This window comes from Mus musculus, chromosome 7 (genome assembly GCF_000001635.26).
Source record: "Mus musculus strain C57BL/6J chromosome 7, GRCm38.p6 C57BL/6J".
Taxonomy (NCBI): Eukaryota; Metazoa; Chordata; class Mammalia; order Rodentia; family Muridae; genus Mus; species Mus musculus.
The window spans coordinates 98,562,261-98,673,852 of NC_000073.6; the positions used below are offsets into that span (position 1 = coordinate 98,562,261).

Genomic DNA, 111,592 nt, shown 5'->3' on the forward strand with positions numbered 1-111,592 from the left:
AAAGAAGTCAAAGAATAAGGTGTCTCATGGAAGGAGGAAAGGGCAGGATGTCAGAAGAAAGCAAGGTTACCAGCCAAGGAAGAGTAGTCCCTGTCAGTAGAGAAAATCTCTTGTATACTGTACGGATGTCACATCTGTCGATTAAAGCTGATTGGCCTGTAGCTGAGGCAGGAAATAGAAGGTGGGACGTCTGATAGGCAGAGAGAGTTCTGGGATAGAGTGGTGTGCAGGAAGATTGGGCTCACGGGAACAGGAAGGAGGACTCGTGTGGAACCTGCCACGTGGTAGAACTTAGATTAGAATTAGTGGGATATTTAGTTATGATCTTATTGGGGGGATCAGACAAAGCAATGGCCTAGGTATTTGTAAATAAATTTGAGTCTCAGAGTCATTATTTCTGGGAACAGGGGCATGGGAAGAAAATTACTTCCCAATCTGTCACCTATCAGCAACGTGTTCTTAGGCAAGGGACGGAACTTCTCTATCTCCACATCTGGGAAATGGGAATTGTAGGCCCAACTCCAGGGGTCATCCGTGTGCCTGTGCATCTTTATGTATATGGTGGTGTGGTGAGTGACTGACCTGTAAGACGCAACATCAGAGCTGGCCAGCGTGGCGCCATCCTTCATTTTCCTTCATTTTCCATCCATCCATCATGAGGTGAGGTCAGTGTTCCATGTCTCCTTCATCCCTACTAGGGCTGCATACAACACACTCTGCCCTAGACTAGACCACCTATAGCTTTGCCTTCTGTCTTCTAGACAGAGGAGCTGGAGGGAGGGGCCTGGGGCCCAGACGCCAGGGTTTGTACAGTCTACAGCTGTAGGCCCCTTCTGAGAAGCACTGTGGGGCAAAGATAAGCATCTCAGGGGTTCTCAAGAAGTCCCTCGCACAGCCGAGCAGCTAAAGCATGCTTTGTTCCAACAGGTGCTAGGAAGTGCTCACATCTGTGTCCGGTTCTGATCTCCCACAGACAGAGCAACCCTGGCAGGGAGGCACCAAGTCCCGTGCACAGCTCTCACTCACTGTGAGATGGCTGTGATCCCCACCACCATACCCAGCCCCATACAAAGCCTGGCACAGACAATGCTTTGATGAGTGTGTGAAGGCAAGTCAGAACCCCAGCCCTCAAGACAGAGAAGCTGGTAGGTAAGTCCACAATAGCGTCCATGAGGCAGTAGTCCCAGAAGCATCAGGATCCCGTATCCATACCCAGTCTTTCTGCCTGGGTGAGTTCGGGAGGCCAGTCGATGATAGGGACCGCCAGGAGACACTGGAAGGAAGTCTCCTTCAATACTTTCTATACACCAGAAAGAAGAGGGGCAGGAGTGGTCAGGAAGGGACTAGCCAAGGCCACACAGCCACTTAGTAGCATAGCAGCATAGTGCTCAAGTCTTTTGCTTTCTGATCACCAGGGTCCTGTCCTCAAGGCCAGCTTATTCTGGCTATTGGGGGAAGAAAAGTGTTCTGAAAACCATAACCAGGGAAAGTGGTTGGGAAGCTGGGATGCAGATCAACATCTGGAGAAAACACAGAGGCTCTATGTATGTCTTTCTTCTTTTACTCATTCATTCATTTATTCATTCACAATTCATTTATTCCTTCCATTCATTCATTCATTCATTCATTCATTTACAATTTCATTCATTCATTCACAATTCATTTATTCCTTCCCTCCCTCCACCCACCTATCCATTCATTCATTCACAATTCATTTATTCCTTCCTCTCATTCATTCAAAATTCACTTATTTGACAGACAAACTCTCTGCAGTCTTCCCAGGTCGCAGCTGGGGCAGGGCTCCAGGAGCGCAGTGCTGAATCTGACCTGCCTGCACCTGCCTCAGAGAAGCTCCCAGAACTAGAGGGCAGGAGTGCTGCCAGGCCATACTACTGTCTGTGAGTGGAACCCGAGGTGGGGCTGGGTGGGCAGAGCAGAGTCTGGAAACAGTTGCACAGACATGTCTTCCTTGGTTATGGCAGAGCTGCTGGGCGCCTCGAGCCAACACGGAGGACTGTGGTCTCCAGGAGTACAGTGAGGAACACAGGCAAGGAGACACTAGGATTCATCTGCAGGCCTGAGAGTATAGCTCAGTTGTAGAATGCCTGCTTGGCATGAATGAAGCTTGGGTTCCATCCTCAGCACCCCTTAAACTGGGCACAGCACCACACAGCTGTGGTTCTGACCCTCAGGAGGCAGGGGCTGTTCAAAGTCATCTTTGGTTACATAGCTAGTTTGAGGTGGGCCTAAGCTTCTTAAGACCCTCCTTAAGCCAATCAATCCATATGATATTTAAGGAAAAGAAAGTCCATCTAGGACCTGCGGGGCCTGAAGTGCTGGTCAGACATCCAGGAGACTCCAGGCCAGGGACAGAGCCTGAGAGGTGTCAGAGTGGACTGTGGTGATGTCCCAGGGTCACTGTGACTGCTGGGCCGTGGAGGGCACAACAGATAGGATAGTACAGCCTGACTCTCTTGATGGAGAGGAAGTTCCTCCCCAGGGGAGCCCAGGCCACTTCCGCCCTCCACTTGGAGCTGGGTGGTGGATAACAGCTGGCCTCAGGCCTTGAAGCCATGGGGCCTTCCTGCTCAGTCACACAGCACACGAAGGAAATAACTTTATTAGTTAGTGGGTGAAAAACAGGAAATGTACGCTGTGACTCGGGCACCGGCCTGGCCTCACTCACATCTAGTTTCTAGGAAACAGATATGTGACCTCAGAGAAGGTTGGTTTTTCTCAGCCATATCTTTCTGGAAACACCGGCCTTTTCTTGGGAAAAAAAAAAAAAAAAGTCCTGTTGGTCCTCCAGACAGTGGGGTAACAGTGACACAGGTCCCCACCCCAACAGAGAACTTACTCTCCATCACAGCACACCCAGACAGGCTTCTATAAGGCACAGGGTCACAATGGCTCATCGCCTGAGCCCCTACTGTGTGCTGTGTGGCAGAAACAAATTGGGTCCATTACTCACCACCACCACAAGAGGAAGACTGTCAAAGTAGGCAAAAAAAAAAAAAAAAAAAAAAAAATCAACTTTAAGAACTTAGGACAGCAAAGCTCTCCTGATAGAGACTAATTGGAGGGCTGTTATTAGGTAGACCCGGTGGGACCATTGCTAGAATGTTACAGAAAGTGGCCCCATTAACGATTCAGCCACTCATGACGAAACAGTCAGAGAGTAGTAACAAGGCTTGAGGGACCAAGTAAACAAAGTAGCCTCTGTAAGATGTTAGCGACTGTGGGAAGAGCAAGCCAAATGCATGGATACAGAAACAGCTGTAATGCTTGGGAAATGGAACCACTTTTAAGGATTTTAAAATTAGTATTAAGTGTGTGTGTGTGTGTGTGTGTGTGTGTGTGCTTATGTGCTCAAGAATGCTGGTGCCCACGGAATCCAGAAGAGGATGTCAGACCTCCTGGAAGGCTCCTGATCCTAACTCGAGTGGAAGCTTGAACAGTTCCTGCTTTTAAAACCTGAGCAGCGGCTCCAGCCCACGGAGCCAAACTTAAGTAAAATACACAGAGATCTCCTCCGCACACTGATAAGAAACTGAGCTGCACTGCAAATCTAAGAAACTCCAAAGACCCCCAGGGTCACGTGAATCATGCTCACTGATAGAATCCAAGGGAAAATCTGAAAGATGAATTTTTTTTTTTAAAAATTAGGAATGGGAAAAAACATGACTTATGTCAAACATATATCTTGAAACTTGATTAAAAATTAATATATGTCCATGAGGAGTTATAAAGTTGCAAGTAAGCAAGTTTAGAAACTTAAAATTTGATATCCTCATACACATCCCAGAACCTGTAACAAACGTTTTACTCAATTTTGAGCGTTGTTTGTATTTGTTTATTTGAGTCAGGCTCTCTCCCAATGTAGCCCAGGCAGGCCTTCAACAAGGGAGCCTCCTGTTTTGGCCTGCTATGTAATAAGGTTACAGGTGTGAATCACAATGCCTGGTTAATAGTATTGTTTTTCTAAAACACAAATAAGAGCTGGCAAAATATATGTGGGGCTGGAGGTGCTTGCTCCCCAGGACTCGGGTGGAGGAGAGAGCCATTGTCTGCTGTCTTCCGGCTTCCCCGTGGATGGTGACAGGCACACCCACGTATATACAATTACACACAGATAGATGATAAATAAAGATAATCAACTTTAGGGATGAGAGAAGTAAGTATGGCTGCTCTTGCCACGTCTGCCAGCATCTTATCAGAAGCTTCAGGGAAAAATCAGGGGAGGAAACACTGTGCACACTGAAAGCCAGAGGGAAGCTGGCAGTCACCGTCCAGATTATATGATTTTCTACACAGAAAAGCAAAATAATCTGAAGTCAATTATCAGGCTTACGAGACTTGAACATTTTGCCTGATGTAAAATCGATATACAAAAGTCAGTTGTGTTCTTATACAATACCAGGGTTTTTTTTTTTTTCCTGTTTGTTTTGTTTTACTACAAAAGGTACTTTAAGAAGGATATGCGATTCTCTCTATCAATAAAAAGTACATGCCTTGGAATAAATCCAGTGAAAGTCTCAGATTCTGAGCGAAGCCTCACCGGAGGGACACAGAAGTTATCCTGAAGAAGTGGGGACGTATACCACATTCATGAATAGTTTGCCTCATGCTACCTAAGACAGTGTTTCTCCCCACAGAAACCTGCCAAGTCTAAGCCAGCCACAGGAGACTCCCCATAAATCTCACATTGGGAGAAACACTGAATGTGTGTTTGTTCCTTTGGAATCTGTGTAGAAGAGCAAATGTCCAAAGCAGGCTTCCCAGCCAGGGACCAACAGTCTGCACACCCATAGGAATGGTGGCTAACAGACTGGAGTGAGAACTATTGCATCATAATGCAGACAGGGACACCTTTACCTTCCGCAGCCCTTGGAGAAGGCCAGAAACTCCTTGACAAACTGCTGAGTCAGGACTAAGGCACATTGTTCCCGACTCGCTATTTAAAGTAAACCTGGAGGAAAGGAACTGTAGTTGTGGAAAGGAAGTTGTTGTTTTCTTTAACAAAGGAACTGTAGCTAATAAATAAAGAATAATAGAATCAGAATGTCACCATCTTTACATTTCCTTAGAGATGTCGGGTATGGACAGGGAAGCTAGGAAGCCAGCTTAGAACAGCAAGGTAAGACCATTCTCAGAGAGCAGTAGACTTCCTTAAAGGGATACAGAAGCCGGTTTGGAGCCCCTCCCACCCCCAGCCAAGCTGAGGGTACTCAATGCAGCACAATAAATAACCACAGAGATGTCAAACCCAGAGTAAGGCAGACAGCAGGACGTCCATACCATAAAAACAAATGAAGGCTTTGAAGAGCTGAGCAGAAAGAGCTGTTCTTGCCTAATTTGAGTTTTTGAACTTTTTCTGACGTCTTCCCAATCTTATCAACACGATTTTGAAAAGGTAGCCAAGGAAATTGATATATTGGATTTGTGGTTCTATCACATAACCACTATTTATCTGCCTGGGAGTATGTAAGAGCCTTTGTCTTTTGAAGAGACTTGGTGAAGTACTTATGTGTGAGAGAAATGGTTAATGTCATTTGTTTGAAAATAATTCAGGGCTGGTGCTCCAGCCTTCGCAGAAGAGTCAGCAGTTGCTGAGGTGAAATGACCAGTGCGTCCTGTGCCCTTCATACCACTGGGTCTCCAAAGCACACAGACCCACATAACACGGATAATGAACAAACTCAGTGACACAGTGTCACACAAGCCACCATCTCTGACACAAGGAATCAACAGCAGGAGAATCTGAAAATGAATTGTTCTTACCAGCAGATTAAAGGGTTACCGTAGAAAGAAAGCTAACATAGCAAACTGTGGGGAAACATGCTGTTTCCCACGTCACTGTGCCTGTAACTGAATTGGTTAGCTAATTCACAAAATGCATGATGGTTGGTGTCATGAAATATAATGTAGTGGTGACTGGACTGGGGTAAGGGGGTACCTGGCAGCCCCATGCCAAGATGTGCCCCTGAGAAATCATTCCATATGTCAGACTTGGTATAAGGGAGCTTTATTAGAAAGGGAAGGGCGAGAGGACCTGGAGAAGGGGTAGAGGCAGACAGACATAAGGCAGAGAAGGAAGGAAGAGAGTCCAGCCGGGAACACATGGAAACAGTGAGAGAGAAAAGGGGTGAGAGAGAAAGAGAAGAAAGAGAGAGAGAGAGAGAGAGAGAGAGAGAGAGAGAGAGAGAGAGAGAGAGTGAGTTGAGGTAATGAATAGTCCTCTTTATACTCTGTAGCACTTGGCTTGCACCTAGCAGGGAATGGCAGCAGATGATGATGTAAGCTGTTGCTAGGTCCCTGGGAGAAGCCTAGTGGAATTGTCTGTATGCCAAAAGTTGGTGCCTATGTTAGTGTTGTCAGTGTGATATAATGCCAGTGGTTGGACTAATGAGCACACTCTTTTTGGAGGATGTCTTAGGGTTTCTATTGTTGTGAAGAGATACCATGACCACAGCAACTCTTATAGAGGAAAGCATTTAATTGGGGTTAACAGCCAAGAGGTTTAGTCAATTGTCATCATGGCAGGAAGCACGGTAGCATGCAATCAGACATGGTTCTGAAGAGGTAGCTAGGAAGCCTACATTTGAATCCACAGCAAGAAGAGACAGCAAGCCACTAGGTCTGGCTTGAATTTCTGAAAACTCAAAGACCACTCCCAGTGACACACTTCCCCAAACAAGGACACACCTATTCCACAAGGCCATACCTCCTAATAGTGTCATTTCCCAGAGGTCTATTTTTATTCAACATTGCAGAGTCATTGGGAACAAAATTCATTTTTAAAATGAGCTATTAGAAACACACCAAAGTATCTCATCAGGAATTTCTTTTTCTTTCTCTCTTTCTTTCTTTTCTTTCTCTCTTTCCTTCTTTCTTTCTTTCTTTCTTTCTTTCTTTCTTTCTTTCTTTCTTTCTTTCTTTCTTTCTTTCTTTCGATTTATTTATTTTATGTATATGAGTATACACTGTAGCTGTACAGATGGTTGTGAGCCTTTATCTGGGTGTTGGAAATTGAATGCTCTTTCTGGCCAACCCTGCTCATTCCAGTGAGCCCTGCTTGCTCCTGCCCAAAGATTTATTTATTATTATAAATAAGCGTACTGTAGCTGTCTTCAGACGCACCATGTGGTTGCTGGGATTTGAACTCAGGACCTTCGGAAGAGCAATCAGTGCTCTTACCCGCTGAGCCATCTCACCAGCCTGAGAGTATTTTTCTAAAGTGTGAATCTTTGCAAATATTATTTTTTAAAAAATAAGGCAGTTATTTTTTTCCCACCATGCAAATAGATATTTTTCTGTTTGCCAAGTAGCCCAAGCTGGCCTTGAACTTGCTATGGTCTTGAATTCCAGATCCTCTTGCCTCCACCTCCTGAGTGCTGGGTGCACGAGTATGCATAATTTAAGATGTATCACAAATGGAGAAAACGTTAAAACAGGCCTGGAGAGATGGCTCAGCGGTCAAGAGCACTGACTGCTCTCCCGAAGGTCCTGAGTTCAAATCCCAGCAACCACATGGTGGCTCACAACCATCCGTAAGGAGATCTGACTCCTTCTTCTGGAGTGTCTGAAGACAGCTACAGTGTACTTACATATAATAAATAAATAAATCTTTAAAAAGAAAAGTTAAAACAGTATGTAAAGCAAGATAACATCATAGTTAATTATAAATACATTGTGTATACATTGCTATCTACACTGAATGGAAGCGTTTCACAAAAACACATTCTGACCTATCAATCTCTGTTATAGCTCACACATTTTAAAGTAAATCATTCAGATCAATAGTGATGGCTGTGGGCCGGGCAGGGGTGGTGCGGGCTGGGCAGGGACGGTGCACAGCTTTAACCCAGCACTGGGAGGCAGAGGCAGGTGGATCTGAGTCTGGGGCCAGCCTGGTCTACATTGTGAGTTTCAGGATAGCCAGGGCAACACAGAGAAAACCTGTCTTGAAAAGCACAAAAAAAAGGTGATATTAATATTATTTTGAGAGACTTTTATGTAAGGAAACTTAAGAATTTTTTTAGGGTTGGGAATGTAATTCTCACTGGCAGAGCACTTCCTTAGTGTATGGGAGGCCCTAGGTGTGATCCTCAAAATGAAAAGGGGGAGGGAGAAAATGGCCATATATATGGTCATCCATATATATGTATTTAATATACATATACTACACATATATTTAATATGCACACATATATTAAATATACATATATATGAGTGACATCCCAGAACAGCAAAATGAAGTGGGAGAGCTTTGTTCTTCCAGATATTAAAGTGAAACTTGGTCATTTGTGATCCCAGCTCTTGGGATGAGGCAGGAGGATGGAAAATTCCAGGCCAGCCTGAGACACCTTACCTCAGTAAACAAAGAGACCCAAAGCTACCCAAAAATTCATTCCAGGTGAATAAAAGGCATTTGCAAAAAGTAGTATTTGATTTTTTTTTTTAACAAAAAGATAGGTGCCTTTCTTTCTGGGCTGGGGTTAAAAAAAAAATAGATTTCAAAACAAAACCAGAAGCTCACAGCATGGGTGCACCCCAGGAGTTCGCAGCATGGGTGCATCCCAGGAGTTCACAGCATGGGTGCACCGCAGGAGTTCACAGCATGGGTACACCCCAGGAGTTCACAGCATGGGTGCACCCCAGGAGTTCACAGCATGGGTGCACCCCAGGAGTTCACAGCATGGGTGCACCCCAGGAGTTCACAGCACACACCCCAGGAAGTGCCCTGCGCTCACCCAGAGGCAGAGCAGACAGACTGAGCTGAGCTGAGTCTATGCCGGTGCCTCTTGGGTCCAGCTCTGCCTGCTTCCAGAGAGGTCAGAGACAACTTGTGGCACTCTGCCCTGTGGGTCCCCTAGTTGCAGTAACAAAGTGGCACACACTGGGAAGCTCAAAACAACAAAATGTGTGGTATCTCCTCTTTCCTCTCCGTGGTTTGGAGACCCACTTTCCCTCTAACAGTCCAGGCTGTGCTCAGACACTGCAGCCTGCCGGGTGCTGGAATCCAGCCCTGAGCTGATTGCACCAGGCTTCCCACTCCTTACCAGAGCACAAGTTGCTGGGCCTGGGGAGGGGAGGAGTGGGATCGGATTGGGTGGGATGGGGTGAGGGTGAGGGGCGGGAATGACTCAGTGGCAAAAGTATTTCTCTTGATTGCAAGGATCTGACTTAGTAAAGCTCTTGCCTTAAACCGTAAGGACCTGAATCCCAGAACCTGCATAGAAGTGCCAAGGGCACAGCGGGCTGGGCTCATAATGCCAGAGCAGGGGAAGGCAGAGACAGGCAGAGAAATGCCTAGACGCCATTCGCCTACTAGGCTAGCCTACTTAACAAGCTCCAGGCCAGGAGGAATCCTTGTCTTAAAAAAAACCAAGTTAAACAAAGTGACAGAAAAGGAACAACTGAGCTGGGTGTGAGGCCAGCCTGGTCTACAAAGTGAGTTCCAGGACAGCCAGGGCTACACAGAGAAACCCTGTCTCGAAAAAAACCAAAAAACCAAAAACAAAACAAAACAAAAGGAACAACTGACTCTGGCCTCTACGTGTACATACGTGTGTGTGCACACAAAACAGCACTAGTTATGCTGAGCTAGGGCCAGCCTTGGTTAGCTTAACTTGCTTACCTCTGTAAAGACCTTGTTTCCGGGAAAGATCGCATGCATGGGTACCAGTGCTTGGGGGAGATCCACTTTAACCTGTACCTCTAGCCTATTTTACCTTAGCAACCCTGAGTTGCTGGGCACAAGTAGCCCTGAGTTCAGTGACTCTACCTACCAGTCTCCAAGTGGGCATTCATGGGCCAGCATGTCCATGTATATCAAGGCTTTTGAGCTAAGGATGGGAAATTGGTCATGATGGCAAAACCCTGAGCAGATGAATCCCAGAGACCTCAGGGGCTTAGAAGGAAGGCCAAGGGGATGGTATTTGGGGAGGTGGCTGGTGTGTGGCAGGCTCTCAGTGAAAAGAGACCTCTCACTCCCCAGGGTTTCAGGACCTTCTGGGGGAGAGAGGAAACCCAGCGGGGTCTTCCTGTGGCTGGGAAGCCCCCACCCCCACCATGAGGCAGACCGGTGTTGTCTTTTTCCTAATTCTCTCATGCATGGTCCCTTCAGTCCCCCATGTATTGTCCTGTCAGCGTCATGATGTCTGAGGAGAATGTGACCCTGAGGGAAAGAGCAGCCTGACCCCAAGAACAAACCAGTGGCCTCTGGGAAAGCAGCCTGAGTTTCCAGACTCATGTCAGGAAGCAAAGTCTTGACCCCGCGAAAGGAACTGAAGGATGAAACCTGGGCCTCTCAGTAGGCGGTCTGCCGGGCCCCAGTCTCTCTTCCCCTTCTCCAGAGCCTGGCCCCATTGAGATGCAGGGATGTTTATTTGTGTGTGTGCGTGCATGTGGGAAAACAGAACAAGATAAAATATGTCCTTGCATCTGGAAAGCTATTTTGAGCCAGGCCAGCTGGGCGGTGCTCCTGGAGATGAACCCTAGCTGACCCAGGCTGGGCCCTGGCCTTTCTAGCCACTAGGACCAGAGTTCTAACAGCTACACGGCTTGCAGGACTGGGGTGATCTTGGGGAAGCCTCTGATACTCCCTAGACTGGATCTTCCAACGGGAAGACAGGGCCTTCTGCTTCCCCCTCCTGGGGGTCTTGACAGGGGAAGTCAGGAGTATGAATGTTCTTGTCAACTCTGTGTGAAGACAAACAAGAGATCTTCCATATAGCCCGCGCAGACTAAGACCCGGGGGTGGAAGGACGCTCACTGGGGTCCGTCCCTCTGACTCCCGTTAGTGTGCCTCTTCTCCACTCAATGGACACATTGCACTTCTGGTCACAGCTACCTTGACCTGGTCCTTTATCTGCCTCCCACTGCTCTCAGAAAGAAGTCAAGCTCCGCCCCCCCCTCTCCCTGTGTGTGCCAGCCTGTGCTACCAACTCCACTCGCTACACTAGGGGCTCAAGCCAGTCTGTGGGCTCTTGAGCTGGACCCTTGCCCCGTCCTCAGCTGGACCCCTGCCCTGGCATCCTTCTCTGTGCTCGGCAGCCAGGCTGGTCTCTGTCCACTCCTCACACTGCTGATGAGTCAGGTCACCTTGGAGCATCACATACTCCATCGGCCCCACCCCCACTGCATGGGGGTACTTCGAGGGCACCTCCCAGGGCCCAGGGCTGACCGGAAGTGATGTTTCCCAATGTGCCTGCCACACAATGGACCCTTAATGCTAGTTTCTTCCTTCCTTATGAACACACACCCTCTTTTCTTTACAAATCTCCAATGGTACATAAATCTCACTCCGGCAGCTGCTGATGTGGACAGGCATGGTGGGAGGAGCAGGAAGCAGAGAGAGCTGGGCTCTGAGATGGAGACACCAGAGCGGCACTCTCTCATCAGCCTATCAGTGCGTGAAGCAAGAAGCTGTGTGCTGGGCTCCCAAAAGCTCAGCAGATGGGGCGGCTGCCTCCTACTAAAAGCAGTTGGGGGCGGGGGAGCTGCAGGGGAGAGGGAGGACTGCTCAGTTGGAAAAGTGCAAGTTTGAGGACTTGGGTTCAATCCCCAAGACCCATGTGTAAAGGCCAGGCATGGAGGAGAGTGTTTATAACCCCAGTGTCAGTGGGAAGGGGACAGGTGGATTTTGGGGACATCATAGCCAGCCAGGCAAAAGAAATTCTGACTCATACATATGTACACTCACACGTACACATGCACACACAATTTTAACACCAACAATAAAAATAATCCAAGCAGAAGGGTGGCCCCCTTGAAGCAAGTAGTTTTGGTAGCCTTCCCAATCCTGAGAGTGAGGCAGGAGAGAGAGTGATTGATTCCCAGAGAATGGAGGCCATGTTCCCAGTGAGTTTTGAACCTCAGAACAACGGAGACTGGAATGAGGAAGGAGGGAGGCATCTCAGAGCCGCATAAGCATCACATGTCTGATCTAGAGGCTGGTTCATGAAGCAAGGTAGCAGGGCCGGCAGCATCAGCAAGCTCTGAGCTTGTTAGAAATACAGGCTCAAGCCTTGCCCCAGCCTGCACAGGAGAACCTGCATATTGTCAGGGTCTGTGAGTTCGCCGTGCTTTATGGTTAGAGACGCTCTACTCTCCATGATTGCTCTATCTTGGGACCCAAGGCAGAGAAGAGGGAATCCTCTGTTTGCCACCGTGTTAGCGACAGCCCTGAGCCTGGCAGCCCCATCCAGGGGCCCTTGAACTAGCATCGCCACATCCTGGCGTCCCCCCATGCAGGAAGCCATCCTCCCTCCATGTGGGTGTTCACTCCAGAAAAGGGTGGTGGTGCTCTTACCCCCAGGTGGGGTGAGGTAGGCAATACAATCAGGAAGGACAATGTTGGTTTTCTCACAGATGCCTGGTGAGGCCAGCAGATGGGCTACCCCTGTCCCATGGATAGGGATGGGAAGACCTGTCAGGTAGTGACTAAAACCCCAGGATGTGATCTCTCACTAAGCCCAGCCTTCCTCTTTAATGAGTTGTTAGCTTCTGTTAGCTATCAGGGGCCCCAGCTTGGCTGACTGCTGCCATTTGGATGTCCACATGCCTGGACTGTGTTGGAGTGTACACTGGGGACTGTCAGGAAGCTAAGAGCTCTATCAGTTCATTGATGGAGCCAGGAGATGTGATTAGAGACTAATGTGGCAGAGTTCAGCAGGGTGGAGATCCGGCCAGACCCTGAGACAAGGTCCTCCTGCCTCCTATTGGGGCAGGGTGGAAGAGAGGGGTCAGGGTGAGCTTAGGGTCACTGGCTGACCAGGGGACAGTTGTTACGCAGAAATACTAGGAATTCTTGAGCTAAAGTCAGACTTGGCTGGGGCTTTAATACAAGCTTTGTCATGAACTAGCTATGTGCTATGGGGACAAGTCACTGCCCTGTCTGGCCTCAGTACTCCATAGGAAACTAGTGGTGTAACCCTCCTGAGACCATGATGACACGCATAGACCTCATAATGGCAATGAACTTAGTACTCCCAAATGAAGCCATTAAAACAGTCCATTTAAGCACACGGCCCATGCAACACTCCAAGAACCCACTCCTCCCACCCACTTCTGCTCTTTGCTTGGTTTGGTTTCTTTCTCAACCCCCTGGAAAATTCCATCCCCACACTATCCAACCCCCTGTCATTCTCTCTCCCAGTTGCTCTCTCCCACAGTACTTTATGCTGTGGACAGACTGCCTTTCCTCTAGCAACAAGGAGAGTGGAGAGAAAGTCGCAGGACAGGGGCAGACAGCCCTGCATTAACAGTCATGTCTTATCCCAGTTGCCTCTGTTATTTAAGATTTTAGGTGAACGTGTGCACATGATGCCCAAGGAGGTCAAAAGAGGCTGTTGAAGAAGTCGGTGGTTGTGAGATGTCCAATGTGGTGCTGGGAGCTGAACCTGGGCTCTCTGCAAGAGCAGCAAGTGCTCTTAACCACTGAGCCATCCCTCCACCCTCCTAAGGGACAGAATTTGACCCAACAAGATTATCCAAATAGGAGGTGTCTTGGCCTCGCACAACTCTTTCTTCTTGGTTCCTCATGGCAAGTATTGCAATGCCAGGGTCAGGGCATCTCACTTTGAGAATGGAGAATTGTATGGGATAGAGGGCAGAGAGGAGCCAGAACACAGTGAGGCAGGAGGGGAAGAAGGACCTGGCAAAGAGGGTAGATGGTTTTCTAAGAACACAGGAAGGGGTTAGCTACCGCTCCGGAAGTAGACAGCTGCCCTTCTGAAGAACAAGGAAGAGCCAGGACTGCACAGTGCTACTGTCTGAACCTGAAATATCTCCCCAGAGCTCATGTGGTAAGAGGTTGGCCTCTTGGCTAATGGTGCCACTGGGAGGCAATTGAGACTAAAGGAAATGGAGCCAAGTTAAAGGAAGTAGGCCATTGGATGTTGGGTTCACAACTACCCATAACCCCTGTAACCCCATTTCCAGGGGGTTCTACACCATTTCTGATTTCTGACCTCCATAAGCACTGTAGGCACACGTACATGCAGGCAAAATACTCACACAATGTGTGTGTGTGTGTGTGTGTGTGTGTGTGTGTGTGTATTGAGACAGGATTTCTCTGTGTAGCCCTGGCGGTCCTGGAACTCAGTCTGTAGGCCATGCTGGCCTAGAACTCAGATCCACCTGCCTCTGCTTCCCAAGTGCTGGGATTAAAGGTGTGTGCCACCACTACCACCCAGTCGATATTTTCCAAAAAGACAATTGCCAATAGCTCCCCATATAGGAGTGGAACTTCACACGCCCCTGCCTAATTCCTGCTGGGATCTGGGCTGGCTTGACTTTGTGAAGATCTTGTGCCTGCAGTCACAGCCACTGTGAGGTCAATGTGTGCAACGGCCTTGTCATTTCCAGGAAGCACTGTTTTGCTTCTGTCACTGTGTCCTTCTGTACCCTTCTTCCTTAGTGGGGCTTGAGCCTGGTGAGGAAGGGGTGTGACATAGACGCCCCACTTGGCGCTGAGCACTCTGAAGTCTCTTATGACCAGCGGAGGGTCTCAGGATTAATGACTATCTATAGCAAGGAGAAGGTTCTCTGATGAGCGTCAGGAGATGCAGCGATCTCTATGTATAAAGATCTTACTGTGTCCATTTAGCAGAATAATAGTATCAGGTTCTCTCTTAGCCTGTGACCTAGCCAGCCATGGACCTTGGACCGACAAATGAAAAAAATCAAGAAGGGTAGACTTAAATCCAATCTTATCGATAACTACATTAAATATGGGTAGTTTAAATATATCGTCAAAACAGAGATTGTCATTTTGGATGGAAAAGCAAGATTCAACCATGTGCTGTGTACAAAAAACACACTTTAGACATAACAATATAGATAGGTTAAAAGCAAAAGAACAGAAGGCTGGGGATGGAGCTCAGTTGGTAGAGTGCTTGCCCAGCACGAGCCAAGCCTTGGGTTCCATTCCCAGCTTCCCATAGGCTGCTGTGGTGGTGGTGCATGCATCCTGAATTCCAGCAGCCAGGAGGCAGAGGCAGAAGGATAAGGAATTCAAGGTCATCCTTGGCTATATCAAGTTCAAGGCCAGCCTGAGCAACAGGAGACCCTTTCTCAAACTAACAAAAATTAAAATAGAAACAGTATCTCATAAAACATTAGCCAAGAGAAAACTCAAGTGCTTTTAAGATTTTCTCCTTATTGTTGGCCTTGATCTGACTATGAAGTAACTTGGTATAATTTATCAAATCTTTTATTTATCTAACATACCCAATGGCACACACATCAGATTGCTTGTTATTGTCTCCTGGTTAACAAATGCTTTGTTCATTTAAATGAAAAAGAACATTCTTGCCTCATTTTGGATAGTTCTTGTTATGCTATTAAGTCTACTAGTCTGAAACACTTCATCTGCTGCTATTTGTATACACAAATGTCTCCGTAGCTTGTATGTTAGTCTTCACTGATGTGCAATTTGGATCTTCCTTTTATTCTGACCATGCCTCTCCTTAACTTTGGACATAGCTAATGCAGTTATGCTGACAGTTCCTGTCTTGTTGCCTGCAGCTTTCACATGTCAATCCAGAGTCAGTTTTGGTGTATTTTTTTCATTGTGGGTTGTGTTTTCTTGCTTCCTTGCAAGACTGACATCAAAAATTTCTTTTGTGTATGACTGTTGTGCCTACATGTTCTATCTGTGCAGGCAGTGCCTGCAGATCCATTAAAGGGCACCAGATCTCTTGTACCCGGAGAAATAGACAATTATGACCTGCCTTGTGGGTGCTGGGAATCAAACCAGGGTCTTCTGGAAGAGCAGCCCATGCCCTTAACCACTGAGCCATCTCTCCAGCCCACAGTTGGATTCTTTTAAGCATGTTTTGAGATCTGACTGGCTAGACCAAAGCAGCAGAACTGAGCACTTTAGCTCCATGATTTGTGAAACATGAAGCTATCCCGGTGACTGGCAGCAGGAACAGGCACTGTCCTGGCCAGTAACAATTTTCTCTAACCCTTTGGGACATACTAGCTTTGGGACACCTCCTCATAGGGACAAACAGGCCCTGCTAAGCCTTTAAGGAGTCTACAGATATCAAGAGCTGTGGGTCCTTGAATATTCTTACTCCCTTGGGTCTCTCTGCACTCAGTTCTCTGTTTCATTAATGGAGTCTGTTAGGCTTTGCCTAGCTTCTTTTTCTTGTACAGTGGAGTGAAGCTTTCTCCTATGCTGGTACAATTATGGGTGTTAAGAATTCTGCTCTTTGTTGCTTGATGCCCAGTGTCTTGGAAACCACTGTGCCACTCATTGTTTGTTCAGCAGAAGGTAAAATCTGTACACTATTGCTCTGCATTAATCAGAATTAAAGGACGAAGGTCCAGGAAATTATACTGAGACATGTTTATAAGGGAGGATGGTATTGAACAGAGATGGAGAGGAAAAAGGAGTGGGGTAGGCATTGACAGAGAGAGGGAGGAGGAGAAGGAAGAGGAGAGGGCGATCAATGCTAAGTTGAAAAGGGACCGTTTGGTGGCAGATTAATGGCTCAGTGGTTACAAGCACCTTCAGACCTCGGTTCAGTTTCCAGCATCCAAACAGCAACTCACAACCATCCTTAGCTCCGGTTCCTGGTGACTTGATGTCCTCTTCTGGCTTCTGTGGGCACTGTATCCACATGGCACATGGGCCTATGTGCACGGAAAACACTGATACATGTAACAGCGATATATCTTTTTTTTTAAAGGAACAATTATTGGAGAAAACACCTTAAGCCTTAAGTTGGAGGAATGCGTGGCAGACAGTGCAACCTTTGAAGGATGCTCTTCTTCTGTCAGATGTAGTAAGTTCAGAGAAATGACAGAATGGTGAAAGTGGCTTAAGTTACTTTACAAGCTCCAGACAAGGCCAGAAAAGCTAGTGTGAGTTGCTCATTTAAGAAGAGACCCCCTTGCCCCACCCCCCACCCCCAGGAAACATAGAAGGAAAGTGCAGCAGAGAGAAGGCACATGCAAAGGAAACCTTCCCAGGAGTTACTGATACTACCCGAAGCTGGCCATAGCATGAGCACAAAGGGAACTTCTTACCGTCTCCCAATAGCACTTGGTTGAATGAAGGGCATGCCTGTCTCTCGGCATCCCCACACTAAGGAGATAAAGACTGGTAAATCCCCCAGGGATCACTGACCTGCCAGTCAAGTCTACTTAGCAAGCCCCAGTTACCACTAGGAAACCTTGCCTCAAAAGGCAAGGGAGATAGCTCAGTCAGTAAAGTGTCTGCCTTTCAAGTGTGAGGAGCTGAGTTCAATCCTCAGAACCGGCATAAAAAGACTGGGTATTAGTGGCAGCCCTGGAATTCTACACTGGGGAGAAGGCAGGATCTCTGGGACTCAGTGGCCAGCTTAACCAGCCTAACTGGAGAGTTCCCAAGCCAATGAGAGACCCTGCCTTGTTCAAAGGAAGTGGATGAGGATGGCACTCTGAGTTGTCCTGTGTCCCTTTCCACATGAACATGGGTGTGCAACCCACAGGAATTTACGTAAATTAAAAAAAAAAATCGAGACTGAATTGTGAGGAGCAATGTCTGAGGGTGACCACAGCCTCCATACACTGGAACACAGGTCTGCCCTCATGCAAGCATACACAGATGCAGATAAAAGCAGCAAACAGAACCAGCATTCATCTCTGCTTCTTGACTGCAGACGCAACATGACTAGCCACCTCATACCCGTCCCCACCCCATCCTCACACCCCTGCCACCCTATAGCCCTGCCATTGCACCACCACAACCAGGAAGCACACTGTGTGCTCCACCTTTTTCCTATGAGAAAACTCTTTCCTGAGTCACGTGACTCAGTGGCACAGGAAAAGCTACTCATTGTGGCTCGTGCCTATAAGCATCTGTGAGGCTGAAGCAGAAAGACCTCCAGTTTGAGGCAAGCCTGAGCTAAACAGGGATACCGAGGCTAGCCTGAGCAACTGTATGATACCCTGTCTGAAAAAAAAAACAAAAAACAAAAACAGACGCAACCTCTCCCTCACTCCTCCAATCCCTAGGCAGGTCAGCTCAGCTGCCTCTACTTTTAGGTTTGACTATAGTAGTTTTTTTGGGGGGTGGGGGTAGCTCTGAATCCTGCCTCCCTTTCATCCCTCCTCCTCCTCCCACAAGGCAGTGCTCTCATTGCTGAGTTGGGAAGTTATTAGAACTGTGCTCAGCACAACAGTTCTGAAGAAATACCAGATGATGGACTCACGGTCGAGAGGGCATGAGAATGCTTTTCTGAAGGTTTTATGCCGTGGTTAAAATGAACAATAACAACATCAACAACGTCCTGTTGCTTATTTGTGCTGTAGTCACCGGAAAAGTCGTCAAACCCCAAATGACTCATTCCCTGAGGTTCTGAATATGATCCTAAAATCACCACCCATGTTCTTCCTGTCCTTTGAAGTGACAGAACGAATGACAGCAGAGATGGGCACTGTCCCCCAGTCCAGAGTGAATGCTACATCAACATCATCTCAACAATAACATCTCACAACAATAACATCCTCCCCTAAAAACAACCATGTTATTGCTGTCATTTGCTTGTGCCCATCAGTTAGGAAGAAGGAACAAAATCCAAGATGATTTGTGCAATGATTTGTGGGGTTTTGTACAGTCAATCAATAAACTTGTTGATGCTTCCTTTATGCAGGCCCTGCTCTCAGGACAGGAAAGTGAATTTGATTCTCACAGTGAAAGTTGTGGTCCCAGATGAAAGCAGTCAGAAAAGAGATGTGGATGAGGAGGCTAAGGGGTAAGGGTTGGAAGTGTTTTGGAAGGTGACTTGGAATAAAAGATTAAAGAGGATTCCATCAACAAGTAGGGGCCAAGAGCTGGTGAGATGGTGTCAAGTACTTGCTGTGCCAGCTGAGAGCCTGTTGGATCCCCAGCACCCACGTGAAAAAGCCAAGTGTGGTGGCACGAATTTGTAAGGAAGAAGAAAACTGAGGAAAAGGTCCTCAGAGTCTTCAAGCAATCTGCTTGAACGATGGACAAGCAGCCCTTCCAACCATGTTGCTAACTCCAGATTCTGACAATGCTTTGTGGGCAGTATGAGTGTGACAGTTTCTAGGTGACTGCTCTAAGCCACTGTCCCTAGCACACATCTAAGCCCAGTATCACATTTTACCTTTACATGCCCTGGCTGTAGCATAGCCCACACCTCTCCTTACATAGGAAACAGCATCTTCTGTCTCGGCTCTAGGGGGACCTTCTTCTTCTCGACTCCCCTCCCCCCAGATACCAACCCTTCTCCTCACCACAGATGGGATGCTGCGGTCAGGGACTAACATGCAGGAGTTAGAAGAAAAGGAGTTGATGGAGACAGCGTAAGGAAATACCTTTAGGATATCAGCTGTGAATACCCTGAGGCAATGGGTTTGCTCCCAGAAGACATCCTGTGATGTGTTGATCCGAACTTCAGTCACCAGAAAACTGAATCCAATGTAGAACCCTGTACAGTGACCTCTCCGAGAATCCAGTACCAGCTAGATCCTCTCTGCTCAGCCAAGGCCAGCTCATTAGTTCTCTCTCACAGCAGAAATGCTCCTCCGATGGAGACCACTAGGAACAATTTCTCACATCAAAACAAGGCTGAGCCAAACAATAGAACCAGGTACAGTTCCAGCTGTCTGGGAGACTGAGGCAGGAGAATCAATTGAGCCCAAGAGTTCGAAACCAGGCTGGGCAACAGAGTGAGATCTCATCTCAAGATAAGCAATCACCCCCAAAACAGCTATGTATGTATGACACACACCTCCAAACCTCAAGAGGGTTTATAGGATTATGTGTTTTGGGCTACATAGTGAAACTGTGCATGTTTTCTAAAACCTCTTAACTGCACTTACCCTCACAGCCATGCCCTGTTTTGTTCACAGCACCCGTGGGTCGTCTGTATTCCCCAATACTCTCCATTCTCATATAGAATTGGCCCCCAATCTCATCAGAACTAATTTTCCCAAGGTCACCAAATGACTTCCTCTGGGCCAATTCCAAGGACCATTGTATTTGATGTGTATTTGATTGTATTTTAGAAATTCCTCTAGGGCTGGTGAGATGGCTTAGCCGCTGGTCAAAGGTCACCAAGCTTGATGGTCTGTTTGATCCCCAGAACCCACAGGTAGAGGAAGAAAACCATCTCCTGAAAGTTGTTCTAAATGTAAAAGTAGTTTAAAATGAATTGCTCCTTTATCTATGTCCAGGATGTTGGTGTTCAGTTTCACCTCCCACCCTTCTGGCCATGCCTTCCACCTTCTTCCTGGCTCTGCTCATCCGGAGCCTGTGTGCTGCACTGTCCCAGGGATGACTCTCATTCAACCTCTGCCATTCTGTCCACTGCGTCTCTATTTGATGAGCAGCAAGCACCTTAGGCTTAACGGATGTTAAATTCTGCCCTGCCCTCGTTCTCTGAGATGAGAACCTGCCAGCCTTTCCCATTCCAACGACCATTCTACTCTTCCAAGGTGCTGGTCCAAATACCTTGGTTTTGAGTGACATCATTAAATGTCCTGTGCTCCCATCCCCCAAGAGAAGCATCGGAAACCAAACAGAAAATGTGAGAAGCAGCCTTGTTAAGAGTTCAGAAAAACAGTGAGAATTACAGCCACAGCCAAATACTCAGTAAAGAAAGATGACAACTTCAAGACTTCAGAGTGCTTACCAGGAACTGGTGTGGGGAGGGTTGTGTGTGTGGTGGAATGGGAGGGAAGCCACTATGCAAAGGCTTCTGGGAAGAGAAGATTCTAGTGATGGACGGCGGTGGATGAACGCTGTGAGTGCACTAAAGGCCACTGAGTTATATTCTTAAAACAGTTAAAAGTGGTAAGTTCAGGTTGTACATATTTTGCCATGGGGTGAGGTGGGGGAGGCAGGGATGATGGCACTTTGTGACACTGCCTAGCTCATGTCCTCATTGTGGGACCCTGGTCCTAGCTCTAAAAGCAGCAGAACAGAGTTGCCAGGCACACTTGCCTGTTTTGCCATACCATCAGGAGACTGTCCTACCACACGGTGGACAGCTCGCACATGTCAAGCAGAAGACTGGTTCAGGTATAACACGGATCAATTTGAGTGCAGGAGAAAAAGGCAGGGAAGTTTCCTGGGGAGACGGATATCCAAAAGCACATCCCAGACGACCTGAAACTGTCACTTCAAGCGGGTCCCTAGGATCTGTGGAAGTCTGAGTAAGGCTGAAGGGCCAGAAGACGACGAAATCTACAAAGATACTTAGTCTGTTTAGCTCCTGGAATCCAAGGAAATCTTTCAAATACCAGTTGAACACAAGCTAGAAACAAAGACTTCAGTAACCACAACACAAGGAGAAAATAAACCAGGAGAGGTACAGAAAAAGGCACTAGACAGATGGATTGCTACAGCTTTCAAAAGCTAGCCAGCAAAATAACAAAAGCCTGGGTTGGATGTGCCCATGGCTAGCCTGGTCTACATGGTAAGACCCAGTCTCCACAATGAAGAACCACCACCCAGAGAAACCTCAGGCTTAAAAGACAATGATTTACATGACTTTAAAAATCTATATGAATGTATAAAAATGATTATAAATCTGTTACTAGGTACATAAAAATATTCTTTGTGACAACATAAACAGAGGGAAGGCTATATAGGAACAGGGGTTCTACAGGCTTTTGAAGTTAAGTTGGTATAAATTCAAAATGGACTGCTACATATTTAGAACATTCAATAGATTTCCCATAGTAATAAAAAAAGGAAACATTTAAATGTTTTAGAAAAAATGTCTCAGTGGGTAAAGGTACTTCCCTCCAAGCCATACAACCTGAGTGTCACTATCAGGAAAATTGGAAAATCCACTAACAAGGAAATGAAGCAGTACACTCCTCTTAGCCAACAGGTCAAATGCATCACATAAGACGATAGAAAATACCTACAGACTATGAAATCACAAAATACCAAATTTTATGTGATACAGAAAAAGCCAAGCTTAAAGAATGAAAGTAGACACTACTGTAATCCTGCAAAAGCTGAAAAGATCAAAACAATACTAGGAACAACTGCACATAAATAGACCTCTTACAGATCAAAGGGAAAATTCTAGAATCACACAAATTACCCAAACTGATGGGGGCAGGGAAGCTTAAGGGAGCTATAAAGAGCGAGTCACTAATCAAACCCCTCAAAAAGAAAAAAATTAAGGCCAGATGTCACAATTGGTAGATTCTACAAAATACTTTATAAAAATCCACACTAATCCTTCTCAAACTGTTCCAAAAACTAACTTCTAACTCACTCGATGAAGCGCAATTATACTATCAAAGCCAGATGAGGACATCAGACAAAAAGCTATCGACTGACACAAGACAGAGAATGGAGGAGGAATCCAGATGAGCTTCGCTGGAGGCAGGAGACTTCAACTGCACAGAAGTAGCAAAATGGGATACAAATCTAGATAGAACAGTGGCAGTGGCTCTGGCCAAGAGCCCCAAAGGTCAGATTTAAATGACTATTTTAGGGAAGCACTGAAGGTTTTTTAAATGATGTAAGGAACTGAAAGTGACATCAAGAAATGCCATTTTCTTACACACCAACACAATATTGTGACCAAATTAGTTCACTGCCAGCTCTGGTATCTTAGGAATCTTCTGATTTCCCAATGACACTCTCCCCCCACGACCCCCCCCCCTCTCTCTCTCTCACACACACACACACACACACACACACACACACACACACATACACACACACAGCCTTTGGCATCAACACAACCTCACCTCCACTTTCTCCTCACCACACCATCTTTGGGTTTGGTGTCCCTGGATAGCTCCTCCTCCTCTCTGCTTAACTCCCCACTTTTCCTTTAGATTGCCATGCTCATTTCTGCAGCAGCCCCACTTACAGATACTCAGTATTTCTCCATTATCGTTCTTACCACTCACTGCATTAAGCTAAAGTTCTTTGATTCTCATGTATCCTTTACTAGCTCCCGAAGTCTGCGGTACCCCCACCCTCAACTGATATTTCCAAGCTGGACATCTCCAAGGTGGCAACTTGTGTATATAGCAGTCTTCTTGATTGATTCAGGCGATACAGGGCAAGAACTCCAACCTCTCCACTCTCCATTCTTTTGGAGCTTAAGTTAAAGTGGCACATCAGGGCTCAAGCCCAGGCTCGCCTGCCTTGAAGAAAATCCATGCACTTGTAAGCATAGAAGACAGAGTGAGCTTTCCCACGAGTCCAAATCGGTGCCTGTTTCCTTTCTTTTCAATGTACAGTTCAACACAGAAGCTTGTGAACCAACAAAGCAGAGGCAGCCACCTTCTCACTAGCCCTTCTGGGAAAGGGCCTGCATATACCCCCTCTAACAGATTTGTAAAACATTAAAAACAAACCAAAAACCAAGCAAACCAATAAAAATCACTGAATCAAGGACCTCTGTGGGAAGCTGCCTAAGGCTGCTGAATGTTACATGGCCAAGTTCCTCTGCCCTCTCAAAGGCCAGTCCTCATAGGTGGTAGGAACATGCCCTTCTGGAGAAAGCAGTAAGGCCAGGTCAGGGCAATTCCATTTGCATTCAATGGGAGCCCTCTTACCTTTAACTCCTTGTTGACTAATGGAATGGGATGACTACTCAAAACACATGCAACACCTAATCCCGTGACTGGCATTTTTACATTACTTTGGCCCAGCCTTTAAGAGTCCTGAGGTTAGACTTTCTGTTGTGGAAGTGGAGAGAGAATGTGACTGACTCAACTTCACATATGCAATAACCAGAAGAGCCAAGCGTTTAAACACAGCCCTGTTTCCTTTGCACTTACTCTGTTTCTTGCTGCCCTCCATCCAAGCAGCCTACTGTGGGGACCATAGAAAGCAATGCATTGAAAGAGCAAGCTTTCAACTCTGACACCATGCAGTTTAAATTTCAAGCAATGCTGCACCAGAGAGGAAGAACTCAAACACATTTTAATGGTGAAGAAAAACTTTTCTTCTAATGCTAGTAATACTTCTAACACTTCACACACTCCCAACTGAAGTTATAAAACTACTAGAGGGACTGGAGAGATACTTCTCCAGAGACAAACCAATGGCCAAGATGCTCATAGAAAATGCTCATCACTAGCTATCAGGGAAACGTGTCCTAACCACAGTGAGGTACCACTACACATAGATACTGGGGAGGCTACATTAGAAGAGTCAATAGCAAGTGTTGGCAAGAAGCCCTCATGCAGAGCTAGACTGAATGCAAAACACCTGGTCTCTGTGGCAAACAATCTTGGCAGTTCCTTAAAAGGTCAAAGGTAGGTAGTTACTCAGGAGAACCGAAACCTGAGCAGAACTGGTGCACACGAGTTGGCAGCAACATAGGCTCAAAGGAGCTAAGAAATAAGACAACATGAGTCCATCAGCTGATGATTTTTAAAGTGATGCAGCCATGTGTAGGAACAGCCATAAGGAAGGGAGCACTGATACTTGCTCCAACAGGGATGAGTCCTGAGATATGACACCAAGTGAAGCCATCATGAAAGACCATCTACTGTATTCCATTCAAATGAGGCACCCAGAGCGGTAAGTCCACAGGGACAGAAAGACGGATGGTGCCCTAGGGCTAGAGAAGTGGTTGTGCTGACAATGCTGTCAGAGGTACTTTCTTTCACTGATGGATAAAAATGTTCTAAAATTGATTTTGGTAATGGGTGCCCTGTCTGTGATAAATCCTAGAAACCATTGAGCCACACACATCATGTGTGTAAGCAGATGGCCTGAGTACTCTGTAAAACTGGATATCTGTGAGTTCAAGGCCAGCCTTTCTACACAGTGATTTCCAGGTCAGCCAAAGCTACATAGTAACATGACACGTGTTTCAAAACCAATAAATAAAAAATAAGAGGAGTCTTTAAAATTCACCATAAGGTACACCTGCAATAGTAGGTATTTATTAGTTTACTTTAAACCAAATCTCTTTTGAGATAATACATTTGGGGTCAAATGTATTATGTGGTAGGGAATGACTGTGGCTTCCCATTCTCCTGCTTCCAACCCCCAAGAACTGGAATTATAAGCATCCACCACCCTGCCTAGTTTTTCTGTGGTGCTAAGAATCAAACTCAGAGCTGAGCATTCCAGGCAAGCATCCTACTAACTGAGCTGCATCTCCAACTCAAAACCAAATCTTCAATGATCAACAGAATTCTTTTTGTTGGTTTTTTTTTTTTTTTTTTTTTTTTTTTTCCTTTCTGAGACAGGGTTTCTCTGTGTAGCCCTGGCTGTCCTGGAACTCACTCTGTAGACCAGGCTGGCCTCAAACTCAGAAATCCACCTGCCTCTGCCTCCCAAGTGCTGGGATTAAAGACGTGCACCACCACGCCCGGCATGAAAAGAATTCTAATGGCTTTGCCGAAGTACATCATTATCTCTAAATATTCTTCAGAGATAGCTTGCAATTACTTTTAATTTATGGACTTAAACATAAAACAAAGAAATAGTGCTATCAACTTCAGCAAAAGCATGTCTAAGGATGGATCCAGACATGTTCTGTCATTGTCAATCCACTTAAGAAAGGGCCTGGAGAGATGGCTCAGTAGTTAAGAGTCATCTAGAGCCATGGTAGCTGATCTAACAGGGCCTGGTTTCAATTCCCAGCACTCACATGGTATCTCACATTGTCTGTAACTTCAGTCCCAGGGAATCCATGGGTAGGCACTGAATGTATATGGTGCACCAGAAATGTATAGGCCAAACACTCACACATGTAAAATAAGGGTTGGGGGGAACCTGGAGAATGTCTAAGAAACTCAGTGCTGGCCCTGGGGAGATAGGTCAGTACAGTGCTTGCCACACAAACAGAAACCAGCTCTCACATGAAAAGCCAGGCCATGACTTGTGCCTATAACCCCAGCACTGGGGAAGTGGACCTGCTAGGCAGCAAATCTATGCAGGCAGCAGGTCTATACTAGTCAGCAAGCTCCAGATCCCTGTTGCAAAAAACAAGGTGGGGACCTGCAAGATGCCTCAGTGGGTAAAGCCTCCTGCTGCCAGGCCTGACACCTGAGTCAAATTCCCATGACCCAGGTGGCAAGAGAGCCAACTCCTGTAAGTTGTCCTCCAGCCTGCACATGTATACAGACATAATGAATACATACACACACATATATATACAAAAATAAAATACATAAAAATGTAATTTAAAAAACAGCAACCCAGGAATCAGGAAGATGGCCTCTATGCAACAACCCCAGGGTTGATCTCTGTCCTCCACACACACAGACAAAACCACTACATATGCTGAATATGTGCTGATTAAAAAAAAGAGGAGAACTCTGGAATTGTTGCTCCCCCTTCCTTCACGAGCAGGAAGCCTTGCCTGTAAGCTCCATCTGGGTAGGATTTCCCATGTCCTCACTGTAATAGCCTTGGTGGCTAGAGCCTTACCTGGCACATAAAATAGGAGTGAATATTATTTGTTCATAAAATCATGCTCTATTTGGCATTAGAACCATTCAAAGGAAAAAAAATAAATCTTACTTGATATTCATGTATGTGTGCAAATATATATGCACAAGTGATTCTTTAAAAGCAGACTAAAGTAGACTCATTTGTCATTTAACCTGCTGGAGCACAGAGAGGCTATATTCTCAAAACACGGACATGGTATGCTGATAGTAGAGATGGAACATAACTTATTCAAGTTTGTTCTTATTTCCTGATCCATGTGTATCCAAAAGATATTTTATTTGATAAAAACTTACACCTGTAAGTAATGAGCTGACCATAACAGAAGGCTTAACCTGGAATACATGGATGGTCTTGGGAGTTCTTAAGTCCCTAAAATTGTATGCAAAATCTTAACACGTGTCCTGGCATGTGTATTTTTTTGGTGAGAGAGTTCATAGAATAATCAGCTTCTTAAAGATGTCTATGACCCAAGAGAAGTTAAATTTCCCCTTAGCTAGGAACAGTCACAAAGTGGTTGTTGAAACACATTTGTACAATAAAATGCTATCCAAGAGCTCCATCTATGGGTGAGTAACTTTCACCTAGTAGAAATGGGGACAATCACCACCACAAGGTAGGTGTCTCAGGGATGCTCCTGCCGAGATTATCAGTGTAAGTTACACAAGTGTAAGCACTTGTGTAAGTTGATTAACTACAGCATCACAGCTTCTCCCCAGGTGTAGACACAGAAATTAGGACGCTACTGATAAATTCTACTTACAGTACTTCAGCACCAAAAACTGGGCAGTTAAGTTGATAAATGTATATACAGTTCAACATTTGTCAGTCTTAAAATGCTTATTTATAGTGAAATTCATATAAAACCGTTAAAAACTTTTCTATTTACACTTTTTAAAAATGAAAGGTATAGTTTCCTTTGCCACAGCTTGTCAAAATTCTTACCCTCCCATCCCTTACCCTTCACTCTACTTGTGATAGACAGCAATCACAAGACCACACCTGCACGTAAACAAACTGCACCCTAAAAAATTAAAAACTTAAAAACATTACATTTAGAACTGTAAGTGAACATTTTCATACATTTCAAAGGATTTAAACCAAAGTAAGTCAAAGTTGTTTTCAAAGTCTCAGTCCAACACGGGTGTGCAACGTCGGTGTCGAGAAAGCATCCAATGAGCAGAGCTCATTTTCAGGAACACCACTGAGCATTTCCTTTGGGCTAGAAATGTCTTTTCCTCTGCTTCCGGACCAAATCTTCTCTAATCCGTCTTCTTAAAGGGGGGTGAGGGGGTGGGAAGGTGGGAAGGCCAGGGATCCAGCTTCCCAGGACATGTAGGAAAAGGGATTCGGCCTGCTTCAAAACATTTACATTAAATAAATAGGCAAGTGTGGAACTCCACAATAAATTAGTATACAACCAAGGAGCACATGTACAAGCCACCCCAAACTGCCCAGGCAGCAACCTGACTGATGTCTACCGTCCAGCAAGGACTCCAATGCCAGGACTTCCCTAGGTATTCATAAACTAATCATGAACTGAGCAAATGTAAAATGCTAGCCAAATCAACATCTCCAGGGATTTGCAAAAACAAACACAATTTTTGAAAAACTGTTCAGATACATCATTTCAAAAATACAAACTCTTCATATTCTCCTTTCTTTTCCTTTTCATACTCTCTGGTGGTATTTGCTCAGTGGAAAGCAGTCGAGGACCACTCACAGGAAAGTCTCTTCTCGCTGCTTAGCACCAACAAGGTGCCGGGCTCCATGGGGTGCATCGTTTCCTCTGCTTTTTTTTTTTTCTTTTTCTATTTTTTTTTTTTAAAGTACATTCCTCTGTGAGTTTAATTTTGTTAAAATGCTTCTAGGTCCCCAGCCTAAATATGAGCAAAGTGCTTTTTTCTTTCTTTCTTTTTTTTTTTTTTCTTTTTTACTATAACAAATTTTAAGTTTCCCTGGACATTTGGTAACCACGCAGGCTCTAAAGTGCACTCCGGCGTCTGCACACTAGGACCGTTCTACAGCGCTCTGAGAGGGGCTGGGCTCAGTCCCGTCCTCCGTGCTGCTGTCTATGTCCTGCTCCATGGCTGTCTCGTCGTCATCTAGCTGCTGACTGGTGAAGTTGTTCAACTCTAGAAGCCCACTGGGCTCCACCACCACATTGGAGCTGGAGTGACAAGGAATAGCATACTGGGGAATGGCCTGGAAGAGAAGATTCACAAGAGAATGTTTATAGTGGAAAAGCCAAGAGGAGACTGTGTCCTTCCCCCCCCCCCCCCCCCCCAAGCATAGAAAGCTGGCATGTCCTGGACCACCTCCATGACAAGCACTGGGCTAGATCTCACACGTTATCCTACTGCATCTGTAACAATGTTGGGTGGAAACTGTAGCTTCCATGTAACACGTGAGGAAACAGGAGGTAAGAGATGTCCTCAAGGTCACAGCTGTCAGGGTTAATGCTAGATCCCACCTCAAATCCCACACAACTCTAACTGTGGCTTTCTATTCCCTTAGGAGGCCTCTTCTAACAAAGAAGGCCAAACTCAGAAGACAGGCTTTTTTCCATTTGTTTTTTTCTTTTTCTTTTTGGTTTGTTTTGGTTTTTTGAGACAGCCTTGGCTGTCTGGTACTCCATCTGTAGACCAGGTTGGCCTTGAACACAAGAGACCCACCTGCCACTGCTGGGAATAAAAGCATGCACTTTCACACCCAGCCTCAACTGTACTATATTTTTGTTCTTCATCTTTAAGATAAATGATTGATTGCTGACAAACAATGTATTTTAAACCCCTTTGGTGGCTCAAAGAGAAGATGATTTGTTTAGTCATAGCACAATCACCTTTAGAGCAATAGTGAAGGTTTTCAAATATAAGACCAAAAGTCTGCCATTTCAACAACTAAAAAATATTACTAGGTAAATACTAGGGCCTCTTGCTAAGACTTATGGTCCTACCAGATTCTTTTTTCATCATAACCTTTTTTGGGGAGGGGAGTGGCAGAGACAGGGTCTCATGTATCCTAAGCTGGCCCTTTAACAGACTATGTAGCTGAGATGACCTTAAACTTCAGATTCCCCCTCCTCTCCCTCCCAAGTGTGGGGATCACAGGTATGCACTACCATGTGTGCTACAGACACGTTTTAAGAAGGGATATCAGTTATACCACACCTCTGCTCCTAATCCTTGACATGAATGAACTACATTTCATTCCTGCTAATGTAACACAGAAAGATAATTTTCAACTAAGCCACTCCAAACGTGTATAGCAATCTAACCTCTAGTTGGCACAATCCATTTTAGTAAAATCAGTAGCAGGTCTCATATGTTGAACAAACATTGAAGCAGTCATTTATCTTTATTAATCCTTAATTTTATTAACCATCACATAAGAGTCGATAAATTAGGTACTTTTTATTCTCACCACTGATGAGGAAACTGAGATGAGTGAAATTAGCTGTCTAGCCCAAAGTAATGAATGGCAAATCTAAAATACCCTAGCCTTCAGGTAAAAAACTAGGAATCACAACAAAGCTTTTTGTTAAGAATTATATAATTCATTAAATTCACTTTTATAGATAGAAACAAAATACTTGAATAATTCAATGGCCACTTTAACCTTAATTACCATCTTTGACTTTAGTTATGTCTCAGTTGGTTTAACAGCAGTCAACTTGTATTCTTTCATAGCTTGGAATCACTGCAAATGGAAAGCTTATTCTATGACCTTTGACGCATACAACAGTGGCTCTATGTCAATTCTAAATTATCTACCAGTCTATAAGTAGGAATTTTTAATGAACTAAAATGGGCTGCTCTGATATTTTCCAAACTGTGTACCAGTTTGGGAAAATAAAACGGCTACTATCAGGGAAAAAAAAAAAAACTTAACACCTTGCATCAAGAGGTAGAAATAAAACATAACTTGTAAGGGCTGTCTGGACTCAGGGTTAGTCTTCAATCTCAGTCTGTAACAGAAGGACTGATGACTTTTAGAACAAAGAAGTTAAAGATCAAGAAGGTGGGCTGCCGACAAACTGTTCCCTGTGTGGTGACATCTCCTTAACAAGATGATCAAATACTAACTGACACAAGAAGCAGAGTTTACAGTTAATGACAGCTTAAATGTACAAGTAGTTTAGAAACACACATAAAAATGTGTTTCTGCAGACATTCCAGTCAACAGAAGTCTCACTGTTCCAGGAACCACAGATTCAGATGAGGAACAAGAACTGTTTATAAAGTGTCCCTGAAATCCAGCTAAACAGAAGGGCAAGCAGTTATATTCCAGTTTGTCAGACTGAGGAGTCCAAAGCATAAGCCTAGGAAACCACTGATCTTTTGAGTAAACGCACTAGTCAACACACTGCAAGCATGGTACGGACATCAAACAAAGCTGACACACAGGCATGGCCCTTATGGTCATACACTATGCTGTCTGACTACATCCACCAAGTCTCTATGATTATTTTCAAAACAAAAAGACCACTAACAACAAAAACTAAATATAAACTTGTATATTATAATAGTTTTTAAATCTCTGTCCTTTGTTACTTCCTTGAAGTGACTGACTAGTCCTGTGACATCCCAAAATGGATCAAGCCCACAGCCTCCCATCTACCCGAGATGTCTCATTTCCTTGCAGTTCTTACCTGGATGATAATTTCTGTTGGGCTCTCTTCAGCTTTCTTTTGGCCTACATTCTGAATACGCATGAACTGGCCTGTCGTAGGCACTCCTGCTGCTTCGATTTTTCTGGTCGTTAGGGGAGGGCCAACAGCAGATGGACTTGAACAGGACTCTCTACATTTCGTCATCCCTGCCACCACCACATGGGTGGAGGGTAGAGCTCCTGCCTCACCAGTGAGCACATTGGTGGCTAGAGCCTTCTTTGGGGGATCCACTACCATATGTTCTACATTTGTATCAATCTGAGCTTCCATCAAAGACATTTGCAAAATGTCTGACACTGCTGTCTTCTCAGAGGCCTGAATGGGAGATATGCTTGTAACTGGTGATGTCAGCTTAGGAACAGAACTGCCACCAGTTATCTTTGTAACTGTGGGAGGCTGGCGCCCCTCAAATGTTATCTTTGTAACAGAGGATCCTTGAGTTATAATTGGCTGCTCCACCTGAAAACAAATTGGGGTTGTGTGTATTATAGCTACATCTCTTTGAGGAAAAACTAATCAAACACTCCAGAAAATATGGTAAAAGAAACATTCGTGCGGTATACTAGGAAGACATTTGAAGCTCGATGTTTTAGTAAGAGGGTGGATGGGAAGGTTCTGTTTTCTTTTAAGGAACCTAGGGAAAGAGGAGGGGTTGAAAGAACCTTTGTTCAGCCAGCCAAGCTATGAGGCAGTAAAGGAAAAACAAAAACAAAAACAAAAAACAAAAGCAAAAAAGAATTCCCAGCAGCCTAGTTTTCCTTTGAGACTTAACATCCCACTCAAATGATTTCATATAATCTTTTTAAATTAAAGTAAGTTGGATTTTTTTTCAATCTTTTGCTTCAAGGTACAACTGTACAAACATATTCTATATGAATTGTAATAAACATACACACACACATATATATATAATCAATCCAGAATAGTAAATTTTTGTTAGCAAAATTTCTTATGATTACCCATATATTTCCTCTGTTATCTAGATGATAAGTGTAGAGGGTAAAGTCTTCACCTAAAGATGTATACTAGTAAGGGAGATAGATGGTCAATGATGTTCCTTAAAAGACTGCAGTTTACTTAGCATCACTGCCACAGAAGTAAAAGTTCATGAGCATAGAGGTATGGAACTGTCATGTTCATGCACTGTTAGTCACTGCTGAAAGTGATTCCTTTAGAAACTACCTAGAAGGCGGGCTGAGAGCTGTGCTTTCCTATATCAGCAGTGCCCCTCTCTCCTGATACCAACACCAGTGCAATCAGGCTTCTGGGTTCCTCTTGCCTACAGAAAGCACTACTGGCATGTTATAGCTATGGTGACAACCTCAAAAAACCTCGCCTACCCCCCACCCCCAATCCAAGAACACAGGCGTTAACTTTGCATGCTATCAAAATTCTGTTACCTGGCTTGCAGGCTGTTTCTCTGAAGAGGGGAGTGCCATCTGGCTCTGAGGAGTTTGGGGTTGCACGTAGATTTTTGGTTGGTTCGGAGCTTGCTGCAGTTTAGGAAGCTGCTGTGTGGTTTTCACGGCAAGCACCTGTACTACAGTTTGCGGGGGCTGTGCCATTAAGGTAGGAAGCTGCCTGTCTTTGGCCACCACAGTATGCTGTGTGTGCTGTGCATCTGGCTTGGGCTGTGCTTGTTCCTGCTGGAGAGGATTCAGTTTCTGATGCCTGATAGAGAGCTGGGGCATCTGTGTGAGTTTGTGCTGGAGTTGGTCTGCCTGCAGGTGGATGGTCTGCTTCTGTTTGGTCTGGAAGCACTGCAGAGTTTTCACTTGCAGCTGAGTCTGTTCCAGCTGGGGCTGGCTAAGTTTCTGCTGTTTGGTTGACTGCGATTGTGTCAGGGCAGAGCGGTAAAACAGACCTGTCTGAGGATCCAATGTGTCCATCTCTTCAACCTCACCCTCCTCAGTTCCAAGTTCCTCACTGTGTTTCGTAAAAGCGGTGTGACTGCTTAATGCCTAGGTAAGAGAGACAGAGAGTAAGAATGAAATAACAAAAAAAACACCTATAGTGTCACATCTTCCTTGAACTGGAAAATATGTGAGATTCATATATTTATTTTGAGGAGTCTAAAAAGATCACAGAGCCTCAAGGCTCTAATCAAAAGTTTTAATCAAAACTCGTAATTTTAACTCTCAGACAGTGAATACTTCAAAAACCAGTCCACTCATCATCGTAGGGAGCCCAGAACCTACAGATTAGAGAGGAGTACAGTGACCTTACAGCTCATAAAGAACAGAAAGGCTCTCCAGCTCAGGGACTCTCTCAAGCCTGTGCTTGAGGGACGCTCGCTCACCTGTCTAAAGACAGAAGGCAACAACTGAGAAGTAAGGCACCCAGAGCAGAACCAAGAACTTTGGCCACATGCATACCATCAGTGCCCAAAGCCAGATATACTGTCTGGAGATGTGCCCACCCCAATGCTCACAACAGGCCTCCCTGAGGAGAGGCTGTGTCACCAAGGTGTATGAGTCTCAGGTTCACCAGGCCACAGCTTCCCAAAGACCTGGTTCCTGGAAGGGAGTGAGCCAGGGGATAAGTCAGTCCTCTTCGTGGGAAAGGAGAATGACTGCCTGTGCTCAGCTGAGATAACTAGCACTGGGAGGAGAAATCATTCTGAGTGACACTGAGAAAGAGCCAGCCTGTCTCACTGAGAAATGTCAATGTCAGGACCTACCAGTAAAGGACAGACTAGGATCTGTCACCCAGTGAAATCGTTAGACAGATGGCTTTCCTTTGGGACACAACAAAATGCACCTTGTTCTTAACCCCCGGTATCCTGTCATACACTACACCACTACTCTATCTTGAAAACTGGAACTGCCCATGTTTCCTAATGCCCTGATACACAGTTTTGATTTAACACCTCTTCACTGTCTTCCAGGTAGGTCTTATACAGTCAGATTTGACTGCTGGCAGCAGAGTGAAAGAAATTTAGACTACCAAGGAGAGTCACAGCTGAATCTGACACCTAGGATGCAGCTGTGTGGCAAACTGTCACTATGGGTTTGCATGTCACATGAGTGGCAAGTAAGAGGGATGATGCACCTACTCTTCCGAATCAAATGAATGTACTCACAGCTCAGAGCATGGAGTCTTATACAAATCAACTTAACAACGAGCCTTTCTTCTTCTTCATTAGCCTTAATACCAAGCATTTCTATCTGATATTAGTTTATTTCCTTCTCTTGAGTTTTCTTTTATTGGTCACATATAATTAAAGGAGTAAAATATTTATCTCCCTTCTTGTTCATAGTGCTCTCACAATAATAATAATGATTTATTATAAAGTATAAAGACAAAAACGAACTTAGCAGCAAACAACTAAACAAGCCAAATAAGGTTTCATTTTGAAAATCTTATTTACTCTATTAGTAAATCTGTATTAACAGTAAGAATGTCACAGAGACAGTGACCAATTCTGATGAGATTCACCCAGACAACCCAACTCTTCTGAAATACTGTTTCTAGAATGTTTTAAAAAAAAAGAAAAAGAGAAACATACCGCTTTCTAATCGTTTCCTGGTGTTCAGACCCCCCAATTCAGTCTCTATTCATTCCTCACAGATGGATACACTCTACTATTCAGGTATGCCTTCTTCTTCAAATAGAAGATAAACTGAGCCTTATTTGGCGAATACCGTAGTTACTGACTATAAGAAGAAAAGGAGGTACAACCTGCTGCATGATGTGGGTGATTGCTCCAGGGGAAGACGCTGGGATGGACTTTACTACCACCGAAGTCTGCGTCGCAGTCTGTGACTGAGCCACATGTTGAAGCAGGGTCCGCTGGGGCTGGGAAGGCTGTTGGGGCTGGGAGCGATGGCTGACTGAAAATAGAGGAGGTGGTGATGTTTCTTCAGAAATCACCACAGCAATTGTAACCAGTGACAAATCATTTTAAGCACAATATAAGTATGAGCTTATATCTCCCAGAGTGGTACTACACACTTAGAGGCAGAAGACCAGAACCTGACAATCTAGGAACTGTGGGACTCTAATAGAAAGTCTCTAATGAAACTGCTTCCTCATCTGCAAAATGGGAGCCACAGAGCTATTTTAATGATGAGGGGGAAAAAAGTGGAGAGGTACTGTGAAAACTTTTATCATCCAGAAGGGACACCTTTAAAGTGACACCCTTTAGTGAACTGTTGGCTTTTCTCTCTTGACTTTTAGCTCTCTGAGGTCACAGGAAAACAACCATTTCCATAAACCCCAGAGCCATCATTAAGGACAATGGGAACAACGAGCAGCGCAGCGGTCCTTTACACACAAGGAACTGCTTGCGGAGAAAGCCTCGTGGGTCCAGGGGAAGGACAAAGTGAGGCTGCAGAAGGAGCTCCCTCCTACCCTCCTACCGTGCCCCAGCTACTCCTGTGGCTCTGAAGCTACGTGCTTCCTACCAAAGCTCTAAAACTCAGAGCCTCGCTCTGTTGGCCTGTGTTTAGATGGGATGATAAAACTTGTTTCTTCTTACAAGAGACCAGTGAAGAAATGGTTGAAAATGGTCCTTAAAATTAAAAGGGTCAACAGGAAAAAAGGTCATTCTGTCACCTCAGTTTTAGCTCAAATAGAACAGCAAGAGTGAAGGCCTAGAAATCAACCCCATTTCCTCCTCTCCTGCCAGAGGACTCATTCAAACTACCCATTCACATAGGTGCCAGTCTGGGGCCTCTCTTACCAGCCCCGAGTTCAACTTTTAAGTAGAAACACTTGCCACATCCAAACCTACAAAACACTCAAATGCCATTAGCCACTGGGAAGAAAACCCTTGTGACAAAAATAGGTTAAAAAAACCAAATGTGTAAATGAGCTAGGGGTTTTGAGATTATGAAAACGCCTCCAATGTCCCATAATTGTAAGGTTAACATATTTCAAGTAGCACTGTTCCATGCTTAGAAACAGCAGAATGCCCAAGAGTGAGCTGCACCTACAGGGCCAAGTGCCTGTGTGGTGGTCAGAGGACTAAACTACAGCTCTAGCCGCAATTACAACTCTCTTTTCGTTACACTCGCAGATTCAGAGCTTCTAACTACAAATATAGCTATATGTGCCATGCGATCAAACGGTACCACCTCGACTGGTAGAACCCTTTGATTCTACACTCCACTACTTCACTGCATTTCACAGTATGCCTTTACTATGTGCATTTTAAATTATGAGTTAATAAAATCTTCCATATATTCTCAGCTAAACTGAAAATAAAGAGCCAGGATTTACATTTTAACATATACTGAAATTAAATCATTTACAAAAGGACTAAATAGGAGAAAAATTAATTATGACAATAAACTCAAGCAAGTAAATCAATGAAATTTTTAAATAAAAGTATCATCAAAATAAATGACATCTGAAAGGTAAATAATAAATTTCTGGTGAAATTATCAGATTATATAGACCATTTTGATACCATACTAGTTTTTTATAATTACTACAATAAGTTTTTTAAACATTTTTTAAAAGATTTTTTATTGTATTTATGTGAGTACACTGTCTCTGTCTTCAGACACACCAGAAGAGGGCATCAGATCCCATTACAGATGGTTGTGAGCCACCATGTGGTTGCTGGGAATTGAACTGAGGACCCCTGGAAGAGCATCAGTGCTCCTAACCACTGAGCCATCTCTCCAGCACTTAACATTTACTTTTATGTGTGCAAGTAAGTGTGTGTGTATGTGTGTGTGTGTGTGTGTGTGTGTGTGTGCACAAGTGCCCCACATATATCTGGGTGACTATGGAGGCCAAAGAAAGGTATTTGATAGCCCGGAGTTTAAGTTACAGGTGATTGTGAACCACTCAATATGAGTACCAGGAACCAAACTCAGGACCTCTAGAAAAGCAACACCCACTCTTACCGGCCCCAACAGTAAGACTTTTTAAATTAAATAAAAACAAATTGGACTTAATAAAAGATCAAATAACATTATCTAAAAATAATTCTCCTTCAAGATCCTATACATTTCTTCTTACCAAATGTCCAGAGTGTAGGAGACTAAAGTTCAATGAAAGCTAAGAAAACTACCATCTAGTACAGAACAAAGCAGGGCCCGGAGCAGCTAGCTTTTAGGTCAAAGAGAATGCTCAATATGGCTGAGTGTATAAGAGGTGGCACCTATGGAAGGAGGTCACAGAAAGAATATCCGTGAGATAGATGATGGGACCTTAACTGGCCCACATAAGCCCCGAAACCAGCCATTTATTATAGTAGACAATTCTTTTCTTTTCTAGCAAAGTGTCTGCTTCACTGTTATTTTCAAAATAACCTTTCCTTCCCTTTACTAGTGGGGCTTACCTTCCCTCTACCAGAGCAGAGCAGAGCGCATCCATTTAAGTGGTTCCCCCACAATTAGTCAGCATCAACCTTTCATTACACTACCGATGGATGCACACCACTTACCTAGAAGGGGAAAAGCAACCTCTGTCCCCTCATCAGTGCGTTCTGAAAAGGATAAGTAAGGGAAGAAATCACAGGTCTTTTCATCTATTTACTATTTGCTAGTCTAGGCTACTGGAGAGACTAACATTCCTTTCCTCAGCAGACTGGCCTCCACATCAGCTGCTTTTCTGCTAATATCTGTGAAGTCGATAGTTTTCTACTATCTTCATCAGATTTTCTTTCTGGGAAGTTTTAATTCACCAGTCCTAGTATCTCCTCAAATAATGCTAAAGAAATCTTTTTCTCCACAGCATCTGGAATTTTCAAATACCTGAAACTTTACAGTATCCTTTAGTGACTGCTTATAAAAACACAAGACAGGGGCTTGCTTTATATGCCATCTCTCTCACCCTGGGTTATTCACATCACTACCCCTGAACTCCTTAGGATCTCAAAATAATAACGCATCCAAACAGAAAGCAGGCTACACACGAATGTAAGAGAAAGAGTTTCACTTCTCCATAGGTACCAGTCCCCAAATCTCATTAGTATTTTGTTGCTGGACCACACTTAAGTATCTAATCTGCTTTTTTTTTTTTTTTTGGTATGTGTCTGTGTGTGTGTGTGTGTGTGTGTGTGTGTGTGTGAGTGAGAAAGAGAGAAAGAGAGAGAGAGAGAGAGAGAGAGAGAGAAAGATTGATTGATTAAAGTCAGAGAAATAAGGGAGAGAGAGAGAGAGAGAGAGAGATTGATTGATTAAAGTCAGGGAAATAGGGGGGGGGGGGTATTAAAGTTAGGGAAACTCCGAAGATAATTCAATCTGCTCTGAGTAAAACAGGAAAAGAGCTAGAAATATATAGATATGTCTTCCCCAAATGAGCACCCCATGAAGTCCGCAAAGGTAGCACTACCTTATTACTATGTTTTAAGAGGACACCTACCCGTGGTGATGTATTCAGCAACTAGTTCTGACTCTACCACAGCAATGGATGGACTCTCAGGAGAATGTCTCTTTTCCTGGGTCATCTGAATAGGTACTGCCATTTGACTCAAGTCAATAGTGGGTTGTCTTGGTTTAGATTCCAATTTTTCCTTTACTGCATAAAAAAGTCGGGGAAAAGTTACTTTTATTATAAACAAGTACTAAAACCAGAGCTGTCTATGGGAATAATGAACCAGACCTCTGGGGTGTCCTACCATTAGTGGCTAAGAAAACAATGAATTGGAAACTGCAGACTGCTCTGTATGGTTGTATAGACTACAGCCTATGTAACAGCAGCCTACAATAATTCATATGCAATCACATTCAAGTCCCCCCATTACTCCAGGCCAGCCAGCTGTTTCTCTCTTTTTTTTTCTTTCACTCCTCCTAGGATGTTATTTCCTTTGTATTCAAAGTAATCCCTGGCACACTCAGTTCACATCAGCTTGACCTGCTCTAGAGCATATCCCAGAGTAGCACTTCCCATTGGTTAGTTCATTTGACTTACTAAAAATCCAAGGGTCTGGGAATGTTATCCAGACACTGGGTGCTTGTCCAGCATACGCATGGTCTTGAGTTTGAGCCCCAGAATAAGGAGGGAAATTCATAGAACCTTTTCTGAGGAAGGACGATTGCTGAGTTCAATGCTGACCTGGGCTATATCCAGGCCAAAATGAGACCCTGTCAGTGTGTGTGTGTGTGTGTGTGTGTGTGTGTACAAATTTGGCCAAAAAACTGTTACAAGTCCTTAATGACTCTTAAAGGAATAAAGCATAAAGCTTTTCACTGTTAGGAAAGACTAGGTGCTCTGCTTCTGTATGGCTAAAATTTCTGATAAAACAGCCTGTAACTAATAATGGTATATGTTAAGATGCATCTTTTTTACTCTTCTTACCACTTCTTCAACAAAATCTCTTCACTCAACATTTCTATCTACATGAATGATCGATAAAAATGGTTAAATTTTTTCAAATACAAACAGCTGGAAAAAAAGGTGTCAAAGGCTAAAAACATTTAGCAGAAGGAATACTCTACATTTCTATCCAATGAGTATAGAGTACAGCACAGAATTACAATAAACGCTACTAAGTAAGTCCACTAAAGGCTGCTCCCACCAAGCGCAGACTATGACAAAGGCAAAACAATCATTTTAAACACAGAAACCACATCTAGAGTCCTGCTGCGATCCCACAAGCAGATCCGGCCCTGGCCATCAACTTTTCTCAGTCTCTGCTAACTTCCTCAAAACAGGAAAGGGTCAGATGAGATCATCACTACAACCCATAAAATAGTTGCATAATTGTTGCCCTATTATAACAAAAAGCCAGTATAACTTACATAGAGTTGTCCTAGAATCTACTGAAGATATTTAGTAACTAGAAGAACTGATAGTATCCTATTAAATACAGACACTCTAGCAAATAACTTAAACACAAATAAATAAATCTGAAAATAAGGTGAGAGCATGAGAATGTTTACAAGCAAGTCTAATGGTGTTTTATGGTACACAATTGGTCTGACAGTATCTATGAGCAAAGCAGGACCCTTCGATCTGTCCGGACATTCCTAAATATACCCAGCAACTGGGCTACACCTATCCTTGTCCTGCATTTGTGCTTATAAGTGACAACCCCCTTCCCACTGCTGGCAAGAGGATTCTCCATTTGAAGTAGAAGTCACTCTGTCTACTCTATCTCTGTTCTAATGACAACACTCTGTCTATGCTTCATACTCCTATGTACATCTAAAAGAACAATAAACTGTACCAATAATTACAGATAAGTCCAGAGGGGGAAAAATTTATAAAAACTATGTAACAGCGGTCTCTAGAGAAAACACGCTTCATTCAGCTGAGCATGTGAATTCATACCTGTTGTCTGTTGGAGTTCTAACAGAGCTTTGATTGTTGAAGTGGCTGATTGTGATTCACTGGATACATCCTGATATATTATGGTGGGGCTAGTCTCCATTGCAATCTCATGTTCTGACCAATCCTGACGCCGGGAAGCAATTACATGAACTACAGGCTGGGAATCTGTTTTATATTAGTTAAAAAAAAACAAACCCTATAAACAAAGTTTCTCTTAAAATAAAGCAATATTTATGTTTATCTTTGTATTTAATGTACATGTCAACCTTGACTTCTCTAAGAAGACTGTGAGGTCCCAGAAGGCATTGACTCTATTCACTCACACATTTATTTGACACTAGACACCTATGCATCAGGATCTATATTTAAAGGACTTAAAGGAACTCACAAAATAGTTCAAGAAGGCTCAAGAAGCACACAGTCTGTCTGAAAAGACGAACATGTAAAAAGACAAAGTACAACTCAATATGCTAACTGCTGTCTACGTGGGTGAGCATCTATATAGGTGAGTGCTTGTGTTCACCAAAAACAAAATGTTATAGATAGGAGACTGGTTTTTCCCAATGTACATGAAAAGATTTCTATAGGAAGCCTAAGTACTTGGGGAATATTTTGCTGAATTACTGACAGTAAGAAAAGACAGTCTAGAAACAAAATGACGTAACGTGACGAGTGGAAGCCTGTCACTTATTAGCAAGTTGATTCTTTGGGTTTTAGCTCTGCTCTTTAATAGGAACAAGGGGTGGGTAAAGCAATGATAGTCTGGGCTGCTTAACAACAGTAATACATTCTGAGAAGAACCATAGGCAATCCTCACACACTCAGAAGAAATAGCTTGCTAGAGGAAGGCCATATGGCACACCCTATTACTGTTATCATATGTATATGTATGGTTATGTGTATATATGCACACATTACTGACTGAAATATCAGTATAAGCTACATGATCATATGTAACTAAGCTTCATAAACTATAAAAGTCAGTAGAAATGAGGTTGTTGGGGGTTTGGCTGAAAATTCAATTCTAAGATCTTTGGTTGATTTGAAAATAAATTTCAGCACATGTAAATAAAAAATGTGAATCATATTAAGCAACACATATTTAACAGTTCTCTATAAAGCTAGAAGGTTGTACCATTTTGCCTAGATATTGTATAAGAAAATGGAGGAGATACAAGGACATGATACCTAAAGTTCAGATCTAGATTGTTACAAGAAACAAAAACTGACAGATAGCATCAGATTCTGGGGTAAATATCAAATGGTTAAAACAAGAAAAGAGACTGCTTTTAATCATGCTGCTTAGTTGAAGCATCAGAACAAAAATTATCTGGTGGCTCAAAAATACAAGAAAAAAAACCATCAAGTTCACCCTCTAAGAACATCACATTTTTTAAAGCCAGGAGGATGTCCAAAAATATTGAAGCAAAGGCAACATTCTTCTAATGAAACAATTTTCTGAAGAAAAAAATCAATATGCAAGAAGTTTATAATGTTTAATAATCATAAACTAACAGGTCAGGTGTGGTGGCATAGTACTGTAAGCCCAGATTGGACTATATGAGATCCTGTCTTTAAAAAGCAAAACAAAGCACACTAACCCCAAAGCAAAGACAAACAAACAGAAACCCTGAGTAGAAACCATCACACCAGAGACATTCAGTTTCTACTAAGCTTTCAACCACATGGGAAGGACTGGCTGTTCGCTTGCAATGCCAAGTGCCGTGTGAAGAATACTGCAGTCTCTCATTACATATTCTAATAAGATACATAGAAAATGTTGTTTGCTTAGGTACAGACTCTCATATAACTCAGGCTAGTTTGAAATTTGCTTTGTAGCCAAAATGACCTTAACCTCCTGACCCTCCTGCTTCCACCTCCCAAGTGCTGGGATTGCAGGCATAAACCACCATGTCTGATTTATTCAGTGCTGGGGATTGAAACCAGGTTTGCATGTATACTATGCAAGTGCTTTTCTAACTAAGATACACCCCTAATGTCCTAATACGAAAAAATTTAACCTGAGAAATGATTATACTAGAGAAGCACCATTTTATATACATTAAAAATAAATTTTCATGATGAACACAAGCCTATAATCTGAGCATATGAGAGAATCATTAAATTGGATGCCATATAGTCTGGGCCTCTGTCTCAAAAACAAATTCTCAGCTGGGTGTGGTGGCGCACGCCTTTAATCCCAGCACTTGGGAGGCAGAAGGCAGAGGCAGGCGGATTTCTGAGTTCGAGGCCAGCCTGGTCTACAAAGTGAGTTCCAGGACAGCCAGGGCTATACAGAGAAACCCTGTCTTGAAAAACAAAAACAAAAACAAAAACTAATTCTCATTGCTGATATAGGCAAAGAGGCAAAGAGAGTGAGTCTCTGCAACCTAACTCTGAGATACACTAAATATTCAGAGTAGGGACTATGTATCTACAGGAGTGCTAACCAAATAACATCTCTCCAAATAAAACCATTCCTTAGGGACTGGGCGAATGCCACCTCTTTCTGTCCATACAGAGCAGATGATGATCACCAAGAATCAGACAGCAACCCAAAGAACTGTGATACAAAATGAGAGTGGAGGGCTGGAGAGATGGCTCGGCAGTTAAGAGCACTGACTGCTCTTCCAAAGGTACTGAGTTCAAATCCCAGCAACCACCATAGTGGCTCACAACCATCCGTAAGTGTGTCTGAAGACAGCTACAGTGTACTTACATATAATACATAAATTAAAAAAAAACAAAAACAAAATGAAAGTGTGAACTAAGTAAAAACTGTTTCGACAGTCTCCCCCCTTCTACAATTTGGGCTTACGCTCAAACCTAGAGATGCTTCGGTCATAGGACACCAGGAATCTGATCTCCTGTTTCTGCAGCAGGCATTCAGGTGTCCAGCTAACATGTTTTATGTTTTAACATGACAATGTATGCTACAAAGTATTAGCATGTCTAAACTAGACCTTTGTACTTCTTACGGATAGTGGCCTGCTTCAGACGTTCCTTACTGGTTCTTTATCAATTATGTATTAGATGTCTACTGCATATTAGGTACCAGGAATCCATACTTTAGTACTATACTCAAAGGCAAACCCAGGCATGTATGATATGTCTTTGTCATAAACTGTCTGTGACATCCTTTTATAATCATAAGACTTCTAACTTAGCAGGATCTTAAAAGTCAATGTTCTCCTCCACCCTCTACCACTTCCACATGCAGTCATCATCAGAGAACCCGCCACTTTCTAATACTTCCTTTTCACATACTTCCACATGCAGTCATCATCAGAGAACCCGCCACTTTCTAATACTTCCTTTTCAGTTCTGCCTGCACAGCTGTGATATACAAAGTTGTTTTGTTTTTTTACATAAAGTAGAAATAGATCTTTCTGTCATCTGTACAACAGTACTATTGTCTGTCCACTCACCTACAAAGGCCAACTCACTTCATTTATACCACAGAGCACAACATGACTAACAGTCCCAGAACCCCACCTAATCCATCCCCACTCCTTCACACACAACGATTCCCAGATGTCTAACCTCCCTAAGCCATCTCTTCCGAGCTAAGGCCGAGCTGTCTATAGTCCTTCTGTGTTAGAATATAAGCCTTTCCTCTGAAGCATTGTCCCAATGTTATAGAGAACAACAATTCCACAAAATTTTCTGCAAAAAAAAGGGTTCTGTGGTCAAAATCACTGGGAAACATTTTATATTATGTATTAGATATCCTAGTTTTCACCTTTAATAATATAAATTACCAAATAAGTTAGCTAATGAAATTCTGCAAAAAGTACATTTTATATGACCCATGTTTGCTTTTAAAAAAACAAAACAAAACAAAAACAAAAACAAAAACAAAACCTTCACTCTGGCCTCCTAAGATCATGATTCTTAAGAAAAAGTAATGCCAGAAACTGAGTTCTTAATTAAAACTGTATCTTTATGACATTTATTTACAAATTTGACTCATGTTCTGCTCCTTTAAATGTCTACTCTCAATTCACTTCCTTGTTCTCTTCTGGTTTGCTTAATAGAATCTTATATTCAATCCACCTTAAACCTTTTAGATGGGCGGTGTGGCATACACCTTTGATCCCAACACTTCGGAGGCATAGGCAGGCAGATCTCTGAGATCAAGGCCAGCCTGGTCTACAGAGCTAGTACCAGGAGAGCCAGGGCTAAAGAAATCCTGTCTCAAAAAACCAAGCAAGCAAGCAAGCAAACAAACAAAACCCACAACCTTTTAGAAATAAAGCTGGATATAAGTAAAAAAAATAATAAAAATTAAAAAAATCTGAACACCAATAAGGATACTTACCTCACTTTACAAGTGAGAAAGAAAACTTGGAAGAGCTATTTGAGAAGATAGAAGGCAAGTAGCTTCAGAAAACACATCATCTGGGTTTCAGTGAGTGACACAGGCAAAAATGTTATTCATCTAATAGTCTTGGCAAACTTATTATCTATCAATATTCAAACAAAAGTCTAAAAATGTTAGGAGAAAGTGAAGAGGAGAAACAATGTTTTGGAATGAGGCAATAAAAATGAGTTTATAAGCATGAAGCTTAATCATTCCCCTGTTATTCTTAAGATGCCAACAGAGAAGAAAACAATAACAAAAAGTATAAAACAAAGTAGTTAAAATTAACATAAAAAACAGTACCAGATATATAATATGGTGTGATGAGTCCTGCCAGGGTGATTAAGATTCCCATCAAGAAGATGCCCAAGGCTTTCTACTCTACCTATTCAGGAATTAAACCCGGGGCCTAGATGCCTCCTAGTGGTGGGTATAGTTAGAAACCACTAAAGCATCCAGCATGTACAGGAAAAACCCTTGAAAAGAACTCTTCGGTCAAAAAAGATCAATTCTTCCTTAGAACAGAACAAAGAATAATGGACTTTAAAAAATCATCGATAGATGCTACAATGTATGGACAAGTGACTGACGAGGAATGCTACACTTACAGTCTCAGAGTACCTCCTCCAAAACTGACATTAATTCCAAAGAGGAATATGTTAACTTCACAGCAGAGAAAACTAGAAGCAATCATCCTAACCAAGTGACCACCATTCCTCTCATCAATGTGGCAGACATCATGTCTACCTGAGGAAGCTGATAGTCATCTACCTGTACAATTCCTACTGAATTAAATCATAAAGAAGATTCTACAAAGTAACCAATCTAAACTCTTCAAAATATCATAATCAAGGGGGAAAGTGAGGATTAAGAGGCTATCTAGGGCAAAAGAGAATAAAGAATGCTAATGGCATCAGAAATGATGGCCCATACACTTAATTCGAGCTCTTGGGAGGCTAAGGCAGAAAGATCTCCATGAGTTTCAGTCTAGCCTGGACTAGAGAATAAGATCCTGTCTCAAAACATCAAAGAGGAGGGCCAGACCTGTCTATAATCCCCAGAACTCATAAGAGGCAGGCAGATTTTTTTTTTAAAATTTATGGCCTGCCTAGTCTACATATCAAGTTCCAGGCTAATCAGGATTACACAGTGAGAAGAGGAGGAAGGGGGAAAGAGAAGGAAGTGACAACAGTAATGTGATAGTTACAATGTCACATAGCTGAGTGTAATATGTGACCCTGAGCTAGAACGTGACTAGGAGACAAAGCAATAGAGAACATCACTTATCACTTAGTAGTATATCTAGATGAATTATAAATTAGCTAACAGTATTACATTAAATTTCTTGACTTTGATAATGGTAATTTAGTTTCACAAGGATAAGACATAAGAAATTAGAGACCTAAAAAATAACTGTTTAGAGGTTAAATCACATAGTACCTATAACTACTCTTTAACTGGCTAAAAGACTTAAAAATTGTACACACATACAATAGACACAACAGAAAAGAGACTAGAGACAAAAGTAATAAAGCAAGGCTATCATTATTTCAGTGGCAGTGCGTGTGTTAGCCATGTATAAGGCTATATATACATAAGTCTCATCTTCAGAACCAAAAATTAAAATACAAAAATAAAACTAGGGCTGGAGAGATAGCTCAATGGTTAGGAACACTGGCTGCTTTTTCAGGGGACCCAAGTTTGATTCCAAGAAGCCACATGGCAACCCACACTGTCTAAACTATTCCCTAAGGATCTGATGCCCTCTCCTGGCCTCTTCCAAACCAGGCATGTATGCTGGTGTACAGACATAGGCAAAACACCCATACACATAAAAAATAAATAAAAATTTTAAAAATGAAACCACCAGCTGGGTAGAACAAAATATAAACAAGTAGGAATGGCTGGCAATCAGAGCCACACATTGTAAGTGGTTTACAAACTGATTTACAATCAGCAGGAAGATAAAATGAGAATTAGCAAAATGACTTGCAATTATTACCCTGATAGCAGGGTGAGAAAAACTACTTACTTTCTAAAATAAGTGCTATATTGTTTGTTGAAATCAACAGCTTATTTATTTTTAACTGACAAGCTTTCAAAGACCATTTTCTACTTGCTCTGTGAATAAGCATTTCTTTTTCTTGGAGTGTGGACTTTTAGTCTTTAGCATTGTTTTGTTCGCTACTAAGAAAAATGTGTATGCTGCAACTGTATGTGAATTTTTCTAATGTACTAGCCTAGATTTAAGATCTAGCCAGGTGTGATGCTTTACCCTGTAACCCCAGGACCTGGGAGATGAAGGAAGGAGGATCAGAAGCTCAAGGCCATTTTCAGGGGGAAAAAAAGGCAAGAACTGTACTTTACTCAACTTTAATAAGATCTGACATAATTCTTAGTACATATTACAAACCAACAAATAATTAACAAATAACATACAACTATGTAAACCATATAAAATTAATGTGAAGGCATCATTGGAGAATTAAAATAATAAAGTGTTTGTATAATATGAAAAAAATGTGCTATCAGTGCTTTTATAAAAAAGCAGCAGGCATACCAGCAAGGTTAGTGCAGAGGCAGAGAAGAAGAGAGGAACAAGGACTAGAGGAAAGAAGAACACTTTTGCTTATATGCATCAGGTTGCACAAGCATAGACATACACACAGGCTGAACAGCTCTAATCCAAAATGCTCCACATCTGAACCTTTCTGAGCAAGGTGACTTTACTAGCAGAAAACCTCATCCCTAACCTCACATGACAGTCACAGTCAAAACACAGGTGCAGGGGAAAACAAGACCTGTGACCTCACCCTCAGACTAAGTGTAGAAGGGTTATATGAAACATACATGGATATCATTTAGACTCTGATCCCATCTGTAAGATACCCCACTTTCCTTCTCTTTTTCACACACACACACACACACACACACACACACACACACACACACACACACGCAAATACAAAATTTGAAACCTAAGACCATTCTCATCTCAAGTGTTTCAGATATAGGATCCTCAGCTTGTGGCACCCAACAACAAGGGCACTCAGAATAACTGAGTAATATGAACAAAAGACAATGTCTCAGAGCTTCAGAGTAGACCATGAGTTTATATTTTGAGAGACATCCTAGAACAATGTCATATTGAGAACAATACTAAAGATTATCTCCTGCTGTGCTGCTTAGCTTCTAATAATTGGGATAACCACTGATTACCATCTGGAATATTTTTGAGAGTTAAATAAAATGTTATTAATAATTATGTGGGAACAACAGACATAAACTAAGATCCATACAAACCAGGATGTACAGCCACCCACTCATAGCTCACTTCTGGTCACCTTGATGCTTCCTCAAGGTTCAGCAACAACCATTCTTGAAAAACTACATTCCTTTTTCTTGTATACTTCTTCCTCTTCTTACCCATACCAAACAGGAAAAACATAAAAGTTGCCATCTAGAAGTTATAGTTGTTTGATACTGCCTACATATTAAAAAAAAAACCTATCAATGACTTGATGAACATATGACAAAAGGTAATAATGTTAAGCTATGCCAAAAATAAGATTTTATCTCTCTCACTAAACAGACAAAAAAAAAAAATCCAATCCAATCAAAAGTATAAAGTTTGATTTGGAATCCCTAGAAGGAGCAGCTGTTTAGAAACTGAGTCATGACATCATCAGCGTCGCATGAACAGAAGTACAGTAAGCCTTACCTTGAGAACTCTGGGAGGACTCTGTGGAAGAAGAACTACTGTCTGTGTAACCCTGTGGCTCCTCTTTTCCTTCCTGAGCAGATGAATTACTGGCATCTGCTACCCTGGATGCTTGCTGTAATGTTTCTGTTACCAGCTGCCTTGTTTGTTCACTGACAACTGTAGCTTGAAATGTCACTGGTTTGGGTTTAATTAGAACCTAGAAGAAAAGCAGAAATGCCCAGATGAAATATCATAGCCCCATTTAAATGCTAAATTAGACATGCATGGTTGTTTATACTTATAACACTAGCACTTGGAAGACAGAGGCTGGAAGACTGTCACTAATTCGAAGCCAACTTTGGCTAGGATAAAATTCTATCTCAAAACCAAACAACCAAACAAACGCTAAACTTACAGGTCATTTTCCAGATAGACAAATTACCATCATGCATATTTATCGTTAGGCTTTGGGCACAGTATTTGTTGCCAAAGACTAAAATCCACAGATGAACTAGAGCTAAGCTACGTACAATATTTTAAGTGGTATATGCCAGATCATAACAGCTTTAGTTCTTGTTGTTTTTTAATGTATGTGTCTGTTTACATGTATATGCACAGCTCAGGGACCAGAGAGGGTCTGGATCTTCTGGAGCTGGAGTTAGTTGTAAGCCTCCCAATGTGTGCGCATGGAATGATACTCTGGTCTTCTGCAAGAACAACAAGCACTCACGACCACAGAGCCATCTTATTAGTCTCCCAAAGCTATAATTCTGACAAGTATTTCCATTGTTTTTCTTATCTAACTTTAGAAATCATTTTCAGTACTATTTATCACAGTAACAACCACAAGCTGAGTGGTAGAAAAATAAAATAAAAAATACATGTAAACTAGACTTATTAGAATTTTTCCAACCAAAGTATCTGTTTGAGCTTTCTCTCTCAACTTGTATTAACAGAATAAAACCAAGACCATAATTTGTTCAAGCCACAATTTTCCAAGTTTCTTTTAATGAGAAACCAAATAAAATTCCTGACACACCTTCACAAAGCAAACTGCAGGAAATCTAAGTCATCACTCAAGGAACTACAGAGGAAAACTGATATAAAGTGCTTTCCGCAGCAGCAAGAGGTCAACTCAGCAAAGTTAAAAGCTCAGACACTAAACAAGTCAACCAGGAAAAATACAATCATACTGAAACATTCTCCTTCAGTATCTGGATTCTAGAAATTTAATTGGACTCATGGAATAAAAATACTGACTCATACCCAATACCACCATCACCACCAAAAATACTACTACTGACCCATATATGAGGTTCTATTAAAGCACTGATTTCCCTGAGTTTAAAAACATGATTTGTTATAATTTACATGGTGAAACAAATGAAATCATTACTGCTGAACTGAATAAATAACTTAAGCTTATAACAAAGCTACTTTTTAAAATATATAAACAATGGCTATAGTTTTGAAGGAACAGATTCCAAAAGCCAATTATGAGTTTAGATGAATACCTTTTACAAAAACTCTATGATTCTATTTCTCAACCAAAGCTGATACTGCTTCGATAGTCTCAGAAAAGCACCTACAAAGTCAACAGCCTAAACCAAGGTGAGATTATACCCTTATTCTCAGACTTTTACAGTCTGAAAATGAACTCATCACCAGCATCTGTTATGTAGGGCTGGAATAAAACAAACTTTCTTAAGTATCTTTCATAAGCATCTGTGCAGATCCTGTCCATTCATAGAAAGAAACTAGTTTCCAGTTCTCTGTCCTCCTCAGCTATCCAGTTCTCACAGTCATAAATATCTTCAGGAAATTTTATCCCAAAGGAATTCTCTTCCCTGCCTTTGCTCATATTGTGACAGATATATGCAGATTATCTTTAAAAGTACTGAAGAGAAAAAAGGCAGGTTTTAAGAACAGATTAATATGCATTCAGTATTTAGAAAACCTGTTTCTTTTATCAGACTATTGATCATTTCCTTAACATTTCTATCAGGCTAGGCATAGTAGTGCAAGCCTTTAGTCCTACCAAAGGCAAGCTGATCTCTGTGAGCTCAAGGCTAACCTGGTTTACATAGCAAACCTCCAGGACAGCCAGGACTACATAGAAAGACTCTGCTTCAAGATAGATAGATAGGTAGGTAGGTAGGTAGGTAGGTAGGTAGGTAGGTAGATAGATAGATAGGCGGGGGGGGGGGGGGGGGGGGGGGAGGGAGGGAAGGAAAAAGGGAGGGAAGAAAGGAGGGAGGTAAGAAGGGAAAAAAATGAAAGGAAAGGAAATTTCTACCTGGGAATTAGTCAAAAGTTAACACATCTTACAGCATACCTGTGTTTTCCCTTGTTGTCCATACACAATTTTTGTTGGAATGATTTTAGCTGCTGGCTGTACTGCGGAACCTATTCCTTTGGGCTGTGTTACAATCATTTTGGTGATGGGTCTTGTAGCAGTAATTATAGCTGGCTTGGCTCCAGCTGGCACTGTCTGAAGAGTCTTTTCTCCCTAAGTTGAAGTCAATTATTAAAGAGACTTATATACATTCAAATGATTAAAAACAAACAGAACAAACAAATAAACAAAAACACAACTGTCCTTTCACTGAAAAAGCAAAGAAAAGGACTGTAGATTATGCAACAAAGTACAAGATTTCTAAGTGGTTAAAAAACCCTGGGCTTCACTGTAATAAGATTACAAGTCATACAATCAACTTTCTAGCCAAAACAGAAATTATCCCTCATGAGTATGTTTTTAAAAATCACTAGATCCAAGAACATCTAAGAATTTATGCCACCCCATTCATAGAATACCTATATTAAAACAGAAATTTCTGGAAGGACATATACTAAAATGTTAACAATTGTTATGTTCAAGATTGTAGGTCATCTCCCACACTCATTTTTACTTTTTAATACATTTGAAGTGAATATTTATATAATAAAAACTATGTAGCTTATCAGCAGATTAACAAACACATACAAAATAAATCAGGCATATATTATAAAGATATGCAGTAGGATATCTGTATAAACACGTATGAGAGAGATAAAAAGAGTAGAGATATTAACACCTTTCTAAGGTTACATGGAGGAAAGGGGAAAGAACGCGTAAAGCACTTCTCATGTTCTCCTAGCATGTTAACAATGCTACTTTAGTCCATTATAAATTCAAGCCCAGTAACCTTTCAGCATTTTCTGAAATTTTACCTACTTTATTGCCTTTCTTTTCTTTCTACTTCTCTGCATGCATGTGTGTGTGGTGAGAGAGGTGTGTGTGTGTGTGTGTGTGTGTGTGTTGTTGGAGATTGAACCCAGGATCTAGGGCCTCCCAAATGCTAGGCAAATCCTCTACCACTTATCTATAACCTCAGTCCATTGTTTTCTTCTGTAGTACTATTTTCTGGTCATATTTTTAATCTCAGCACAGTTTTATTTGAATTTAACAGAATTAAATTCAAATATAGTAATTTTATTATTAATTTTTAAATTAAAATTAATAAAATTAAAAGGGTTGGCAATTTTCACATTGTCATTTTCTTAATTTTTAGTTATCATTATCACAGATGTGTGGGCTTTTAAATTTAGCATTTGGTAAACTGAGAGCAATCAGGTAAGCTTTCTAAAAAGCAACCATTGAGAATTCAGATCTAAATCCAAGTTCAAAAATTAATAACCTAACTATCAACTACAACTATCCAAAAGAAACAAAGTGTCTCCAATCAAGTCTCACATATTGTTTGCAAGCAGCATTCTCAGAAAGATCTGTGATTGATCCTGCTGATCTGTAAACAGCTTGTCAGCCTGTTCCAAGCACTGTGACCCAAACAAAGCCAGCCTGCAGAGTATTATCTGAGAAAGCTCATGTGTGGTGGACCTGCACAAGATGCAGGTAGGGTATAAATACACACTATGTGTGTTGAAGAAGATGGTCCCATAGGCTGATCTCATTTTACTAGCACTGCCTGCTAAACTACTGCTAAATATCTATTAGAAAAAATTCACATGTGATCTGAGATCTCCCATAGCAGATAACATCCTTTTATAAATCCAAATACTACAGAATCCTAGCTTTTCTGTTGACTTACTAATGTGAATTCAGAAAAGGCCTAATCTGGACCACTTTCAGCATTATAAAAGACTGTGATACATAAGCGTTTATCTGTCTTCTAGTGAGGTCAGGAAAGGTAAGGATGCTACTGAGTCTGAGTGCTTAAATACCAAGAACAGTAAGAAATCAATGACTGAGAACTTCTCATGTGTTAGACACTGCTTTAAGCACTTTCAAAACACCTATCATCACCCAATGTAGGCATGAAGAAATAAAATATTGCACTGGTTAGATAAGTCACCCATAGCCAAACTACAAAGTGAGACACAAAGCCTAAGTGTGTCTACCTCTAACCTCTTAACAATTGCCATCAGAACCTAAAATGGGAAAATAAAAAATAAACAACAAACTTTAAGTAACAAATCCCTATCTATAAATTTTATTTTAAACTCAAATATTTCTCTTTTTTCCAGCCTAAATCAATGCTTATCTACTAACCATAAGCAGGAACAGAATTCCTCCAAGTCTTCCTGCAGCTAAACCAGCGGAATTCTCCATTTGAAGGAAACTAAACACTTGAATCATGGTAACAAGCCACCTGCTATGAGCAGCTATAAGCAACATGCTTTCAGCATTACTGTATAAAATGGCATCAGTTGATGATAAAGGCTATTCTATTGCAGCAGTACAGAGTCAAGCCATTCCATCCACTATGGGGTTCTGATGGCCTTTAAACCGCTTAGTGGATTACTGAGTGTTTTTATAGTCTTACTTACTCCAGCATTTAGCAAGGTTGTGACAACGTTTTTGCCAGGGAGGCCTTGAATGGTCGTTCCTTTTCCTGTAGTCTTTTGTACAACAATCACATTGGGCTTGGAAGTCATTGGGATTGTAGTGATTTTGGTAGTCGTTCCTTAGAGAAGGGGGAAGAAAAGGAGGCCTGAGTTAAGGACTGGTGATACTTGATTGTTTCTGTTTATGATGTATATAAGTAATGCCTGTCTAAACAATGTCAACTTTAGTTGAAGGAGTGTGGTCCTAAGGACAAAACTGAAGACTTGGAATAGTGGCACCTTGGACTGATGAGACACTGGGTAATATTGACTGTATTGTAAAGATCTACAGCAGAATTGCCCCAATATAAAGGACTGTTGATTTAGGAGACAGTCATATCACGTCTACCAGTTTAACCAAAAGGAGGGCACATGGGTACAGGGAGGCAAAGTGGGGGGGGGGGGAGGGGGTAGGGTTCAATAATACAAAATGGGAGAAAAAGGACTAACAGGAACTAGGTAGAACACTATACTAAAATAGAACAAAATTCTTTTCTAGAATGACCAATACTAAATGCCTAAAATTCTAGTGTGCATGTTTCACCTAAGGAGAAATGTATGCAAAGAAGTATTACATATTCAAAAAGAAAAAGGAAAGGCCATGGCTAAGCTTTCACTACAGTTGGTCTACATTTTGCATAACACAAGAGAATATGCAAAAGCTGGTTAGCATCTGTGGTTTTCTGTTTTTTGTTTTGTTTTGTTTTGTTTTGTTTTGTTTCCTTTTGCAGTTCTGGGAAACAAGCCCAGGGCCTTGCTCATACCAGGCCTACCTCTGAGCTACATCTATAGTCCATTTAGCATTCTTTAGGGTACACACTGAATCATGAATGTTTATGTACGATAGCACCACACATAGAATCTGGTATTTAGAGGACCTACCTACAGAGACTGTGCTTTAAAAGGGTAAACCACAATGAGACCAAATAACAACCACATGTGGATCACAATGGGCTGTGATAATGATGATGCATTTCACAGATTTTTTTCTTTCTTTTTTAGGATGCCTGTAAACTACAGAGGCAAAAGAACTACAAGTTCAAAGACAGCCTGGGCTATATAGCTAGTGTGAGGTCGACATGGAATACACAGTGAGATCCTGTTTCAAACGGTAACAACAAACTATGAAAAAAAATCAAAATGATTCTACCAGACTTAGTGGTGTAAGCTTACACTGCTCTATTGACTAAGGTAGGAGGATCACAAGTTCTATGTCAACCTAAGCAACTCAGCAAGAACCTGCTTCAAAATAAAACATTAAATGGTGTAGAAAAAGTTTGATCATTGTGGTATGTTGACTTAAAAAATTCAATGGCTTAGTTCCTACTATCCAGATTCTTAAATCACTCTTATCTTGCTTTCTGTGTAAGGCTTTATGCTATGCTACTTTGTTCAAAGAATGATTGAATAAATAAGCAAAAAGTACACAAACAACAGCTCCTCGCTCGGACACTGGGAAGATTGAAGGAGTTACAATCAAGTCTTGCCCCAGATCCCCAAAATGCCTCTAGGGTTAAGACAATGAATTCATCTCTGAAGGAATCAAACTTGTGCATAAAATGAGGATATTTCTACAATCAACTCTCAACAACATTCAGAAAAAAATGTATAAATCTGAAAGTTATTTGATATATATGCATATAAATAAGTTTCCATCAGTTTCTTCTAGAAAAATAAAAATTCAACTAAATTTAATCTGCCTTCTAAGGTATTATACAAAGGAAGCAAGAGCTTCACAAATGATTTATATGTTTACTACAGGATTATTTATAATAACCAAACAAGAAAAAAATCTAATAGTCAAAAACCCCCATACCTATAAACAATTTAAATCATCCAACAGTAAGAATATGGTTAAATTTCTGTACAAAAGAGAATGCTATATAACCATGGGATGATGGTCAAAATACATTTACTGATATGGAAAAATATATAAATTATTAATAAAGAATTAAAATTTAGGATGTCCATATAAACATTTACACAGCACACTATCGTCTTAGCTTTGCTTGCACCTTTAGTCTAAAGTCCCTACAATGAGAGGATTTTTTTTTTTTGCTTTTGTTTTAAGTCTTCTATTCTTACAGCCATATGTTGAGAATAGTTTAGCAAAAATGCTTTTTTGTGTAGGAGAGAAAAATCAGAACCCATCATCTGCTCATCGATGAAGGCAGAAAATTATCTAAATTTGCTACAAGCTGATGATGAATAAACTTTTTAAACTACTATACCATAATCTCAGTGTCATAGGACAGCAAGAATATAAAATAAAAGTTTGTTTTTTTTTTTTTTAAAATAGAGATTGTGAAATGGAGCCAAAAGATGGTAGGTAAGCGTGGAACAGGAAGTCGTTAAAAGTACTTGCCACCAAGTTAAACTGTTCTAACTCTATGTCAACATATCCTACAGTGCTGGAACCACCCACTCATGTGAAAGAAATAGCAACTAACCATGAGCACTTTCATCTTTAATATAAAGGTGAACAGTGTGTGTGTGTGTGTGTGTGCATGTGTGTGTGCATACTTATATTACTCTACTGCACTACAGAACAGCTACACCATGAATAAAGTTCCAAAAAGACTTCATGACATTTAGACACACCTACAATCTATATAGTACTATGAACTCAGATACATGTAAGAAATCCTTAATAAAAAAGGTTATAAAAAAGCTACCTTCCAATGAAGGTCAACTTTCTGAAATATGTTTGAACAGGAGCGTTATACTATTTAAAGATACTATCAAATAATAAATTAGAATTTTAACTGTGTTATTTAATATCCACTTAAAAGCTATGGCACAATGTACCCTTTCCTCCTCAGGTTGGCAAACCCTAGGTTTTCTCACTTATATGGAAGAGTGGAGCCAAAATTAACAGCTTTGAATACAGAGCTCTATGCCATGCCATGCTCTGCCGGCTTTTTTCCATTCTCAGTTATCAGCAACATCAAATTACTGCCAGGGACTTTATCCTGTCACTTTAAAAATATTAGAGCAGCTCACCTGGGACAGACAAAACATAACTAGTCTACAAAAGTAGTAGACAGCTAAAATCTATAAGGCTTGCTTGATCAGATCATTTACATAATTTTAATTAAAAATAATAATCAGTGAAAACAAATGCCTCATTAACATTCCACTTTAGAATCTATAATCCAAATACTGTAGAGATTAACGAGGCAATAAAAACCAGGGAGTGTTCCAACATACTAATAAATAGGCAGAGGGTTAGTTTTACAGTCTCAGTAATATATTTTTAAAAAAGCAAACTGCATAAGTGGTGAAAGGCAAATGATATTCAAATATCTTATGTTTAATAAGCTAAAGTGACATTAGCAACTAAAAACCTGAATTATATTCCTGAAATACATTCAGATGCAAATTCAATTCCATTATCCCCTTTGCAGCTTTGTCTGACCTCTGAATCCACAGCCCTAAAGTTGGTACAATACCTCAAGTCAAAAAGTTGACAGTGTGAGACCCATTATTAAATAAAAAAATCACTATGCAAACATAAACTATAATCTTTGCATTGTGACTTAAAACTAAGTGCTCGTTCAACTTTAGATTTATCAAAAGCCTTATATATGAACACTTGATATTAAAACTAAAAACTGTATTTAATCACTAAACATAAGGACTGAAACACAGTGCCACATTTTGAAACAAAAAAAAATTGATATCAATAGAGTCCTGCTGTAGAGAAACATGGCTTGTCTCCTAATCAAATAGCTCCATGCTTTTAACATACTCTAGATATACCTACCAGAAACAATATTACTGCTAATTATCTTGCCTCCCAAGGTAGCTAATGATTTGGGTACTACAGTGATGATGCTGCCACTGGTAGTTTTCACATAGGTTGCAGCTCCAGGGGTTGTAGCCACACGACCTAAGGATGGGCTCACTGTTGGCCGGGTATAGGTTGCCTGAGTACCTATAGGAAGAAAGCAGTGAAAAGAAAAAATTGTCAATACTTACAAAAAGAATGATAATCATACAATTTCACTATAGTTTAGTATCATATATATCACTTTAACTTGAAAATGGAACTGCAAGGTGCCAAGGCATTCATTTATAATTTTATAGCCAGTTTTCAATGTGTATAGCAAGAACCAATGTCAAGTCAATTCTAATTAAATTTACATATAAAACTTTGTGATGTGTTCTAGCATCAAATTACCAACCCACAGAAAGGGAGAGCCCGGCCCTGCTCCCACTATCTTTCTTCCACTGGTCTTATGCTGAAGCTAATGAAATGTAGGTGTTTCTCTTACAGATTTAAAGCCCATCTCATGCTGTCCCAGAGCCAAACCCACGGTCACCATTCAGCAAATAAGGCATTTACCTAAAATTTTATAACATTTCTGCTATTCTTTAAAGAGATTTCCATCTTTTAAGGATCAGTCCATTGTTTTACTAGTGATATGGTTGAAGCTGCCAAGAATTGCCAGGAACAATTTTTAGGCTTAAATTATCTCTACTTTCATATTTCTTCAACTTTAACTGACCAGTTAGAAAAATCTATCTTTATGTCTCTCTCAAAGGACTTTATACCCTTTCCCACTATTACAAGACTTTTCTCTTTCCCAAAGAAAGATTAAAAACTAATCAGATGAGTCTTTTACAGTGTCTTATAAACCCAGAAACTTAAGACTATTCTATTCCTAGAGAAAGGAATAGCCTCAGGGAAATGAAGCGGAAACACAGAAAAGACAAAGATGGCATTTGCTTAAATTGAAATTAGATTCAGAGACTGTGTGACAGACATTTCTAAAATACCCACCTCAGAAAAAAGAAAAATGCTTTTAGAAAGTTACTTACTTTAAAAACTTATAACCACTACAACCATGAGAAGAACATTAAGAAGAATTAGACTAATCACAGCATATATCTGAACCAGGGAAAAATATCTATGCAAAGTAAACATGCTACAGGGGTATAAAGTTTGAATACATTGAATTATAACTATTTAAAAGAAACACTTTCTGCACTATAAACTCAGACACATAAGCTAGTATTGCTAGGGGTATGGCTTTTATGTAGGTTCTAGGGATTTGAACTCAGGTCCTTACACTAACTTAACAAGTGTTTTTCTCCACTAAACTATTGCCTTAGCTCCTGACTTGATATCATTTAATACTTATAAAGTTCACAAAGGATGGTAATTTAAAATGTAGCTCAGACTAATTGCTCTTCTATCTGGGAATAATAACAGGCTTCTATCAGCCCTGGCAACCCTTACTACACTGTTATGTAACATGAGCTGAACTCTTAACCTCATAAGTAATAGCCTTGTGCATTAGCCCTTGTGCATTAGTTAGGCATATTTTCAGTTACTCAACAAATCCTGAGCAAGCACCTACATATGGTAGCTAAACAGATTTGATCCCTTAGTCCCATAAAGTTTATTGTCTAATATGAATAAAACAACAAACTACTAGGTAAGTAGAAATTGGAGAGGATTATGAAAAAAATATATCAAAAAAGAGCTAACTTGAGGGTCAGGACAGAGCAGAGGGAGTCAAGAAAGATCTTTTGAAAACTGTTCGGTAGAGTGCTTGCCTCACATGCACTAGGCCCTTGGTTTGACCCCCAGCACCTTATAAACCTGTGTGGTGGAGCACACCTGTAATCCCAGCTCCCAGGAGGTAGGGGCAGGAGGATCAAGAATGAGTTCAAGGTCATCCTCAGCTGCATAGAGTTCTAGGCCACAGACCCTGTCTCTAAACAAAATGTTAAAGGACTTCTTTGTAGACCTGTCTCCATCTCTATATGTGCAGTATGACACACACGGCTGGTGTGGGAAGCTACTGATGGCATGAATGAATGAATGGACTGATGCTTGTAGAACTTACCGGTAGGAGTGGTTACCAGTTTAGTTGTCATAATTGCACCATTACTGCTAACCACCATAATTGGGGAATTGCTACTGGTGGGTAGAGTTGCAGTCACTGGTTTGGGTAAGATTTTACTTGGTTGAACCTGCTGTGTGATGATTTTAACACCTTTGAAAGAAAAAAGATAAATCTCAGTAAAATAATGTTTAAGAAATGTCACCTAGCCCAATAGGGCAACAGTCACACACACTTACTGAGGCTTAACCTAAAATGCCTTTTTAATACTGATGAAATTCATTATTCAAATTCCTCCTGTCTAAATTCTACCAATTTAAGAATGCAGCCATATTTCATTAACAGATTTCTTAAAGAAAACTAAATCTAAACTTTTATCTATGGAGGTGTGCATACAAGTTTCAAACCAGAGAGCAAAAGCAAATAATCTGTTCCATATAAGTACTTGAGAAGAAAGGACTAGCATAAGGCATCAAAAGCAGTCACATAGTCCTTCCAGATTCTCAGCAACAAAGACTCTTCATGGCTCTGTGAACTGACATACAATGGTAAAAACCTTAATAGGCCAAGAACATTTTTAAATGGCCGTTTCATTTTTCATTGTTTTGTATTGAGATAGGGTCTCATTATGTAGCCAAGGCTGGCCTGGAACTACAGATTCTACCGCCTATGCCTCCTAAGTGCTAGGATTACAGATGTGTGCCACCATGCCCAGCTTAAAAAAAACTTTCTTGATTTTGTTTGTCTGTTGTTGGTATAGTTGAACCCAGGGACTCATTCATGCTAGGCAAGTGCTCTACCACTAAGCTATATCCCGAAGTCCTTAAATATCTTTCTACATATAAAAGTATTTTAATAACTCACTTTATCAAATATAGAATGCCAAAAAGGCCACATCAGTATTGCACCTATATAAAACATGCATGTGAAAAGAACACAAAGGCAATACACAAGAAATATAATAAAAATTGTTAAGGAAGTTATGTTAGGACTTTAAAAGTTTTTATTTACAATGCTATCATGTTTATATTGACCTTCCAAGCATCTTAACTGGAGTACATTTTTAAACAATGGTAACTAAAGAAGAAAATTTTAGTGCCATTTCCCCCACTCTGATCTTTAAAGAAGATACATAAAAGAAAACATTTTCATAGAGAAAATTAAGAATTGTATTTTTTGGTGTGGCATGATGTTCTACCTTGACTACCAATTTGACAGAATTTAGAATCACCATGGAAACAAACCTCTGGGCATGTCTGGAGGGGTTTTCTAGATTAGGTTAAGAAGGGAAGATCTACACGCTCCATGGGCTCTGATCCTGGACTGAATAAAAGGGAACGGCCTACTCTGTTCCCTCACTGAAGACGCCACACGACCTGCTGCCTCACGCTCCAGCCACCATTACTTCCCTACGTGAACAACACGGCTGCCTCACGCTCCAGCCACCATTACTTCCCTACGTAACCTTCTAACGTCAAGTTAAAGCAAGCCCTTCCTTTCCCAATGGCTTTTGTCACATCAACAAGAAAGTAACTAATACAAGTGGTGATTTCGGCTGAGACATAAAGGAAAGAAATAGATATATATTTATATATAGATATTTAGCAGCTTTAAATAATTCTAAACTTCTATTAACTAAGAAAGAAGTTAAAAGTATGGTATTTGGGCATAATTACTTAAATAACCTTTATGACTCTATTTTTTATGTACAAAATAAAAATTAATTAGTATATACTTCATCAAGCTATTAAGGATTAAATAAAATTTTAAATTATCTATACATGTCAAGAATTCAATAAGTATTACAGAAATAGTTCTAAATATAATAAACTATAAAAAGTGAGGTTATACACAAAAAATCACTTCTAGTATTTTTTTCTCTAACTAATGAACCATGATCCTGCAATTCCCGTGCAGAAAGAAGCTGCATGAAATAATCATCACAGGAAAAAACAAAAACCTCAGAGACAATTCTACTTAGTCCTGGGCAAATCAAGTGATAATCTGGATCAAATAATTAACACTGAGAAAAAGCGTTATTTCTCAAAACTGATCATGAAAAAGAGAGCAAAGCAAATAAACCTCCAACCCTCTCAGCAGGTGGCTGGCCCCCGAGCTGCCTCAAAAGGACTGTCACTTCTGTGTACCTAAACATTCTGGAGAGCCACAGTCGGTACTCTGGCAGGAGGACATCTCCAAAACTACACAGTGGAACCAATTAAAGTTTCCAAGCAAGTATCACTCAAAGGCTTTGGGCAGCAAAGGATGGCTCCATGGGTAAAGAAAGTCACTGACATCATGCCTGCTTACCTAAGTTCCATCCTAGAGACTCACATGGTGGAAAAAGAAAACTCACTCCTGTAAGGTGCACGCTGACTTCCACATGCACACCACAGCACACACGCGCACACAAACGTACTCTCATACAGTACATACACACATACATGTCTACACAAAATACAAAAAAAATGCAATAGAAGAGAAACCTTTGGAAAGCGGTTTTATGATAAATAGCGAACAAAAAAACATGTACCCAACTCAACCTCTAAAATCTAAAGTCAAGTTCTGTGATATCTGAACCAAAATCATTTCTTTCCCTCTTCAGTTCAGAAGGGCGGTGATTCCACTCTAGACTGCTACAGTCAGGGAGTGGGAGGACGCTTCTGCACAGCTCCTAGCCAGAGAACAGTCTTAAAAAAAAAAAAAAAACACAGGATTTCCACCTATCCTCCTCACAGTTACTTAGTACAACTGAAATACCACACAGAATATTTCTAATCCACAGAATCCAACTAGGAAACAATACCAAAAGGACCACCAAAAAAAAAAAAAAGTTCTCCAAACATAATGGAAATAGAATAGCATAATCGTAAATACATTGTCAACAAGGAAGGCGTGGGGAAGGTTTCAGAACAAAAAGTATATAGAAAATGAAAACATATCAAAGAACGTATGATGCTGATAAAATAGTACTAAGGATTTATCAAAGCATAGCTGTAAGTGTAGAACTAAATACTAAATGTATAGAAAAGAAAAAAGGTCTTTAATCAATAATCCACATTCCAGTTCTCAAGAAGGTAGAAAAGCAAAATAAAGCCTAAGAAAACAGAAAAAAAATGAGACTAAAACTGAAACAATTCTCTGAGACTCTGAACTCAGTTCAGATTATCTGTCTTACTTGTCTTACTTTGTAGTGTCTTTGTCTAGTTTGGTTATCAAGGTCCTAATGAGTTTGTAGTGTTCTGTTTTCCAGAACAGATTAGGAATGGTTGGTATTGATTCCTTAAATATTTAGTTTACTTCTCCAATAAATCAGCTGGGCCTGGAACAATAAAGCAAAACTCTAATAATAATAAAAACTTGGCAAAGTAGAAAGCCTGACAAAGAACGAGCTCATCAGTATAGACTCTGTAGCCATTTAAAGGATAATAAGGAACTGAGAATGACAACTAACCATTCTAACAACTTAGAAATGAATAACTTAAAAAGTATAAACTACCAAAGCTCAACGAAGATGAAATAGCTAATCCAGTTTTTCAACCACTAAAAAAAGTGAGTTCATAATTTACATGCTCACAAAATAGAGATTTCCAGGCCTAACTGATTCACTGGAGAAGTCAGCTAAGATTTTAAGGAATTAATACCAATCTTCTCACATCTCTTCAAACTCACTCTGAGACCAGTAGTATCTTGATCTAACCAAACTAGACAAAGACACTACCAAATACGACAAATATAAATCAACTCAGCAGATAATCTGAGGAACTGAGGTCAGAGTCCCAGATCCACATAAATGTCAGGCAGAATGGTATCCTGCCTGGATCCCAGCACTCTAGAGGTGAGAGGTGGAGACAAGGAATTCCTGAGGAAGCTGAGTAACTGAACTAAGCAAACTGGCAAGCAGTGAGCTCAACTGAGAATCCCTACCTCAGCCTACAAGGTGAAGAAAGATCATGGACAGCAGCAGCAACCTCTGGCCTCCATGTGCACTTGTACACATGTGCATAGAAACCTTCACACATTTACACGTTCCTGCATGTGAACATATACACGGCCACCACATACATACATTTAAAAATTCTCTTATACAGAGATAAAAACCGAAACCAATGTTGTATGAAGAAGAATTATATACCATGACCAAGTAGGGCTTATTTCTTTTTTTTTTGTTTTTTGTTTTTATTGTTGTTGTTTTTGTTTTTTCGAGACAGGGTTTCTCTGTGTAGCCCTGGCTGTCCTGGAACTCACTCTGTAGACCAGGCTGGCCTCGATCTCAGAGATCCGCCTGCCTCTGCCTCCCAAGTGCTGGGATCAAAGGCGTGCACCACCACGCCCGACCACGCCCAGCCTGGCTTATTTCATATATGTGAATAGCTCAACAGAAAATGAACTCATATGATTCAGCATATCAGCAGCTAAATACAAAAAAGGTATTAGATCACATCACTTGAACATAGAAGAACATCTGACAGAACCTAACACAAAGTCATAATGAAAAGCCACAGGAAAGAAGAAATGTCCTATTTCAACTCAAATCCTGTAACAGGCTTCACACTCAACACTGAGCCCAATGCCTTCTATCCAAAACCAGGATGTAGGCAAGAATGTCTTTGATTCCCTTTTACTTATTATATATTCTAGCTAGTGAAATAAGACAGAGGGGGTAAAAAAGGAAGGCAGTTGGGGGAGAAATATTGATTGGAAAAGAAGAAAAACAATGTCCTCATTTACAGATGACATAATGAAATACATCTTATATACATAGGAAGCCTAAGAAATCTATGTAGATACTCCCATATAATATAGTTCAGCAAGCTAGAAGAATACAAATTCAGCAACATGTTTACACACCAACAATACGTATGTGAAATGGAAATTAAAACCACACCATTTAGAGTCACTTTAAGAAAATCACTTAGGGCTATAGCTTAAAAAACATTTATAGACATTTCCTACTGGAAACCATAAGAAACTGAAGAAAGAAGTAGAAAGATGTAAATAAATGGGAAGACACACTCTGCTCACGACCCTCAGGCCCAGGACGAAGGATACCCACAGAGCTCTCACTGTCCATTTACCTGACTCCTGTTTGATCTGGATGGTAGGTTTGATACCAGGCGGCAATGCTGACTGCTGAGGCTGCTGCTGCTGAGACACTGAAGAAGGCTGGGCCACTGGCTGCTGTGTCTGTTGTTGTACTTGCTGTAACTGCTGCTTAGGAGACTGCTGATGCTGTTTAGGAAACTGTGCAAGAATCTGGGTAGGGCCACTCACTAAGCTTTTGGGGGAAGGAAGTCTTGTCGATGCCACTTTGATTGCTGATGTGGATACACCTACAGAAAAGTAAAGAGGATTTAGAAAAGGGGAGGGTGGGCAGCTCAAAACAAGGAGGATTTGAACCATTCCATCAGCGTAACTGTCATAGAAATATAAAAGATCAAAAGAAAAGTCAACTGTTGTAAAAAAAAAAAAATTCTACCAAGTAGACTAATTACAGTGCTTACTCGTTATAGTCTTGCTTCGTCAACAAGCTTCTAATTTTTCTTTAATTATCACTCTATTTTCATTGTTGCTTAATCCTATTACGATTGTTGGTTGCTAGTCCAATTTCTTTCTTCCTTTCTAACAAAGCCCAGGCTTTCTCCCTTGAGAATCCACATTCCTGGGCACTGGTACACACTTCTGTGGAGGCCGATCCCTAAGCCAGCTTTAGAGGGCAACTGTTAATTGATCTAAGCTTGTCACAGTACATGACGACTTTTTCTGGAATAAAATAAAGCTAATTAATTATAGCCGACATGTTACAGGAGGAATCTTTTCCTAGAGAACACCTAGATAAAAGTTTTTCTTTTTTAGGGGCCGTGCTACACAAAGAGGAATTTTCTCTTCTTCCTCTGGATACGTTCATAGCTGGCTATGATACCTACAATGTACTCATCTAACCAATAATAAAGTTACCCAAGGAGGGAAAATTTCGTTCATGGTCCAACGATTTGCCTAACTTAACTGAAGCCTTCTGTCATATGAATTTCTGAAAAAATAAACTTCCTTACAGCTTATTTATGTGAAGTCATTCATTTAATTGCTCATCACATTTTTCAAATAAATTTAGACACTAGTCCAGTCAGACTCTAGAACTGCCCAAAAGAATATAGGAAACACCACTAAATAAAACGTATTTTTCAAAGCCCATCTTTAAAACTATTAGGGATGAAGCTACATTGATAATTTTGACTAAATATGTGCTATGGTTTATATGAGAGCCCATGTGTTGAAATTCAATCCCCAATGTAATGTCTTAAAAAGCTAGAAAGTTCATCTGACTTAATGATTATGGTTTAAAGTAGAGTCTTTAGGACATCATTAAAATTAAGCAGGATAATCAGGAAGGAGCCCCATGATTGAGTGTCAGTGGCTTTTTAAGTGGAAAAGAACTCAGAGAAAGTATAAGTATGTGTTCCTTGTCTCTTGCCATGTGCCAGCTGTACACTGGCTTGAAGATCTGAAAACAAGAAAGTCTCACCAGATACAAGATCTTGATCTTAGATTTTTAAATCATAAGCCAAAATAAATCATTTTCCACTATAAACTTATGCAGGGTGAAGTATTTCATTGTACCAAATAAAAAATGGTCTGGTTACAATATAAAAGAGCTAAAATTTGTAACATGAACCCTAGAGAAAGAAGGAAGCCCAAAATACCTTTTTATGTAAAAAAAAAAAAAGTATAAATTTGGGCCAAGAGATGGTAAAGCATCTGCTGTACAAGCCTGACAGTCTGCGTTTGATCCTCAAAACCCACAGAAAGGTGGGAGCCGAGGACTAACCCTGCAAAGGCTCCTGATGGCCGCACGCTTCATGACCCATGTACACATGCATGCACACACAATAATACAAATAAAGTGTAAGTAAAGAAAGATAATACATAAAAGTAAAGAGTACAGGTCATATTTTGTGTGCTTAAGAAGATAACAAAGGATGGTGGGATCAAGAATAAGACATCATACTAGTTAAACAGTTTCAAAGTTTTAAAAAATCGTAGCTATTCCTGGTTGGTATGGTGGGTGAGCAGATAAAAAGGACCTGAGTTCAATTCCTAGGACCCATATGGAGGAGGAGAGAACCATTCCCACATACTATCATCCTCTGATGTCTGCAAGGATGCAATGAGTGTGCATGCCCATACAAATAAACACAAAGCCACGTTTACACACAGTATAAAGAATCTTTGTGAAAAGAAAATAAATTGTTTCATCATAATGTTCTGTTTTACTTTATGTTGTTTTGTAAACAGAAATAACAAGGACTTAGAATTAGCCAGGCATTAGTGAAATAATCCAATACAATTGTCCAAGAAGACAAAGTGAATCCAATACAATTGTCCAAGAAGACAAAGTGTGCACACAGACAACTCCGAGAAGTTCCCTTTTCCCAATGAAAACACTTGCTTCCACGCTGGTGAGACCTAGTACAAGTCACACAGATATTAATCTAGAATACTAAAACTAAGAGATAATCTAAATAATAATACATGAGTAATAAATTGTCCAACAGTAAAAGAATTAAACAATGAAAATGAGTAAGAAGGGTATAGAGAGTAGGAGAAAGTCAATGATATAAAACTTTAAGAAAATGTATTATGTGGAGTGGGAAGTTTTTATTGCAGACTACTCGTGTGGGTAAAAGGGCTCACTGTGTTACACAGGAAGGGCATTATAATACAGCTGTGGGCAACTGGTAGACTTGTTTTATTTCTTTACTGTTCTCTAAAACTCCTAAATCCATTGGTCTCTGCTTTAAAGCCCTTTAAAAATAAATTATAAAAAAAAAAAAAAAAAAAGGCAGCTTAGATGCCAAATGTGGACCATCATCAAACTCATGGAAGAGGGGAAACTGACAAGGACAGGACTCCATGGAGTAAGAGTGGAGAGCAGAGATTTCCTCAAAGCTAGTCTAGAAGAACTATAGTCAGCAGAAGTCTGTCACACTATTGTGAAAGGAACACAAGAAGTCCATGGAAACTATGAAAAAAAGAATAAAATCAAAGAAAAAATTTTCTTACTAAATAAGAAATAGTAGCAGCAGAATTAAAATGCAATCAATCTAAGTAATTAGCAGTGTCCCATTCTTCAGTTAAGGAAGGGCAAAAGGACAGACACTAGAGACATCCCGCAAGCTAATTACAGCTTTCAATTCTGAGCAATTCTGAGCAAAGACGAGAAAGAACCAAACAAACAGTTACCTAAAAATAAACTAATTTCATATACGCACAAAACACACCAACTCAGGCCTCTATGACACCAGCATCATACTTAATAAAAATGACAAATTCTCCTTTCCAAACATTAGAGCACAACATGTACAATGTGCTGCTAACCTTTATCTAAGGAAAAGCTTAAGTATGTATATATTTGCTTCCACATTTACCAGTGGAAGGACTTAGAAAGTAATGGGGGGTTAGGGAAGAGGAGGACAGGACAAGGTGTGGGAGTTACAGACGAAAGAAAATTGCTAACATTTCATATCCTCAAGCTGAGCAAAGGTGAGCAGGTCACTGACCTAACAGCAGAGATCCTCAACCCCAAGATAGGAAGACAGACAAGACAGACAGACAGACAGACAGACAGACAGACACACACACACACACACACACACACACTCTTATTCACCCCCACCCCGCCCCCTCAGTTGTCTTCAAAATTCTTTCTAACAGGGACAGAATTAGCTGGTGGCTCACCACTCACCTTGTGCTACTGTTGACATGACCACGGACGGTGTGGAAGATACCACCGTTGTTACTGCAACTGTACTAGAAATAGGTGATGACGTAGAACTGCTGTTGCCATTGCTGCTACTGGTGACCAGAGAGGCCTGGGACGCAGTTATAACAACAGGTGGCTTCTGAGTCGTGGAGGCAATGACTGATGTTGGTACAAGCTTAGTGACTGCTGCATAGTTATGAGATTTGGAGAGAATGTTGGGCACAAAGGTTGAACTTGGTGATGTGGTCACTATAATAACCTAAAGGACAAAAAATAAATTATTTCCATGTACCTACTCTATATTGTCAGTACATTTAAGTTCATATACAATTCAAAACTAAGGTCTGCAATAAGAAAAACAATTCAACAGAGAAAATATACAATTAACTAAAAGTTTATAAACCCTTTCCTTTACCAGCACGTATCTAAACCCACCAATTTCCAGCAGGTATTTTAAGAGGTGGTGTCCAATGTTGTGCATGATGTAGCTCTGCAAGCACCAGCACACCATACACCACTTGGAGGATCATCCACCTCACATGAGAAAGTCACCTGGACAGCTGTTCACTTGTAAATACTTAGTGAACACCTACTATTTTCCAGGCATGGTTCTAGATGCTGAGAATAGAAGAATAAACAAAACTTACTTGTACAAAGTTTGCATTTTAGTACAGATAGAGCAATAAACATACAGAACACACAGAAACAAATGAAAGAGACAATAAACCAGAGTAAAGATAAAAGGATGATGATAGTGTTAGGGTTTTTGTTGTTTTGTTTGTTTGTTTTTGTTTTTTAAATAAAGTACTCAATGAAGATTTCTCTGTAAAGTGATATTTGAGTAGAAATCAGAATGATGTGAGGGTGTTAACACCTAGAAGTGGCATGGGGAGTAGGAAACAAAGGCAAAAGCAACATTGCTATATTCAAGAAGCTTGAAAGACCTCAGGGACAGATTGGCATGTGTAAGACACACAACTTCTGAGAAGTAACAGAGAACTAGATGTAGTCTTTCATAAGATGTGACACAAATGGTAACACTTCTCTGTGACCTTCCTCCATAGAACTCATAACCCTAATCTACAACAGCAAGCAAATTCTAGGAATGGGGTATCTTACTAAAACACCTGACCTATCAAAGTTATCAAAAAAAAAAAAAACCAGGAAAATCTGAAAAACGTTCACACTGAAAGATGTTTAAGGAGATAGGACAGGGAAATAGAATGTGGCATCCTAGGTGAGAATCCTGGAACTGAAAAGGACATTAAGCAAAACCCAAGGAAATCTAGGGAAAGAGGGGTAAAGTATGCAGCTTTTATAAATTTTCTGTAAATCTACAGTATCTATCTGCTAATTTGAAGCTACAGTAGGGCAGTGATAGTAGATACAGATAAATGAAGAAGTTCTCAGAAGCCAGCAGAAATGTAATGGCTGATGTGTTCATGAGAGCTGTTAGTTACAACTTACATACAGGTGAACTAGGAGGATGTGCTCCTAGCCTGGTACAGAGAACAGATATAAAAAAAGAAAAGTCAAGGTTTAGGCAGTAAGGCTGAGAAACTGTAGTTAGCTTTGCACATTTCATAGCGAATAGCACTGAATAAACGACCTCTGGCTAGCATCACCCAAAGTCCTGAAAAAAATAAGAAAGTACAGAAAGCCTACAGCAAAGAGGGTTAAAAGCAAAAGCTGGATCAAATATGAAAGCCAAGTGAAAGTAAATGGATCTCATAGTAGGAATAATAAGAAGCCATGGGAAGACTTTAGCACAGAAACAAGATGTAATATCTATTTTAAAAGATCATTCTAGTTGCCATGAAGTGACAGGCAAGAGTGGAAGCTATTACAGCAGGCCAGCAGTGTCTTGGGCTGGGATGTTAGCAAAACTAAAGAGAAGTAATCAGATTCTAATTATTCTGATGAGCAGAGAATCTAAAACTTGATAAATGATAACTGCAAGGTTCCTACAACAGACCAAGAAGAGCTCCCGGAGCTGGTATGTCCTAAATCCCATGACACAAGTGCTATTATTATCCCCATTTCACAGTAGAGAACACAAACATTACTTAGGCTTTGGAGTATGCATCACAGTTTTGTTTAGGGCGAAGTAAGCAGAGTTGTAGTGATACCCAGTTCTTTCACTAAAATTCTTTGTGCCTAGGACAGAACAAATTGGTTTGGGGGGAAAAAAAAAACCCAAAGAAGTTAAGGAAGAAATTCTTTTTTGTTTTACACTGGCCCTAAAGAAAGTCTGAAGTCAAATCAGTCAACATTTTTCTTTGTGAATGTATATTCTGTATCTACATCAAGGAAACTTTACACTATTAGTACATATTCTCAACATCACAAAGAATTAAAGACGTTAGTACTTGCCCATTACTTTAAGGAGTCTGTTGTTTTAACAATCAATACATGCCTTGATTAGTAGACATCTGTAGAGAGTTGGTCAGTAAAATCACAACCAGGCTGGATTAGCCAACAATGTGCAATATTATTGAAAACAAGAAACTATTATACAAACTGAAACGTGGACCAATATGGTAAAGAGGGTTATAAGTTTCAGAGTCAAACAGGCCTGCACTTAGACCATCTTGCCTCCACCACTTTCAAATGGCAGGCCCCTGGACATGTTAAAACCTCAAGGCTTCAATTTATTTCTTTTATAAAATAGGGATAATAATTCTGACCTTACAAAATCATTACAAGGATTAGATGACATAATCATATGAAGCAAATACTAGGCACATAGCAGGAGGTCAATACCTGACAGTTAGCAAATGGTACTTACTAGCAGTTTACTATTCCTGTTCACTGTTAGATGGATAGGAGTAAAGCATTACAGATCACTTCCATACAGAAAAGATATTCAATATACTGTTTGTTTCATTAGAAACATTTTCTTTCCTTCTAATTCTGTTATCACTGAATATACAAAGAATTCCTGACTACCACACCCAAACTAATTAGTGTACTAAACTGGGTTTGACTTTTGTCAATCCTGCACCAACAGTCACAGCTTCCCAGAGGCCCAATGCTGATGACTGCAGTACAAAGAGGACTCACTAGGCTTGCCAGGAAAGCAATCGCAATCGGCAGTTAATAAGCGGAAGGGAAAGTGAAGTGTGCACAGTTCAAATATTTGAAATTCCAGAATGAGAGTATGGAGATGGGGTTTTAACATTAAGAAAAGAATAAATCTAGGGTCTTTAGGACCACATTCTAGATTACAGATACAAATGATAAAACATGGTTTGAGATTTCAGTACACAAATGACTTTCTGATCTGTAAAGGGATTTCCCAAACTAGAGATCCACCTGGGAAATTGCTTATACTTTAAAGTTGTTTTAAAACAAAATAAAACAAGAAAGGAGATAAAAAGATTTTGAAGTCAAGTGAACCACACTGTTTATTCAGGCCATATCTCAAATTACTGACCTTCTAGCATTCACAAAAACTCCTTAAGAGTGCTGGGACTTGCACCCTAAGGACAAATGAAAAATATTAATCAAGCACATGAAAGCATAAAGCTATATTCTGTTGTTCTGCTTGTATGAGTGCCATAACAGTGTCATTTTAAATGAGGCATGTTGACATACGTAGAAATGTATCTACGCTAAAAATGCACAACCTATTTACATGTGAATATTGTTTACAAAATCAGAAACAATTACATTTAATGTAAAGTCACTTTACCTACAATAATTGCTAAGTTGACTTAAATACAAATTGTGAGAAATCCAAGGTAAATACAATTATGACAATGGCCTTGGATAAAAATATATTTTAATCCAATTACCCAGCAAACAGATAACGAAACATGGAAAATGTCTTTATTAGTCCTAACCATAACCTAGTTGTCCAAAAATCTTTTAAAAATAGATGGCAGAGAAAAAAATGAAGAGAAGACAGTTTTATAACTGGAACACAGCAGATGCTCAGTAATTATGTATGGAATGAGTTCTTTTCTTCTCCACTTAAATATTTATTTTTTAAAACACAAGTAAACCTAAATTTCTGAATCTGAAAATTCATGGTAAGCACTGTATATGACTTTAGAATCAAATGTGCCTGACAGCTTCAAATAATTATTCTCACCTCAAAATCCTGAAGGCAAAAACAAGAGTTGGTAAAGAAAAAAACAAAAAACAAAAAAACCCAAAGCATTCATATTTCACTTATAGGGAAACCTATATATTACAAACATTTTTATGTAAGTCTACCAAAGAAAATTTGAAAGTTAATGATGTTAGGTGACACTTATTAAACACCAATGAATAATCTTCTCTAACTCTGGTAACTTAAGAAATATATTATTACTTTTGTCTTAAAAGGAAATAGATGATTAGCAGACAATTATCAGAGGGTCAGTGACACAGTTCTATGGGAAAGTGCTTTGTTTAACATGACCAGATAGTTATTGGAGCTAGATCTACTTGTGTGTGTGTTGATTGTTCAATTATTAATTCATTCATTCAATAAATATTCATTAGTATCTAGTACAAGCCAAGACCTTGTTCTAAGTTCTAGGAAACAATGATAAAACAGACCAAAGAAAGCTACCCTCAGCGGTCTATGGGAGAAATAGAAAATAAACTTGCAATTTATAATATCAACTACTTACAAACATAATGAATAAAAACAAAAGACAATAGAAACAAAAGAATATGGATGACATATAGGTACATTTTAGTTACAGCTTTCCTATGCTATTTCTTGAATACTAAAATCATTTTTAAGTAAATGAAAGAGGAAGAAAAAAAGAACTAGCCATAAAATCCAGCAATGAAGGCAGCTAAAACTATTACAGTAAGGTTTAACAACCTGAAGCAAAGTTATATAATAGTCAATTGGTGTCAAGGCCAGCTCAGAAAGCAAAACTAAGAGCTAAGCTGTGCTAAGGATGACCCAGCTCCGGAGTCCAGAACCTTTCCAGTACACACAAGGTCCTGAGTTTGACCCCCAGCACCACCCACATACCACGACCACACCAAACCAAACCTAAAAACTTTCTACGAAAAAAGGGAATAACTCAAAAATGCTTACTTGAAATCAAATAAAAATGTAAACATTATGCTTAATAAACTTCACAATCAACAAAAGCAGTTAATTTCAACATATTAATGGATAAGCTTTAGTGAACCAGTGGAGTCATATATCTGGAACAGTTCATTATTATCAGCAAATTAGTAAAATGCTGACTTCCAAAGATATTCTACAAAGCAAAAGAGCTGGCATTTTCTAAGTGGATACTCCATGTCACATCTTAAATACTCAATTGCACTTAACCCTTGATGCCGACATTACTCTTGTCCCTGAGATGAGAAAAGACTTATTATCTCAGGAACCATAGCACCCTTCCACAGTTGATTCCAAAATACTGGCAGGCAGGTTTATAATATTCAAAGCAGAAAACAGAAAGATTCTTGCCTGATGAATCTGACCAGTTCAGGAAAACTAAGGACAAGTGGCAGAGGGACAGGGCAGTGAATGTGACAGTTTCATATGTAAGCTGACTGACAGACACTTAAGCAAAGTCTGAAAGGAAAAACTAACAAGTAAGATAAAGAGCATAAGAAAAGAAAGCCAGGCCAAAAGAATTATAAATATAATCAAATAAAAGAATATAATCACTCTATCCAATACCAGGATGTTATTTTTAAAAAGAAAAATAAGGAGCATCTACAGAAGAAGAAAGCAGTATTAGAAATGTAGAGTATGATGGTTGCCACATATTCTAATGGATGCCTCCTTAGCACTTGGCATTCAAGGCCAGCCAACACTCCACAGGCAGTTCCAGGCCAGTCGGAACAAAGAGTGAGATCCTTCCTTCAAGAAAAATAAAGTATGACAGCAAAAATGAACAGCTCCATGAAAGTAATAAAGGATACTGATCAAGGATACAGAAAACGATACACGTTTAACCACGTTAGGCTTTACACATATTATTTATAATACCCCAAGATTAGAGAAGCACTGGGTTGCTCCCCCCACCCCCTTCTATTTCACAGAGAAAACCTGGGTCTAGAGTTTAGTTTCCTCACAGTCAAAAGGCTGGCAGCAAGCTAGAATTCAAATGAAAAAAGTCAAGTTCCAAAATCCTGAACCAATAAATTATGGTACAGGGAGAGGAGAGGAAACAGAAAATAGAGATGAAAAAGTACAGGAAAATTAAAGGATCAACTTAGCAAGTTTCACATTCCCAAGTGATCCACAAAGGAAATGTAAAGGGCCAGCAAGGTAAGCAGGAACTTCCGAGAACCAAGTAAAGGATAAAAAGCTCTAAAACCAGGACCGGAGGGTCATGACATCTTTGCCGTTTCTTTTCAGTCCTCTAAAATGTGTCCAAAGACAAAACCAAAAGCTACAAAGAGAATGGCACTGCGTATCTCAAAAATAGTTCTGAAAGCTGGAAGCCAAGTAAAGAATGTCTTCAAAACTCACAGGAAAAAACTTCCTTTGCCCACACTGGGTCTCAAAAAACAATACAGCCACCCATACATGGGAAGCTACTAAAGGACAGCAAAATAAACTAATAACAAGGGAAGGGCACAAAGATGCTACAAAGGAGATCCCAGAAGCACAGGCGTAAACATAGCCTTAAGTCACCAGCATCCAGCCTAGTGTGGAGACTGAGGGTTGCAAGAGCATGAAACTGACCCAACACCAGTGACCTGAGGTCAAAATGATGCAAGACACCAGACAACAAATAAACAGGGAGATTTTAACAATTGTTCATTTACCCATACCCCTTTTTCTCCTCAAACACATCCAATTCTACTGGTAAAGCGAAAAAGTGACTTCCTAAACATAAGGCCACATAAACAAAGATTTTAAAAGTTTTCTAGTTTGTTTCAAAATGACATTACAATGATCAAATACAACATAAGTCCAGAAGCAGATCTGCTAGCTGTCATCTTGAGCAATCATTTGGCACCTGAGCTTCATTTTAGAAAGTAAGTAACACTATTTATCCCAATATTTCATATGTAGAGTTACACAAGCCATGTGAGCACCCCCAGCGTAAAACCAAGTCCACAGTCAGCACAAAGCTGTCAATTCTACATCACGCCATGACAAAGACAGAATGACTGATACTCCCTCTACCACCTACCTTCTGTGTTGTTGTGTTTGTTGTCTGTGTTGATGGTTTGGTAAACGTTATTTTCACAGGTGACATATGGGGTGGTAAGGAGTTGGCAATGCTCTGCATAATGTTGCTCATCTTGGGACTTCCACTCACAGGCACAGTGATCGTCTTTGAGACCGGAACAACAGCCTTTGGAACTTCCTTGAGGACAACAGGGGAGGAGCTAGAGGAGTTTGTTCGCCTGCGTTTTCTGGGTTTTTCATCTTCATCTGAGCAGCTAACGCCTGAAAGACAACAACAGTATTCCTCCTTCACAAAACTAGCACTGCCTCTTCTACTCTTTTTTTCAATGCCTGTGTCATCTTTGGCCTCTCCCTTTCTTTTATGCCCAAACTGTCACTAAGACCTGACAATTTTCCCTCAGAAAACATGTCTCTCTGAATACCCACCCTCTTTTCTTAAACTACTACTATATTTGGGGCTCCTTGTCTCTTGCCTGTATTTTATCAATAACCTCTTAGAAGATGCTCCTGCATCTATCTACGTCTATTCTATACTCCTACTAGAGCAAGCCTGGAAATTTCATAACTGAGATGCATAACTAAGTTTGTATTTTCCTAACCTCTCAAAATTCTTACCAGACCAAATCTCAAGGACCCCTATCTTTCCAGGCACACAATACCATCACCCTAACCCTGTGCCCCTCTAAAATCTTGACAAGCTAAATTTCTCACCATTGTCCAAAGATACTTCAGCACCCTCTTATCTGAGTCTGTATATTGTAATTTTCTTTGAAGAACACCACCATCCTCGAAGACCTCTTCGTCATCCTGCTATCATCATCCTGCAAGCCACTTCTCAGAGAAGCCTTCCCTTCCTTGCTGCAAAGCTAATCGACCTCTCTTCTGAGCATTGTACATAAAGCACTTTGTACATCCTCTTCTGTACCACTTACCACATGACAATGTAACTGTCTACACATCTACCCTATTAACAAGCTTTTTACACAAAAAGGCCTAAGTCTGTTTTGTCTCGCTGGTATGGTGACCTGCATAAAGCTGGTGAATGAATAATAAAACTAATGTCTTTGAGTATAAACTGATAGAGCTCTTGTTATTTGAAAGTACATTAGTTTGTGAAATAGTTTTTCATATCTGAGATTCACTAAGAGCAGTTTTGAAAATGATTGTCAAAAAAACAGGTCTTGAGGGGCTGAAGAGATGCCTCAATGGTTAAGAGCACCAACTGCTCTTCCTGAGGTCCTGAGTTCAAATCCCAGCAACCACATGGTGGCTCACAAGCATCTGTAATGAGAGCTGATGCCCTCATCTGGTGTGTCTAAAGACAGCTACAGTGTACTTACATATAACTAAACAAACAAACAAACAAATAAATAAATAAAAAGTCTTGAGTGTCATTTCTAAAGACCACTTTGGTTAAATCTACAGAAACCTGAGAAAAACTTAACAGTCAATATGACTCTTAACATATTTTTTAACCTAATACCTCAATTCTTTTGTAATTTTATAAAATTCACATGACAAATATACACAGCAATGTGGATGGGAAATTTCTACAGAGCATATATTAAAAAATTACATAGTATAACTCATGGAATTGGTAATAAAATGTAAGTCTTTACCGCTTTAATCATTAGACTATATGAAGAACTAGCAATGACCTAGAAACCTGTCTAAAAAAGGGAAATACCACCTTTAAAAATCTACATGAAAATCTCTTATTACTATATCAAGACCAATTAAAATCAAATACTAATGATTAAAAGCACAGCAAACAAAAATAAAATAATTTTAAAAATAAAATTAAAAGAGACATTAATGTAAGAAAAACTGGACATCAAACTGTTTTATAGAGTTGAGTATGGTGGTAACACCAGTAAGCCTAGCACTTGGGAGGCTGAAGCAGAAGGATCACAAATCTGAGGCCAGATTCTGTCTCAAAAACAAACAAACAAACAAACAAACAAACAAAAGACTACTGTATAGAGCAGAACAGAATCAGAAGTTTAAAACTGCAAATAAAAAACTTTTGAAGATTATATCAAGTAGAAATATAAAAGGTAGCCTCGAGAACGAGTCACTGCATGTAAGAGCTTGGTGATATGTGAAGGAATTCAAGAAAAGACTGAAAAGATTGGAATTCTGGGAAAACATCAAATAAGCACATGCCTTCAGTACCTATTCTTGTCTGTGTTCCGCAGGATTCAAAGGTGTGAATGCCTAAACGACAGCACTGACCAAAGATAGATTTCCCACACAGAGAAAAAAATGATGGCATTTCTCAAATCCCAAAGATGATAAAAAACGCAAATACCCAGTCATATATACAGATGAGAAGTCTTTAGAACCTTCAAAAACTAACCACTGAAAAACAGCTTGTGCCCGATGATTTATTCCAGAACAGCAGATCCACTCAGAGCTTGGACTGCAGCATTTGGTCAAGAGGGTCCTGGTAACACTGAGACATCACTTACTTTTGACATATACAGTACTTCCACTTGGCAAGACAACTACACTGGAGGCAGGACTGGCAGGTCTTGGAGACTTAACCGTTGCTATGCTGCCACTTGGAACAGGGGTAGAGGTTGGGGTAGACGTGGTACTTGTGTAGGAATAGCAAACCACTACTGAAGGAAGGATAAAAAAAAGTCTGCTGTTAACTTCCACCGCAACCGTCCAGACATACAGAGAAAGTACTTTTATTGAAGGCCAACTTTATCATTTTCATATGATCAGAAGCTAAATGCTAAGTACTACACTCAAAGGTTAAAGGCTATTTTGAAAATCATCACTTAATGGTCTTTCCCAAGTATTTACAGGCTTATCAACAGGTAATGGTAAATGGAGAAGAATGGAGGTACAAAGCAATCAAGCTTAAAACTTTACTGAGAAAAAGGGAAATAATTTCTCATATTGGCAAGAACTGGACACCAGGCACAAACTTGTAGTTTTTTTTTAATACAAACAGCAGTACCAATGATGGGAGAATGTAATATCTCCCTAATCGCAGAGATCCCCAAAAATGCTTACAGAAGGAGAACCAAGCTAGTCAGTCTGTTTAAATAAACTAATTCATCTATCACTCGCCAATCAAGTAGTATAACAATAACTAAACAATGACATCAGACTTTAAACTCCTTATCATTCAGTGAAAGGACACAACTTAGGAACATCAACAATAGCCTGGAATTAGGTAAGCCAGGCACTAAATTTTTCTACTGTCACCAATTCTCACACTATATCCTGTTTTAAAGATAAGGAATCCACAATTCACAGATGCTAAGACATGCTGAAGGTCACAAGGCTAGGAAATGACAAACTAAGATCCAAACACTGACTTACTTCACTATTAGAAACCCAACTTTCTTCCCATTCTACCAGCTAGCAAGAAGAAAAGGCAAAAGGAGAGGAAATATAACTGCCAACAACGAAGAAAACAGGAATCCAGTAGAGGCTACTAAGTATGCGCAGATAACTGTCTCCCTGAAAAATATAGCTTCCTTCGGCATAAAGCCAAGCCTAAACAAGAGTGAAGTGTGTCACTCTACTCAAAACCCACTACTAGACAAGACAAAGCAATATCTCAAAATAATCTGGCAAATGTATTGTTTTTAGACCTGCTTTTGATCTAAGCATACTCTTGAATTTAGTATTACCCTTGGTAAAACAACTGAAAGATTTTTAAAGCAGGTCAATTACTATATTAAGTAACAGTAAGAAAGTATTCATTGACTGGGCCAGAGAGGCTAAGTGTACCATTGAGTCAAAATAAAAAAACAGTTTTATTTTCTGAAGCCATCAGTTCAACATCTTTTACCTTGTTTCTGCTCTAATGCTACTCACTAAGTCCTCCCAGTCACCTCTAAGAAGAGACATTCATAAGGCATGGTAGCTCATGACTGTATTCTCAACAGAAGGGAGGCTGAGATGAAAGGATTACCTCAACATTGAGTCTAGCCTGGGATACAGTATTTGGTTTGGTCCCGAAAACAAAATAAAACAAAATAAAACAAAAGATACAATGATGTCAGAAATTCAGCCTGACAAACCTTTTGCAAATTAACATAATTTCCCTTTGAAGTAAAGAAACTTGATTTTGGTGGATACTGCAGCTTCTAGTTTGAGAATCAAAGACATTGGTTGGATTAAAAATGGATCTCATAGTTTTTAAGCACTTACTGTAAACAGATGGAAAGCCCTGAGCGGCTTCATCCCTACAGCGGTGTTCCTACTCACCGTCTTTGCTTGCTGTCTCTGCAGGCACAGGAAGGGACGCATTGTGCTGGACAGCTGCATTGGCCACAGCATTCGCTGTTACAGTGAAGGCAGTCTGGGGAACCAGCCTGGGCATCAGAGGTACCAATCTACGTCCTTCGATGGACCACTCTGAAGAACTATTAGGTCCAGACATACTAAATAAAAGAAAAAATGCTGCTACAAGGGTTCACAGTTGCTAAAAAGTGAGTCAGACACACGCAGCCTTTTCTTGTTAAATGACCAGAAGGGCCCTGATTCTGGAGAAGCTCCTTTCTAAGCAAGCAGGTCACACTTAGGAACATTTAAATTCGAGGAATGCCACGCACTGACGTTCCTACACACCATATTCTATAATCTGAATCCTACAATGAAGACACTTCTTTTCTATGCTTTAAAAATAAAAACTGATACTGACCTATGAAATTGGGTTTCATGAATGAAAATAAATATTTCTACTAACTTTTAAATTTTATTTTTTAATTATTTCAAGAAACTAAAAGCATTGAGTGTTAAGAATCAGATTTTCCTTTATAATTAAGGATGAAGTTCAATGAATCTTTGGAAAATTCCCTAACTGCCCGCATGGCCAGAGATTCTAAAGGCTTTAAAACATGGAAAACTGAGGCAGTAAACGAGAGGAGTTAGTAGGGTGGAAGATGGCTGTATACAACAGCAGGCATCACTGATAATATTCACTGTATTTTTATATTATTACCCTTCCTGGGGTTTTGGGGGTGGTGGTTGTAGTTGTGGTTGTTGTTGTTGTTGTTGTTTTAAGAGCAGATCTGAGGATCCTAAAAGAAATCTACCATTATTTTACTTTATTTGTCTGGTATACCCTGGACTCTAAAAGGCACTTGTGGCAACTGAACCCTCTCTAAGACATTATTAAATAGTCTCTCTTCCTTAAAACTTCTTCAGAACGTTTTGTTTGAGAAATTAAACCAGAGGTTAAAATACCAAAAGATAGCTGCCATATCTCTCTCTCGGCTTCATGAAACATCCTCATGTTTAGTGTCAAGGTTTAAAATTAATCTAAAAACAACTGGTTTTCTTCACTAAACTAGAAATAGAAGTTTTGTGAAACCACAGATTCTATAGCCCAGCCTAGAGCTTTAGACTTTATACCCAGTGACTCTTCAGATTCAGACCCCAAATCCTTTGTCAGTGGGCAGTGAAGTGCTTCCATGATGATGGTGGTGATGTTGACAGTGATGGTGTTGTTAAAATCAACTGAAGGCATGTTACATGTCAGGCACTGCTCTACATCTCTTACTGTCTTAACTCAGTTCTCTCAACAATCCTATGAAGTTGATAGCATCAGCATCTCCACTCTCTAGAATGAGAAACCGAATCACACAGAAGTTAAGTAGCTTGCCTTGGGCCACACAACTAATAAATGTTTCCTTCAACAAGTATGTATCATGCTTCTGTAATTATTTGTCATATCATAAACATAAAGAATAAAAGTTTCCGGGTAGGTTTTATGGGCAGGTTTACTTTACACCAATTGAGAATTATTGCCTAATTACTGCCAATTTTTGCTGAAGAGAATAAATTACAACTTAAAAAGGATTTAAAACAGGCATGATAGCACAGGCCTTTAGCCTTTAATCCCAACACCCCTTGGCAAAAGTAAGCAATCTTGTAAATCTTGGTGAGTTCAAGGTCAGCCTGGTTTACATAGTTAATTCCAGGCCAGCCAAGGATATATAGTGAAATCCTGTTTCAAAACACTGAAACAAAACATTGTCTCAAAAAAGAAAGATATGAAAGAAAAAGGATTCAAGTTCAAGAATCCAGTTGTGTTACCATAAAAATATACACAAACTCTTTCGTAACTTAAAGCAAATCCTACGGAAGAGAAGGAAAGGTGGACATCCTGAGGCATCAGGAGCCTCACGGATATGTCACATAAGCTCCATCTTAATACTAGTGCAGAAACAAAGAATAGTACAGACAAGATAAAGACAGAAAAGCATCATTACTAACTGCTAAATGAAAACTTTCCAAAAGCTAGCATTTCTTGTTACACTCCTATTCTGATACCATTTTATTAGACTATCACTGATAAACCTGTTTGGTATGAGTTTACCACACAAATAAAGTGACTTCTACACTTACCTGGTGTACTATTTAAATGGTGGCAGTTATTATAAATTTAAAAATATGAAGCACATGGACATGTGCTACGGAAAAGATGAAGCTTGCAGTGCAAAAAGACACAACTGCAACTTTTAGGAAGAATTATGTCTTCCAAATGTCCACTCATGCAAGCATGCTCAAATATTAAGTGAATGAGAAATGAAGTATCATGTTAGAATTAGGTCAAAAGTTCCTATTTGCTTTAGTAATAAAACTGTAAATATCTGTTAGCTGAACAAGTCATCTAAGTAAATTTAGAAATTAAGTATTGCACCTGAGGGTTTCACAGGTCCCCTCAGTATGCACACTTGCCTAACTCTCTAATCATCCAAAGAACACAAGGAAGGTGCAGACCCTGCTCTGCTCCCTGCTCTGAGAAAGCCACATACTAATAAGCTACAATGGGGAGCAGTTAAGAAAATCTGTATCCTCACACAGCAGCACAGCATTCTGGGAATATCTGACAGTAGGCAGAAGTGCCAAGATCTGATATTCCAGACTATCATTTTAGTCTAATTGTAGAGACACTGAGGACTGGGCTAAGCAAAACATTTGAAGCATTAATATTGTCATAACTAAGAACTCAAGATACAGTAACCAAGGACAAGCACTTCCCAGCCAGGCCTTGGAGTAGGGCCTTCAGCATGGTTCTCTTGGGGCCAGGTCCCTTACTCCTTTTGTTCCCCTTCTTTCCTGCTCAATCCTCTCAGCTTTCCCACCACCTTTCAAGTACATTCTTTCCGAGTCACACAGCAATTTCAAGGGAGGGAGGGAGGAAGGGAGGGAGGGAGGGGGAGGGGATGCAGTCAGCTCAGATGCATTCCTCTAGCTGTTTTTACTGACTAAAACCCTCATAGGCCATCTTCAGGTCTAGGCCCCACTGCTATATCTGAGGACAAGGAAGTGTCACCAAGCCTCATTCCCTAACTCTTAGCTCAACAAATAAATACAACAGCCAGCTAAACTAAAACCACAGTAAGAAATAAATATTAAAATCGGAGTAGAAAAAGACCTAAGCTTTTTTTAAAAATTATATACTGAAGTAAATTCTTTTCAAAAAAGGCAATTCATATATTAAAGAAATCAGAAAGAAAGGGAAGGGCAGAGAAAACAGGTGAATAGAAGCCAACTCTCAATTATCCATGCTAATGGAGAGAGGAAGGAAAGGGAGAGGTCACATAGATTAAAGAAATCCACATATTATCCAAAAATTATTTTAGCAAATACTAGTAAATTCTTGAACCCATTTTTTTTTCAGGCCAACTAACAAGTAGTGAAATGAGTTATAAAACTTTCACCTCCTCTCCCTTCCCACCCTCTGACTAGAGATATTCCCAAGCAGCGAAATGGCTAAAGGTCGGGCAGTATTAGGAAGGTGAGAGGGGAAGAGAAGAAGCAAGGGGCATGGTTAATTCATAAATGGAGTATGTGCCCCTGAATAATTGAGAGCGTCAATTTGGAAATAAATACAAGAAAAAGCCTGAAATAATAATAACCTATTTGCATACCTGTAACTTGGTCTTTCACCCAAATATAAGGATAAATTCATTCTTAAAAGGGGAAAAAAGGAAAAGGAGACTAAATAAATGTTATCCTTTTAGAATGACACTGACGCATCAACTTACAACTCATTGCCCCATAATACCACTTGAATGCATCTAAGGTATTCATTGTCTATTATCTAGCGCACAGTTTCCTATGACCAGTCCCCAAGTTAGAATCCAGACCCAGTTTAAAGTATTCCGATTCAAAAGTCTGAAGCAAATTCAAAAAGGGACACATTAAATTTGAATGTTTCAACTATGTTAGCCTGACAGTGAAATACTTGCCGTCTCTACAGAGAACTTCTAAGTTTCTACCATACAAGTCTATAAAGAATCTGAAACTTACAGAACAAAGAGCAAAACATTCAAACTACACTGTTAAAGAGGTGAGTACCCCATTCTATGTGTTAAGCAAAATGAGGGACAGTGAAGTACAAGAAGCCAACAGACCGTGTAATCAATTCAAATTCTGCCAAATGCCTTATGTCATCACATTATGGTAATGCGCTGAGTTCTCTTTCCTTTAGTTTTATGTCAATTAAAACATAAAAGTTAAAACAAATGGAGGATACTTTAACGTTTTATGAAATATTTCTATTATCACTGAAAGTACTCCTTCCCGGTCTTCTCTGTTCTTCAGGAGGCACTACCTCTCTATAACTAATGCCTGATTCTGCTCTCAGTCCTCTACCACCCTGGACCCAATCTCTCAGCTATGATGATCTGAAAACAATCTCTAAGAAGTCTTTATCATTTTACTGTGTTTGCTTTTTAAAGTACATTAAGTTATATTTATATTTCTTAAAAAGAACATACATTTTATAATTTTTTCTAAGACTTGAAATATCTATCTGAAATAATTAGAGCCATATGAAAATTATAATGCCTATTTATAAAGCAATACCTATATCAAATACCATTACAAGAAACCTGTAAGCACCTTTCAATTTTAGGAAGTACACTTCTTTGTTACTGAGCTGTGCTCCCTGTGCTCTTGGATCATACAGAGATTACCTTCTAATAGGATCTGACCTAAGTTCTTTAAGCTTCCCTAACAAAATGCAAAACAAAAACAAAAAGTAATCAATGGAATAAACAGTAATTGCTATGGATGGGCAGGCCTCTGAGTAAAGAGTTATTATTAAGATAAAAGGCTCAGGGACCTGCCACACAAAAGGAAGACTGTCTCAAAACTACTTTATACTACATCATTTAAAAAATCAGGGGTGGTAGACTAATGGCTTACTTATGTGCAATTGTTGTTAACCGTTCATCGTTTACTGCTCTCCGAACTTCAGCACGGTGGCGCTCTGTTGAGATGCTATGAAAAAAAATAGCCATTATAGAACTCTGCCAAGCAGGCAGCTCTTCTCTACACTTTTATTAATGTTTAAGTCAACATCTTTTGGGGGCTGAGGATTACTTTGCCTAATGTGTATCTTCAAATGTTTCAAAGTCATAGGAAAGATTTCATATTGGTTCTGTGTAACTGAGGATTATGTATCTGTAAATCCCAGAAAGACAAACTCAACCCGATATGCAGATTTTCCCATCTGTGAAAGAGCAGGCAAGACTTCCCGTTAGCGAGCATAGAAACAGGTGCAAGGTCCTCCTTATCTCAGGACTGCTGGCAGGAGGACTGAGCACTTAGAAGAAAGTCTTCTAAGGTCTTTTCCAAGGCTGAAGAATCTAATAATTCTATGTTCAATGACTACAATAAAAGCAGTAAGAGTGGCCAGATACTGTTTCTTGTGAGTACATGCAATGAAACGTGTCTCAACTTTAGCTACGTGCTTTCTACACTATGTTACCAATGGTAAAATGTACATATATTAAACACTGATAAATGAAACAATTTTTAAAGACATCCATTATATTCATAAATACCCAATAAAGTAAATACCACTCTTCTTATATTCTTTAGTATTTAACACTAAATTTATACCATGGATCACAACACTTAAGAACTAAAAGCAGAATTTACGAGGAACATAAATAACAAAAAAATAAGACTGAGAATCTTAATTACACTCCTATATTAATGTTAAGTAATAAGAGCCTCTCGCATCTCTTAACTTCTAAAAATAAAACAAAATTACTTTAAATGTAGAAAGCAAAAGAGTTAAGCAGAACATTTTCTGAGAAATCACAAGATATAAAAATGGATGGAGACGAAGCACCAAGGAAACCCTTTCACTAAAGTTGTCAGGTGACGTCAAGCTCCACCCAAGCTGAGATAAAGGAGTCAGCAGGGTTAAGGTGGCGGCTATATCTATCACTACTCCCCACTTACACGTTGAGGTATCTTGCTCATATCTCCTTCTTCCGATGATGCCACTTTACATCCTGATACTCAGCTGCACCAGCTCTTCTTTCTTTCGCCTATGTCAAAGGACCTCCCACCTGGTAACTCTCTGCCTGAAACCCTTTGATTGGCTTATACCACAGACTAAGTTTTCCCATTTTCTATAGCAGCAATCACACAACTAGAATAGGGCCTCTAAGTACCCAACAAACTGTTCTTCAATTTGAGAGTGAAAAGATGTAAACCCTACAAATTGAGATTTCAAGTCACATCACCAAAACTTTCATGACAAATTACCTAAGGACTTTTGAGAGCTCTCCAAGAAGATCTTTCTTTTCCTTGGTGAGGTCCCCTTGTGCCCGAAGTGCACTGATAACTCCAGCATATGCCTCCAGTTCTAGAAAAAGAAAATTATTTTATCAAGATAGGCCTTTAATTTTGAATAATGTGGCTATGCACTATTAAGATTTAGAGCAAGAAATCCCAAATCAACCAAATGCAAAATTTAGAATTCCTTTAAAAAATGTTATCAACTAAAAAGACTTAAATGTTAAGTTCATCATTTATATTGCTCTGTTATAAAATGTTATAAAATGTCTCATGGAGGCCGAGGGTATAAAATGCTTAGGAAAGAAAACATATTACTGAAGAATATTTAATCTAGCCAGACATGTTAGATCTTTACAGCTACAAAAACTACCATCCAAGCAAATAAAACACAAAAACTGCCATCCAAATAACTAATTAGTCCAGTGGTGTGTGCCAGCACTCACAAGGCTGAGGCAGAAAGATGGAGAGTTCGAAGACAGCCTGAGATATATAGTAAGAAACTGACTCAAAGAAATACAGGTAGGAGAGGTGATAGCACCTTAGTTTGATCCCTAAAATCTACTTAATAAACTCAAAGAGAAAGCTGGGAGGAGGTGGCAGATTCATTAATCCCAGCACTCAGGAGGCAGAAGTAGTCTCAGATCTCTTGAGTTCAAGGTGAGCCTGGTCTACAGAGTGAGTTCTGGGACAGCCAGGGCTATACAGTGAAACCGTGTCTTGAAAAACCAAAAGAGAAAAAGGAAAAAGAAAAGGAAAAAAAAAAAAAAAGCAGATATGGTAGTATATAGTTATATACAGTTATCACCCCGGTGTTAAAGGAAGCAGCGACAGGAGGACCCCTTAGGCTTGCCAGCCACTAAGCCAGCCCAGTCTACTAAAGTGAACAAGCTCCAGATGACAGACCTTACCCAAATAAAGACTAATCTAAAACACATAATTTTTTTTTTAGGTAGGTGATGCCTGAGGAACATTATTTGAGGTTGTTCTGTTTTATGCATGCATGTGAAGGAATATACAAATACACACACATGCACACGCATGCATAAAGATATAAACAGAAACTAGTAAATGTGGGCTAACTAATGAGACAATACATCTGCAGACTTCAAACTATACAATATGTAAACAGTAATCTCACTTGATTCATAGCGTCCACAATTCTGTCAAAAGGAGGCATAAAGGGATAAAGAGATGGCTCAACAGTTAAGAGTACTTGCTGCTCTTTCAAAGGACCTAGGTTCAAATACCAATACATACATAGTGGTTCCCTGAAAACCAACACTCTCTTCTGGCTTCCCTGATCTCCATGCACACGCGGTGCACAAACACACACGCGGGCAAAGCATCCATACATATAAAATAAAAATAAGGAAATCTTGTTTTTTTTTTTTAAGGAAGCCTTATATAGAAGAAATGGCTGAGTAAATGAAGCAGAAATGTCTAATTCCACTGAAATAGCCTGAGTGTGAACATCCTGTGTGTCGAGTGTGTTCTGAACAATATGCAGACACCACATGGAGTGTCAAAAGACAATGCTCCGATTCTCCAAAGGCAAAAACTCAGTTCCAAGAAAAACATTTCAGCTATGATCAGAGCCAGCCAAGATTACAAAAATGGTACTAGGAATAACCATCTTAGAATTCACTATATTAAATGTCTATGCCCCTATAAAATATTCTATTCAACAAATCAGTGTTGAGTCCTAATACACATATACTGAAAAGTGATAAGTTCTGCCCTCAAGTATTTAATTGCAAATGTCTTCAGGCAATTATGACGGTTTACATATAGTGATAGAGCAACAGGAAAAAACACATCATCTGGTTTAGAAAAACGAGCTTTAATCAGGAAAAGAAGTGTCTCTGTAAGACAGTGGAGGGATGAACTCCTGCAAAAGGAAGAGAGAGCAAAAGAACTGAAAAGATTTCTCATTACTTCAGGAACTTCCAGTAACAATAACTACTCTTAAGAGTTTTTACATTAAAGGCAGTAAAATTATCTGTAGTTGAATAGTCAGTAATTCAAACCAAACTACTAGCAGAATATAAGACAGAGTACCAGGGAAACTATTTAAATATTTGTAGATATAAAGCAAAGTCCCTATCCTCAAAATGATTAAAATCAAAGTCTAAAAAGGATATGTGTATGTTAGATAGATGACTGATAAGTAGGCATATATTAAGAAGGTTTTACTTCACACATGTAAGAGAACACAGTAAAAGGGAAACAGAAGTAATCTGTGGTCAGACTAAGAAAACCCTTTAATCCTAACCTAAAGAGTTATTTGCTAAAACCCAGTAACTGACTGTAGAGAGAGTCTGCAGAATGCTTGAGAATGGCAATGCCATAACAACAAACAAAAGATCAGAAGGAAAAGGTGGCTTGAGAAAAAGACAAACGATTTGCATTTCAGGTTTTACTGTATGTTTCTGAGACATGAAGCTAGTTTTGAGACTAACTTTAAATCCTGACCCTTTTGCCTCCACCTCCTTAGTGCTAAGATATGTGTGTCCATGCCTGACTTAAAAACACACCATTACAAAGAAAGCATCCTAATTGAGGAAATATGACAAGCAGAGCTGGACAAGATGTCACAGCAGGTAAAGGAACTCACTACCAAGCACTGTAGTCTAAGTTCAATCCCTAGGATCCACATCGAAGGAAGAGACCTTGAATCCTGCACACTGTGGCCTGACTTCCACACATGCCCCATAACATGTGTGCAAGATCTTGTGTGCATAGGCACACACACAAATTAAATAAATACAAATTTATTTAAAATGTAGCATCTTTTTTTTTTTTTCGTTTTAGACAGGGTCTTACCATGTAGCCCTGGCTGACCTGGAACTTTCTATGTAGAGTAGGCTGGCCTTGAACTCAGAACCACCTGCCTCTGCCTCTTGAGTGCTGGGATTAAAGGCAGGTGTCACCACACCTGGTTAAAATGCAGTAAAAAATTTTAATGTAACAAATATTTCTGACATTTCAAGTTTTATTTGAAGCCGAACTAAAAAGCCATGCACAAATGTCGGAGGTGGCAACACCTAACACACAAGCCTGCGGCTCTGAAAGCTCCCTCAGCCACACAGCATCCCCGCAAGCAGGTCAGTCACCCACCGTTAGAACCTTTACTTCCTTCCAAGCTTCCTTTCAGACTTGTTGGCAAATATGTTTATGAGTATCCTGAGATAGCTTAAACTCAATCTAGTTTCTGGTGCTATTTTTTGGCGATATTTTATTGTAGGGTTAATTCCAGTGACAGAATGTATAATGAAGCTGGGCAGTGGTGGCACTAGCCTGGTCTACAGAGCAAGTTCCAGGACAACCAAGGCTACATAGAGAAACTATGTCTCAAAAACAAAAAAGAAAAAGAGTATAATAAAATGAAAACAAACATGAAAGCCACAGAAAACAATGTATGTATGTATCACACTACTTTTATAAAACTCTAAAATAGGTGCTTTTAAACAAATTAGCTACTCAGTTATACTTTAGTCATAAAGCCCACACAAGTCAGTTAAGTTACAGCTCAAGAGGAAAGGGAGGGGCAGCTAAAAAGTAGCAAGCATTTGCCTGCTACTGGTACCTTAAGTATATCATAAGTGGTCTAGCCCAATTTCCTTTTTTAAATGTATATAATATTTTGCTTGAATGTTTGCCTATACACAACGTGTGTGCCTGTTGCCAGGAGAGCACAGATCCCCAGAGCTGCCATGTGGGTGCTGGAAACTGAACCTGGGTCCTCTAAAAGAGCAGCCATCTCTCTAGTTCTCTAATTTCCTGATAATTTAAACATCTGACATCTCAGATTGAAACAATTTATAGTTGTTTCTAAAGAGACAAAGTTTTAAGCTAATGACACTTTTTAAAAATTGTGTGTGTGTGTGTGTGTGTGATGGAGGGAGAGAGAGAGAGAGAGAGAGAGAGAGAGAGAGAGAGAGAGAGAACGAACATGAGGTGCCAATGCCGTGAATACAGCTGCCCAAAGAGGCCAGAAGAGGGCATGAGGTACTTGGCACTGGAGTTACAAGTAGTTGTGACCCACTGACTGCCAGAATTCTGAGAGCCCTTAAGCTAGTGGGTCAAGACCCCTGTGGAGTAGGATATCAGATATCCTACATATCAATTTTACATTATGATTTGTAACAGTAGCAAACTTTTGGCTATAAAGTAGCAATGATCATCTCCCCCCCACCCCCCCACCCCTGAGACAGGGTTTCTCTGTGTAGCCCTGGCTGTCCTGGAACTCACTCTGTAGACCAGGCTGGCCTAGAACTCAGAAATTCACCTGCCTCTGCCTCCCAAGTGCTGGGATTAAAGGCGTACGCCACCATGCCCGGCTGCAATGATTCTTTTATGGTTCCAGGGATCACCACAACATGAGGGACTCTATTAAAGGGTGAGAGCATTAGGAAGGTTGAGAGCCACTGCTCTAAGCTAACAATTCTTATGGACGGTATCTTCTCTAGACTTTGAACCTCAAAGACATGATAGTAACCCAATGGGTGAAAGAAGTCTTTTGTCAAATTGTTGTCAAAGTCCACCTTCATAAGTGTCACCAGAGATGGCAGTGCACAGGCAGTGGCTATTTTCTTTAGTATAGAAGCAGCACCTAGCATCTCCCACACAGTCTACCTAAAACTACACACATATTTATTACTAGTTATTTATTACTTTAAAATGTTTTATGCTCACTTTTTCCTGAACCCTAAGTCTTTATTTCTTCAGTTTCTTCTACGGTATCTTTTTTCTGTGCAACCTCCTCTTCTAAGCTAGGAACAATTTGATTCTCTCCAGTGATGGTCAATCAGATGTTTGGGGCAAGGGAAACCCCAATATAGAATTCAATCTGACCCTGAGTTCTATAAGTCCACTGGCACATCTTGGGTAGTTCACCTGTTTATCTGAATACAGTTAGTAACTGAGAATCTACATGTAAATCCAAGGGTTAAGAATTACTCTCTATATTTTAAGTGATGTACAGAAAACAAAAGAAAGCTAGCACTCTCTTTGAGCTATTGAAGCTGCAACTGGACCCACTGCTTGGCCTGGGCATACATATTAGCCCCATCGTGGTAACAACACAATGGCACACATTGCTTTTATAAAGTGGCATCTTGTGGGTGGTAGCTTTTCAGATATAACCTTGATAGCCTGAGCAGTTTCACGGGCGTTCATTCTTGATCACCAAAACTTTAACCTCTTGATGTGGGTGATTTTATAGGGTCTTGTGGTCAAGCCATTTTTATACATTACTCAAATCACTTCTGGGAAAAGCTAGAGATAAAATTAGACTTAAAGGTTACTAATTTTATATTTAAACATAAACCCTTGATTTAAGGCTCCCAAAACCCAGAAACTTCAGTCCAATCTACTGTCTTTGGGATCTATTTATCTAGTATTCTTAACTCTGAGAGAAATGGAGTTCAACTTTATAACCAACAGCAGGTTACATTAGTGCATGTGTATAGCCAAACACCTTCAAAGTAGTGATAAAAGTTTACATGCAAGCTTAAAAGACTGTCTCCCTGAAAGTGCACTCTTCAGATAGCTAAAACAAGGTTACGTAGTTGGAAATCCTGAATGGGATATTCGCAGCCGATACACAAAAGCTACAATTTTATCTGATCTACATAAAAGAATTTTGCAAAGATTTCCTCTGAAGGAAAGCATTAGTGGCCTACAAATACGCCTGAAAGTAACTGCTTTAAACACTGTATTATCAGATGTAGACCACAATGAGAGGCTTTTTATTTAATTAATATTCATTACCAAGACACTGATGATCCCTTCCAAATTATCTGTCACTTCTTTCATTTAGTACAGTGCCTCAGGCCACAGTAATAAATAAACCAGGGCCCTTATAATCTAAAACAGCATATTCATGAATATTCATTTGAAACCAAAGATTCAAATGATGAGAGTAAATCTTTTTCCCAATATACCCAAGAATGGCATGTGGCTAACGCCACTCTACACACATGGGGATGACATTAGTTCCTTGCACAAACATATGCTTTAGCATTAGGGCTTGCTTTTCTCCCTAAATACTTGTTGAAAAGAGCTGCTATAGGGGGGTAAAAAAGAAGCATTAGTCAAATTTAAATATAATGGGTATCTTATCAATTACAGTAAGAAATAACTGGGAAACTAGGCAGCTTGACTTAACTTAAAATCCAGAAAAGGCATGTTTCTCACATACTCAGTTAGTAGTATCCCAATATAAGCAAAACACAAAAAAAAATTACGTAGAGCAGCAGCTTTCAACCTGTGACCACTCAACCTGTGAGCACAACTCCTTTAGAGGTCAAATGACCTTTTACAGCGGCTACCTAAGACACAGATATTTACATTAAAATTCATAACAGTAGCAAAACTACAGTTATGAAGTAGCAACAAAAGAATTTTATGGTTGGGGGTGACCACAATGTCAGGAACTGTATTAAAGGGTCACAGCATTAGGAAGGTTGAGAAGCACAATGCTAGAAGTCAAATACTGACTGTATGACTTAATGGGAGTACTGCCTCATGTCTAAACTTCCTATGTAAAAAGGGGACCAAAACCAAACCAAACCAAAGCAATCCACCTTTGGGGCTTGAGTGTTATGTGAGATGTATAAGGAGAAGGCTTCCCATTTGTCATGGCTCCTTGTGTCATAACTCCTCCATCTCGTGTACAAATCATTCTAGGTCCTGAGGACTATGCCACCAACAGCCATGACCAAGCAGAAAAAGAAAAGGTCACAGAGAAATATAAAATATCAAAAATAAAACGGGCAGGCACGGCCAAGCACACCTGTGGTCCCATCACACGGGAAGCTGAGGAAGGAGACCGACATGATTCTGAAGACAGCCTGGGCTATGGAGTGAGAACCCGGCTTAGAACAAAAACAACAAAAAGCATACCCAATTTTCGAAGAATCCGTTTGCATTCATCCCTGCTGAGATCCAAAAGGGTTGGCCACACAACAGGCATTGCTGCTTCTGTCTGGTAGCCCCAAAGAGCTTGTCCTCCCTATCAGAGGAAAAACAAATCACATTACCAATGTATACGCAAGGATATAGAAAGCCTTCGACTGGCTACAAACTAAGATTGAAAAGATAACTCATACCATTTTCATCTCCACACTCCAGCTCCTGACAAAGGAAAAAAAACACCATTTGAGAGCACAATGACCCAGCTCATACTAACAGGGGAAAGAACAGGTTTTAAAGTCAAACACTTCTTGGTTCCAGTTCCAGCTTTACAACATAATTAGTTGTTTCATCCTTGTGAATTGGCCTCTCTGAACCCAATTTGTATGCCTTTATTTTAAAAAAAAAAAAAAAAAAAGTAATCCCAAGTTTGTTTCAAGTATTATTTAGAAAACAGGGCAAGCCAAGTTCTGTCATAGTGGCTGGCATATGACTTGCCAAACAGACTCTACCACCTGTGCAACCTTGGACAAGTGATTTGACCTCTGCCAGTTTCCTTAATAATAAGTTAGGAGATAAAATAAGCAAACGGTGGAGCATGTCATTTGGATAAATGAAACTCAATAACTCTTTTCTCAAGTTTTGGCAGTAAAAAAAGAGTCATTTCGACCAGTTACCAAAAGTTTAAAAGCCTAGAATTTCGCACTGTGAATTCCTTGGTCAAACAAAACTACACTACAGGTTGAGAACTCAGTAGATCTTCCTTAACATCTGTTAAACTGATAAATGGATGGTCAGCAGCAGAGTAGAATGAATGAATGAGCCAGCCTAAGAGTCAAACACTAAACCGATATGACTCTTCAACTGCGTTCCAGGCTCTGGGTTGCTAACTCCAACTCTTGGCCTCAAGTGGAGCCCCCTTCCCCCTACTTCCCATAGTCCTCTGAGCTCAGAACCAACTCTGAGCGAGCCAAACTGGATGGCGCGCCCCAGCTGGCAGGATGACATAAAGAAAGGGGGTGGAGAGGAGGAAGGGGCAGAGCCAAAGGAATCCGCTCGCTCCCCAAGCCAGTCCCCGCCTCCCGGTAGAATCTCGGAGGCGGCCGGCGACCGCCCGAATCGGGTACCACGTCACGGCATCCCAAAGCATCCCCTCCAGGGAAACGCACGGCGGGGCCGCACAGCAAAGGAAAGCCGGGCAGCAGAAGCCGGAGCGTGCTCCCGGCACCGGGGTCGCACCGACTCCGTCCCCCGCTCAAGTGTCAGCAGGCAGCCCGCCCCGCCCCCTCTCTAAACACGCACTCGCTCACAGCACCACAACAAGAGCAGCCCGCCCGGCTCCTCGCCCGCGCGGCTCCGAGCGGGTTCCAATGTCAAGCCCGCGCCCCCGCGGCCAGCAGCCAGTCTTGGGAACCCTGGCCAGCGTCCGCGCCTCGCGCACTCCTCAGCGGAGACGACAACGGAGAAAAAGCGGGGGCACGGACAGACAGTCAGACAACCCGGAGTCGCCTCGGGGCTCCTAGACCTCGACCTCCGGCGTCCCATCACCAGGCATGCCGGAGTCGCCCTCAGTCCACTTGAGGGAGCCCCGCGATCCCGTTAGGAAACAACGGAGGATGGGGCTGACCGACCCAAGCCGGGCTCCCCGTGCCTGGCCAAGCGCTCCCCTACCCTGGATAGCCTGCCAGCTTTTCCCAGGACCCTGCCTGAGAGACACCCACCTGCCCGGCCTTTCGGGGCTCATCTAAAAGGCTCCTCCGCCAAGACTAGGGGACACCAGGAATTAGGTTTGTTTGCGGTGCCTCAGAAGGGGCAAGATGGCGACAGATACCAGAGCGCAGGCGCAGGCGCGCGCGGCTCGCCGGGAGGTGTAGTTCGCCTTTCCCGCCTTTTGAGAAACGAGCACTCAAAAGCCTCCATTCTTCCTGTCCCTTTTCCTCTGCCTTTTGAAAGGAAAGGGCGGACAACGCGGGTCCTAGTGGGAGTTGTAGTCCGAGTCCAACCTCGCTCCTCTTTCTCTTGCTGCTTGCTGGTCACATGCGCAAGGAAGTCTGGGAGTGTAGTTCCTTTCGGCTTCTACATTACCCTCCAGTCTCCAGCTTCGCGCGCCTATCCTCCGGTCTTTCCCAGCCAATCAGCTGCTCTTTCGGCTGTACGTGTGGCGTCACACGTAGCGGTCAAGATGGCGTCTGTAATTGGAGCTGAGCTTCGACCTTTTCACTCTAGCGAGGGTTGGGATGAAAAGAACACAGCTTGGTCCCTGATGCCCAGTTGAGGATTAAGATCTGGTTCCGTAGACGCTTGGGAGTAGTCATCAGCGTCTTCCAGCCACCCAAACGACAACTCAAGAAAGGTTATCCACTACGGAGAGAGAAGACCTCACAGTGGCCCGTACACCTTTCTCGGTGTTAGGAGTTGCAAGTGGAGGAAAGGAATCCGAGCGGTCTCAGCTTGGAGTTACGCCATGTACGAAGTAGGAGAGGTAGTGATATCTCGTGCAAAATCTGACAAAGGGAAGAAGGGACTTACTTGAGGCACTACGACATGGTAGGTTCACCATCAGCCTTTGTTCTTAACCACACAATGTTGTGGAGGCCTTGTGCCCCTATTTTACAGATCGATAGGGACCCAATATATTGTTTCTCTGATCCAAGAACTCAAAGTTAATTTCTAGTATTATAAATCCCATCGAATTTTGTTGTGTCCTCCCTCTAAATAAAGAACTCTGGTAGCATCGGATGCAATGAAAGTGCAAATCTTGAGGAATTGTTAGTGTGCATCCTTCTGTTAGCAGATTCCCGTGAAAACTAGGGTAACCACTGGGAGGACATCTAGCTCAATGGCAGATTGCTTGTCAAGTATGTGCAAGACCTGGAGACCTGAATCGGATTCCTAGCACTAAGGGATGTTAGGATGGACACACGAGAAAAACTACCCTGTGGGAATATTAAGATACACAACGTGAATGAAAGTTCTTTTCCTAGTTCATTATGAATTACATTTATAATCTCAGCACTGTAGAAGTGGAAGAAGATGAGGAATGCAGGGTCAGACTGGACTGCAAGAGACACCGAGACCAAAACAAGAAAAAAGAAGAAGTTTTTAAGTAAATTGTGAACCACTGCATATGAGTCTACTCCTGCTCCTGAATGGAGCTGTAGGTTAGTCAGAAATAAAAAGGACCATTTCCTATACAGCTCTCCTGGCCTTCTTATTGCACCCTATTTTGAGGTCAGTTTCTTAAGAATACCTTGCAAGGTAGTAAATTAAGTCTTCTCGAGACAGGAATCAAAGGTGTACACCACCACCACCTCACTGGTAAATTAAGTTTTAATAGGAGGTTTTGTAATTTAACAGACATTCTATGATTTGACTCTTGCAGCATCTCCGTGAGACAGGCGTAATTAAGCTTCACCACTCTATAAATGGGAAAGCACAGTTGTTCAGGAACTGGTGAACTGAGAGGGTTCACATAGTAGAGCCCTGTCTCTAAAGAGCTGGAGAAATGGCTCAGTGCTTAAGAGCACTGGCCTCTCTTCCAGAGAAGCTGGGTTCTATTCCCAGCACCCATATGGCTCACAACCATTAATTCAGTTACAGGAGTACCTTAGGCACTGGACACATGTAGTATACAGATATCCACGCAGGCAAAATACCCAGACACCGAAAGTAAATCTTTTAAGACAACAAAAACTTTTACAGTAAGTCAAAAATAAGTGACAGATTATTAGAGTTGACCCTCCATCTCTTACATAATAGGTCCTTGGTACGGGTTAAAAAGCATCCCTAAGGTCCCACATAAGTAGATTGATAAAACAAGAATTTAAGTTTTGGCAGCCTGGGGTTGACGAGAAGGTTCAACAAGTGTTGTGTGTCTGTCTTGCAAGCCTGATGACCTGAATTCAATCCTCCAGTGATAGTGGGAGAACTGGCTTCACAGAAGTTTCCTCTGATCTCCAACGTACACACACACACACACACACACAATGAGAAAACTCTACCTGTTATATATAGGCAGCTTGGTCCTAGAGTCTACCTTCAGCCAGTAGTACCTCTCAAGATTTAATGTTAGCAGGAACACATGAAGGTAGGTCCTGGTAAAATGCAAGTTTTGAATTTCGTAGTTTGGGGATAGGGCCAGATCCTGTTTCTAAGAAGCTCCCAAGTCTCAATGCTGCTGACACTACATACCACTTTACACCTTCCCTTTCTCTTAGCCGTTTTCTTTTTAAAGAATTTATTTATTTATTATATGTAAGTGGACCTTTGGAAGAGCAGTCAGCGCTCTTAACCACTGAGCCATCTTGCCAGCCCTCTCCTAGCCATTTTCATTACTTGGTTTTTGTTTGTTGTTGTTTGGAGTCAAGGTCTTACCATGTATCCTAGGCAAGCCTCAAACTTGAGACCCTCCTGAGGATTACAGGTATGAACCAAAATCCCTACTGTCCTCTCTTAAGCATCAGACTCAAAACTACAGCTCTCCCTTACATCGCATAAAACTTACCTAGCCCTACCAGTCCCATGTCTATTTCCACACTTTTTTTTTAAACAAGTAATTTATACTTTTTTTTTTCCTTTCCCCCCTTCCCTTCTCCCTCTTGCTCCAGCCCTGCTTGCTCCAACCCATAGGCTGTTTTATGTTTGTTTGTTTGTTTGTTTGTTTGTTTTAATTTGTTTCTCATTACGAATGGTTATGAGCCACCATGTGGTTGCTGGGATTTGAACTCATGACCTCCAGAAGAGCAGTCAGTGCTCTTAATCACTGAGTTATCTCACCAGCCCCTATTCCCACATTTACCCTGTTAAATAGAAAAAGAAAAAAAAAAGTTATGGTCATTTGTAATTCCCTGGCTAGAAAAGAAGCTCTCTATGAAGAGGGACCAACCAGATATATTCATTTTGTGTGTGTGTGTGTGTCTGATGCACAAAATAATAGCTATATGCATACAGATTTTTCTATTCTAGTTGCTTTTCATAGATTAGCTTCCTTAATCAATACAATAACCTGATAGTAACTATATTACTCATGGTTCTCTAGAGGAACAGAACTGATAGAATGAATAAATTAAGTATATATATTTATATAGATGGGATTCATTAAAATGGCTTACAGGCTGAAGTCCAGCTACTCCAACAATGGCTATATTCTAACAGAAGGTCTAGGAATCCAGTCATTGTTCAGCTGGATTGTGGATATCTCAGCTGGTCTTCAGTATATACTCTAAAATCCCAAGGAAGAAGGCTGTAATGCCAGTGAAGGAATAGACTGGCTAGAAGAGCAAGCTTTCTTCTCCCTGTCCTTTATATAAGCTGCTAGCAGAAGGTATGGCCCAGGTTAGAGGTAGCTCTTCCCACCTCAAATGATCCAGATTAAAAGTGGGTCTTCCAAGTTCCAGAGATGTGGTTAAGAAAAAAATCCTTCACAGGTGTACCAAGCCTCTTGGGTTTTAGTTAATTCCAGATGTAGTGAAGTTGACAACTAAAAAAAGCCATCAAGTAGCCATTTTGTGGCTGAAAAAAAAACCAAGGTACAAGTTAAATACCATGCATAAGATAAGAGATTAGTAAAGTAGCAAAGCTATGATTTCAGAATTAACTCCCAAGGGGGAAGTAAGACCTGCTAGACCTTAGTGGTCACAATTGCCTAGTCTGGGAGAATGCTTAGGGATAGATAGAATACCTGCCTTAACTATTCCTTGCTTAACTAAGCAGCTAAGTAAGCATTAAACCTGACTTCCGCAAGATCAGAGGCCTGCCGTGGGAATAAAGATGTAACTCAGCAGTATAGAGCACTTGCTACTCTTGTAGAGGACCACAGTTTGCTTCCCAGTACCCATGTGATGGCTCACAGCTATCTAGAACCCCAGATCTGGGGGATCTGGTACCCTTTTCTGAACTTAGGCACCAGACACACATGTGATTCACATACATGCATGCAGACAAAACACACAAACACAAAATAATCAAAAATGGGAAGAGATTTTCTTTTTAATTATGTGTATGTGACTCTGTGTTTGTTTACATGAGTGCAGTGTCAGTGGAGGCCAAAAGAGGGCATTTAACCCCTTAAAGCTGGAGAATTCAGTTAACTGAATTCTGGTCCTCTGCAAGACTTAAGTGGTGAGCCATCTCTCCAACCACAACATGGCTCACTTCGACATTTAAGGAGAAAAGAGTCTAAAGAAGTAACAGCAGGACTGGCCTTCTGGTTACTGTACTTTCCACTGTGCCATCCTGCCCTTAGACACTTACCTTAAAGTATGCCAGTCTAATGCAGCCAAGGGATATACTGAAAACTGGACTATTGAGACCAAAATCAGCAAACTATGGAATAATTGGAATAATACTGAAAAGAAAGAAAACAAGGTAATTAAGTGATAATTATAATTAACATTTCTGTAATCAAATAGTATCCAACAGCTTCAAGCAATCTAGAGTGGCCTCAGAAAGGACAGTGAGACATCTGGCCACTGCTTCATCAACTACATCCATTCACCCTCCGTATCTTCTGTTTCCTAAATAGCTGGCTTCCTGGTTTTAACAGACAGGGTCTTAGCACTCTGTGAACTAGGCCATTTTGCAAATCCTCTTCTTCCTGAGATGCTGCAGAACGTTGCCCAGTATGCCACTGTCCTGCCTCAGCTGTCAAAATTAGCTCTCAGAAGCAGTTCTCCTAGTTACCAACAAAATAAAGCTCTGGTTGTTTGCCAGCAGACCCACCATAGTTACAATTCTAACCTCTTCTAGACCACTGCCACCTCTGGGCTCTGTCTTCATGTTTGTCTAGCACTTAGCTCAAGTGCACTGCCTCCCCTCAAGTCCCTTCTTCCTTCTCTGGAACTAAGTGAAAGCCAGCATTCATCCACACATCCAGACAGTTCCCCGACGTCTTAGCTTTCACCATCAAGCAAAGCTGCCCTGTCTAGTCTGTCACTCTGAGGAGCTTTGATGGTCAGTCTACTGTCACCAGCTTCACCAGCTTCATCTGCCCCATTGTCCCTTCTTCTCTTACACCGTTATAAAAGTCTTTCATCATTGCTGCTGCTGGCCAGCTCCTCACTTCAGTGCCAAATCTTCCACTCCATTCTACCAAGCTGTGCCATTGTAATCAGAGACCAAGCTATTCCACATTCTAAGCAAACCTTTTTAATCCAGGTTTCTTATTCCTTCACCCTCACCAAACCTGTTCAACTTCAGTGACATTTGCAGGCTTCCAGTTCAATTCTGCTTCCTCTTCCTGTTTTGACTTTCTACCCAGAACCCCACATCATTTATTTCAAACTCAGTCTTCTCCCCAGTTTCCATTTTGTCTCTGTCCTGTCCTCCTAAGACAGTCTTCAGCCTTAAATAATTTTCACCAGTTTGTTAACCATTAAGTGCTTAATAAATTATCTTGAACCCCAGTGTCTTGAAACAATAAATATTTTGTTTTAATTCAGTTTTTAGTTTCTGAAAAACTCACAAGTTACTTAGCTGGGTGATTTTGGGTGGAGGAGGACAGGCAAGGTTGAGAAAGAGTCTCATACTTCAGGCTCGCCTGGAACCCACTACATAGCCAGGCTGGCCTAAATCTCTTAGCAGTCTTCCTACTTCGGCCTCAAGTGGTCCGATTACAGGAATGATAACTGGCAGCTGGGTGATCACTGTGGCCATATTTGAAAATACCAACTTCCATGGTCCTAACTATTTACATCCTGGTTACCAGCCAAAATTAATCACATCCCTTCCCTCCCACACACCCTCACTCCTTCACTCAAAATTTCCAGTCTCTCTTCATTATAGACACAGATTTCTGTGTCTGGTTTCTCCTCCTCCTCCTCCTCCTCCTCCTCCTCCTCCTCCTCCTCCTCCTCCTCCTCCTCCTCCTCCTCTTCTTCTTCTCCTTCTTCTCCTTCTTCTTCTTCTTCTTCTTCTTCTTCTTCTTCTTCTTCTTCTTCTTCTTCTTCTTCTTCTTCTTCTTTCTCTCTCTTTCTCTCTCTCTCTCTCTCTCTCTCTCTCTCTCTCTCTCTCTCTCTCTCCAACTAAATAAATAAATGAACCTCGTGTGTGTTTGCTTGTGTGTGCATGCATAAGCACCATATTCACGCATATGTACTGGCATGCTACACATGGAGGACAACTCAACTTTTGGGAGTAACCTCTTCACCCTGAGTTCTGGGGGTCAGACAAAGGTCCTCAGGCATATGTAGAACACATTGATACCCTCCGAGCCATCTTGCCAGCCTAACCTTACTCTTGAGGACCACGTTTTTGTCACCCTAATCTGATCTAGCTACATTCCCTCAGGTACATTTACTCTCAGGGTAGCAAACTGTTCTGTTTGTCTAATGGTCAATGACAGAAACGAGAATAGAATGGCAACCACAAACTTCTGTTCCAAACGGGGAAAAAAAGAAAACGAAGAGCCAGGACCAGCAGCACAAGCCATAATACAACCCGAGGCCTCTGCCTCCCTATTCCTGGGATTACGGGTATGCTCCACCACCCTGAGCTTCTATTGTTTGTAAAGATGTTGAAGTATACTGTTAAGATGTTAAAAGGACTGTTGTCTGTTGAAGCACCATGGTGAATCTCAGCTCTGTATAGAGGGTTTTATAGTCACACCCTTAGATTCATCTTTAGACTTTGTTACTGGATTTCATCTCCACCTGCAAGCTGTTTCATTTTAACATCATTTGGCATCTGGAAAAACTAGGAATGAAAAACAAAACCTCTTTATTTTAACAATTACCTGGGCCAGGTCTCTTGGTCTTGATGGGTTCTTCTTTACTTTCTCAGGGAGCCGGGTAGTACTTGTAAAGCCGCTTGGAAAACATCAGTTAGATTATCCCAGCGTGTTAGGTACCTTTCAGTTTCCCTTCCATCCCTAGTAACCACTAAAGTTTCTTCTACTATACTTAAGATTCAAATTCATCCCACTTCCAGGAAGAGTTTCCTCACTTCCTTTATGCTCTCACAGATGCCGTGCTGTAGAAACCTCAGGCTTCTGCTGACAGCCTTTTTGAAGCCATTAGGTCAGCACTAAGACCAGTCCCCAAACCATACTTAAAGTTCTGGTATAACATCTTACTCTTGAGTCCCAAAATTTGACCTGCAGATCAACTACTACATAACATCACCACAAAAATTTTTGGTAAAAACAGTAAGATTTATTTTCACTCATGAATTTGCAATGTGAGTAGGACTTGGCAGGAGTATTAGCCATAGTTGGAAAGTACAAATTGTTAACAATCACACACAAATTTAAACTCCGTTCCAACTCTTTAAAACAAATGCTTTTCTTACTGTATCAGTATGATACTGTTGTCCTAGATGGATGGATATTAAATTTAAAACCCACAATGATCTGTGTGCAGAAGAAGAGTTAAAAGAGAAAGGGCTAATATGCAAGCAAGCCACATAACAGAGCAGCCACAGGCTCCAATATATATATATATATCTATCTGCTGAGGTCCTGCATAGCAGTTTACACCTTATACTTGAGAGGCTGAGGCATGTGGATCTCTGAGTTCGAGGACAGCCTGGTCTACATAGTTCCAGTTCAACAAGGCTAGCCTCAAACTAAATATGTAGCTGAGAATAATCTTGACCTCCTGATCCCCCTGCCTCAGCCTTTTGAGTACTGAGACTTCAGGCTTGAGCCACCATCTCTGGCTTGCAGTCATATGGTTTCATTTTGGTTTGGTTTTAAGATAGGGTCTCAGTCTATCTAGCTTTGATCTTGCTACAAAGGTGAGAATGACCTTGAACCACTGGTCTTCCTGTCTCTACTTCCTGAGTGATGATATTACATTCATGGCACTGTGCCCAGCCTTATGTGATACTGGAGATCTAACTCAGGACTTCATGTACACTAGGCAAGCATTCTACTAAGCTAACACCAGCCCCCAAATATCCAAGAGCTTGAGGCAAAGGACATAAATATTAGCAACCTCAAAAAGTAAAATGGGGGATGTTAAGTCTTAGTAGTCCTCCGCTGGGAGTGCTGGTCGGAATAATGTGGGTAACACTCTGAAATATCAGAAGACTGATGTACAGCCATGGAGGAAAACCTTAGATGGTCACCAAGGTGCTATCTCTGCCCTAACAGTTTCTATGTCTGTGACTTCCACTCTACCTCATGACAGAGTACCGGACTTAGTAACACAAGTCATTGCCATTGAAGCCACAGTGGACTCAAGTGGCAACGCACTGTCTGTACTCTAGACCATGACTTGACATTGATTAACGGCTTGATTATCTGACAGCCAAGGAGGATTGCAAATGAAAATAGAAACAAAGATATAGTCTCACACATTGAGTTTTTCACCCTACTTCATTTTAGGGAAAAAAGAAAAAAAAAAAAAGGATTTTTTTTTCTTGAGGTTCTCACAAGTGCTAAAATGCCTCAGGCGAGAGACTGATGAGAGTCTGCAATTATCCAAGGCGAGGTCCAAGGTGGTTCCTAAAGATGGAAATAATAACCCTGTCAGATGTGAAAATCAGCTACCATGGGGGAGGGGATGATAAATCCAAACATAATATCCAGCTTGTCTTCACCTCAGAGAGTTTCCAGCTGCTTGTGGCGTTATGCTGTGACTTGCCAGAGATGAAATGCAAAAAAAAAAAAAAAAAAAAAAAAAAAAAAAAAAAAAAGGCTGCACTCGAGCCAGCTGGAGGAAAAGCTTGGAGGCATATTCTCTTTCAAGAAGTGCTGAGAACATGTGAAGTCTGCAGAGAAATGGTAGAAGGTGTCCTTTTTCTTGTCAGTTCCAATTAAGGTCTTCCCCTGGCAAACCCCAGAGTACACCGTTGTTTCCTGAATGCGCTAGTGAAGATCAGGTCAGGCTCCTCTTGAGTTGAAAAGGCTTTGTTGTGATGCTGTGGGCTTAAGCTTGTCACTTTAAGGTCAGTAGTTCAAATCCATCCCTCACTGAAGGTTACCATAATAGAGGAACAGAGGCTTATGGTGAGCCCAGGGAGTATGCATTGAGACTTGGTTGTGGGAAGGAAATGAACCAAATAGTGTTCAATTGAGTACGTGCAAACACACACACACATGTGCATGCACGCATGGCCTACCCCAACACATCACGAGGCATCAGTGGTAATAGCAGTTATTCCAGCAGATCACAATGAGATTGACAGTGGAGCCTACGACCTTGGGAGCTTGGAATCTGTTCAGAACAGTGAATCATGGCATTGATGAGCAGATGGCGAGTTGAACCTGAGAAAGCAGTACATGGGCATATAGCCCAGCACCTTGCCTAAGCTTTCTGTAACAGGCCTCGCACCTTCCCCCTCTCCAGCACCCCTCCATTCTCACTCCACCAGCAATGCCTTTGTCCTTTCCCTTCTCCCAAGTCCTTATCTTTTTTAAGTGTAAGAAACATTACATATTAGTCTTTTCTGCCTTGAAGAGTAAAACTTATTGACAAGGTATTCAGATCATTTTATCTCTCCCACCTTGTAAGACATACATGGAAATGTTTCTGCCACACACAATAAAACTTTTGCTTATATGAAATAAGTAAGTGAACCCTCTTTCCTTCATTTTCTTTGCACTGGTTCTTTTTAAACAAACCAAATAGAGACAGACTTCAAGGTCAGATCCCAGCCAGTGGGGGAAAAGATAGTCACCACCAGCATCAGACTAAAAGCCGAGGAACCTTCCTGTCCAGTCCTGCGTGCTAGCCTGGATGTGCTCTGGTCTACTCATTTTGCAAATCTTTTTACACTGTGTACATGCAGAACCAACAGGTCACAAGAGGACATCAGATCCTCCTGAAACTGGAGTTCTAGAGAATTGTGAGCCACCCAGTGTGGGTGCTGAGAACCAAACTGGGGTCCTCTGCAAGAACAGCAAGTGCTCTTAACCACTGAGTCATCTCTCCAGCCACCGATCACAAATGGGGAGTAGGAAATGTTTGTAGAAATCAAAAGAGGTCTGAATTTGAACCCAAAATCTTCTGTTTTGAAGCCTTTTGTAGCATGTTATATCACCTCTCTTGTGCCTTACTTTCCTCAGTATGAAATTTTCTGTGCTGGGGATTAAATTTAGGATCTTATATCTGTAGGGGCTAACACTAGACCACTGAATTACATAGTGCCTGCCCTCCTGATGTGTAAACATTTCTTCTGAAATTAAAACATTCCATCTTAGAGTGCAACTTCTTGACATAGGATGTGAAGGACAGTGAAATAGGGTAATTTATGATAAGATGTTTACAAGGAGGTAAAACAACAGGATGTTCTAAGGAGAGGTAAAACATTCCATCCTACAGAGAAGGTCATTGAGACAGGAAGTAGCAATTCAAAATAGCTTCAGGAAAACCCTGAAACTGACCAGATTCACTAGGCCCCTCCCTCCCTAAAAGTATATAAGCGGTAAAAACTGCTAAGAGGGACAAATGGACTCTCAGCCAAGCCCAACCACCTAGAAGAAGCAGAGACCAGACTAGCACCTTGAAAGAGTACAGACCAGCAGAATTGACAAACAAAATCCAGCCAAGCTTCCTAGAAGAGGCTCATGTGTCTGTAGGTTGTGTAGTGCACTCCAGGTCTCCAGCTTTTTAAACTGTTAGCTATGTTGGGGTGGGCATGGGTGATACAGCTTGCCCATGTATCACTTGGGGTCACTTCTATTCCTGTAAGTAACCCCTCAGCCATATTCTTGTAAAAATAAAACTCAGTGTTTCATGAAGTTGGGCTTTGGTGTCACCCTTACTTTGGTCTGCCATCAGCTCTTTATCTGAGGTAAGTAAATATTCATGTCTCCTCAGGAATAGTGTCACATAACACCTCTCAGTATGGGATTAAAAAGGGAAAAGGGTATCCTGTGGTAAACCCTGTAAAGTTCCTAGCTCATTGATTGGTACAAGGTAGACTGTTAGTGGGTAAGTGTTGATTTTATTCACTCATCTATGAAATCCAGCTTAGTGTGAGTATCAATCCTCCTACCAGTCCAGTCTTCATTATTTCTTTCCTTCATTCCATAAAGTTATCTACTTTAATCCCATACTGCCTTGTGCCTTTTCCCTAGGTCTTTAGGTGGGTGTGTGCCCTTGCAGATGAAGGCCAGAGTTGATACCACTTGTCTTTCTGTACCACTTCCCACCCTAATTGAAACAGGCTCTCTCACTGAGCCTGGAGCCCACCAATTCAGACAGACTGACTGGTCAGCAAGCCCCAAAGATTCCCGTCTCCCCTCCCTCCCCCTGCCCCTTCCAGGATTACACACATGTGCCATCACGACTCACTTTTTAATATGTATGTTGGGGACAGATCTCGAGTCCTCATGTTTGTGCAGCAAACACTGAGTTGTCCAGGATCCTCCTAGGACTTCTCCTGGGCCGACTGCTCCTGGAACTCATACCATTATGTAAGCTAAACATGTCTCAAGGGAGTTGCTCAAGCAACCAGCAAAGGGATTGTTTTAAGAAAGGCATCTCCTGAACAATTGTCTAATTGAAATAACACTTAATCCTGCTTTCTAGGAGACAAACGAACATGTCTGTCTTCTCCCAACATAGTGCTGAATGGTGCACGCAGCAAGGAAGAAATTTCCCTACAATTAAGTGGCCCACAGTTGATCGCTGTCCATCCAGCCCAAATGCTCAGAGCCTCTCTTTCCAGATGTCTTTGTTTCTTCTACTTCCAGCCTAGCCAGACCAGAGAACATTCCTATAATTCCCATGAGACCATTCTTATTCCCAAAAGGGTAACCTGATATATCTTTTTCTGCTGATCTGATTACAGAGTGAAACACATTCCTTGGAAAAAATGTACAACAGTGAAGTTTTCTTTTCTCTCTTTTTCCCCACTTCCCCCACCCCCAACAAGTATAGAAGGCTATAGAAGGTGAGAAAAACTAAACCCAGAAGAAAAAAATCTGTTGTACTGCAGGCAATGGAGAACACATGTAGTCAGCATAACAGATGTTCTGGGTTTAAAACCTCAGAGCCTATGTCATAAAAGACTCTATCTATATCTTAGGAAAAGAAACAGAACCAAGAAAATAGATAAAGGACTGAGGAAATAGATGGCTCAGTGGGTAAATTTACTGTGCAAGCATGAGGACCTGAGTTCAAAATCCCAGAATCCATATAAAAGCAGGACGGAGTTGCATTCACATCTGTAATCCCAACAACCTATGGCAAGATCAGAGACAGAGACAGGCGAATCTTCTAAAGATGGTGGGCTAGCCATACACAGCAGCAAGCAACAGGCAGACCCTGCCTCAAACAAGGTGGAAAGTGGACTGGCACCAGAGATTGTACTCTGATTTACACACACATGCTGTAGCATGCCCATGCACACACACAAACACACATACTCAAGTGCACATGCACACACACACTAAAAATAAAACAATATAAATATAAAATCAGTAAAGAGATCTAAGAAGACTCAGGTTTATCCTATCCAAGCCTGTGTTCTTTTAACAGTTCAGAACTGGAAGTAGCAATCTAAAACTTCAATCCAACTCATCCAACATTTTGTGACATCCAAATTCAGGGCACTAGGGTTCCAAAGATCCTGGTGAAGGCAGACTTTTCATCTTTGTCTACCATTCTCTGTTACTAAGAAAAATCATAACGTTCAGCTATGGGCACACAACTATGGGTTAGGATGTATGGACTTTAAGAATTCAGACTTTGTGGCTGGAGAGAGAAGACTCAGCAGCTAAGAGTGTGCCGTGTGGGGTTGGGGATTTAGCTCCGGGGTAGAGTGCTTGCCCAGCAAGTGCAAGGCCCCGAGTTTGGTCCTCGCCTCTGAAAAAAAAAAAAATAGAAAAGAAAAAAAGAATGTGCTATGCTTTTATAGATGGCCCAAGTTTTGTCCCCACCACTCAGGTTGGCTGTTTCACAACTGCTTAACTCTAGATCCAACGCCCTCTTCTGGTCTCTAAGGGCACTTGCACTCACATGAACAAACCTATACACAAATACACACATTTATTTTAAATAGTAAAATTTTAGCAACTACCAAGAATCCTGACATCCACAGTTGTGGATACAGCTAAAGAAATGCTGCTCCAAAGGTAGAGGGGAGCCTGGATCAATGGAGCCCCCAGACAGACATACCAGCAGAATTCAAGAGTGCCCAGATTACATAAAAGGGTTTCAATAGACAAATTGGTGGAGATGACTTTAAAACAACAACAACAACAACAACAACAACAACAACGGTAGATTGACAGATAATGTCTGGCATCTGGCTGAAAGTCACTAATGATGAAGGGAATCCCCCCAAACAGCCCTGCTAGTTTTTGTTTGTTAAGTCTGTGTCTCACTATGTAGCCCAGGCTGGCCTCAGACTCAGGTTTATCCTATCCAAGCCTCCTGAGAGCTGGGCTTACAGGGATAGGACATCCCTAAGCAGAGCAAGGCCTAGGTTCTACCCCAGGTTCTGTTTTTATCCTGATGTGTGACCGCTTGCTTGTAAGTGGCGTTTGTGGACTTTGGTGGGTCAGGAGGCACCTTCCTCCAGAGGCTTCACACCTCTCTCTGCATTTATCACGTTGTTCACAGATCTAAAACTTGTGAATTCCTTCTCATTCAGCAACCTGAGATTCCTAGAGAGGAGCGACTTTCATAGCCTCTGTCCTGAAAACAGAGGTAGGGAGTACGCCAACAAGGTAAAAAATGGTTTGATTGGTGGAGGAAATGGGAATGCAAACAAGACATGTGGGATAATCTTCTTGTACATTCTATGAAACTGTGTCCCTGTCCATCCTCACCTGCCTAAGGCGCCTTGGCTTGGTTTAATAAAGAGCTGATAGCCTACGGCCAGGCAGGAGAGGGTAGACGGGACTTCCAGGCAGAGATAGAAACTCTGGGAAAGAATCAGGCATAGGGGATTCGCCAGCCAGACATGGAGGAAGTCACATGTTGGACGAATGGTTACTGAAATAGAGGAAATGGACTACATGGCAAAGATGAATTAGTATAAGTGGGATGTTACGTTATATGAGCTAGTTGGGAACAAGGCCTAAGCTATAAGGCCTAAGCATTCAAAAATAATAAAACGTCTCCATGTCATTTTTCTCAAGCCGGCAAGTCAAGACAGTCAGGTGATAAGACAGACTTAGAGCTTGGGTATTTGAAGCTGTAAGATGGAGGGCAGCTAGTGGAAGGTCCAGAGCCAGGATGATTCAAGTGTGTTCAAATAGCATATTGTGGATGGTTCATGACAGACACTAAGGATGAGCCCAGGGTGTCTGGCTGAAGTAGATCCAGAGTACGGTATGAACGGAGAACGCATAAAGAGCACCTGACCTTGCAGAGGGCAGGGCGAGTGCCAGAAGGAAGTGTGTGACCTGATTCAATGAGATTGTGCAGGAGGATCCTGGGCAGAGAGGCTCTACAACAGACAGAGACCAGCAATGCTGAGGGTAAAGATAGGAGTGATCAGAGCCATGGGGGTGGGAGTGCAGGCAGGTTGGTATAGATGGAAGAGCCAGCTGAGACAGAGGGAAGTAAGCAAGGGGGAAGGTCTAAGGTCAGAATGTGAAAGCTAAGAGCTTAGATCCACCCAGTAGGACAGAGGCTGTAAATTATCCTCATGCTTTGGCCTATGTGCTTTGCTTGCCCCCAAACAGGGTTTTTCGAGACAGGGTTTCTCTGTGTAGCCCTGGCTGTCCTGTAACTCATGCTGTGTAGACCAGGCTGGCCTCAAACTCAGAAATCCGCCTACCTCTGCCTCCCAAGTGCTGGGATTAAAGGCATGCGCCACCACTGCTCAGCTGCCCAAACAGGTTTTAAGAGGTTTGCTTTGCTGATGTTTCAGCTCTGTGTTTGGCCACCCTAGGCTCTCATTCGGGTTGTCCTGAGGCCTGTTTGTCCTACGTGCTACGAACAAGTATTTAGTGACTCCACAGACTCGCCGCACCCATTTGTCATGTGCTTGTGTTCTTGGTTGTTAAGAAGAAATATATTCCCTAGTATCAGTGTCTCCCTGTGGTTGACACAGAGGTCAAACCACCACCACGGGCATTTCAGGAAATGGGGAACAGCAGGCCTCTGTGAGGAAGAAATGAGGTCTGTCCTCGGGGAGACAGCAGATTTCTCCTAAGCCTGTTCCCTTGTTCGTTTGTTTGTCATCTGCAGGGTTGCTGTGTAAAACACGATGACTTCACGGGCACCTCACTTTCATTAGATCTCACAGTGCTCACAGAGCATCAGGAAGGAATGTGCAGGGTGGGCTAGTCTTAAAGGTGTAGAAGACATGTCTGGCCCGAGCCTCTGGAAGAGAGGCCAACACTGACTCTCAGAGCCTCAAGTAAGTGATGAATCAAATAGAAAGAAATCGAAAGGACACAGAGAAAGGGTTTGTCTGGACCCCAAAGGCTGCTAATGGCCAGAGCTCTCTGCAGCCAGTAATGCCACAGGGGAGATGTAAGAGCAGATCCACCCACACCCCTATCTAGGGCCAAAAGACTGAAGTGCACTTTAAAGACAGGGGCTTGAGAGCTAGCCTAGCTGTTCAGCAAGGTCACCAGATCCGGCCACTCGCCTGCTAGCCATCTCTCCTCACATCCTAGCACTGCCTTTCACATCTAAGTATCTAAGCCCTCCAGCTCTCCTAGAGTCTTGAACTCAGCTTTTGTACTCTGAACAGCTGGTCAGAGGAGGCTGCCTCGGCCCCATGGGGACCTCCTGTCTTCAGCGATGATTCTCCGCAGCCCAGCTCCGGCAGTCTGGCCTCCTCTCCCCGTGTAACTGATCCCAGTCCTCTGGCTCTGTCAGCACCTCTTCTGTGTACACTATGACATGTGTGAGCCCCCAGCTGGGCGGCAACCCTCAATGAAGTGTGAGTTTCCTCCCAGCTCACACAGACTGCCTTTCAGCAGAAAGCCAGACGCCAGGGACCCACTAGTCTTAGAAACCGTGCTTTCACTGGGGGATCACGGAGAAGAGCTCCCCTAAGCCTTCAGATTGACATCCCTGCTCCACATCTTCTCCCACAACCATTCTGCTTATGCCTGCAGAATTAATATGTATAACAGCACAATGCTGTGTCATGTTTCAAAATCCTTCAGTGGCTTCCCCTTTTCTACAAAATTCAAAACAAGCGATTTGTGTTAGCATGTGGCACCTTCCCCAAGAAGATCCCAACATGCTTCTTATTGGCTTCCCTCACTCCCACCACTGTCAACAAATGCTCCATCTGGAATGGTGCACATGGTTCTCAGGCAAGGAGCTTGCTTGTTCCACCTCTCTCCTTCCTTCTCAATTGCCGGGTATATAGCCCTGTGAGCCTGTAATCTCAAGGCTAGAGAGGAAGAGTCAGGCAGAGTCCTAGGACTAGCTGGCCAGTTAGTCTAGCTGAATCCATGGCTCCAGGTTTGATGAGAGATTCTGACCCAATAAATAATGTGGAGATTGAGAGAGACAGATAATGTTGAACTGTGGCTTCTACCTGCACACATAACCATGCATACACACACACAGAGACAGAGAGACAGAGACAAAGAGACAGGAGAGACAGAGACAGAGAGACATACCTGGGGATCATCTATTCAATTATTTGGGCATGTGCTTTAGAGCCTAGACCACAGAGGTCAAGTAACACAACACCAGGGAGAGCCTGGCAAAGATATTCAGAGCTATTTATAAGAATGAGTGTGCCCTCCGTCCTGACATATTTGGTAGATTGAGAAAAGGACCTTCCTGGTATCTCATGCAATCTTAGTCTCTTCCGCATAGAAATGGTTTTTAAGTGTCATTTTGTCCATTCTTGTGTTTGATGACAAGAATCTCTTTAGAGTGTCCCTAGTGAGGACATGGTGCCAAGTCATTTCCCACAAGGACAGTTAGAAAAGTGGCTAGGCCCATCTAGGTGGAAGTAAATGCCTGGACCAAGAGATGAATTTCCTGTGCCAAGACACCACAGTTAAGTCTCTTCATGGAAGAGACTTTTCCTTTATGCCTGCTGCTCTCAAGCACAAGTGATCAAAGCTCAGCTTGCTGGTAATAAAGGACCAAGGCCAAGCCACTAGTGTGTCACTTGTCACCATTCCACACTGCACCTTGTGGCTGCCCCTTTTCATTCTCATAGGGGAGGGCATCCTAAGTTCCACACATCAAAGATCCAGGAATCTGGATATTTTATCCCAG

General features: G+C 41.2%; 1 protein-coding gene across 38 annotated transcripts; it reads right to left on the bottom strand.

The window, feature by feature from the left end:
* Positions 1-24,869: 24,869 nt before the first annotated feature.
* On the bottom strand, positions 24,870-94,567 carry Emsy (EMSY, BRCA2-interacting transcriptional repressor). 38 transcript variants are annotated; one of them, XR_378234.4, is made up of 22 exons: positions 94,214-94,567; positions 92,484-92,592; positions 85,545-85,644; positions 84,189-84,263; positions 82,907-82,948; positions 79,233-79,408; positions 77,471-77,623; positions 75,001-75,260; positions 67,871-68,147; positions 64,206-64,460; positions 59,131-59,280; positions 57,039-57,209; positions 53,216-53,352; positions 50,724-50,897; positions 48,407-48,605; positions 40,323-40,487; positions 38,412-38,567; positions 37,492-37,533; positions 34,773-34,924; positions 32,492-33,052; positions 31,071-31,725; positions 24,870-28,624 (listed from the first exon to the last, which is right to left on the bottom strand). XR_378234.4 is itself a non-coding variant. In XM_006507615.4 (22 exons), the coding sequence occupies exons 2-22, from the start codon at positions 92,551-92,553 to the stop codon at positions 28,430-28,432; spliced, it is 3,990 nt and encodes a 1,329-aa protein (XP_006507678.1). In that variant the 5' UTR covers positions 92,554-92,592; positions 94,214-94,566; the 3' UTR covers positions 24,870-28,429. The 38 variants fall into 38 exon arrangements, 32 of the variants coding, with proteins under 32 accessions (XP_006507678.1, XP_006507692.1, XP_017177665.1 ...); XM_006507615.4 differs by having other exon boundaries at positions 31,071-31,550; positions 94,214-94,566; XM_006507616.4 differs by having other exon boundaries at positions 26,664-28,624; positions 31,071-31,550; positions 77,471-77,620; positions 94,214-94,566.
* Positions 94,568-111,592: the final 17,025 nt, after the last annotated feature.

What these genes read in the sequence shown, in the direction of transcription:
- Emsy (XM_006507615.4), bottom strand. Translation starts at nt 92,553, where the DNA reads ATGCCTGTTGTGTGGCCAACCCTTTTGGATCTCAGCAGGGATGAATGC. An exon ending in TTAACAACAATTGCACATAA is followed by an intron (nt 82,949 to 84,188) that starts GTAAGCCATTAG and finishes TCCCCTTTTAAG; the next exon opens with AATGAATTTATCCTTATATT. An exon ending in AGAACTCCAACAGACAACAG is followed by an intron (nt 38,568 to 40,322) that starts GTATGAATTCAC and finishes TTTTTTATGCAG; the next exon opens with TAAAGGAAAAATTGGAATCT.